The 125,810-nt window shown below is 40.6% G+C and overlaps 4 protein-coding genes across 10 annotated transcripts; 1 reads left to right on the plus strand and 3 right to left on the minus strand.

The window, feature by feature from the left end:
* Positions 1 to 16,848: 16,848 nt before the first annotated feature.
* rps6kc1 (ribosomal protein S6 kinase polypeptide 1) lies at positions 16,849 to 47,428 on the minus strand. The gene is made up of 16 exons (XM_037751259.1): positions 47,207 to 47,428; positions 44,940 to 44,975; positions 43,613 to 43,733; positions 43,085 to 43,200; positions 42,908 to 43,001; positions 42,763 to 42,816; positions 41,561 to 41,983; positions 39,388 to 39,512; positions 38,825 to 38,923; positions 35,323 to 35,370; positions 34,593 to 34,725; positions 30,989 to 32,632; positions 29,203 to 29,292; positions 21,864 to 21,946; positions 20,119 to 20,214; positions 16,849 to 18,463 (listed from the first exon to the last, which is right to left on the minus strand). The coding sequence occupies exons 1-16, from the start codon at positions 47,306 to 47,308 to the stop codon at positions 18,362 to 18,364; spliced, it is 3,366 nt and encodes a 1,121-aa protein (XP_037607187.1). The 5' UTR covers positions 47,309 to 47,428; the 3' UTR covers positions 16,849 to 18,361.
* A 2,696-nt stretch (positions 47,429 to 50,124) lies between these two features.
* On the minus strand, positions 50,125 to 58,585 carry moxd1l (monooxygenase, DBH-like 1, like). Its single transcript, XM_037751332.1, has 13 exons — positions 57,565 to 58,585; positions 57,304 to 57,450; positions 55,193 to 55,345; positions 54,654 to 54,743; positions 54,204 to 54,359; positions 53,973 to 54,075; positions 52,633 to 52,799; positions 52,428 to 52,516; positions 51,402 to 51,498; positions 51,193 to 51,252; positions 50,906 to 51,015; positions 50,687 to 50,786; positions 50,125 to 50,583 (listed from the first exon to the last, which is right to left on the minus strand). The coding sequence occupies exons 1-13, from the start codon at positions 57,832 to 57,834 to the stop codon at positions 50,428 to 50,430; spliced, it is 1,698 nt and encodes a 565-aa protein (XP_037607260.1). The 5' UTR covers positions 57,835 to 58,585; the 3' UTR covers positions 50,125 to 50,427.
* A 3,366-nt stretch (positions 58,586 to 61,951) lies between these two features.
* snx9b (sorting nexin 9b) lies at positions 61,952 to 78,704 on the plus strand. 7 transcript variants are annotated; one of them, XM_037751277.1, is made up of 20 exons: positions 61,953 to 62,278; positions 63,817 to 63,903; positions 65,610 to 65,684; positions 66,651 to 66,782; positions 67,959 to 68,036; positions 69,018 to 69,180; positions 70,859 to 70,894; positions 72,218 to 72,347; positions 72,643 to 72,730; positions 72,901 to 73,026; positions 73,135 to 73,252; positions 73,358 to 73,488; positions 73,576 to 73,679; positions 73,803 to 73,906; positions 74,062 to 74,139; positions 74,336 to 74,412; positions 75,957 to 76,046; positions 76,846 to 76,960; positions 77,053 to 77,144; positions 77,278 to 78,704. In XM_037751277.1, exons 1-20 carry the CDS (start codon positions 62,267 to 62,269, stop codon positions 77,323 to 77,325), a joined length of 1,884 nt encoding a protein of 627 aa, XP_037607205.1. In that variant the 5' UTR covers positions 61,953 to 62,266; the 3' UTR covers positions 77,326 to 78,704. The 7 variants fall into 7 exon arrangements, with proteins under 7 accessions (XP_037607212.1, XP_037607205.1, XP_037607206.1 ...); XM_037751278.1 differs by having other exon boundaries at positions 61,954 to 62,278; positions 72,646 to 72,730; XM_037751284.1 differs by lacking the exons at positions 77,053 to 77,144; positions 77,278 to 78,704 and adding an exon at positions 75,477 to 75,499 and having other exon boundaries at positions 61,952 to 62,278; positions 76,846 to 76,904.
* Positions 78,705 to 80,540: 1,836 nt separating this feature from the next.
* Positions 80,541 to 88,348, minus strand: si:ch211-203k16.3 (angiopoietin-related protein 7). The gene is made up of 9 exons (XM_037751301.1): positions 88,203 to 88,348; positions 86,702 to 86,954; positions 85,082 to 85,297; positions 83,396 to 83,515; positions 83,164 to 83,278; positions 82,909 to 83,046; positions 81,832 to 82,048; positions 81,513 to 81,708; positions 80,541 to 81,431 (listed from the first exon to the last, which is right to left on the minus strand). The coding sequence occupies exons 2-9, from the start codon at positions 86,855 to 86,857 to the stop codon at positions 81,285 to 81,287; spliced, it is 1,305 nt and encodes a 434-aa protein (XP_037607229.1). The 5' UTR covers positions 86,858 to 86,954; positions 88,203 to 88,348; the 3' UTR covers positions 80,541 to 81,284.
* Between the last annotated feature and the right edge of the window lie 37,462 nt (positions 88,349 to 125,810).

Genomic DNA, 125,810 nt, shown 5'->3' on the forward strand with positions numbered 1-125,810 from the left:
GCGAGCCGAGCCAGATTTTTCCTGGAGGTAGCGTATCTCTCAAGTCTCAGTTGGTGTGGATGGAGGAGAGGAGGGGGATCTCCTCCTGCGTGTTTATCCACAGTAATCAGGAGTCTGTGGAGCAGGAGCGGAGGCTTGGCAGTGGGGGGACCCTGCCACATTAGAGAGGAATGAATAGAAATGTGCCAAGCCTGGCACACCAACACTTTAGACACAGCATCCTTTCTGATTTGGTCAAAACTTTAGGAGGGAGAGAGAGAGAGAGGGAGAGTGAGAGAGAGAGAGCGAGAGAGAGCGAGACGTTGAGACTGTTAATCTGGAGCAAACTGGACCAATGTTTCAGTTTTGTTTTGTTGTTTTTTTTTTTTCTTCTCTCCGCCCATGAACTTTTGCAGCAAAGCAATGGGGAGGAACAAAAGAAGCCGTTCTGGGTTGACAAAGAGGAGAATAGATGGTATGCGAACGACAAGCCACCATCTGCTCTGGAGGACGACCAAAATCTTGACACACTTCAGCAATCCCACAATCCCCTGCTCCAGGAGCGTTCCAGGCGCCCCATTCATACTCTCCCCTCCGCTCCCAGAGTCTGTGTGATTTCCCCCTTTTCTCTCCTCCTCAATTAAGTCATTAATTCCTTTCTTCGCCCCCCTCTTAATGACCGCAGAGGCACAAACAAGCCCTGGTTGCTTCCTATTGAGGCCCTGTGATTGGGCATAATTGCTGCGAGGGCCTAAGTATGGGGAAGCGGCGACGAGGGAGGAGGGAAGCATTGTTTTTTTGGCGGTGGCGAGGAGGAGAGCAGGGATGAAGATGCGCACCCTTCCTCTCTTGACCTGCGCCACATTAGTGTCAGTGAACATTTCGCCTATCTGAGACGGAGGGACGATGAAAACGAATTGAACGAATCCGGACTTGGAAGAAGAAGAAAAAAAGGAAAATGCTAGAATTTAGCTTCATAGAAATCACAGGGGACTGCATAAATTTCCATGTTAAACAGCCGATCCTTTGTCCACCTCCTAATTATTATGACACATCATGTCTTCATCATGCAAGTTTCAAGACGGCCATGTGTTGAGTGCTTCAGGGGGAAAAGGTGCTTTTGTTGGCAGCAAAAGGAAACCATCTTTTAAAACCAACCCCATGACTGCAACATCCATTAGAAGACCGGAAAAAAGTCTTTGTAAAGATGTGCTTTTAAGGGTTTTTTTGTTTGTTGCAAGATGTGTGAGGTAATCACCTGATGTATGCATGGCACCCGGCGTGTCTTTTCTGCAATCCCACTACATTGTTTCAGGCAGGCACTCCAGTTTTTGGACTGGAACACGGTCCAGTTAAAGGAAGACTCAGGATTGGTTGTGACTGGCGCTGGCTCGATGCACACAGCTAACATCTAATGGCTTCTAGCTAGCGATGTCCACCAAGGATGCCCTCCAAGAGAGAGGGAGTCCAACATTCCACCCTGAAATCAGCCGTCTTGTTTGGCTGATTGTGCATTATGTGACCATCTGCAAAAAAAAAAAAAAAAAAAAAAAAGATGCGAGTGTGTGTTGTTGGGCATGGTCAGGGGGTGGGGCTGGAGTAGGGATGTGAGGGGAATTAGACGGTCTTTAATAACACATTTTGGGGATAAATGCATTTTTGAAATACTCACAGATTGCTCCATTTATAGATGTTGTAGAAGTAGAAACAGAGAGGAAAAAGAGAAACAGAGGGAGAGGGGGAACAGATATAGTAAATCTCCAGATTAGAGATTAGCCATAGTAACAGATTTAAAGGGGTGTCTGGTCCTCGGCCAGCCTGCTCAGGCATCTATCTGGCTTCTGCTGGCCAGGCCTGCCATGGCCCTTCTAAGTAGATCACTCAACCCTTACTGTGGACGCCACTGTTATCTCATATGCTCTCTTTCTTTCTTTCCCTCTCTCCCTCAGCTCTCAGAACAGGAGACAAAAGGTTCTGCCTGAATCCGTCCTAGACAGAGGATGGAGAGCATTTCGTCCACCCCTTCCTGGCTACAACTCCAGGCTTTCACATGATTTTCCCCCCTCAAAATAAAACTCCAAAGCCCCCTCGCTAATGTCCAGATCAGAGGAGCAGTTAAGCATCACCGCCGACAGCTCAGTTCGCTAGTTCCGGGAGGGGTGGAGGGGATGGAGGAAGGCGGTAGAGGGGTATTTACTCCTTTTTTAAACGTGTAATGGTGAGAGTGGGTGTTTGCGTGATGCAATAAGAGATGTTCCCCTTGGCCTAATGATTATCTTTGACATTTTTAGGCCCCGTAAGCAGTTCTTATTGGGAACTAATTCCTGTTTTTACACGGGTGTAAGTAATCTGCTGTAATCGGCACATTCACCCAAACACACTCGCATATGTATGCACAGAAAGGCAGGGGGTCAAATAACTATTACACACACTCCGCCCTGGTGTAAATCCCATTGAGGGTAAGCTTTAGGGGGGTGTATCCAAAGGTAAGAGGTTAAATATGATCTGTGGGAACTTTTACCGCCTCAGTCGTTTAACCCCTTTATATCTTTTTAATCGGTTTTAGAATATGTTTAAACAGACATTTTGGGCATCTGTTTACTTCCCCAAATCTCTTGAGCATACGAGCTCATTGTCAACAGCTGGACACAACTGCAAGTGCACTGATCCAGAGACTTAATTTAAATAACAACATTATATTTTAGAATTATCTGCTGAGCATCATTTTCTAAAAAAAAAAAAAAAAAAAGTGTTTAATGATTGCACGGCTGCAAATGCATCCAATTAAGAGAACTTTTGGGGGTGAAACAGGAATATTCAAATACGCCTTTATTTACAAATGCTCTTTAAATGATAGGGCTGGGACGATACACCTATCTCCCGATTCGTCACTATCACGATACTTGGGTGCCGATTCGATATGTATTGCGATTTTTAATATCGCGATTCTACAAGTATTGCGATTCAATATTACGATTTATTGCAATTTTTGTTAACTTTTTTAACACTAGACCATGGGAAGAAGTTGAATCATACACTTCAAGGGACATGTACTTTGGAAAATATCTAAATTAATACAGTAAAAATGTTTGATTTTCAGCATGCATGTAGTCAGAGATGTCCTGAAGTCAAATAGATCAGTCATTGTCAGGAAATACTTGTAAAAAAAAAAAATTCCAGCAACCCAAAAGTCAAAGAATAAAGACATTTCCCTCACAAATTAGCTTTCTTTTTAATTTATAAGGGACATGCAATGTTTTATACTTCTGGTGAATATAAATCTAATTATTTCCATATATGTATTTTTATATATACAGTTCCCTTTGTTAACACCTTATTCTGAAAAACGGACGTAGTCACACACTTCCGCTAACATCGCCAAGTCCATTGTCAGCTCTCCTGTTAACTCCATTCTCTTTATACATTCATGGTAAACTCCATCAAGGTTGTTTGAATGCATTTAACATAAATATCAGTATATGGGTGCTCTACAGTCGTAGCGTCGGCCAATTTGACCACGGAAACGAGAGTGACGGCAGGCTTGACCTCACATAACCGCAGTACGATAACGTTTCCTGTCCATGATAGAGTTAACGTGCAGCTTTATGCATGACGTCTAGCGCTGCTTTTCCTGGTAATGTGTGAAACCAAAAGTGTTTCCATACTTTACTGTATGTGTAGTGTTTACCACTCTGGATTTAAAATGTGAGGGTGCAGGTTGTATCCATGTAGACTCTCTGCCGTTTCCTACTTTCTGTGGTTTGTTTTGGTTGACGGATACGGAACGGATATGACGTCAAATTACTCAGGCTACAACAATAAAAGCGGTAACTTCCTTTTACCTCTGCATAGACTCGAATGAAGCAAATATATTGATTCTGGCATTAAAAAAATCTCAATATTGTAAAAAAACAAAAAAACATTGCGATACACAGGTGAATCATTTTTTTTCCCAACCCTATTATATGATATTAAAAACGGTGTATTTCACAGTTTAGACAGAGCCTTAAACAAAGACTGAGCCGCTATATCTTGCCGTGCATTATTGGTCTCTAAGCCGCCTGCATCCCAGTTGTGGTCTGATACAGAGATGAGATCTTGAAGAGGCGTGTCTCTGGACCCAGGAAGCGGTGGCCGCTGATTGAAGAATAGAGCTCTTGGATGGTGGATGTGCTCTGGGGGTATCACACACACCCCAAAAGACGGCGGGACACAATGAGAAATCACAGCTCTTTCACTTTCCGTCCATCTGCCCGCCGTGGAGCGTGCTCAGTGTGTGCCACTTGGCTTAATTCTGTCCCATCAGCCACCACAAAAGCCCCCCGATCCAATCGCGGGGATCAGACCTGGGCCAAGACCATGAGACGGGGAGCCAAGGAACAGACCAGAATCAACAGCCCATTCTCCCAAGATCTCACACACACACACACACACACACACAGAGAAAATAAGGGGGCAAGAAGAGACACAGAAAAGACTACGGAGGAGAGCATGGCATGAAAAGTGTGGACGGAAAAGTGAGGATATATTTCCACCTTTAATTCTAAAGTTCAGCTATAGCTCCGACTCTGCCTCCAGGAACGGATGAAGAGATGACAAAAGTCAAACAAAACGAGAGAGGAAAAGTTAACATATGTTACAGCTGGTACGCCATTTCAAAAAAAAAAAAAGAAAAGGCCAGGAGATCAGGGTAGAAAGATGAGGGCAGAAAAATGCTTTTCTCAAATACCACACATTCTCTCTCTCTCTCTCTCTCTCTGCTTCAGCCTCTCTCCCTCTCTCACTCGCTGACTGTTAATTGTGTGAGAGCAGGTCATCAGCAGCAGTGCATTAGAATAATGGAAATAGATGGCAGAGACCTACGGATGGCAACACAAGCCATCTTCCCTATTTGCATGGCTGTGTGCTCCGGGACAATTATGTCATTATCACAGACCCGTGTGTGTGTGTGCGTGTGTGTGTGTGTGTGTGTGTGTGTCCTGGGTGACAGGTGGGCAAACGAAGCTACTAAGTGCCAAAGAAATCTGAACTCGCACTCTTTCACTTTCTCTGCGGATTTTTAAAATCACTTTAAATATAGATATGTTATCCGTCTGTCCCAGCAGTTTCTTTTTAAGTTCTGCAGTTTTTAAACTCACAAACCTAAAAATCTTTGTTGTAGTTTCCTGATTCCTCTCAAAAAAAGTGGGATCCCTGCAGCGAACGTAAAGCTTTTGTCAACCTTAAAGGAATATTTTGACTTTTTTTTTTGTTAATTTGCCAAGAGTTTGAAAAAAAAAATTCCCATCGACACATGCATGGTTTTAAAAAAAATCTTCGTCCAGACGAAAACGCAAAAATACAATTGAAGGGCTGTCAAGGCCAGTGGTCAGGTTGGGCCACACACACCGGCAACGGGGTCTGTGTCATGGGAGTGTTGCATGGGAGAAGTAGCAGTGACCTCCATAGCACATTCTGACGCTTCTGTTCCTCAATATAATGGAAGAGTAACTGTACATTTATGTGTGAACATGTAAAAAGTCTTACAAGCATGTTTTATATGGCCATGTCTGCCATTTGTGGATATATTTATGCTGCCTCATTAGTGACGCCTCACAAAGGAGATAATGATGCACACCAAAAACTCTGTTTTCCCCTGTCTTCACGTCAACACTGAAAACGGAGTTTCTGAAAATCTTCACCCTGCCTGGAGTTTTACAAAAGCTCTGTGTTTAGTGAACTAAAATGCTGTTCGGGTGTGGACTAAAGGCCAAAACATAAAAAAGCTGCAAAAATACCTGTGTACGTGTGTCTTTGCAAGACATACATATTTTTTTAAATCACAAACTATTCCTTTTTACTCAAAATCAAAAAGATCTTTGAGCCTTCAGCTCCTCTTTTGTAGAATGAATGATTTCACGCCAGAGAGTGGACTTTCTCCAGAGACCGTAAAGCTTTTGTCAACCCTTAAAGTCAACAGTTTTCACACCATGAACTGACCCCAAACGTAGGGGAATTCCCATCTTAGCCCTAAAGTCTCTTCCACCCCATCACCTTGTGACCCGGCCAGGCTATATAGGGATCCAGACATGGCCTTCCTCCGTTTCCTGGATGTTGGTTAAAAAAGCCCAGAAAGACAAAAGAAAATAGTAAAAACTCATCAATGACAGCGTTTTCCTCCCGTTCCTCCTCCACCCCTGCAATGAGCGAGGCGAGACCTCATCAGGGACCCCAGACTTAAGAAAACAGTGCAAAGAGGAGAGAGGGACGACCTTTGACTCAAACAAGTGTCCTCTGCCTCCGCTGTACACGGCTGACACTTCCTGTACTCATCAGGACGGGGGAAGAGAAGGCCACCTGCTAACCACCATGCACCGTCACCTCTCTCGTGGCGGATGCGGCCGAGTGTTTGTGTGTGTCTCTGCTCCGTTCCTACTTAGATTTGATCCCACTAAAATAAGTAATAACCCATTGAAATCACCACCAGCCCGGCGCTTTTCACTCTACTTTCAAAAACAGCAGGAAACATACAAAGTACATGTTTTGATGGTGGCAGCCGGATCACAGCGCCGTCTGAATTTAAAAAATTAGTATTGACATGACAAATCTGAGCAGTTATGAACATGGACAACAAGAGGCCATTAAATCCATCAGCAGAGTCTTCGGGCTGTTTCGGTAGCGTCAGAGATGTTGGACAACATGCATTTATCTCACTAGCAGCAGGCATTGTGGAGAAAAGGTGCGAGGTCTTTTTTTTTCTGTGAAACCTCTTAGCGTCCCATAATCAGGAGTGATAATGTGTCTCATTCTATGCTAATGTGTGTGTTTTACAGCAATCAGGCGACAGGTGATGATAGCACGCGCTGAGAGATGTTCGGCTGTGTGCAATGTTGAGGCGGGCGTGTGTGCGAGCGCGCAAGTGTGGACGCAAGGCACCATTAGTGACTTCCCAGGTCCTCTTCAGGAATACAATGGGCGGCGAAATTGCTTTAATGGAAAAAGGCTAATGTGAGACGCACACACACACACACACACACACACAGTTACACGTACACACACACGTGAACACACCGCCTTAGCAAATCACTCAAGCCGGTGAGAGGTAGAAAAAAGGGAGGATATTATCACTTACACTTGAAAAAATAGAGATGGAGGAGAGAGAATAGACAGCGAGGAGAGAGTTGGCGCTGCTCTTCTTCCACTTGCGCATGCTTCCACCCACTAGAGTCAGTAGTTTTCCACAACAGAGGCATACATTCTCAAGTTAAGATACAGAGGATGTTTTTTTTAAACCCCGTCTACCATCCTTAAACACGCAGGTGTGATTTGTGGTGAGAGGCAGGAATGGAAAGAGAGGAGGAATGGCTGTATAGATGTAATGAAACATAGCCTCTTGCGTCCTCACATTTTCAAGTAGTTTTCCCTTTTTTTGTAACATGTATACATGAAATAGGGCTGTCCTCAACCAAAGACATTCTTAGTCCACTATTATTTTGTCGATTAATCGTAATTGAGTAGTTGATTTAATCGACATATCTGTAAAACTGAGTTTCTCCATAAAGAATCACAAAAGCACCACTTGAAATCTTGTGTTTACCGAATATATGCTTATTAGTTTCTTAGAAATAAGTCATTCAGTGCGGAAAAAAAGCATAAAAATGACTAATCCACCAAAGAAATCTTAGGCCCCAATCAGACAGAATGTGTTTTATCAGCATGGGGCAGCTTTTTGTAATTGTTTTCAATAAGAGCGAAGCGTTTTGGGTGCTGCTTTTGCGTTGCTGAGCGCCTCACGTTTATCCGCTTTGAGCGACTTGTGTTTTTGCAGTGCCTCGAGTTGAAAAAAATTCAACTCAGAGCGGAAAAGTGCCCAACGTTATTAGTGTTTTTTCTCGTTGTGGTGACTTTTGCTGGATACCCAGATCTATATGACTTTACCAACTGTAGTTACCACGATTTTTACAGGAATCAGCAGGGGGGCAAATTGGCTTGGTACTTGAGATTTCGGGCAAGTTGTTTTCATTCATTTAAACTGTGTTATTAACTATTAGGTAGCATTAGCATTTGGTGGTTGCCTAGCAACAAAATAGGTTTAGTGTTATTAGGGTTTAGTAGTATCAGACAAATAAGAATGGTCAGCTACCATCGACACAATATCAGGCCAAATGACTGAACAATTAATGATCAGCTTAATCCCACATAACCCCAGTGACATCACTTGTTTGTTTTTTTCTCAGACTCGACAAAATTTCTCCACAGCAAGTAAGTAAACTAGTAAGATAATATTGATGAGTAAAATTGGTGGATTTCTCCTTTAAGTCATAAAAAAAAAGTTCTCCCTCCGCTGTTATCTTGCTGTTGCATCATCCTCTCAAAATAGAAGATCCGCATCAGATGAGTAAGATGGATGAAGCACCATTGACTCAAAATGTTATAACACAATAAATGTTAAATGTGTGCCTGCTCAACCGTAACCTGCAAGGAACACTACTTCCTGTTAGCAGCTGACTGCCGGGGCATCGTGGTCTGAAAATCCACTGAATGTACAAATCAACATGAAGACAACTGATGTGCATTAGCATAACTTCAACAAACAACTCACGCTCTCTTTTCTTTGAGAGACAGGTCCACACACACACACACACACGCTTCCTGCACTGCTCGGTAAGACAAGGCACGTCCCTCCTTTGCTTCTAAATGGTCTCATCTGTGCCCTGCTCAAGGCTGGCAAGGCCTGCAGCATCTGTTTGACTGCAGGCCATGCCATAAGGTGCCAGGACTCCAAGGATCCTCCACACTCCCTCAAGAACACTGCTCTACGCCCCCGCTAACCCCACCCTTTCACCCCCCTCTCACCACGTTGCTCTCTCCCCCCACTACCTCAGACACCATGATGTCATGCAGTCCAGCGAACTCTGTGACCTCTGCTCATTGCTTCCCAAAACTCTCCTTTTCACCATCACTTTTGGTCCTACGGCTTCTTCCTCTCCTCTGCCACATCAAAGTTACCGTTCCAACTGCTTTCATTTCTTTCCCCCAATCTCATCTGCCCCCACCTCCCTGACACCCCTCCATCCTCCCCTCATTTCCGTCTAATGCCCCCCCTGTCAGGATGTGTGAGATGTCATCTACCTCCCTAATCTGCTGTCCCCTTCCTCCCCAGCCTCCCCCCCCTCTCTCCCTCTGAACCTCTTCCTTTGCTCTCTATCCCCGAGGGTGAGTGAGATGTCGTCTGGCTGGGACTGTAACTGTAAAGGCTGTGTGTGTGTGTGTGTGTGTGTGTGTGGCAACAGAGTGTGTCTCATCGCCAGGAAGACTTGCGCCTCGGAGGAACAGACAGATTAGCGGGTAGATTCTAGCTCCCAGCGCACCGTTCAAGCTGCATTCCCAGGAACCGTCTCCTTAACAAGCATCACATTCCCCTCCAGGTCGCCCGCGGCAACCTCCACCACCACCACAACACCAAACACAAGGAGAGGAGAAAGTGATCTGATGGCACTCCGTCTGTTAATTCTCCTTATCTCTCTTTTCTTAACGGGATAGTCAAAACGCAACCGTGAAGATGTTTCTGCATGTGTGTGTGTGGCGCTAACAGGAGGCCCCTCCAGAGAGGGGATGCAGCAAGTGAGAGAAGGGAGGAGGAGGGATGGAGGGTAAAAAGGCCTTGAAGGAGACACAGCCAGGGGGAAGGGGAGAGGGGAGGGTGGTCTTATGACAGAGGGGGTCTGCGGCTAACAAGCGGTGTGGAGCCACAGAAGGTGTGTGTAGCCGAGCGTGAGGAAACGGTTGAGACAGCGCAAGCCCACTGAGATGACCGTGGAGCTAATGCTATGTTAGTGAGCTGCTAACGGCATGCCTGGGCCCTGGCGCACCGCCCTTCCACACGGATCACAGAGGCCCACAGCGCAACGAAAGGAGACACCTCAGGTCTGCGGGGGAGGTATTACTAGTGACACGTCTTTTGGGCACCGGTTGGGACTCCTTTACCATCTGAGCCTCTCGTATCATGACTCACACGCGGGCATGTGGGTTATATAAAGAGAGAGACCCCTAAATCCAATGTGGCGGGGAAGGTGAGGTAGAACAACGCTCAGAGCGGGGAAAATAACCGGCACTTCCGATCGAGGTATACGGAGGACGATTTATGCAGGCACCTTGGGTAATTTGACTTGAAGGGAGTAGAGACATCTCTCAGGGTTAGCAGGCATTTAAGCTGTGCTTACTATAGTCTCTCTCTCTCTCTCTCTCTCTTTCCCCCCCGAGATAGTTCAAAATGCACACATTCAAACTAGTATCAGTCAAATCAACCACGCAATTTTAAAATGTACAAAAATGTATGTTGGTTCAGCAAAAAGAGAGCTGAACTTCCAGATTTCTAACCATGAAACCACAACTAGAACTAAAAATACAGAATATGCTGTGGCATATTATGGAAGGGCCTTTTCTACGGGTTTTAGACATTGATTACATTATTTACCCACCGTTGTATTGCTTTTTTTTTACAGAAATAAAACCCAATTACTTAATTTTTGCGTATCAGCGCCGTGTTATCAACACATAGTCGGACGATGGACACTAAAAACTGAAAGTGTCTGCTCCATACGGAGTCTCAGCACAGCAGAGTAGGGACGAGAGAGAGTTGACAGACAAGACGATGGCGGAGGATTTGGCGTGGAAGCAAAAAGTAAAAGCGCCTATTTATATTTCAGATTTAAACCCGATACTATAAGGGAACCATATCGTTAATGAGGTAATCGGCGTGCGGAGAACGGAACGGTCACAGCCGATGTGCGCGGCGGAGTAGCGCCGGGTAGAAACCCACAGCTTCGCAGCGAAAGCTCCACTGGAGAGGCCAGACACACAGCCATCCAACGTTAAAGATCAAAATAAACACACGCTATATATAGTGACCGTCATCTTTCCTTGTAAAATGTCCGGTGTAATCGGTAGCACCGGTGTTGTCACAAGTTTATTAACCGGTGGGATAATTTCCTCACCGTCATATCCCTTATTTGGAGATCGATTACCATGGCAAAGGTCAAAGCTTTGAAGCATTTGGGTAAATGGTTCCATGCAGTCTTAATGCTTTTTCTAGTGTCCTGCCTATACTTCTTCCAACACAATCAAGATTCAAGCTTAATTTTAGTCGTCAATAGAAACATGTAAATTACAGTGCTCCCATCCTAATCAACAGCATTGGAAAGAGTACAGTAAAAGCAGTAGTAGTGGTAAAAGTATTGTTATATAAGAGAATTTTTACTCAAGTAAAATTACTAAAAATGGTAAATATGTACTTAGATAAAAGCGAAAAGTAGGTAAAATGTACTCTGAGTTACTGCCTTACATTTTTCAAAAGGAAAAGGGGGGTGGAGGGAGGGTAAACAAACAAACTGTATATGATGATGATGTTATATGATAGACCTATTAAAATCAATAACACATTTAATGCATCAACACATCACACCACAGAGCCATTATGTCCAAACCAAAGGTAGTCTGCAGGCTGAGCATAAAACCTGATTATTAAATATTAATATACACAACCACCTTCCTCACTATACAGCTTTAGAGCTAACCACAAACAAGAACAACAACTCAGACAGAAATGACCAATAATAAACAACAAGTGTGCACTGCAGCAGGTGCATAAAGCATTATGCTAACGTGCAGAAATCCCAGGCAGAAAACATGCACGTGTAAACAATATAAACCACAGGGGCTGCAGACATGCGTTTTGTTGTACTCACTTGTGTGAAGGCAGCTTGAGTCCACTCAGCCTCTCCATCCCAGTATAACAAGTCCACTCAGTAATATAACCAGTAAACTCGGCTTCTCTGCTCCCACTCAAAGTTTTCAACCAGGTAAAAGTTCTTCAGTGGGCGCAGAAACAACCAGAAGACTCACCACCGTGAGACATCCAGCATGTCAGCATGCTACCTAGACCCAGAATGCACCTGTTGTTTACATAACGTCGGAGGTGCGTCTGTTTTGCGTCACTTAGCGTGCTATAGGCTGGTGGTGGATTGTTTTCTCTAAACCAGGGGTCAGCAAACTTTACTATCAAAAGAGCCATTTTTGGCCAATAAATAAATAAATAAATCTGTCTGGAGCCGCAAAAAACATTTGAGCATTGCGATGAAGGTAACAGAGTTTATAGTCTAAGTATATAGTATGTAAGTCTAATGCAGTGAGGGCCAAAGAGCAAATGTATGACAGAGTATTAGGGCCACATTGAGGGAAAAAACATCTGAGATTTACAGAATAAAGTCATAATATTACGAGAAAAAAAGTTGTAATATTACAATAATAAAGTCATAACTTTACGAAAAAAAAGTCGTAATATTATAAGAATAAAGTCATAATATTACAAGAAAAAAGTCGTAACTTTACGAGAAAAAAAGAAAATAACATATATATGTATATGTAATATTATGACTTTATTATCATAATATTACAACTTTTTTTCTCGTAAACCTATGAAATTATTCTCGTAATATTACGACTTTATTCTCGAAATCTCAGATTCTTTTTTTTCCTCATTGTTTTGTGTTGTTAATTGATTTCCAATAATAAATATATACATACATTTGCATATGTGTCCACTCCCATGTTGATAAGATTATTAAATACTTGACAAATCTCCCTTTAAGGTACATTTTGAACAGATAAAAAATGTGTGATTAATTTGCGATTCATCACGATTAAATATTTGAATCGATTGACAGCCTTAATTTATTTCAATGTTCACTAATAGTATTTAATTCGAATTTTAATCTTAATTTCCATTCCATTTATTTATTCAGTTGTTGTGGATGTTCTTTTTCTCTCAGGTGTAGCCTACTACTGGTGTAATTGTTTGTGTTGATTGCTTTATGTGTTCTTTGAAAAGAGATCTCACTGATGCTAGCCTATATATGAAAAATAGTGAACCTATTGTGAGGCGATTGGATAGTTCAAATCACTGGAGAGATCGGTCAGAAAGAGCTTTTATTTCAAATGTTTTTTATTGTGAAGCATAATTTTTCCAAGATAACAAAATTAGTATTAGTATAAAGTATTGCCATGCTTCTTTTTCATATAAACACATACACAAACATAACGCCAAAAGACACAAGAAGAACACTGAACTCTTTGTTTGCCTTTACAGCAGGTTTGTCAGACAGTTAAATTAAATCATCAATACAGATCAAAACATGAAGACATTTTGGCAAAATAAACAATAAATAACACAAGATAATAGATTATCATAAAGTGACGAACAGGGCTTTACTCTTATTCAAAGGTCAAAGGTCATATATGTTAACCTCAAAATGTTTAGGATGGCTTCATATGACCTTATGGGCCTATGTTTCCTTTGACCTTTCAGTGACCCTGTTGTATTATCTTGAGGCGGGAAAGCAGAGCATCACAGTATGAAGCCACGCGGTTAACGAAGCTCCTCTGCAAATGTGGAAGTGTGGTGCACCGGCACACTGTGGGCCAATGACCTGCTCTTTGTAAGATCCCTAAACCCTCAAGGCCTATCAGTGGTTAATTTTAGGGTTGTTTTTACAGACACTGATATTTACTGAAACTGATTCTGTGACTGCACATGAGACGTCTTTCACAGTTACCTCATCATCACCGCTGCAGAGGAGCTGAGGTAAGAGGCAGAGCTGCTTTGTACTATCTGATCAGATTAAGGCGAGAGACAGCCCAAGGCGCGGGGGCAGTGACAAGTAGTATTACAGCAGTTAATTAAAGGCAGACCAAGAGGAGATTTAATTAGACCTTTAATTTATCTGGAGCGGACGACTTTTGCCAAGATATACTACATTTTTAACTCAGTAAAATTCGTGTTAACTATAATCTGTAGTGACTCTTATTCAGAGACACTGATTGTAGGTACAGTAGAAGATACTTAGTGGGAATATTTTAATCTTTTTTTTTGCATAAGTGGATACATCAGGCCTTTTTCTTACACACACATGTCAGTAGATTTTATGATGTATTCTGAAAAGACACTGGACACCTGTGCTACTGCTTGTTACACTACAAACCCACATTTACCACAACATAAAGTAGATGCAATGGGCAGAGTGGACATTGAATTGGTTCTTTTTAAAACAAAATGTAAGGAAAGTGCAATATATAGGTGTTTTATTGTCCTAAAGATGTCAAGACAAAACATCTTATAATATACAGTAGGTAATAAAGCTGTACATCAATCGAACTGATCCTTTATTTCAATTTCTTTTTACACCTTTACCTGTTTCACAGTGCTGTTCACCTGTACAATACAATGTGCTGTTCCTAATGCTGTTGAGCATGTAGCTTGAGTGTGTGTGTGTGTGTGTGCAGCGGTAAGGATGTGTGTGGTTTTGTGTGTATGGGGTGGGGGGGGGGATAATGAAGAGGCATTGTGTCTCTTCATAATGACATCATGGCTCTGACAGAAGCTGGAGAAGATGCCCGGGGTCTCGGAGCGGAACTCTTCAGCTTGGCGCAAGTGTGTGTGAGAGTGTATGTGTGTCCGTCCCTGGGCTATAGGAGTCCTCCTGGGCTTTGTGAACGAAAGTCAAACCGTCAAAGACAAAAACAAAACCTGACCAACAGCAATATGAAGCAGAGGGCAGGCCATTTGGCTGCTGCCCGCTCGCTTTGGTGCCTCAGCGTTGGAAGCGCTGGGTGCGAGGGCTGAGGGGATTTGAAGAGAGAGGGAGAGGTGGGAAAAGACTACAGAGAAAGAGAGAGGGAGGTCCAGGAAGTTGCAGGAAGAGGTCCAGGGGGTCAATTCAGCCTGCAGGGCCTGGGTGACGCTTTATGGGGCTCTGGCCTGTATTGCATCATGGGAGTCCTTGGCGTGTCCTCTTCATCTTGCCTCTGACCAGACGGATCCTTCCCTGTGGCTTTGTAAAGAGACACACACATATAAAACACATGCACCTTGGTTCTTTGTGTGTGTGGAGACAGATAGAATGGGAGAAGTACTCAGATTACTTTACTGAAGTAAAAGTGCTGGTACAACAATGTAAAAATACTATATATAATATAAGAATACAAGAATAGTAAGAATACCTTCATTCAAAATCCTACTTAAGTAAAAGTGCAGAATTACTATCAGCAAAAAGTAGTGCAGATGCATACCCAGGTGAGTGACATATTACGTTACAATATAATTAATACTGATGCATCAATGCATAAGTAGCATTTTACTGTTATAGCTGGCCAATGTGAAGCTAGTTTTTAAGGAATAGTCGACTTTTTGGGACTTATGCTTATTCCCTTTGTGGCGAAGAGTGAGACGAGATGATCATACCACTCTATATACTATACTAACTAAAGTACAAGTACCACAAAACTTTACTTTCCACCGCTACAAATAGAGATCAGTTTTGAGAGTTACATTGGTATGATGTGCTGAACCACATTAAACACGAATATACATAGAGGTTTTAGGTTTGTATTATCTGACGTTTTAAGTCCGTCTGTGGAAGAACTTCTTCCTGTACAGCAGTGTAAAATATGCTCGAAGGGCTTTCGGTGTCTGTTGTGAACACATTGAAGGCACATCTCACATCTCCGCTGAGTAAGATTGACAGGTTTCTTCTCTGAGCTGAAGTGAACCTCTCGCCCTGAGTGTGTGTGTAATGAGAGACAGGTCTTATGACAAGCACTAATCAGCCCAGACTCTTGACCCTGTGGCAGTGAGGCTGACACAAGGGGGATACACACCCCGACACTGCTAACAACTCCACCGACCCCAGAGTGTGTGTGTGTGTGTGTGTGTGTGTGTAGATGAGCATGTGTCATTTCAGGTAATAGAGGAATGAGTTCATGTTCAGTTTAATACAATTTTCAAAATGGGAAAATATTCTGATATAAAAAGGTTATTAAATCAGTTTTTTATTAGTCAGAAAATGATGTTAAGTGATTGTACTGATCTACAAAGAAATAATCGGATTGATTTCTAAATGTTTAAAACGCCAGAGTCCCTCTAATATAACCATCACCATCCTCAAGTTCAACTACATTTTTTAGCTGAAACCTTTTTAAAACTGCAGTAAGATGAAGACAGGTCCAGCAAATCAATTTCTGCAATTAAAGTTCACTATTTTTTTTTTTTTTTAAGGAAATATGCTTATATTCACTTTCTTGCCAAGATTACCACCCCCTCCCATGTGTATGCAATTTTTGACAGTAGCAGTAACTTCCTGGAGCCTCTGCTCTGCCTTGCAACGGTGCCGGCCAAGAAATTGTCCTACGGATAACCCCCGGTAAAATAGCTTTACTTTTTTAACTTTTCTAACACAGTGGTATCGATCTTCTCGTCTAACTCTCCGCAAGATAGTGAATTTCCCAAAACAATTCCTTCATCATTGGCCATCATTTTGAGTTTTGCCAAAAATACACCTGTACTCCAAGTTTGTTTAGTTATCCCAACGATGTAACAATCGGGGAGTCAACCAATTTCTGCATTACTTTGTTTTATCATGCTTATTAAATCCTCAAGTCCTCAGCGTACCTGGCTGTACCCTGCTGCTTCATGCAGCTTCATGGAAAACCGTCAATATGATCTTCAAAAACTCTTACAACCTTTACTGTACTTGTTACATTTCATTTGTGGATTTTCAAATAATAAAGACATTTTTTAAGACTTGAAGCTGGTAACATCAGAACTGCACATCAAAAGGGAGCATGTGTATCAATGAGTGCTTCAGATTTACCGTGATACAGTGTGTGTGTGCGTGCTGGCTCATATTACTGTCACGGTGACACTCAGCAGGAGTGACAGTGGCTTTCTAGGAGTATCATCGGTCCTGCTGATAAGAGGGGCGGTAGCCTCAGAACAAACACAACACACTCCTTACACGTAATAAATGAATCTATAAACGAAGCATCACTACAGTACATGTTCTCATCCAGGTATGTTTATTGTTATCCAGAGTGCATTGATAGACAAGAGTGAGCATTCGATAAAAAACTGAACAAAAAATGTGATCTCAGTGTGATAAACAGAGTTAATAGGTGGACTAATGACCTGGTAATTTACAGCGTCTGTTAGTTAACACGTATCATACCGCAGTGCAGTGGAGTACAACAGCATCTACAGTGGAGTGATTATCTGTCTGTTAGAGAAAAGTGTTAAGATACAGAAAGTGATATATGGCATGTAATGTAACCATGGCGATGTTTACCATATAATTCAATCATTATAGGTATCTTAAAAATCAGCTTTAAGATCTGTGTGGCATGTTAGCAGATAAAACACACACAATCAAATTAAAAAGGATTTGATTGAAGAGGCAGTAAGTGATTGACAAGTTGACCTGGGTGCACCTTTCACTCAGCAACAACATCCTTTTTAAAAAGGTCTATTTACAAGACGCATATTAATTATTGTTCGATAGATTTTTACATAGTATTAAATACATAAATCATATTCTTTCCATGCAGAAAATGTAGTGTTGTACTGTACAAAAGAGTTTCCTCTGTTATTCATTAAAAACAACTACACTCTGTAAAAGGGGCTGGTTTGAAATGTGTGGTTCAAGTCTCATCCTTCTTTATTCTTTCTCATTGACCTCACAGGCCTGTCTGTGGAGAGAGTGAAGGCTCACGTCGACGGCTAAACGGGCCCTTTTTCCAGCTATAATCTATTAAATAATTCAATCTTCATATAACTAAAAACTTCACACAACAACAAAACCATCTCCTACCTCGAAATATTTTGTTCGTTCACCTTGTATAGTGTCCATCTCTGTTACTGTATGTGCAACTGGTTGGCTGTAAAAGGGGGTGGCAGAAGTTTTTGTTTGACAATGTAGGAAATCTGTTCTAGATCAGAGCAACACAAAACCCCTGCATTAAATATAAAGCTCAATCTGTCACAGCTAATCTCAACGGGCTCCGTGAGGAATGGCGAAAGTGTTATAGGTGGCAACAAAGTGAGTATATTGCACATGACTGACTTTAAGTCTGCGTCAGTTTGAATGGGCAACATGCAGAACTTAATGAATGCAGTGAAAACACAAAAAAAAAAGTCACCTCTCACTCGTGTCATTTTGGCTTACAGCTACCGTATGAGGAGTGTAAAAGCAACAATGTCGTAGTGGATCATCACTCAGTACCTGCACTTAAATTATTGCACCACACGTGTTGTTAAGTGTTCCCTGCACCAAAAAGGTTACACAGTAAACCCTCTGTGAGATAAAGAAATGAGCATTTTACGAGGAAGGTAATACTGCTTCTTGGCAAATTCCATACAAAAAAAAAAAAGTAGATGTGGACTGAATGGGCATACGTAAAATGGGAGATGTGCAGAAAAGCATAATCTGTATATCTATTCTGAAAGGAATTCATTCAGGACAGCCTGTCTCCCAGCATGCAGCTCTGGTTTCCGCAATCCCACAATGCAAAGCGTCTATTTGGACCAGTCCACTCTGGAAAAGAAGGGGTGGGATTTGATATCATCCACGCCTCCCACACCCGCCCCCAGTCTCTCCATTGGGTTGTACTGGAGCAACTGCAGGACAAGACAAAAAGAGACATTTTTTAATTCAGTACAAGTAATAATAAGCGATGCCTGCATATCCACTCCCTCGCATCACACAACTACACTGGATTCACGGCAGATTTGTGCCACGTTAAGCAGAGATAAATCCATGCTAAACATATTAATATACATTTAAAGATTACCAGTGTTGAGGATTTGCAATTAGCTTTAAGATATTAGCATGGCACAAGCTCTGTTATTAAGGGTATGTGCTCTATGTCTAGGATGTGGGTTTATCTGTTATAATCTGTACAAAATACAGATATTCCTAATCATTTAAAGTAGTTATGGTGAGGTCTGGTGGATTTTATTTTTCTTAACATCTGTGGAGATGAGATCTCACTGCTGTCATGTCTTCTATCTATGAGATCAGTCATCTATCTGATGGTGATTTCAGTGCTGTGATGTAGGGATCTCACGAGAACCGATACTTCCGATACCAAAATTCTGATAACGTGACGGTACTCATTTTTCTACAGTACCGCAGGTACCGGCAAGGCTCGAGATTAATGGTGTCCCATTACGATAGAAAATGTGTCACTATAGACGCATCCAGGGTACGTATCCCATTTTTTCCTGGTACATTGTGAACGACAGATCCGTGTTGAAATCGGCTGATGAGAGCTAGTTCATGTTAGCTGTTAGCTCTGAGCAGGATTGTTCTGCTTACCGGCTGCTAACAATCAACTCAAAAGAGAAGCGCCATCGAGTTACATTATGATGCATTCAGGCTCTATTCATTAAAAATTAGTATTAGGCGAAGTTAAATTCTAAGTTATCATGATGCGTTCAAATGTAATCTTGTAAAATGTTGGATTTGGCGAGAAAGTTTGTTTGAAGGAGATGTTGAATGAATGTAGGTGAATTATAACCTGTTTAACTAACATTTGTAACTTAAAACAGTTACAAACGTTAATATAGGAGTGGATGTTGAAGTACATAGGATTTATTGTTTTACTTTTATTTCTCAGCGTGGTATTGAATTGGTATCGAGAATCGTGGAATTTCACTGGTGTTGGTATCGACTACTACATTTCTGGTATTGTGAAATCCCTATTGTGATGCCTTTTACTTGCATGTCCTGTCAATGAAGGTACAGTTTTTGCGCCTGTTGAGTCACTGTAGCAGCTAGTCATGTTGTCTTGCTAACCCAGTTCATCTTCTACTGTATTCATTTCAAACAAACCACTATTGCTGCTGTAGGAAATTACTTATTGTACATACTTTTTCCAAAGGGAAAGACCTGCCAAAAGCTGGATAATTTAAATATCACATATACACATTTTTCTATCTACGTTAAATTTCCATTGTGTTTAACAGCCAGTGAGAGGAGTAACTTTTAATTCATATAAAAATGCAACAGATTATTACTTTAACATTATCACCCATCCCCCTTTAGAAAGAAGTAGCGAATGTGACATTAGTTATGTTCATCTCTTCAATCTGCACTTTCAAGTGCATGTGACATTTGAACAGAATAGATAATAAATACAGAATTACAAAAACATATTTTTAGGTGGGGGGAATCTATTTGAGTGGGCAACTCCGTTAAATTCTGTACATGAAATTAACACAGTCTCAGTAAATTATACAGAAAGTTAACCAGTGGCACACTAGACTCTCACCTGCTCCAGCAGAGATCTGGCCTCCTCTGAAACAGACTCGGGGATGTTGAGGGCGGTGTGGCGACCGATTCCCGCTGGATGGCACCGCAGCAGAGACTGCAACGGAGGGAAGGAGGGGTGGAAAAGAATAGATAACTATCAATCACAACAAAGACTGAGAGCGAAAGGGGACAGATATACTGACACCCGCAGAGCCTAGGTCAACGTGAGAGCACCAGTGCCGGACAAATAGGAGGAGACCAAAGAGAGCAGAGCACCTGAAACAACACTGATCACAGCAACTACAACAAGGCAGCGACTGAACTACTGTTGCTCTTTCTTAGAACTGCTGCGTGTGTGTGTCAGACAGAGCGGAGTGTCACAAAAAAGAATGACTTGTTTGTTTTTTGGTTAGTTTGTTCTTCAATTATACAGAGCAATTTTTACTGGAAGAACCGTATTAAATATAAAAGCTTTTTATTTGTTTTTAAAGTAAAACATGACCAGGTCAAACTGTCAATTACAAGGAATTGTTGCATTCACAGGAAAAAAAAAAATGAAATAAATAAAAATCTCAGAAGTGAGAGAAAGGGAGCACAAGACCTGCAAATGCTTTTACAACCACAGAACGTAGCCCCCCATTGTTAAAATAATTGACAATAATGACCATAATCGCTCGATGTTGCAACAGGACATCTTTGCGTCTACACCTACAAATTGAAAATGCTAGAACGGAACGTGCGCAGCAAGAGAAAGCCCGTGAAGTGTTTGTGTTGGGGGACCCTGTGTGTGTGTTTTTTCCCATCAGTTAGGTCGGTTGCCTCCCTCTCTCTCCTCTCTCTCTCCTGATACGTGCTGCAGGAGTTCTGGCTGGCTTCCTAGCCGCAGTCAAGACTGCTCCAGGCAAGATCTTATCCTGCAAGGATCAAGAGACACTATGTGTGCCTGTGTGTGTGTGTATCCTTGCCAGGGCTGTACCCAGACATAATCATCAAAGGAGACATCTGTGTGACGGTGTTGTTTTTTTTCTCCAGGTAAGTGGGTGTGTATTGTTCAACACAGGAACACTAACCTAACACCCCGACTCATGTTTGGGGCCATTGATGGGAATCGCTGATAGCGGATATGAAAATGCCCACTGGCGATCAGTTAGGATTTATTCAAATTTAATAGACAATGAAAAATTGAAGGGACGCTGTGCACCTGCACTGGGCGTCTGTGTGTGCAACTGTTTGTGCGTTTGTCCTTCAAGAGAGCAGCAAGTTAGAATTAGCATGTTTGTCTTCCAAACAAAAAAAAGGCTCCCCTTCCTCCCCAAACCTGTCTTAAAAGACAGTCCCTCAAACAGCCCCTGATTCTGGACCAGCCGAGTCGCAGCACCTCGAGAGCTGCCCCGGTCTTCACCTTCCACGCCGACCTCGGATCGGCGCGCTCCAAGCCCAGCGCTTGCTCCAGGAGCCAGCAAAAGAGGCCCGGGGAGAGCTGACCCCCTGGCCCAGCAGATGGAGCTCAGGCTGGGGGAGAAAGTCACACCGACACCCCTGGCACTCCCCGAGAACCAGAGTAGGAGACGGCAGCCAAGACGCACCTCAAACACACACACAACAACAAACTCCCATCTACAAACACACACAGACACGCGCGCAGAGTCATACACAACCTGGCACAAGCATCAAGAGCGCGAGAGAGTTGAAAGCCAAGACACCTACAGACATCCCATAACACCTTAGCAACAAAGATAACGTTTTTCACACTTTTTGACTCACCGTGCCCGTCAGCAGCTCGAACAGGACGGCGCCCAAACTCCACCAATCGCACGCTGCGCTCTCCTCACTGATACCTCCCACCTCTGAAACAAGGGCAGAAAAGGAAGGAAGACACTGAATTAATCAATAAATCAGCAAGCAAAAACAATGTATTGGGGAAGAATAAACAACTAGTGATGCATGTAAAATAAGAAAATAACCATATGAATAAAATCATTTACTGATCTTAAGCTTAGCTAAGTGCAAAAGACCCCCTTTAGTAATTACATCAAAAAACCCTCAACATTAAACAGCGATTCAGACCGACATCTTGGATTACTTAATATTTCATTGAATTGATACAAAAACACATGCACAAAAACATGGACACAGTCGCACACAAACAAGTGTGCGTCTCATAAAAGGGTGATTTGCATAATAAAAAAGCAGTTAAATTGAGGAAACCGTCTGCTGCAACTTCACACCATCTGCATGACCTGACCTCAAACGCAAACACACCCTCACACACACACACACACACCAAGAAATGTAAAGCAGGAACAGCTGAGAACAAATCGTATAACATTTTAGTTCTTTTGTCACAATCTACGCTGCGACTAACGTTTATTTTTTATTATCGATTAATCTGCTGATTATCTTCTCAATTCATTTGGGGTTTTTAAAATGTCAGGAAATTGTGGAAAATGAGTAAATCACAATTTACTAAAGCCAAAAGTTATTTCATCAAATGTCATTTTTTCAGTTTACAATAACGATTAATCTATTGCCAGTTCGGCAAGTCGTTGCAGCCTTAACACAGACCCTGATGACAGTCTGTCATTAAGGTTTTTGTCTTGACAATCAAAACTAATTTAAAGGCTCTCAATAATTACAGTAGAGCTGCAAATAACGCTTATTTTCATTGTCAATTCATCTGCAGATTATTTTCTCGAATAATCGATTAGTTGTTTGATCTATAAAAAGTCCGAAAAAGGAGAAAAATGTGTTTCCCAAAGCCCAAGATGACGTCCTTAAATGTCTTTTTTTTGTCCACAACTCAAAGATATTCAGTTTACCGTCTCAAAGGAGTAAAAGAAACCAGAAAATATTCACATTTAAGAATCTGAAATCAGAGAATTTTGACTTTCTTTTCCTTAAAAAATGACGATTGTCAAAATAGTTGGCGATTAATTTAATAGTTGACAACTAATTGATTAATCATTGTAAATTTAAATTACAGACATCATTTACCATCGCTTCCTTTTCTAAAGTACTCCGCATTTGGTCTCGTGTTCATGAAGTCACATGTAAAGACAACAAAACCCTCTCAAGGTGAACATTTCATTGGAAGTCTGTCCACTGTCTAGCTCATGGCCACGCTCTGTGAGATTCTGATCCGCAGCCAGTCTGTAAGCTTGATGGGAGGGCTGTTGGGACTCCACAGTGTGTGTGTTTAAATAAGACACAGAAACCAATAGTGATACTCATTTGCTAAAGTCAAAAGTGTATATGTGTATGAGTGTGTGTGTGCTAGCTCTACTGGGTACCAGATGGCCTCTTGTGCCGCTCAGCTTCCCTCTGCTCTCTCCAGAGGGCCGGGTCCCAGGGTCACGGCTGCGTGTGCCCAGAGACCAGGCTCCTCAGCTGGGAGAGCAGAAGAGACAAAGACCCCTCATTTCCCGGAGGCTGCCGGGACCTCCAGGGGGCCTGTGCGGCTCTCTTGCAGCAAAGGTTAGAGAGGGCTATGATACGACTTGCACGTTTCGTATACACACACATACACACACAAACAGCAAACTGAGCAACCAGTCTTCAGGGCTCCCCAGGACTACTGTTTTGACAGCCAAGGAGAGAAGATCGTCATTGAACGGACTAGTGATACCTGCGTAGTTATGAGCTTGAGGGGAGATACTGGACACACACACACACACACATGCAAGCAAGCACACGTCTCAGAGCAAGGTCGATGTCATCACAATGGATTAATGTCTAAGGAGCTGCAGGGAGAGTACAGTGGAGCTGGCTACACTTACCGCTCTGTCAGAGCGAGGCAGGGAGAAAGGGAGATAGAGAGAAAGAGGATGGGAGGGGAGAATTAACTGCATCCACAGGCCATGGGTCATTCAAAACCCCGCTGTTACACTGCACTGTGTGATGTGGAAATTTGACCATACCTCCACTATCAGCTGGCATTTTCTTTCTTGGAAAAAAAACAAACTTTAAAATGAATCATGAGAATTCGAAGAAAACAAAAAGGATACCGAGAAGCTCAGATACACCGGTTACAAACAATACAGCGCGTTCACCTCGTGGCCTCTTCTTCTTCCCTTTCCCCTCAACAGCGCAGTTCCCTCCTGCTTTGTATCTTAATCACACTACATCTCCTCTCTCCTGGGGGCCATAAGGAACTTTCTCTCTTCTCCTCTTAAGCCGACTTCCCTAAAAACTTAACAGACAGTCATTGTTGAAAGGGGGAAGTAGAGCGCATGCAGGTAGGAAGTAAGGAGGGATCGGTATATGATGTTCCAAGACTGAGTGTGTGTGTCTTATGAGCTGGGGAAGCTCTGTTAAAACAGTGCCAATTATATAAAACCGAATGAGTTATATATTCAAAATAGGGCTGTCAATCAATTAAAATATTTAATCGCGATTAATCAGCATGATTGTCCGTAGTTAATCGCACATTTTTTCTGTTCAAAATGTACTTTAAAGGAAGATTTGTTAAGTATTTAATACTCTTATCAACATCGGAGTGGGCAAATGTTTGCTTTATGCAAATGCATGTACATATTTATTATCGTAAATGAATTATCAACACAAAACAATGACAAATATTGTCCAGAAACCCTCACAGGTACTGCATTTAGCATAAAAAAATCTGCTCAAATCATAACATGGCTAACTCAAACCCAACAGGCAACAACAGCTGTCAGTGTGTCAGTGTGCTGACTTGACTATGACTTGCCCCAAACTGCATGTGATTATCATAAAGTGGGCATGTCTGTAAAGAGGAGACTCTTGGGTACCCATAAAACCCATTTTCATTCATATATCTTGAGGTCAGAGGTCAAGGGACCCCTTTGAAAATGGCCAGGCCAGTTTTTCCTCGCCTAAATGTAGTGCATGTTTGGAGCGTTATTTAACCTCCTTCTCGACAAGCTACTATAACCAATTGATTTCTTAGGTTTTCTAGTTTCATATGATGCCAGTTTCTTCACTCTAGCTTTTAAACTGAGCCCGCTACAACCTAAAAATCACAAGTTGTGTTAATGCGTTAAAGAAATTAGTGGCGTTAAAACAAATATGCGTTAACTCCGTATTATCGTGTTATCTTTGACAGCCGTAATTCAAAAACAAAACAATCCTATGACTCATCTTCACTATGAGGACAGAATATTTGAATATATATATATAATATTCAAATTACTAAAGCAGAAGCAGTTTCTTACTTACTTGAAAAGCTTTTTAAAACAACGAGGTGACAGCTCTTTGTCAAAAGGGGAACTAAATTTTATCTTCCATTAGATCACGCTGTGGCTGAGCAGGTAAAAGTAAAAAACAATAAAACAGTAACTGACTTGTTACCTCAGAGGGGAAGATATTGAATGTTGAATTTCCCTTTACTTAGACACTGAAGACAATCGGTGTCGGCCTTGCTTCCCTCTCTGCGGAACAATAAACATTTCTGCTCAAATCAGGTTGCGTCACACCGTCACTAAACAGCTTGTGCTTTTTTTTTTTTTTCTTATTACAGAACAAAACATTAGCCATCTGATGTTTATCAATTATGACGATATGGTGAGAAAGTAAATAAGCAGAAGTGCAGAATAAATAGATTAATACCCTGCCGCTGTATTTTCCGAGTCCACTCCCGTGTTTTTTTGGGTGTGAATGTGTGCGTTTTAAAAACATGTTTCCCTCCGTCTTACACACACACACACACACACATATAAACACGTCACACGCACATACGGTCACAGCAGGCCCCCTGCTAGCTTTCTGGCAAACAGTCATAAATCTGTCATCAGGAATGAAGCCATCGCTGGAGCTGACCCTGTCTGGATAAACAGCAATACATAACAAGGGCAGGGGAGACACACACTCACTAACCTCTGCGATAGTGTGTGTGTGTGTGTGTGTGTGTGTGTTAACAAGCAAATACATCTACAGATACATGCCATGTACCAAACGCAGGGTGTTTGCAGGTGTGAAATAAAAAGCATGTAAAATAGGTGATAGCCATTACTTAGTAATACCCACATTTACAACAATAACAAAGAAAGGTGGACATTAGAGAGAAAAAAGAAGAGAAAGAGAAAAAGTTGCCAGTGTTTGAGTAGGACAGTCGAGGTATTATCGCTCAACAACAGCATAACACCCCCCCTGCTGGCTGCTAATACGCATTACATCCATTGATCCACATGGGATCAACAGTCGTTTAACTAACAAAACCTTTCACACCTGCGCTGAGGTCAGTTCAATTCCAGTTCATTTCACTAAAGGCGCTGGCTTTTATCCCCTACATTTAACATTTTTCACTAGGAATATTATTTTTTACGTTTTTACACCGTTCACAAATGTGAATCAAAGAGCACCACTCTGATGGCTTTTATTCCATCAGGAGGAGCTACTGTAAATGATGTACAACTTTGAAAAGTTTCTTATTTCATTGCCTCCTTCAGCTGCTCTCATCATCCACAAACACCGGGTCCAACAGTGTAGAGCTACAACAATTCATCGATTAGTTGTCGACTATTAAATTAATCGGCAACTATTTTGATAATTGATTAATTGGTTTGAGTCATTTTTAGGAAAAAAAAAAAAAGTAAAAATTCTCTGATTCCAGCTACTTAAATGTGAATATCTTTCTGGTTTCTTTGCTCCTCTATGACAGTAAACTGAATATCTTTGAGTTGTGAACAAAGCAAGACATTTGAGGATGTCATCTTGGGCTTTGGGAAACACTGATAATAATTTTTCACCATTTTCTGACATTTTATAGACCAAACAACTAATTGATTTATCAAGAAAATAATCAAAAATGAAAACAATCATTAGTTGCAGCCCTACAACAGTGGTTATACTTATTATTGTTATTCGTCTTCAAACTAATCCTGGATTAATTTATGGATGTATTCAAATGCATACATTTGTCAAGTTAAAAAAAAACAAAAGCTGCTTAAAGCCTCCCAAGTTCAAATACTTGTTTAGTTTTCCCAGTTTCATGTCATTTTAAAATAAATACCTTCCAGTTTTTGACTGCTGGTCAGAGAAAATGTGACATTTGAGAACAGCACTTTTAAAAATTAATCAAAAAAATATTTGATCATGAAAATAACCATTGGTTGCAGCACTAACTTTTACTTTACTTGATTGATCCAGAACTAGTTTAACAAACTGTAAGTCAAGTATGCATTTTGTCAAAATCTACCTTTTTAATTTTTTTTTAATTTGAATACCAAATTCATTTTTAAATAGATAAGATTGTTCAGCATATTACTGAGTACCTTTCAAACCCTGCATCCAACCACACTCTCAGACACGTGTAAAAATCTCCCGCTGCTCATATTAACAAGGAGATTACTACATTAATTACACAATGACTTAAGTGGCAAACGCGTCTCGGCTCGGCACTTAGATTTTCAGCTACATTATGCATACGGCTCCTTGCGCGGAGCTTTTCTCCTGTGTGTCTTTAGGTCATCTCCTGCAGGCCACTGAACATATGCCTCGATGCTGCTTCTATTTCCATTAGTAGGCTTTTAAACAAGCTGTTGCTAAGGGAATAAAAATGCACACTTTGGATATTAGATGGGAGCATTTGTTGCTTTCAGATTTATTGCAACGGTGGCATACTGTATGTTCTAGTCACAAGGAGGATTTAAATCTGAAGTGACCTTCCTGGCTTGAGAGAGAGGATGAATATGAGAGAATAGCTTAATATAAGTGCGTGGGAGAGTGAATGGGTGTGAGGGTCATTGAGTATGTCTCCGAGTTTTCAGCTAACAGTTATCCATACCGCATATTTAAGAAAGATTTAATCAAACACATCACACAGAATCTATCCAGCAGTGTGAAGCTTAAAACAGCAACATATTGAAAAACGTATGCGCCCATACATGTCAAATGCATGTGCACACATGCACTCATACACACACATTCAGCCCCCCACACACACAGAAGTGCTAAGTAGGGACATGGTGCTGTAGTCTAGCAGCAGTTTGTTTTAGGCAGCTTGTAAACAGCATGCCAGAGCTGCCACAAGCCTGCTGAGGGCAACACATGGGGTTACCGGCACGGCTGGCTCACTGCTGCACAACAGCACACTCTACAGGACAATGAGGGAACTACAACCAGAGTCGGCCTCTCCAAACTGGGGCCACAAGAATGGAAAAAAATAGATACTTATAACTAATTTACCCTCCAGATATTAACCAATTTGAGTGTTGATTAAAATGTAAAATAACTGCGATGATGATTACTGTATGTAGCCTTTAGACGTGGTTCCTTTTATGAAAAAAAGTAAAAGAACAGAACGGAAAGAGCACCTTTGCATATGGATTTCTGTTGATTTCAGAGTAGGGCTGGGCGATACGGTTAAAAATCTTACAGGTAATTTCATATCTCGGTAACGATATATATCGCGATGTAGCCTGTTTTGTGGGAATTAAATAAATAAATAGTCTATATGAAATAACTGCATGGTAAAGCCTATTTTTGTACACTCCTGTGTGAGTTAAATACTGAACAAATGAAGAGTATTTTCTCATTTAATTAAGAACTTCAGTGCAAAATGAACAGTTTCACGGGAAATTATACAGAATAAAAAAAGAATAAATATTTCCAGCTATACACTGATCATATGTTTACATGCACACAATACAAAATACGATACAAAAACAGAGTAATCACATTAAGACAACAGTTTGATTTAACTGATTTGATCAGATTTTCTGAGACATTTGAGTTAGTATGCGTTTGTTATTATCAATTTAGATTACATAATTGTGTATCACGATATCTCGATACATGATTTCACCACGATGCGATTCCATTGAAAGAAGATAAATTATCATATTGAATTATCGCCCAGCCCTCGTTCAGAGTCAAGAAAGAATCATCTGTTTCTACTCTCAAGAGTGGTTTGTGCACACTTGGATTGTTTATTCATGTCTGGCTATGAATGAGGGTTTTGTGAGCATGGGATAGTGGCCTACTTATGGCCCTGCATGCCTGCATAGAATTAACCCCGCATAAACCTCCTAACTGACACACAAAACACACAAAATGAGGCCCCCCAATTAATAAGTATAGAATGGGTACATAAGAGAAATCAGAGAGATGTATATGCATGTCTCACCTGGTGCACAGTACATGTTGGCAATGGCCTCTTTGTCGCAGGACTCCTCCACATCGTTCCAGCTGCAAAAGTAGGTGAGCTGAACATGACCTGAGGAGACAGGAAGTACGAAGGAGAGGGAAAGTGTTCAGCTCAAAGTCGAAGGAAGAAACATTCATCTGGGTTCAACCCTGAGCAGTCAAGTGTCACTCCGACTCGCTACTTTTCAAACTGTTTACTCACCTTTAGAGCACTTCCTTCCTTCCGTTCCTTTCCGCCTCTCTCCACATCCCTCCGTGAGCTTTTCAAGCACACAGCCCCGGCGATTACTCCTGTTTAGCGGCTACCCGTTAACGCTATCATTAGAACTAATGGTGTCATTAGGTAGCCGTGGCCATTAGCCTGGGCTAGCCAGACTGATGCACCACACTACGCCGTTGATGGGCCCTTTAGAACAATAATTACCACCGGGGAGACGAAAACAGCCACTCAGCTAATTAGACGCTTGTTGATAACGAGGTGGAGAGAGATGATTGTAGGACGACAAAAGGAAGAAGTTGAGGGGGGAATCTGTGACCTCCTGGTAAAACAACACTGTCGCTTCTGGAAGAGCCTTCATTTCAGTAAAAGGATTACATCATGCTTGACTGACAGAGACAGCAGTCAAATACTATCTGCTCTGAGAAAGGAATAAGCAGAGATCTCGAATTCAAGCTCTTTGTATTTTTGCTGGAGGAAACAAGCAAAACAAAATGACACATAGTACAGCAGCTTCAGAGAGATGCGGTTTTATGCTTGCTGTAAGATGTCTATAGGATTTTGTAAATCACGTTTCTTGGAAGTTGACATTTAAATTCTTATTTACAAGCCATATATTTAAGATTTACTTCAAGTAGTAGTCCAAGGGTGCTTTCACACCTAACCTGTTTGATTCGGTTAAAACCAACTCAGGTCTGTTTGCCCGGTTAGTACGGTTCATATGGGCTGGTGTGAAAACTGTCAATCGAACCCTGGTGCGGACCAAACAACCGAACCGACACCGTCTGAAAAGGTGGTCTCTGGTGTGGTTAATTTGTGGTGGCAAATTAAACGAACCAACCACAGGATTTTATGTTAGAAGATATGTTTTTTTAGCCTGATTTCAAAAGCTAAACTACGAATAAATCCATCTGCTGATCGTGAAATCTGTTCAGGAAGCAATCTGTATTAAAGGCCATGTACATGACCATGTCAGTGAGTGTATTTTCCATAATTAATAGGGCGAAAACTGTTAAAACAGCTTCACATTCCGTAAACTTTGAAAGTTCTTTAACTCCGTTAAAAAGTGTGTGACAGTGATCCCACACTACGCCAATCATGTGTGTGTCCGTGAGCTCCCCGGCATTCGAACTACGCGTTCACCCAGATATCTGGGAGCATTAAAGTGCTGCATAAACTTCTGCCAGTCATTGGAATTTGATTTCCCCAAGTGGGTCCTGATAATGCAGGATGACAACCCCTAAAACTGTCCAGTACATTATCTGTCAGGCTGTATAACGTCATGTTTACTCCTCTTGTTCCGTTTGTAAAAAGTCAGTGTGAACAGGAACCAGACCGGAACTGAAATGCAACAATGCATCATTTTTTTCCTTGGTCTTGGCCAAATGAACCAAACTACAGATGTGCAAGTACTTAAAGACATATACTGTCATCTCTGTGTGCAATAATTTAGTACAAGATTTAAGAGATCTATGATATAGATGGGAAGATAGTGGGATCTTACTGAACAAAGCTTCATAATAAGCTGTGGTAATAATGGATGTCTAACCTTGGTGGTCGAGCAGGATGTTGTTGGGGTTCAGGTCTCGACACACGATGCCTTCTTGGTGCAGAGAATCCAGCGCTGTCACCATCTCGACGGCCCAGCATCGGACAAACTCCTCCGGGATACGAGCTTGGGACGCAGCCAACGACAGCTCGTCCAGCTCTGCGAACAGCCGCGATACTTCTTTATCAAATTCGCTGCCACCTGTAGTACTAATAACTCCTGATGATTCGCCATCAAGACCTAATAAACTCTCAACCACTGCGCAGGCCTCGGTCCCATTTGTGTCTGGGATAGAGTCTGTGCTTTTGCCACCGCGGTCTGGAACCAAGTCTGTGTTTACTGTTGTACCGGCCTCTAGTTTCTCATTAAGCGAGTCAGTAACTGGAAGGTCAAGGGGAAGTTCGTTATTTTGGCAAGCGGGATGAACCGCCATTTTGTCAGAGGCCTCTTGCTCAAACGCCGAGCTGCAGTCGTCCCACAGCGAGTTGAAGGGGGAGGAAGATGCAACGCTGGTGTCGCAAGTTGCAGAGGCCGTACATAAAGATGAAAGCTCCTCTTCCTCAGGCTGGCTGGGAAGCTGTAAAACATCAGGTTGGATGAACTTCTGAGGAGAGGCCGTGGCCTCGAGGCCGAGACACACCCCAGAAGTGTCTAATTCCTCCTGTAAAGAGTCTACGGTCCCGCCCGTTACAGGCAGGTTGACCAAAAGGTCTGGCGGGTGACCCTCATCCTCCACTACTGCCTCTTTAAATGAGATGACTGGCACTGACTCATTAGAGCCTTTATCGCTACAGTCCAACCCCCAAAGCTCCGAGCTGTGGCCCTTGACCTCCTGAGCCAGCTCTGGGAGATCCTCAGTGACATCCGAGCCCAGGTCGGATGCAGAGAAGAGGGGGACCTGCTTATGGGAGGGGCGCTGCTCTCCTGAGTCAAGACAGGTCACCTCGCTCGCACTGTCTTTGCTGTCGATACGGAAAAACTCCATTGGCGTGTGCTTGGACTGATCCAGAGACAGAGGCACGGCAGGGGAGGGCAAAGGACTGAACACTTCACCGGGATCCTGTCCCTCGCCATGGCATTGCTCATTGTCAAGGGTGTGGCCACTTTTGTCGGACGACTCTGTGAAAAAGCCAAGTTCCTGAGAGCTGATAGGTGAAGAGAGGCTGTCGTTGCTAAGCAGCGAGCGGCTTCGCGAGGAAGTGGTGTTGGTCGTCGCAACGGGAACCTCCAGCGACAGCATTTCCTGTTCGCTCTTCTCTTCCTCCTCTTCTAGTGCATCGGGTTCTACTTTATCTTGTTCGTACTCATTGCAAAGTGTCAAATAGCTGTTGGTGCACTCTTCCTCGGAGGTGGCTCCAGAGTCTCCGGACTGAGCCCCGGTTTTCTCGATAAGCCTCGGAGGGAGAGCGCTTTTCTTAGGAGATGCGGTGAGTTTCTTCCCTTTGTTCTGCAACCCTGAGACAGAATCAGAACAAGCAACTGGCCCAGAACCAGAACTGGCTGAACCTGCATCCAGCTGTGGGATGACATGCTGTGGAGAGTGTATAGCCGTTGTGTGGCTCTTCTGGATGAAAGGAATGTCAAAGCTCTCATCTGGGCTGGAATCACGCAGGTACTTTCCAATGTGAGACCACAGCTTCCCACCTAGAGATGAAGGAAACAGGGCAGTAAAGACAAAGACAAAAGACGGGTGTATCTAATACAGTGGTAAGCAGAAGTATTAAACCTCTGAGACTGACATTACTGTCTTTAAGAGGCTGCAGCAGGCTCAGTTTTAAAGCTATGGGGAAGATATTGGTATCATATGAAACTAGACGACCTAAGGCACCGTGTCATGCTAGCATTTTGGGAAGGGAGCTAAATAACGCTCCAAAGTTAGGCTAAATTTTACCGAGGAAAAACTGGCATGGCCATTTTCAAAGGGGCTCCTTGACCTCTGACCTCAAAATATGTGGATGAAAATGGGTTCTCTGGGTACCCACGAGTCTCCCCTTTACACACATGCCCACTTTATGACAATCACATGTAGTTTGGGGCAAAAATCATGCAGTTTTTTTAATGCAAATTGAAAGTATAAATGCGTTATTCGTATAATATACAATTTGAATACACCATTCATTCATGCAGCAAGCACTGAGTACCAGGATAGAGATGATTTATTGATATTCAAACAAAGTAACAAAGTTATGCTGGCTTAACTTAAAGTTAAACGCAAAAAGTAATGGTAAAGGAGACTTTTAGTTCCTGACTTTGGTTTCTCCTTAGTTACTGGGACTATTTGGTAAGAAGGGTCATTAGTTTCCACTTAGGAATGAGTAACCAGGCAAACAAGAACAGTTATGATTGAACCCAATTTGGCTAAATGGGGTTGGGTGTGTGTGTGTGAGTGTTTTAGGTTCCCAAAGTGTAACGTTTTGACTTCTCTCTGTCTTACACACACACTCACGCGCAGACATACAGATATACACACACAGCTGTAGTGTGAGCAATTGGAAGCCGGCATCTGTTGTGTGTGATGAGAATGGATCGGGAGTGCACAGTGATGATAATGATAGTGGGGCAACTCGATGGCTTAGAAAGTAAAACCATCCACATGTTGTTTTGTCCAATGTCACTCAGGTCACTGCCTCCCTCCGTCTGTCTGTCTGTCTGTCCTCGTTCAACCCATCAGCTGCTAACAGCATAGTGAAGACGCATTTAGGGAGGAGCAACCCTGGATTTTGCGACTCACAGAGCTGGGAGGTAACCGAGGTGAAACTATGCCTTTGCTTTATTAGATCATGTTCATATGATATTAAATACTGTCCACTAATATTAGCGCAGGGTGGTTATAGAGTGCACCAGATTGAATAGGTTACAGGGCATTAAAAAAATATGGCTGCCTTTCACTGTACGCACTCACCCACACACACACACGAGCTACACACATACACACACACACATACACACACACACATCCTAGAGTGAGTGGGATGTAAGGAGGCCCAGGTGTTGGCATAGCTAATGAAGCATGGCGCCACCTGGTATTCAGAATAATGACCTGTGACACACACCCATCTCTATCAAACATCTGTCTGGAACAAGGGCAGAGAAGAGAGGAGGAGGAGGGATCGGGTGAAGGAGGGGAAAAGACAGTTGGAGGTAAAAAAAAAAAAGACAAAAGAGGGAAACTGGTGAGCGTTAGGGCGGGGACGATACGCCTCTCTCCCGATTCGATACTATCAAAATACTTGGGTGCCGATTCGATATGTATTGCGATTTTTAAGTATTGCGATTCTACAAGTATTGCGATTCGATATTACGATTTATTGCGTTAACTTTTTTAACACTAGACCATGGGAAAAAGTTGAATCATACACTTCTAGGGACTTTTAATTTGGATTACCTTGGATACGGAACGGATGTGATGTCACGTTACTCAGACTACAACAATAAAAGCAGTAACTTCCTTCTACCTCCACATAGACTCAAATAAAGCAAATATATCGATTCTGGCATTAAAAAAAATCAATTTCAAAATCTAAAAAAAAATAAAATCGCGATACCTAGGTGAATTGATGTTTTTTCCCACCCCTAGTGAGCATGAGATGTGTGTGTGTCTTACCTTCAGCATACTGCAGCAAAAGAAAAACAGCATCTTCAGAGACGACGAACTTCCTCAGCTGCACCATGTGGCGCACCGAGTGAGGCATGATTGTCCTCTTGGTTGGCCCGCAGTCGCTGCTCTTCCTCAGGCCCTACGGTAAGAGAGAAGAGGAAGGGGAGGTGAGTTATTAAAAAAAGTAAGCAAGGAAATCTGCATTTAAGGACAAGAGGAGAAAAGAGAAATTAACCCAAATATGGAGGACATGAGCAGGAGGAGGTAAAAGAAGGTGAGTGTGTAGAATAAGGTGTAAAAAAAAAAAAAAAGTGTGGCAAAGGAGAAACCTCCTATTAACGAGGTGCCAGCTTTGCCCCATGGCAACCCAAAGTCACTGGATTCATCAAGCCACATACAGCGCGTGACTTTAAAAGAGCCACACAAATCTATCAGCGCTACACGTAAAGTTCACATTGGCTGCATGTGTGTGTGTGTGTGTGTGTGTGTGTGTAGGCATGCGTGTGTGTGTGTGTGTGTGTGTGTATTCATCTGTGCCCGCGCTGTGCGTTGGCATCTGGCACACGTCTCACACCTGAGAGCAGAGGAGCTGACAGGGACAGGCCCATTAGAATCAATTACACCGGTCACACACAGGGGCTTCTGGCACACTTCACACTTACACTTAGAGTCAGGACGATGAGGATGCGGCGTGCACACACACACACACGCACACACACACACATATTAAACTTACTTTCAGGATGAACGTCTCTTGTGTTCTCTTGTCCATGACCAAAAGAACCTGCGATGGAAGAGTGCCATTAATTGCCAGATATGAACAGACATACAAGATGATGTAGTGGTTGTGTCCTCCACAGCAGCGTTTTTCAACGACTGGGTCAGGGCACACATGAGGGTCACCTCAAGACAAATGTAGGTCCCTAAATTATACTAGACAAATTGGCATTAACACGTCGGATCCTGCTGTGTTGGACCAAACCAAATCCCGGCCACATAACGAAAAGAAAAGAAAAAGGAATCTATAGATGTATGTAGTAGAGCTACAAAAAGGAATCGATTAGTTGTCAACTATTAAATTAATCGCCAATTATTTTGATAATCGATTAATCAGTTTGAGGATTTTTTTTTTTTTTAGAAAACAAATTTCTAACAAATTTTAGTTTTCTTAACTCCTCTATGACAATAAACTGAATATCTTTGAGTTGTGGACATTTGAGGACGTCATCTTGGGCTTTGGGAAACACCGAACGTCATTTTTCACCATTTTCTGTAATTTAATAGACCAAACAACTAATCGAATAATCGAGAAAATATTCGACAGATTAATGGACAATGAAACTAATCGTTAGTTGCAGCCATAGTATGTAGTGTAATAGCAAAAAAAGGGAAACAAATGCATACTAGCTGCAAAAAAACACATATTATATATGATATATATTATATGTTATATTATATATGAACACATATTTTCAATACCTGAATCAATTAGTTCATTAATAGATTAGTTGAATGACAGAAAAGTAAAAGACAACCACTTTTAATAATCTCATCATTAAGTATTTTATCAATCAAAAATGCCAAGCATCCGCCGTTTTTTCTCTGGAATTTTCATGCTTTTCCCTTTTTTTTAAAGAAAAAAAAAAATCATCGTAAATTGAGTATCTTAAAAAGGTACAGTAGGTACAGTGTAGGATTTGGTGAAACATAGTGGTGTGGTTGCAGATTGCAACCAACTGCCTTCCACTCACTCCTCCCTTTCCAAGACTGCGGTAACGTGAGCCGCCGATTGCAAAACCTCAGTAACGCCGGTTAGACAGCGGCTGGCGGTACCACGGTTTTGCACTCTGTCGCTCATGTTACCGCAGTTTCACAAGTGTGTCGGAGAACTACGGTGGCCTTCAGGTAACGCAAAAACGTGAAAGGCTCTCTCTAGAGCCAGTGTTTGGTTTGTCCGTTCTGGGCTACTGTAGAAACATGGCAGAGCGACATGGCGGACTCTGTGAAGAGGACCCGCTCCTTAAGCTAACGAAAACACAACAATTCTTAGTTTCAGGTGATTATGAATATTATATTCTATTTCTGTCAATAGATCCCCCGAAATGTTTCACATAGTTCCTTTAAGATTTTGGAGATTCAATCGGAAGAGATTATCTTGGTCATTTAATATTTTAGGCAATTTCATAGATTTAACAATAGAAAAAATAACTGACGGATTCAGAATTATTGAGAATAATCATTAGTTGCAGCTCTAAATGCACCAAAAATGGACATATGAGCAACCTGCAAGCCAAACGGTTGGTTATACACATTTCTGTTCATATATCGGATGCACAAATTTCTTTCCTGTGCTCCTAATTTTTTTTAATTTTGAAGCAAATGTGTTCCTTGAAAAATGAGTCACTACAGATCCATGCAATGCTTCATGGCAGACACAGTTAATTGCTCTAAATCCCCTTTAGTTCATCTTCCTCTGGCTCTTCCTAACATCTTTATTCCCCTCCCTCCTTCTCCCCGACATCTCCATTGCTCTTCTGCTCCCTGGCTGTCTCGGGGGAGAGCTTGAAGCATATGTGTGTGACCCGGTCTGTGTTTGTGCGTGGTGCAGTGCGTGCGTATGTTTTTGTGGGTGCGTTTCTCTCCATGTGACCCTGGCTGGGACCAAACAGGTGCAGGCTAAATGGATATGAATGGAGCTGTGAGTAAACAGAGTGGCGGTGCTAGCCAGGGCGCTAATATAATTAAGACACAAACATCAGGGAAGGGGGGAGGTGGAGAGGAGGGGCAGGGGGGGGCAGCAGGGTGAGGAGCTCTCTCCATCTGTCCCCTCTGTCCCCATTAAAAGTGAGAGGAGGAAGGAGGAGGAGGAGGAGGAGAAAGAGGAGAGGAAAGCCGGGTTGTTTCTGGATAGCGTAGTTCCACTTATGGCGCTTTTTTTTTCTGCTGTGTGTCCGATTTGTTTCTGACATATTGTGGATTTTGCACGCACCTCTGTAGAGTAACACATGTTAGTATTGTATCAACATTTTCCTTGGGGTTTTGTGTGTGTCTGTGTGTGTGTGTGTGGAGGACGAGCATCATTGACTCAATGTTGTGTGCCGCTCTCTGAGCTGCTTGCCAAGTCATTTCATGGCTGAGTGGTGAAGTTGCTTCGCCGGCAGCTGGTTGAGAGGACCGGCAACCTAAACTGACCTTGTGGTAGTCATAACTGACGCTGAGCATACACACACTCAGCCCTTACCATACCATTCAGTAAATCTATTACGCTTTATTGCTTCGGATAAAAAGAGATGGTCGAAGACGGAAAGGACACAAGGAGGAGAAATTTGACACATCCACATTTCTCTGGACCGGAGCAGTTATTAAATAAATGAGCGTCTGCCGGGTTTTTAAGTGTAATTATTTTGTAAGGATCTAAATTATCGTTTTGTTTTCACCATAAAAAATTCTCCTCTCTCATAAGTGGGCTTCTATAATATTCAAGGAGGAAATTTTGACATCAAATCAAACCAAATTAAATGGTAAAAAAGTAAGGCTGTCAAAGTTTATGCAATAATAACTACAATAATTATAATTATAAATTCATTTTAACGCCACTAATTTCTCTTCTCCGTTTTAAAACTAGAGTGAAGATACTGACATCATATGAAACTAGAAAACCGAAGGAATGAAACCAACCATGTCATAGTAGCTTGTCGCGAAGGAGGCTAAATAACGCTCTAAACTTGGCATGGCCATTTTCAAAGGGGTCCCTTGACCTCTGACCTCAAGATATGTGAATGAAAATGGGTTCTATGTGTACCCACGAGTCTCCCCTTTACATACATGCCCACTTTATGATAATCACATGCAGTTTGGGGCAAGTCATAGTCAAGTCAACACACTGACAGCTGTTGTTGCCTGTTGGGCTGCAGTTTGCCATGTTATGATTTGAGCATATTTTTTTATGCTAAATGCAGTACCTGTGAGGGTTTCTAGATAAAATGTATTTATATTTATTTATATAATCTGTTAATTGATTTCCAATAATAAATATATACATCCATTTGCATAAAGCAAGCATATTTGCCCACTCCCATGTTGATAAGAGTATTAAAAACTTGACAAATCTCCCTTTGAAGTACATTTCTTCAATCATGCGATTAATCGCGATTAAATATTTTAATCGAATGACAGCCCTACTTTTTAGGAAACAAAATGTGTCTGCAAGTTGCAAGACTTGCCAATAGTAAACTGACCTTATCTATGACCCCCAACACCCTGTAGGCTCTCAGCTCCTCGGATGGACTCTGCTGGCCTCCTCTGCTGGTGGACGGGCAGCACTGTGCCCCCAAAGCCTTGGACAAAAAAAAAAACATGGTGTGAAATTTGATCATTAAAACATGGTCACATTCATTAAGTATCATGATATGATCTCTTGCAACATGTGCCCCAAGTAATATAAGAAGACAAACAACAGTCCGTGTCTTAGTCAACAACATAAAAAGATTAACTCTAGACTGTGATCATCAGATACAGGTAGTGTACAGTTTCTAGAGCTTGTTGAAGCCACAAACTGCCTGCTGTGGGCGGAAATTATTATTCATTATTATTGATTCTTTTGTACTGTCTACGTATGTGCATTATAAAAAGATAGGTTTAACAATTTTTCCAACTTGCTGTGATGTTCATCTGCAGTAAACCCGAATGCACTCTGATATACTGTCTCAAGTGGTTTGAGGACCCCGGTGGATGCACGCATTTAAAGCACATTTGCATAACCTAACATAGACAGCGTACGGGCCATTTCCTTCCCACTCACCACTGTCTGCGTTGACCCTTGACCCATGTTGCTTCTCAGATGCTGACTGGATATCTGCTCTGCACGCATCAGATACTCTGCAGTCTTCTTCTTCACTGCCTCTCGCCGCGTGGGACTGGGCTCACCTGAACAGGGGTGAGAGACATAAATCATTTTTCTTTACGAAGCAGTTTTTTTTTTATAGTGCGGCAGGGTTAAAAGTTTCTGTACAAGCTTTTTATTTACTGACAAAACAGCCTGTTGTTAATGTGGGAGACAAGCTAATAAAGCACAAAGTAAAAGTGATAAACTAAAACTAAAGAAGAGCAACCCTGCAGGGTGGATGCTTGCAGAATCACCGCCTTCATAAACACAAGGCCACCCATCCGAGCAGACGTCCATGGATACCACTATAAAGTAATGCGCTTAGATACAGTAGCTATAATAATTGATGTTATCTTTGGATTAGTAACAACAGGATGTTCTAAGGCAGACAGTGATTCTCAACAACCGAGCTGTGAGCCGGCACTGGTCGACACAGTGTGTCTGACAAGAAGCGATCATCCATCCACTCTCTCCACCCGCCTGCCAGCGTGAGCAATGATGGCAGATGATCAGGAATGACTGTGTGCATAAACACGCATTCAGTATAGTGTCCGCTCATATTTGTTTTTGCCTTACTGCTCCTCCCAAGCCCATATTTCCATGAAGCATTTCTCCACTGCGTCACACTATGATGGATTAGTTGTGAATATGCCCAAATTTGAGTTTAAAATGAGTTTAATTTGACATGATATCTAAATAGTTTCAGTTTCACACTTCACTCCTTCTGTCCACGCTCTCGCTTGCCCTTCCCTCCCTCTCCCTGATGGATGAGGTTCTGACAGATTCTTCAATACAGATGTATCACCTGTAAAACCCTTTTGAAGTAGAATTAAATGAGCTTACTTCCTCATGTACAGGAGAACAATGTAGGATGTCATTCAAAGCAGATTTATTTTCATGTCTTATCACTCGTGTGGAGGCGATCTTTTACAGGAGTCTGGCCACACACACACCCACGCCAGTCTACAAGACCATTTTTTTGCTAGCTTGCCAGTTGCCACATCCAAAAAGGTTGAGAACCTCTGATCTAGAGGACCGTATTTAAAGATTGTGTCATGACCTACTAGGGCACAGTGACCCGAATGCTTCAAAGCTTCAACCGTTGCCATGATACTCAACCTCCAAATCACTATTTGAATGCTTTCTTTTTTTTTTTTTTTTTTATATTTAAGTATGTAATAATAATGAATAAATCCCAAAATAGCCGAAGAAACCAGAAATAATCCCACAACATTATTCATTATTCATATTCAACGTTCATTATTATGAGTTATCTCAGATGGTTATCGCTGTTTGTTGTGTTTAGCATCTCGGTGTACAGTAGTGCGGCACTGTCCTGGGCACTGAAATGGGGGAGACGGAGACAAACAGACAGACAGAAGGACATGTCAGCCTGCTGCTCTGCGAAGCTTCGAATACCTTCGAATATTTCTCACCGAAGCTTCGAAGCCCAAAAAATGGTATTCAGGACAGCCCTATGATCTTCAGTACCTGTGGGGCGGACCTTGGAAGTTTTGAATGGGTTTACTAGTAGTCATGGTGTGAGTATTACTTAGTCTGTGAAAAAACTGTTTTATAATGTCCTCTGTGATTCTGGAGGGAGCTTCATCATGTCTGAATCTGGATTTGGGCTTAACAGAAAAGCAGCATTGCAATTTGGGGGATTAAGTTTGAAAGACGTGGGCGTTCACCAGGCAGGTAAACGATGCTACTGAGTTACATTATGGAATGTTTACAATCCACTATTTTTAAAGCTCGAACCATACTAGGAACTAAAAGTTTGAATATCTCAGTCTCTGCTGCATCAATTTGAACCATTCTTTCTTTTTCATTTCTCTCGTAGGTCCCCCAACTTTATGGATGGTAACTCTAAACTCGCTGCACTACACTTTGAACCAAATGTCAGTTCTCACAGTAAAACAGTTGTGTCTGCAAAATAGCTTGCTGCAACAAACCCTGATGCCCACAAATTTAACAGCTGATTAAAAAAAAAACTTTTCCTCAAGGCCCCGGTCTACAGTGAAATAAACTGTCATATAAGTTGGGTCACTGCTGCATATGTAGTTACCCAGCTCTCTCCCAAACTGACCTTGCACTCCTTGCAGCAGCAGGTCAACTCCGCTGCGATAGCAGGAGAAAGCTGCCTGGAAGTCCTGCTCTTTCTCCTTCTGTACAGCCAAACAGATGAGCTCACTGGCTCTGTCTAGGTAGTCCGACTTCACGTCCTTGGGGTTGCCGCCGATGGCTTTCTTCAGACTGCCGGAGAATAGTGGCGTTCGGCCTGGCCAGCTGACCTCTGGGTTAGGGGCTGAGGAGGCAGGGACCGGGGCAGGAGACGGGGTTCGGCGGTCGTGCAGGGAGGGCAAGCGAGGGCTGCAGCTGCTGCTAATGTTGGAGGCTCCCCCCTGTGGCTGGTTTGGGGAGGTGCGGCCTGAGGCCATGCCATCATCCAGCCCAGCCAAAGAGTCTGTATCCACAGCAAGGGAGGTCAGGTCGCTGTCACTGGATGGGCCTGGGGAGGAAAACAGCGCTAGGGTCAATACAGACAGATACACACTTCATAATGAGTTTATGCATGGGTTCTAATGTATATGGCTGATATTTTCATTAGGGCTGTCAACAGATTAAAATATTTAATCGCGATTAACCGCATGATTTTCCATAGTTAATTGCAATTAAACGCACATTTTTAACTGTTCAAAATGTACCTTAAAAAGGGAGATTTGTCAAGTATTTAATACTCTTATCGACATGGGAGCGGGCAAATATGATTGCTTTATGCAAATGTATGTATATATTTATTATTGGAAATCAATTAACAACACAAACCAATGACAAATATTGCAGCTGTCAGTGTGTCAGTGTGCTGACTTGACTATGACTTGCCCCAAACTGCATGTGATTATCATAAAGTGGGCATGTCTGTAAAGGGGAGACTCGTGGGTACCCATAGAACAAATTTTCATTCACATATCTTGAGGTTAGAGGTCAAGGGACCCCTTTGAAAATGGCCATGACAGTTTTTCCTCGCCAAATTTAGCGCAAGTTTCGAGTGTCATTTAACCTTTTTCACGACAAGCTAGTATGACATGGTTGTTACCAATGGATTCTTTAGGCTTTATAGTTTCATATGATGCCAGTATCTTCACTCTAGCTTCAGAACTGAGCCTGTTACAACCTCCAAAAGATCGACTGCGTTAATGCATTAAAGAAATTAGTGTCGTTAAAATGAAATTTGCGTAAACGCGTGAACTTTGACAGCCCTAATTTTGATACACAAACGAACCATACCTCCATACTCAGATGTGATAGTCAAATCATCTGCCCCACTGATGTCTCTTTGAACTGAAAAAAGAAAATGCCCACACATCACTGAGCAAGTGCAAATTAACGTACCTTGTAAATTAAGAGGAAGACTTGTTGAGTGTAACCCTACCGTCAGAGCTGCAATCTGATAAACTGTCTGCCAGGAAGTCGGAAAAGGGCTCAGCTGGTCCAATGAGCTCCGAGCCGTCGTGGACCTCACCTCCCTTGAAAATAATTAAAAACATTTCAGTTGATAGTAGTGTGAGTGGGAGTATGTTTGTGTTTCTGCATGCGTGTGTTTGGGTACCTTGAAGAAATCTTGGATGTGCTGACTGCTATAGAGAGCAGGGATATTAGCAGAGAACTGCAGCAGATCCTCGGAGCACTGTCTTCTTTCCTCAACTACTGAGTCATCAAAACGACCTGCCAATGCATACATGGAAGAATATAAATATAGAAATATATGCACACACACATCAGTGATTTTGCCTTTAAGCAAGTGCTCATGTCAAGTAAGAGTAATGCTTACTGACTGAGTAATAACACTGAGCTTCCTCAAGGGGGCAGACTCATCACTACTACTCCAGTGATCCAAAGATCCAGGATTTTTTAATCTTGTACTACAACAGCAGTCCAACACTATAATATATATATACTGTTTTTCTTTGGTCATTTTAGAGCAGGTCGCTAACATGAACAACCAAATATCAGAAGGTACCCGAAGACCAAAAACATCAAACAGGTGAAGAAGGCACTGCAGAGACAAGCATTTGGTCTCTTTACTTTTATCTGGACAAAAATGTTCGAGGGGAATCGAGGGGGATTAGTTTCTTACCAAAGACTTTGGCCTTGGCAAAGGGAGGAAACAGCTCCGACTGGCTACAGACATTCTTGTGCAGCTGCCAGAGGTTCTGATGAAGCTTCCGGAAATCACTGTATCTCTTCCATACGGTTATCTACAGAAAGAGCAAGAGGAGAGATGGATGAAGAGGAGGAGGAGTTGGAGAATCAATCATTATCTGTTTAAAGACATGTGAAGCTTCACCAAATGGATTATATCGATGTTGTTGCTTGAAGAGGTATACTTGTCTGTAAAAGTAATCTCATTATCACAATATAATTCATACATGTGTTGTCTTGTTAAAGTCAACAACTATTAAAAAATACAGAACTCCATAGTCTGACACTACAGTGAATCAAATAATAAATTCATATGACAAGTTAAATTCCTCATCTTATGTACATAAGTCACAAACATGGAAGAAGTAGTTCCTTACTCTGCGGCATAAAGTAAAACATAATGGCCTAATGTTGAGGTTTTGCTAAAAATCCTGGCCAGCTTGCTGGTGCAGAGAAAACTGGGCTGAGCACCACTCCCAAACAGGAGCACTGCTCCATAATGGAGGTATGTGTTTACAGGCGAAACTCTTTCACTCTGTCTCTCAGACACACAAGCAGTTATTGACATCATGCCTGTTGCATTAGCGCTGGTTCCAGTCTGGACTGCATTCCTCAGTGTGTGACAAATGTAAGAGAGCATGCACGTGAGTTTTTACAGCATGTTTGTAAATACAATATGAGAAATAGTTAAATGTTCTGTAAAACCTTTTACAAAACATAACAGATGTCTGTGGACAATAAAAGTGTCAGTATTTTTGACAGAAAGACAGTGAGCTTGAAATGTAAAAAGACAATGAATTACAACAATTCTCCTGATGTAGACCTAAATCTTGGCTTTTTTTTTACAATGCTAACTTTTTCCCATGGTATGGTGTTAAAAAAGTTAACAATAATCAAAATAAATTGTTATATCAAATCGCAATACTTAAAAGTCGCAATTTAAAAATTGCAATACATATCGAATCATCACCCAAGTATCGTGATAGTATCGAATCGGGAACTAGGTGTATCGTCCCAGCCCTATTAGATAGATAGATAGACTTTATTGTCCACCGTCTTGGAAGGTCTCAACCGACTTAGTCTGAGATAACAGATAACAGGCTAATGCTATACTCAGAAGCAGTGCTTATCTTCCAACCCTGCAGGGGAAATTCCTTCCAAAATATTCCACCAAACTCCTGTCCTTCAAGAAAATCAACTGTCTGCCAATGCTTTACACACTCACAAAGTCACAACATACAAATAATGGCCGCATGTCTTACCTCTTGGACATCCTCCGGGTTCTTCCTGGAGATTATCTGTGTGGGAAAAGGGAGAAGAGGACATCCATGTGATTCCCATTTAAAAAGAATAAGATGCCAGTGCTGGTTCAAGACTTTCCTGTGAGGCTGGTGCAAGTATAAGCAGGGACACAGTGTGACAATGAGAGCATTATACAGCGAATGACGGAGGTCTTGAGTGTAGGAACGAGACATCACCAACAATCATAACAAGCAGGATGGCAGGCAGAGACAAAGAAACTCAGCCCTGTCCTTGTTCTGACTTATTGAGCTGAGAATGTGGCCCATGCATCTGTAAAATCACTACAGAGAGACTGGTAACTGGAGGTCTGGCAGAAAGTGTGGATGAATAATAGGATTTATTTCATCATCAGAGGACTTCTCTGTACAAGCACTTGATCTGTGAGTTGCTGTATATTATCTGTGGGGACAGGAGCCCATTCTTACTAGTGATGTGTCGGTCGCAAACGAGCTGGCTCTTTGAGCCGGCTCTTTTAAGTAAACGATGGGAGCCGGCTCCCGTCCGAGAGCCGTTTTCTTCGGGGGGTTTTTATTAATTCAAGGCAGAATGATTGGATGATCTTCTCCGCGCCACGGGCACTCCATGCACTGACTGTGACTGAATGTTGTGTTAATGACGTCCGTGCGACCAATCAGGTGATGACAGACAAGGATCATACCATTAAGCAGGGAGGGGCGGGGGTGCGTGGCGCGCTCACGGTCTACAGGTACAGAGCAGGAGGGAGAGGAGGAGAGAAAGAGAAAGAGGAGTGCGCGAATAGCAGACAAGATGAGTGATGGTCGGAAACGAAGCAGCATGTAAAATTATGGTATTCTGGAAATTATAAGGTTTAGTATAATTATATTGAATAATTTAAGTGATATATGTGCACACATACTAATCATAGGTCAAAACAGCGCAAAATTTGGCTGGATTATAAAAGGCAGAAGTGGTAAAATGAAGAGCCGTTTGGAATCCGAAAGAGCCGGCTCTTCTTGGTGAGCTGAGCCAAATGATCTGGATCACTAAAAAGAGATGGAATTCCCATCACTAATTCTTACAAATGAAAGCCTTGATTGTCCAAAACTGAAAGTGAATTTAGTCTTTTTCTCCTATCTTGACATAGTTTAAGAGTATAACATTATTCTGGGAGATAGATAACAGGGAGTTTAAGCAATGAAGTTAACCCAGGCTTTGACATTTCTCCACCACAGGTCTGGCTTGATAATCAGGATCCCCCCACAATGTTAATTACTTCTGTCAAGGCATTTCTCTGGGAAACTTAACCTAAAATATAATGACAATATGAACCAGCTATGTAGTTAATGTTAGTGTCTTAACAGATGTATTTCTGCTTAAAGATGCTTAACATGATCTCCTTAATGTCTGTGTATTGTAAGGCTACATGTGACACTTTGTATTTATTGCCTTTAATAGGCTATTTATTGTGTTTATTGTATTTGTTTGATGACTGTATGGTACTGCTGACTGTACAACAAATTGCCCCTAGGGGATAATAAAGATTTCCTTGAATAATAGGATATTTATGTCATCATCAGAGGACTTCTCTATACAAGCACTTGATGTGTGAGTTGCTGTGTATTATCAGTGGGCACAGGAGCCCATTCTTACAAAATAAAAGCCTGATTGTCCAAAAGTGAAAGTGAATTTTGTCTTTTTCTCCTACCTTGACATAGTTTAAGAGTATAGCATTATTCTGGGAGATAGAAACAGGGAGTTTAAGCAATGACAGGCTTTGACATTTTCCACACCACACATCTGGCTTGATCATCAGGATGTTAATTAACCTTACTTCTGTCAACTTAACCTCAAATATAATGACAATATGAACCAGCTATGTAGTCTTATTTCTGCTTAAAGACGCTTAACATGATCTCCTTAATGTTGGTATACTGTAACATACACATAACACTAACTAAGTGTAGCTATCTAGTGGTTAAAACCAGGTTAACAAAGCGTTTAGGTCAATCAGTGTGGCTAATACATGCTAATGTAAGCTATCAGCTAAACAACATCCACTGGGGCTAATTATAAAAAAACAAAAACACATTTTAAAACATAAGCAAGTGTGAATGTACCTATTACATCTGTGGTGAAGCTGTCACCATCACCAGGCCAGGTTAAAGCAATGTTACTTGTGTTTGCATCATATTAGCTTCGTTAGCTTAGCTCAAGCTGCTAACAACAGCTAGCATTAGCCCTGCTGTCAGATCCTCCCTTTACTTACCCTTGCGGTGACTTTGTACACAGTGTAGCCTTTCAGGTGCTTCTTAGGATCCGTGACAGTATAAAACCGAGCCAGTTCTCCTCTGTCCCGCTGCGATATCATCCTGATAGTGACAACAACATTGCCAAAGCTACCAGTCGGCTAACTAAGCCCATACACATTCATTCACCTGCTGCTGACAGCTCTTCTTCTTCTTCTTCTTGCTTTCTTTGGTGTTTATTGGCAAACCAGCTTAGAGGTGCATTACTGCCACCATCTGGACTGGAGTGTGGAGCAGGAGATTGTGCAGAAACAAAATAAAATAATAATAAAAATATATACAACATAAAAAAAATAGAAAAATAAAAAATAGGGATTATATAGTCCCTATTTTTTTTTTTTATTTAAAAAAAAAAAAAAAAAGAATAATATACAGTGCAGGAAGAGGCAAAAACCCCACTGGGCTTATCTGAAGCCTCCACCTAGAGACAATATTAATATAAAGAAATAATATGACTACATAATAGTGATAACAAACAATTAGGACAAGATATATATATATAATAACAACAATAACAATATAGTAAATGTGTGTGTGTGTGTGTTGCGTGGAAGTGTATGATTAGTGTTTGCGAGGAGAATATTGATATAAATATCTATTCTGGGCAATCGTAACCAAACAACATTGTGAGTGGGTAAAAATAGAAAACACTAAAACAGATACATGGACAACATGGGGAAAAGCAATTACAAAACAGCAATTAAATGACCCTTTAAGCGACTTTTGAAACATTTTACAGATGAACAGTTTATTGATAGATGTGAAAAGCTACTCCATAATTTGGTTCCCCTAAATCTTATTGAAAATTTTAGGAGGAATTTAGGAGGATGAAGATCTAGAGATTGACGGGTTGAGTAAGAATGGACCTGAGAATTTGTTTTAAAATAGGTCTTGAACTGCTCAGGAATATTCCCACCAGAAAGTATCTTATAAATAAAAACACATATTTGAGAAATATTGATATCATAAAAAGTAAGAATCTGGAGTTTCTTAAATTCTTCAACCCCCTTACCCTATGTCCCCAGTATCCCCAACAAATATTTGCTGGGGATACCGTCCCTCCTCTCTGACTTGGTCCTGTAGTCTTTGTCTTTCAGCCTCATACTTTTTACAACGAATTAGGATATGCTGCACATTTTCTTTATCACCACAATCCCCACACCTGTCACTGTTCCTTTTTCCCCATTAAAGCCAAAGTGCCATTAAGACCTGTGTGATCCAGTCTGAGTCTTGTTATGATGATTTATTTTCCTTCTGTTCCTTTCTTTATATTTCTTTGTTATGATCGGCTTTTGTATTCTGAAATATCCCCTTCCTTTCTGGTTCCTCCTCCCATCTTTTCTGCCATATCTCCACTCCTTTCCTTTTAATCACTGCTTTTCCTTCTCCTTTCCCAAGTAAAACTGGTACTGTTAACTTTTTGCTAGTTTATCTGCAAACTCATTCCCTTTCACCCCCTTCATGTGCTGGAACCCAACAGAATAATATATCTAAACCCCCTCTGTGCAGTCTTAGCAAGCTATAGTACAGTTCTGCTGACAGCTCAGTGACAAGCAGAATAAGTTAGAGCTCCTCCGTGTGGAAAGCTTCTGTCACTACATGCCTTCATGTCACTTGCATGTCACTTTTTTAAAGATTGTGATAACACCAATTGTATTCATTATTTGGGGTGTTTATATTTTATTGAGTGAAAAATTAGCAATTGATTGGTTCTTTTATAACTGTATACATATAAATACAAGCAATCAGGCTTACAGTGTATGAAATGAACACAATGTACATGTACACAAACAGAGATAAGTACATAAAGTGTTGCCATAATACATAATCATGGCTAATTGTGCATAGACTGATTGAGAAATACTACACATATACATATAAATATATATATATATAAAGGGAGATTTTTTTTTATAAAGTATTTTATACTCTTATTAACATGGGAGTGGGTAAATATGCTGGTTTTGTGCAAATGTATGTATATATTTATTATTAGAAATCAATTAATAACACAAAACAATGACAAATATTGTCCAGAAACCCTCACAGGTACTGCATTTAGCATAAAAATATGCTCAAATCATAACATGGCAAACTCAAGCCCAACACGCAACAACAGCTGTCAGTGTGTCAGTGTGCTGACTTGACTATGACTTGCTCCAAACTGCATGTGATTATCATAAAGTGGGCATGTCTGTAAAGGGGAGACTCGTGGGTACTCATAGACCCATTTTCATTCACATATCTGGAGGTCAGAGGTCAAGGGACCTCTTTAAAAATGGCCATGACAGTTTTTCCTTGCCAAAATTTAGCGCAGGTTTGGAGCGTTATTTAGCTTTCTTATGTTGGTACCAATGGATTCCTCAGGTTTTCTAGTTTCATATGATGATGATGATGATACTAAACTATATACATATATATATAGTTTAGTTTCAGGGTATGCTATACTGTAGGTCTTAAGGTATAAATTTGATCATGTATGGTCAAACCTTACCTGAAAACTGTATAAATTGAGTGTGTCGTTAACTGATTTTTCTTTGTCTGATATGGCCAAATATTTGTGCTTTTATGAAACAGAATTTAAAGGTGCAGTAAGTAAGATCTAGCGACATCTAGTGGTGAGGTTGCAGATTGCAACCAACTGAAATTTCTCCCGTGTGCCAAGCATGTAGGAAAACTATGGTGGCTGACGCGAAAATGTGAAAACGTGAATGGCCCTATATCTAGAGCCAGCGTTTGGTTTGTCCGTTCCGGGCTACTGTAGAATCATGGCAGCCTGGTTTGTGAAGAGGACCTGCTTTGTATGTAGATATGAAGGGCTCATTCTAAGGTAACGAAAACACAACAATTCTTAGTTTTAGGTGATTATACACTAAAGAAAACATACTTATTAATATTATATTACATTTCTGCCAATAGATCCCCCTAAATGCTACACACGGCCCCTTTAAAGTAAGACAGGAATGTAAATCCCAATATATAAATCAATGACAGTTACTAATGATATGACACCTGATCTGTGATTAATAATCAATACCAAAGAGAAAAGCTATGCTATGAAAATATAGAGCCTGTCCTGTAAAGTTGAATATACCCCTGTTGGATACAATAGAGATTTTATCAACTGTGCCTTCCTTTATCACGACTGCAGTGGTTTGGATCTGTTGCTCATACAACCACGTTACATTATTGCAATCGAGAGTAGCAGAAGTATGATTCCTGCTGGGTTCACAATCCAGGAAGTGCCGCTGGTCACCGCGCCCGGAAATTGACAATTGACAGTAGGTGTCTTCATCATCTCCCTGACAGTGCCATTTGGGTTAAATACGTATTTGTCCTGTGAAAAAGAAAAGGTGATAAGGAAATGACAGACAGGGGACTCCACAGTTTTAAAAACTAAAAAATCTTCAACTAAACAAACCGTTCAGACTGTCACTTACTTCTTCATTACCGGCGTACTGAATGTGTGGATGGTTCTTTATGAAACTCTCCTGCTCAGCAATTTTATCCTGGTCTGAAGTTGTGGTGTCTTCAGACATGCTGTCAGAAATAGAGCTACTTTAAAAGAGCATCAAGATACATCTGCTTGAAGAAAATATGTACCAGCACTGGTGCAGTCTCAGCAGAAATATGAGGTGAAGGACTGCATCGGGGCTTACAGGTAACTTGTGGTGATTGCAGTTGGGGTGCTGTGGCATGTGGTGACCTTGATTGCAGGGTAGTAGAGGAGGAAGGCCAGGCACATCTCATCAGTAGTTGCTAACCCCATCTGAAGGAGGAAAATGTGAAGTATGGCAGGCAATAAAGACACAGGATTCTCTTTATACATGTGTATGGATTTAAAACATAATGTATGATGCCATGGAAATATGAAAGCCAGGTCTTGGACAACACTGATTTAATTTAAAGCACATTGTATAATGACATGAGGTCATACAGTATTTACCCGAGTGACATTGGTGCGATTGGTAGTACTGTAGGTGCACTCCACTGCAATTTCATCACCCTGTAATGGGAGACAAGTAATGTGGCTTGATAAATTATGGAACATTGTTAATAGTATAAAGTTTTTAACAACTAATAGCTCACTAAATAAATTAACTGCGTTGTAACATATGGGCATAATATCTGGGCATGGAGGCAATAGAGACTTACTGGCTTTATGGTCTTGATTTTTCCCAAAAGGGTGCCCTGCTGTAGCCCAAAGTCGTAGTTCTCATCCAGGGCCACGAAGTGTATCTGCTTTCCATTTCTACAGAGACCAAGACGTATGAAATAAGACTATGTTTACAAGAAAACAATGCTACAATTCATAATCGGTATCAAAACTGGATTTTATCCCAAAACACAATTACCTTAAACTCATTATTTAAAGGTGCAGTTGGTAGAAATGCAGCAAATATGATTAATACAAATATTTTTTTGGAAACTGCACTATATCCTGACAGTAGTGCATGAGACAGGTAATCTGAAAAAAAATCATGTGCCTTTGTGTCCTCCGATGCTCCTAATGGCATCTGTAAGTTTTCACAGACCGGAGGAAAACAACCAATCAAAGCCGAGCTGGAGCCTGCCGTCTCTGAGCAGCTGTCAATCACTTGCAAACTCCGATCAAACGGTCAAACTAGGCAGCGCTGATCAAATATGAATCAATATTCTGTTACTGTAATGCCTATTTCTCGCCTCAAATGTTTTTTTAGAAACATCTTGTAGTGTACTGTTTAGCTGTAAAATGAGAAAGTTTGTGGCCCGGCAGCCATGTTGAGATCAGTTTAGGAAATACCAAGCACCGCCCACCAGCCGGAGCACAGCCAATAGGAACGCTCTCTCTCTGAAATGACCTGTGATTAACCAAAGTCTCCTGTCACGGGCTAGATTTTTTAAAGCCTGAAAACAGAGCCATGAGGAGGTGCAGAAGTCTAGTTTTCTCTGAGAACACTTGAATTACAATATGCTGAAAGGTTATTACGTAATTTTTGCGCAATGACGCCAAAAACATTCTGCCTATTGCAGGTTTAATCTTCTTCTTTCTTGTTCGCTTGTCCATCGAAATCCGATGATGACTTTGATTTTACTGTTACCAAAAATTTGTTACTGTGTTTTTACAAAACCAAGTCAGTTTTAATTCTTCAGCTTCGATACTGACTGATATAAAGCAAATTCCCAATCTCTCTTTCTTACCTGTATTGGGCAACTCTGACTTTCCTCCCAACCAAGTGAGTGTGAAGCATCACACCAAACACTTGCAGATCAGGCACAGGATTCACAAGCTAGGGGTGGACAGTAAACACTATCAGGACCAGAGTCATAAGCAACAAGAAAAACAACTATTAACTACTTGTCTAAGTTATTATAATAAGTTAATCCATACTGAACCACTACAGACCTGTGAGAAGAGAGAGGTATTGCACACACCGTAGGTGCGGAATTGATTGGCTTTCGGAGGGATGTCGTAGTTCCCAACTGGCGACACACCTGTGTTCAGGATGCCCGCATTATACTTCCGGAGTTTGGCTGTATAGTGCAGCCGCAGTCCTGAGCTGTCTGTCCGACCTAAACAGAAAAAGACATGAGTTCAAAAATGTTGCATCTTGGTCATGTGATGAACACCTCACTTGAAGCCACTTTTCTTCCGTAGCATGGTGATGTCACCAAGTAACACATTTCCATAATAACTGCCTATAGCGGGTCGTTTTGCGCCCTCAAACAAAGCTAGCTAGAGCGGAGCTGGAGCGGAGTCCGAAGAGTTTGGTTCAGTTGACCAATCACAACAGAGTGGGCAAGCTGACCAATCAGAGCAAACTGGGCTTTTTGGAGGGGAGGGGGGTCATGAGCTCAAACAGAGCGTTTCAGACAGAGGGTGAAAAGAGGTGCTGCAGCACAGCCACTATGAGAAAAATGTAAGTGTTTTTTTTTAACATTAACGCATTTAAACATGTTCTAGTAGAAACCCAAAATACAAGTATGAACCTGAAAATTAGCATAATAGGTGCCCTTTAATTTAATTTATTCACTCACCTATTTATTTTATTCAATGTTTCTGCTTCATTTTTTACCGTATACTATCCCATTTATTCTGTGCCTCTCTACTTATATGTCTTATTATCCTCATAATTAGTAGTTGGTCTGTATATTATTGTATGAGTGACTGTTTTGTCATTCGTAATATGTAGAGTTTCGTGCATATATGGCAACACTCAGGGCTCACTTTCCCACTACCTCTGCCAGCAAATGGGGCTACTGACACATGGGACTTATATGTTTTATTTATTATTTTATTTTATACCTATTCATTTATTTTGAATTTTGTACTGAATTACTTTCACCATTGTGTTTTCACAGGTTGTGGAACAGGGTTGGCTGGGGTTATTGCTGTTTGTAATGCCCTGTAACTGCTGCAAAAATGTAATAATATATATATATATATAAAAAAGAAAAGTATGAACTCACAAGAGAAATTCTGCATTATAAACTGGAGGTTTGGCGCTTACAAGGAGCAAAGGCAGGGAGGATTTAACACAGAGATGCTATTGCCAAAAATACTAGGAACTTGACCTGTACTAAGAACTAAAACTCAGCATATTTCAGCAGTTTGAGCCATTCAATCTGTCATAGAATCAATACATGTCTAATCTGTAACCAATATTATATGTGTACTTTGTAATATCACAATTCAAGAATAGGATATATATATAGAAAGTGTGAAAAAGGAACTGCAGTATTTACCTTTTTCATTGTTTATGTTATTGTAGTGGATTTCCAGCCTATAGAATGTTTTACTGTTCGCACCTCCAAAAGGAATACCCACATTTTCTGGAAGCTCAAACACCTGAGGAATCAGGAATAAAATGTGGATCAGCTTGCACATAGTACAAAACTGACATGAATATACACAGGAGAACACAGACAACAAAATGGATCCAAGCCTTCAGAGATAAACACTTGATTCTCCCTCACCCCTCCTCCCACTCCCCATGCAGCCACCACCCCGTAGCAGTGGTCCCCCAGGTTGCCCATGTAGCACCACCCGTCGTATGGCTCCGTCACGAAGGGGGGGCAGCTGTACAGCAGCATGTGGTGCACAATGTCAACGTGCTCGATCACTGGTTCAAACTGAGGAAAAGTATAAGGATAGATTTGGTACAGAAGGAATGAAAAATGGTGAATGAAGGTAGAAATAAGTATGAAAATCGTAATGCTTGTACTTCATTTTTCAGCTAGGAATTAATTAATGACACTAACTAATACAAATAAGTATTGTCATTGTTGTCAGACTTGTTTTGCATTTGAAACCCCAGTATATGGTGTGTAAATCCAACATCTCATGTAAAGAACAGCATTAAATTGCTTATTTTGATTAATGGTGACAGATGAGTGATGACAATAACATGAAGAAAGGATGATTACCTGATATACATGATATATTGTGTTTGGATCTAAGTTTGGAAACTTCATGACCTTGCAGTGGTAGTAGGTATGATTCTGAGGGATAGTGATCTGCAAAAAATAAAGATGAAGGTGAACAAAACACAATTCGCCTTTGTCTCTGGAGCTACATTACATATTTAATAATTACTTATTATATATAATCATGATTTATTAGTTGGTTTATAATTTGTATTAAGAATCTGAATCTGCAAAGTAACTAATAGTAACTAGTAACTAATACTGTCAAATAAGTATAAAAGAGTAAAAAGTAAAATATTTGCCTCTGAGATGTAGTGGAGTAGAAGTACAAAGTTACATAAAATGGAAATACTCAAGTAAAATAAAAGTACCTCAAAATTGTGCTTAAATACAGCGCTTGAGTAAATGTACTTAGTTACATTCCACCACTGACTATAATGTATTCCAGCTCTCCCGTTAGATAATGATAAGTGAGCTATTCAAATTCCTATAAACATGCCTTGTCTATCATTGTCACAACAGTTTTCAATGATTCCTACATTGTCCACCGTGGCGCTGAGATAGTTGGAGTTGGTTGAGGTTGTCCTGGGCATATAGTTCAGCAGGTTGAGTTCCTTGGTGCCTCTACGGGCCCCGTGGTAGCTGTATTCATCTTTTTCTCCGTAGCCGTAGATAATTTTAACAGGCTTGACCTATAAAAGAGATGCCGATTTTAATCAACGAATATTATACAATACAAAAGTGGCAACATGAGAGGGCTTTCATCGGGGGACAAGGGATGAGGCGTGTTCCTGTGTTCTCAAAACTGAGAAATCAAGTCTCTATTTACCTTAAAGAAACTACTTATTTTTTTTTAAACTCAAGTGATAAAAAGTGACGGTTTAAACTTCTGACTTCATACAGCAAAGGTGTTCTATAGGTGTTCTTCTATAGCATTCCATGTGTTCAATGCAAAGCAGAATCTTGCGTGCCTCTTTCTTTTGTTGCCATTGTCTTCCTATCTGAAAACACCCAATTCAATGCCCGGTATTGAAGAACATTCACAAAAGAAGTATACATGGGTACAATCAGGAAACTTGAGCTTTACATAAAGATCAGCAATACAAAGGACTCTAGTATTACAAATAATAAGGCACAACGGTGGAGAAAATGGGAAAAGTTGATACAGGTTAAAGCTCCATGGTGTAAAATAACAAACAAAGTTTAAGGTTAAGTGAGGTCTAATGAGTTGAGGAGGGATGTTGCCCTGTAGGCATGGTGTTGTTCCCATAGAAACAGCAGCCTCCGAGAGGGGGTAGCAACCACCCTTACAAGACATATAGTTCATTAAAGGTGCTATTGATAACACTGATTCTCCCTCCCCCGTTCCATTGCATTTACTTCACAACAAGTGGTTGCCAGGCACTTACCGTCAATCTCAGCCATTTATCCATTTTTTCCACACTAACTGATGACCAAAAGATAACGCGGGATAAAAACATTGTTTTACTATTGGCCAATAAACATCAGATATCTTCCACAGAGAAAAAGAAAACATTAATTTTGGACCCGCCAAAAGTTTTAAAATGATTAATTCGTCATATTAATTTTTTTCAGGAAAAGACATGTACTTTTATTCTCCACCTTTCTAAAAGCTCTGTGGATGTATTTTTTTTTTTTTAAATAATAATCTATATAAAAATGTTATCAATAAGACATTTAATCAATTATTTTGTACTGTATAAAGTTTCAACCAGTCTGACATTTTTCTGACATCATATGGCAAGGACATTTCCAATCTCATCACATATTCAGTGGGATTTTGCAATGAAACTTGACCGGAAGAAATAAAAGATGCTTAAAAGCAAGTCATTGAAAAATCACTGTATTTCTCAAGCAATTTTTTGCACCAATGGTAACTGAAGTTGATATTGTACGAATGCAACATCGCTGCAGGTGCTCACCAGCTTTACATTTAATATCGCACATGCAGAATATATACTGTAAAACAGTAATTCCCAACCGTTTTCTCTCAAGGGACCCCTTTTCTATCATTGAGTAAACTGACGACCCCTGACTAAGTGCAAAATGGATATTTCATATTATATTCAATTCATAATAACAACAGTACAGAACAACTGATAAACTGTACAATTAACCAAAAAAGTGAACGCAATAACTGGAGGAAGTTTGTGTAAAACAAGAAATTTGTATGAAAATTTAATTATTATTTTAGGAACTTTTAATACAATCATCTGTCTGTGTTATGTATTTTTTTTTAACAATCATACGTACTTAATAGGCTTATTCAGTGTTTTCTTCTCCCTGACGCTTGGCCATTGTTCTATTAGCTCTTTGTTTGTTTTAACTTTGTACTTTTCTAATGCAGGACGAGGCTGTTAAGCTTTAGCTTTTGTTTAGGTCTTCATCATTATCGCCCTTATCCCGTTTATATCTTAAATAATAATCCAAACTTTTAACAATTTCATTTAGTTTTGTTCACAGGAATTAATTAAATCCTGACATTTAGGACAACTGCACATTTTTTAAAAAAAAGTTCTTACACCCCTTAAAATCAAGAAGGCCTGGTGACCCCTAACGGGGGTCCTGACCCCCAGGTTGGGGACCAGAGCTGTAAGAAGTTGGGAGAGAAAATATGTGAATGTCTTACAGTGATGTCGAAGTCTTGGGCATCACACGCCTTAATGGGCCTCTGAACGGTCATGATGGTTTGACCTTCACTCTCAATCAGAGAGAGGAGAGTGTAGCTCTGCTGGACATCCACCACCGGCATGGAGTTCCCTGTGGCATGACGATCCTAAGGGACAAAAAGTCACAAGACTTTGGGTTATATTTGCTGTTGAACCTGGAAAAAATAGGAAAGGAAACATAAAACAAGACATGCAGTTGTTAATATCTGGTGATGACTCACTGAGAAGTAGGTTCCATTGGGTCCAACTCCCCCCATGAGGATGTCTGCTCCAGCCATTCCTCCGTTCGGACTGAAGCCAAAGCCCACCCAGCCTGTTGTGTTGACGATGAACTTGAGTGTAATGTTTCCTTGCAGGTTATCAAAGCCCCATTTCAGGCAGACCATATGGTTATTGTCTATGTAGTCCATGAAGGGCAAGTTTGGGTCAGACGCCCCCGCTCCTGCTGTCCAGACCGAGAGCAGGTAGAGGAGAGGAAGAAGAGAGCGCATGATGTCTCTGTGAAGTTGGAGATCTTCAAACTGAGCTCACTGTCTGCAGAGCTGCCAAACGCCCTCCTGTGCCCTCCTCCAACACACCTGCGTTGCTAGATGAACTCAGGTGATACAGGCAAAAAAAAAATGCTCAGTCATTTGTGGAACAAAACAAACACTGTATGCCACTTTGGCTGCGGCCTCGCCCACATTTTGCTATATTTCACTATAAATTCAATGATTTCTTCAAAACTTATTCTCAGTCTGTCACTGTCTTGGATGTCAGAGCTGTGAAAGTTAAAGTCTTTTCATAGAATTACACACCCTCGTTCTGTCTTTTCTCAACGGGCTGTGGGTCAGGTGAGCTGCTGATTTCACCTACTTACTGTATCCCCTCTCATTGATGTCAGCCTGTTCCACCGGTTCTCTCACATGGACAGACAAATGAGACCCCTCAGGTGTTTGATATATGAGGAGGTGACGAGGAGGGAGCAGGAATGAAAGTCATACCTTTCATTTTGGCCAAAGTAAAGGTTGTCAATATATTAACTCTTGCCAAAATGAAAGGTAAACCCCTCATCTCCCCTTTCTCTTTGTCACCTTCTCATATATCAAACACTTGATTCCAGCCAAAACAATTTCATTTTATAGGAATAGTGTGATCATTCTTTGAGATGCTCAGAATTAAAAGTAACTGTTATTTTCACTCACACTCTCGTATATATTGTATATCTTTATTATTATTATATACAGAGCACACACTTCAACTATCTCTGGCACTTCAACGTTAACATAAATGTCTTTCAGCTTAAAATATTACTTTACTGACAGCTAAAATACTGACACAGTGCAATTAAAGGAACAGTGTGTAGGATTTCGGGGGATCTATTAGCAGAAGTGCAAAACCGTGGTACCGCCAGCCACCGTCTGACTTCCGTTGCTCCTACAGTAGTGTTATTAAGGTAAAGATGGCCTCTGAACGAGGTGAACAGCGTTACCAAGGCTTTTGCACTCGACGGCTCATGTTACCGCAGTCTTGGAAAGGGAGGCGTGAGGGGAGGGGTACTCAGTTGGTTGCAGCCTGTAACCGCACAACTAGATGCTGCCAAATCCTACACACTATCCCTTTAAACTATGTCTGGAGATTCAATGTAAACTTTCAATCTTTTGCACCTCAACTGCTTTCAGCGCTTACATACATACTGAGGATGTAACTGCTTACAGGGCTGAAACTTGAAATAAAAAATTCAAATTCATTGCTTTCAGCAATTGTGCTTTAACTCACTTCAACGGTTTTCGGCTCTACGCTTCGAGACACTTCAAACCCTTTCAGTGATTCAATTTAAAATGCAGCTCACATTCAACATCTCAGATGCAAATAATTAATTTTTAAGGCATTTTAAAGGGGAGACACTACAGGTGAATAGGGTAAAAAATGTAACTAATTGATATCACCAAACTTCCCCAGTTGATTACTTACATTAAGAAATTTGTTTTTTGTATTACACATTTTCTGAAAATGAATGTTTAAAGATGCAAATGAGGCATTATCTTATTAAATATGTGCTAATTTGTATACGATTCTCAGAACAGAAATCTAAACATTGGATAATGCCAGGTTCAAAACTCTTGTTTCAGTTGTTGACCTATTAGAGTCAAAGGTTTTACAGAGGAGATTTTGGATACCTCTTTGTATCACTCCATAAATAAGAAAATACTGTCAACAACCATGAAAAAAATCTATTTTGCCATGTTTTTAATGATAAAATGCTCTATAAATCAGGCTATGAATGATATATGAACAAACCCCTTTGTAAAAACCTTCAGAATATAGATAGGAATGAAACTAGAAAGTTTGGTAAATGTTACTGAAGTGGAGATTTCTGGCTCAGATTTTTTTTTTGTTGAGAAAACAGCCTCCAAGATATGTATTGTAAAATTCCATACATATTGAATATGGTGAATATGGTAACATTTTAACTAATAGATATCACCATGAAACCTCCTCAGTTGATTACTTACATTAAGACAAATATTTTTAAAATATGTTTAAATATGCAATAAGGAGAAATCTGCAGATGTAAATAGACAAAGTGAAGTAAAATACATTTTTTGGGTGTTTTCTTTACATGTTTTCTTTTAAAAAGTGCCTCTCCTTAACCTGCAATTTCTAGAGCAGGCTTAAATGTCCTTTAAAAATATAGCCTTTTTCTAATTTTGTAGTAAACAGCAAAGAGTGAATAGAAAAATGTGAGCTGGACTGAATAAACATTATTATTACTGCTATTGTTGCTTTGTTTATTGTGTTTTAACTTGATGGCCAAAAACTTGGACAGTAGATGCATTTAATACCGGCTATGTATCTGACCCTGACCACAGAGATATCAATGATGGACCTTGCTTGTAATGTAATAGCACATTGAGCCCAGCAGAGGCTGACTTCAGCACAATAAATAAGTTCAGGGTGACTCCCTTTCAGCCGTTGAGCCAGCTGTGAGCTGTCAACAACAGTAAACACACTACAGGATCTGCCTTCAGATTATTATAATATATATATATAATAATATCTGGGCGTGAGATAAGCAGAAGGTCTACATTATTAGAGGAGGAGAAACTGTACCTAGCTAACTTTCAAATTAAACTAGATGAATTATTCAGACAAAAAGCTAAAGGTGCATTTATCATGTCTAGAACAAATGGCTTGAAGAAGGGGAACAAAATTAATTTCAATTCATTATTCAATTTAGAAAAACATAATTCTAGCACTAATGGGTTATTACAGAGGTCTACAAATTAATATCCAGTCACTGTAGTAAATAAAAAAAAAAAAATGATACAGCTCTATGTTTTGCCAAGCATCTGCTGATACCTTTTTGAACTCTCCGAGAGTTAAATCTATTGATACAAATGAAATGGAGTTATGTGGTAAACCTATCACTCAGAATGAATTAATGATAATGGATTTGTTTTATTGTTAGACTTCCACAAAGCTTTCGACACAGTGGAGCATCCATTCATTTTACAAACTGTGGACTGCGGTCCATACTTGGATATGTGGGGACTTGAACCGACGACCCCCCCGGTTCCCAAATCAAGCCAGGGACTGAGCTACTGCCATCCCAGCCCACCCCATGTATATGTACCTGTATGCTTATGATGATTGTAATACAGTTTAAGGAGACTTAGTGGAATGGTGCACATTGAGAACACTGTGAATGTAGATTTTATATGTTGAGCATTGTTTATATAATTTCGAAAATAGAATACTAACCAATAAATCACGAATTAGAAATATTTAGAATATTAAAGCGAAAATTTTCGATGGCTGCTATTGTTTTATATTTACAATTTGACTGATGCTATTATTATTATTATTATTATTATTATTATTATATTGTAATTTATTTAAGTGGTTAATAAATTATTATTATTATTGCTGTTAATATTATATTGTAATTTCTTTATGTGGTTTACGAATTATTCTTATTATTATTATTATATTGTAATTTATTTAAGTGGTTGATAAATTATTATTATTGTTCCTGTTATTGTTATTTTATTGTAATTATTTTAAGTTGTTTATGAATTATTATTATTATTATTATTATTATATTGTAATTTCTTTAAGTGGTTAATAAATTATTATTATTATTGCTGTTATTGTTATTATATTGTATTTTATTTAAGTGGTTAATAAATTATTATTATTATTATTGCTGTTATTGTTATTATATTGTAAAGTGGTTTATGAATTATTATTATTAATAATATTATTAATATTATATTGTAATTTCTTTAAGTGCTTAACAAATTATTATTATTATTGCTGTTATTGTTTTTATATTGTAATTTATTTAAGTGGTTAATAAATTATTATTATTATTATTGCTGTTATTGTTATTATATTGTAAAGTGGTTTATGAATTATTATTATTATTATTATTAATAATATTATTAATATTATTATTATTATTATTTTGTGTGTGATTTCAACCATTTTCAATGTAGGCTATACTATTAATGTTTTTATCTGTTCCTTACATTTTATCTCAGATAAATTCCTTTATATATTATATATGAACTAGTGTTGTCTTGGAGAGGGCCATATGTCTGACCGAGACTACCTTTCCGGTTTCCCTCCCTCCTGCTGCAGCCAGCAGGTCACTCCCTCAGTCAGTACTGTCAGCAGCTCTCTGCAGCGCGCCTCACAACTTACAGCCACGCACTGAACTAACTAACTTACTCCCATTCCTACCAACTTTTTCCCAGGATTTGTTTTACTTTTTAAGTGTTTTTTTAGTAGTGTTTAAAGTCTTGTGGCTCTTCACCGGGAGGATTTACGGTTTCCGTCGTTTCAAAGCAGCAGCAGCAGCAATGTCCAGCTGAGGAGTGGAGGAGATCCTGAAAACCGCAGGGCCTGTTTTTGTAATGATTAATCAATGCTTCCACAATGGCGAATAAGGTACGTCTGACAACTTTTCTCTAGTGCTGTTTTAACGTCAAACCCCGGGTGTGTGTTGTCTCCTCCGGTTTAACCTGACAGCTGTGTTTACACGGTTTATAATAAGGAGCTGTGGACTCACAGCAGCACAGACAGAGTTGTAGTTTCTCGGTTTACACTCGATAAGCTTCATATTAAGAGTCAAAAACATTATATTACTCTGGTTAAGAAGCGTGTTATGGACGCTTAACGACACATTTGTATGCAGTGAATGTGACACGAGTGTTTTCTTTTGTGCTATACATGGAAAATGTGCCTCATTAAGAAAGTGTCTTGTGACATTTTACTACCTTTTCCAGTGCGGGTCGTTACTGCCCCCCGTGGCATGCTGGGAAATGTAGTCTGTATGGCTTTGCTCATTCAGTACAGTAATAATGTGTGTGAGTGATTATTGTTAATATTATTCACCATAGACTACAGTGTATAATTAATCAATTAATACAGTTAGTTTTAGTACATTAATTTGAGTTACTGTTAGTATTATGAATAGTATTATAGCCAGTATTACTATTCTAACAGGGGTGAGTGAGTCTGAGGCTTATTTTGATTACAATTTTGTATTTGTGGTTCCAGATTCTTACCCATTAAAGTTATATATATATATTTATATTTATATTTATATATATATATATATATATATATTTATATTTATATTTATATTTATATATATATATATATATGTATATATATATATATATATATATAAGCTAGGAAGGTCTAGAGCATCCTCAAGCAAAGTTCAAAAGAGAAACAAACTGTTTAATTAATAACTGAGCCAGCAGCCAGAAACGTTCATGACTTTTTCTCTTTTCTCTTTTAACACTAAAATAGATTCATCAAAGAGCAAATAGCCTTGAATTCCATCTCACTGGTTAATGAACAAGTTAGTTAGAAGTTAGTTATATAGTCTGTGAAGTTGATACTGTTTTGATAACACATGGCATGCTGGTTGTTTTTGTATAGATAAGAACTAACAATCCAAGTGGATCTGGATAGTCAAATTTTATGAAAACAAATGAGTGGGTAGGACTAAAAGTCAGCCATGAAGTGAACTGTGAAAAGTAAAGTCATATTTAGATTAGTTTTCACACTGGTACCTCTCATTTTTGCATGTAGGTGTTGTTGTGTGACACATGTGTGGTGTGTGTGGTGTGTGTGGTGTGTGTGTGTGTGTGTGCCAAGGGGGAAGAACAGATTAGTAGATGTGGGTCAGTGTTAGAACTGCTGCAGGCTCCTGTATTAAACTAAATCAGGTAACGTGATGGTTCTGGCCTTGTTTTCGGTTGATACTGGCGTCTGGTTAAGAGTCAGCATAACGTGTGCAGAAGAACCAGCTTGACCTGTTTTTCCCTAATTTAACCCCACAAGGTGTGTTGGTCTATGTGTGCACTTGTACATAGATGCACATACAAATATATGCTCACGGGATGTCTTCATGAAAGTGTTTGTCAAACATGCAGTGAGTTGTGTTGTGTTTTTTTTTACTTGATTGTGTGCAGGTACAAGTTTTATATGACTTCACTGCTGAGGCTGGAAACAACGAGTTGACGGTGAAAGAAGGCGAGACGCTTACGATCACCAATCAGGTAAATCTGTACCAGTGCACCTCTTCCTTCCTTCTATCCCTATCTCACCTCACTGGGTGGCACTGGGTGCAGGATCCCGCTGCCTACTGCTGCAGTTTTAGTTGTCTTTTTTAAATATATATTCAGCTTGTTTACATGAAGTTTTAATGTGTTGTTTTGTTGGTGGTTCCTTTTTTGTGTACATCATGTAAAATTCACATTTGGATTGTTGGAGTCTGCATGATCTCATCTGATTATTAAAAGTGAATCTTCCACTGACATTGAAGAGGAAAACAAATTGTTTTTCAGTCAGTAATTTTTAAAGTGGCGGTATTTTCTGCCTCAAAGTATAGTATTAGTTATCTATAATAGCTTTGAGTGTTGGCATCAAATGTTAATATTCATGTGACTCCTCTGTAACATTGCTATTGAAAACCGACAGTCCTGTAAAGGCCCAACTCACATGATCTCAGGTTAGGAGTGTCGCAAACACGTACAGAGGAAGGAAAAAAAAAAAAGAGAGGGAGTAAACATGATGTCATTACCGCCAGTCAACAGCAGTTCAAAGATCACTCACTGTGTGCTGACTGACCCACATAGTTTTCTAATCAAAAGTCGGTCTTAAGCCAATCAGGACGTACTGTAACAGGAAAACAGACTCTTTATTTTTCTTCTCTAAATAAACCGACTGTGGAGGAATTTGTCCCCTGGAGCTTTCGGTGTGTTTACAGATCATTGGGTAACCTGGTTATCGTCAGCTAAATAGTAAATGGGAAACCTGCTTTCTTTAATGGCAGGAGTGAATTAAGGGAAATGCAGTTACAGTAACACAGCTACAAGTTTCTGGGAAAGCCTGATTTCTCCAGGGTTTCTACACAAGTGCATGTCAAATACTTTATACAGTATTAGTAAGTATTGCTGTAGCAGCAGGGATCAAAGAGAACATCTAACACATTGCTAACATAACTCGTAGCAATGTGTCCTTGCACCGAAATTAATGAGATCCATAGTGTGACTTAAAGAGGACATATCATGCTTTTGTGCGCTTTCCCTTTCCTTTAGTGTCTAATATAGTTTGTTTGTGCATGTAAAAGTCTGCAAAGTTACAAAGTCCAAAGTTTACGTGGAACGCCAAAGGGAGTTACTCTCCTCCACAGAAACACTGCTCCTGAACTACCTGAAACTCCTTGCTTGAAGTCCTGCCTTTTCTTCTGTAACGTGGTGATGTCATTAAGTAACCCGTTTGCATAATACCTGCCTGGTAGCGAGTTTGGCACACCCTAAAACAAAGCTAGTTAGAGCACAGCTGGAGTGTAGTCCGAAGAGTTTTTGAATTGGGGGGCAGCTCAAACAGAGCGTTTCAGACAGAGGGTGGTGCAGCACAGCCGGTATTAGAAAAATAAGGCAGTCTTTTGAACATTAAATCATGTAAACATAAGATGGCTTTCTTATTTTTACTGTCCTCCTGCTATTATCCAAATGCTCCAAACATGTTTAGGCTGCAGCATCATTCAAACATACTGTAGATACGAGAGGAGAGATCTGATTACTGACCAGCTGCATGTAAATGTGGGGTTTAGAGTCATAAGTAATGTTACTGCTATGCATTTAATCACATTCTCAGATTTCCTTTTAATGTGATTTGTCGCAGTAGGCTGGTCTTTTGTGTGCATATGATGCAGACACCTACTCCCGGTCGTGTATGCTAACATGTTGCTCTATTTCAGAGTATCGGAGGCGGCTGGATTGAAGCACAGAACTCCAGAGGGGAGGTTGGACTGGTGCCAGAAGACTACATTGATGTAAGAGAGACAGTGTATGATGGTGATTTCACCTCAGAAAAAGAAGCTGCAAAGCCATCTGCTATCACGCTTTGAGGTCAAGATGCACACTGTGTACTATCTATATCAAAGTTCAGCCAAATATTTAACATTTTAACCTCTCAATGCCTCCGTCTGTGTCGTTATAGTCAAGGATATGTCTCTCCTTTGACTGTAAACTGTGGTACGTAGCTAGAATCACAACAGGATGTGCCTCCTTCAGGGTTTTTGCTGATTAGGGTGTTTGTGTGTGTGTGTGTCCACTAACTCTGACCTCATCATGGGGGATGTGATTCACTCTGAAGACATCCAGAAAGAGACGCAGAGAGGGTTTGATTAAAAGTAAAGTCTGTTAAGTCTATTTGACGGTTAAGCCTCAGTCCAAACAACACTCAATGCAACATCTAACAATGTAGTGTCTGTGTGCACAAGATATTATCCGTCAGCTATCTCGTCCGCTCATGTGGATGTGAGTGTTTGTCTGACCTTAAGTTACCTCGCCAGCTGCCCCTAGACTGTTTTGAATTTGCTTCTAAAATCATAAAAAACAACCCACTGATGACAATTGCACTTGTTGCTTATGTAACATTTAATGAAAAACATCAGGGCACAGTCTGTTTCTCAAGAAACTACTTTCTATTTCAGTGCACTCTACTGGTAAAAATAAGATCTGCAAAAACAAAAGGACGACCTACAAAAACATCCAGAAAAATTAAGTGTGGTATCTTCATGTTGACGAGTGGTAAAGCAGATTTATTGCTATCACACTTTGGATAAACTGAGAAAACTTCAAACCCAGTTTGCAAAGCCAAGGAATGCCAAGGAGATATGATCACTTAAGAAGAATGTATCTTTAAAAGTCATTAAATTACACTGGAATATCTGGATCTGCTCTCCTGATGGGACTGTTTTTTGTCTCCCTACTGTCTTTTATCTTTTCATGTGTAGTTGAGTAAGGCGTTACCGTCGTTCCCAGGAGTAGGAACTGCAGCATCTACTCCAAGTGCAGGAAATGTTGCACCTCCAGACCTGTCCATCTTTGATTCCTACGCTCCCACAGCAGCACCTGCTCAAACCCAGGTAAAGCACTCACCTAATGAATATTTGGGTGTATTAAAGAAGACCTATTATGCTTGGTTCCCTTTCCTTTGCAGTGTTATGTAGTTTTTTTGTGCATGTAAAAGGTCTACAAAGTCACAAAGCCCAAAGTCCACGCCAAAGGGAGTTGCTCTCCCCCACAGAAACACTGCTCCTGAAACGCCTTGCTTGAAGTCCTGCCTTTTCTTCTGTAACGTGGTGATGTCACCAAGTAACACATTTGCACAATGCCTGCCTAGTGGCTAGTATGGCACGCCCTCAAACAAAGGTAGTTAGAGCAGAGCTGGAGCGGAGTCTGAAGAGTTTGGTTCGGTTGACCAATTCCAACAGAGTGGGCCAGCTGACCAATCAGAGCAGACTGGGAGGAGCTCAAACAGAGCGTTTCAAACAGAAGGTGAAAAGACATGTTGCAGCATAGCTGGTATGAGAGTTTTTGAACATTAAAGCATGGAAACATGTCTTTCTAGTAGAAACCCAAAACACAAGTATGAACCTAAAAAATAATCATAATAGGTCCTCTTTAAATTGTCATATCAAATGCCTGTTTTTTTGTCTATTTACTGACATACAGTCAGAGTTGTAGGTTAATGTACAGCCTTAACTTCTCTAAATTCAGCAACCCAGACCAGTGCTGGAGAAGTTAATGTTTCCATTTGTCCTCACAAAACTTAGTATATATGTGATTGGGTGATGTTAAAGAAAAAGCAGAAAGCAGAAGTGGGCGATGACAGAGTCTTAGTGACGTCCGTGCAGCCTGTGCGATCCCCAGAGATGCAGAAGTGAGAGCAGCTGCTGTGGAAGATATTCAGCGTGGTCATTTATAACCGACACAAGTTTAAGCTCTAGTAAAATAGAACCAACCAAGAGGAAATAAGTTCAGTGAAATCTGTTGTATTTAGCAGGCAGGAAGTTCCACAAGTATGAGCGTACTGCTGGATCAGTAGAAATTTGGGCACAGTAAGTGGTTGAGTCAAGGCAGGAAATGTGTCAGCCGTTATCCCTCATGCTCTCTCTCTCTCTCTCTCTTTCTCTTTTCACCCACACTCTCTCACAAAGAAAAACACATCCATATCCAGCAGCACTTTAACTCATCCCGTGCTGAGTGTAAGCTTTCACTGCTGGCGCTTTGTGATGATGTAACCTTCTTCTCCCCTCAAGGTGGATGCTGGGGGCTTAAGTCCCCAGCCGGACACCCCCGACACCCCCGTTTCCCCCTACCTTTCGTCCCCTGATGAGGTAACCGCCACGTAGGGGTGGTGGATGAAACCAAGCCCTGCACCCATCCTCTGCCCCAAAGCCCCCCCTCCTCTCTGATTGGTCTGTTTTGGCAAATTCCCCCTCCCACTCCTTACTGCCTGCCAGACAGCATGATCTCACCCTGTCCGTACACCTTGCACTACAGTGCACACTTCACCAATCGTCTCTCCCACGTCCTTTATCTCAATTGTATGAATCAGCACTACAGTGGAACTTTTAAGAGCGTAAAGATCAGAGTCAGTGATTTTTGTATCTCACATCTAATTGACTAATCACACTGACGAATCATCGCACCAGAACACGGAACATTTGCTCCATGATGATGATGATGATCAGAATCTCATAAATAATCTTCAAAATGTTTTCAATGCCATTTTGACTGACTGTTGTGTAAAATGTTTTTCTAATTATATACGGTGAAGCTGCTGCTAAATCTGGAAAATATCTGTTGGAGTGTTTTTTTTCTGAAACTACTGGTTAATCTTACAGTACTTTTCTGTATGTCTGTGTGCATTATGTGGTGTTTTAAGTGACCCTGCACTAGTTCTGTCTTTCACGCAGCTCAGTACTTGGTTAGCATTAAGCCAACTGCAACATACAAGAGGCACACACATACGCTCCAGTCTAAAGCATGGCTATGCCCACAAGTTTTCATAGCGGTTCACAGTATGTGAGCCCCCCAATGCACGGCATGCAGTTGCATTTTCAGCTTGTGAGAACTGTAAAAACATTGTGTGTATGGACTTGAGAATGGTTGTGTTTGTATTATTTTATATCATTTGTAGTTACTGCATGTGTTAAGCAGCTACAAACTGTTAACATAGTCCCTGTTGGAGGCTGGGTTTGAAAAAGCATGTTGTTTAGAGATCGCTGTCAGCTTCTCACTAAACAGACTGGACTCTAGCTGTGTTCTCTCTCTCCCTCTCCATACTCACATTTTCCCCTCTCTGTCTCTCCCAGGCTAGCAACGGTAATGATCCCTGGTCGGTGTGGAACGCGGACCCGTCGGGGGGCTCCAGCAATAACTGGGCGTCCAATCCAGAGGGCACCCAGACTGGGAAGAGTCCCCCTGACCCTTGGAGCGCCGCATCACAGGGCCACCCTCAGGCGTACCAGGGCCCAGGTAAGAACAGCTGTTCAGTTAGTATCCATGGTTGGCCTGATGCCAGTACTGTATCACTGTCTATGATCTTGTGCTATTTATAAATTGCACATTTTTGTGGTTGTACTTCTATTACTCAGTACTGCTATTCAAAACATGATCATTTAAATTAGGATATAAAGACTGCGCTTCACATTTGTCATTCTAAAGTGCTTCTGCTTTCTTCGTGCTTCTGGGTATTATATCTGTTTCCTGTTTAATGTTTAACAGGAAAATTTAAGTTTATTTGAATCAAAGATTTCTGAAGGAACAGACCTAATGATCAGAGATGATCAGAGATTACACCTCTACACTGTGATTGCACTAGAGCTGCAACCATTAGTCTAAAAATCGATTAGTCGATTGACAGAAAAATAATTACTACAACTATTTTGAAGTAATTTTTAATGCAAAAATGGCCAAAAATGCTGTTTTCAGCCTCTCAAATGTGGAGATTTCTGTCTTTTCTCTGTTCTATATCATATTAAACTGAATATCTTTGGGTTTTGAACTGACAAAACAAGAAACTTAGAAGATATCACCTTGAAATCTGAGAAACTGGGATGGACATTTTATACTATTTTCTGACATTTTGTGGACCAAACAATTAATCTAAAAATAATCTGCAGATATATCGATAATGAAAATTATCGTTAGTTGCAGCCCTATATTGCACACATGGGAAGCTCACATACAGTTTTTTTTAGCTCTCTTGCCGTCTATATCTTGCTAAACAGTTCAGCTTACTGTTTGCAGATAGTTTGCTTTTTAAACTGTAATTGTGGGGACAGGATATACTATATGGTTACAGTGGATGGGGTTGTTCCGGAAAGCCGAGATTTACTGCTGAGCCCTCTGGAGGTGTGAGCTTTACTCATCAAACAATCAAAGCTTGTAATAATAAGCAAGCAAGGTGTAACACTACACTGCAACACAGGTTGCTACATCCCACGCAAAATTTAGTTTGTTTTAACCACAATCCGGTTCTCCAAGTATATGTGGGTGCAAAATTGGAAGACCGCCTAAATGTTTGAGAAGAGTTAGTTTATCTGCAACTTTGATAAGTGTCTTGGTTGTAAGACAGAAGATGATTGAACTATTTTAAAATGTACTTAACGTTTTGCTTCTCCCCCCTTATATTTAACCTTGAAGAAATTAATATTTTATGTTCACCAGGAAGATTATAAAACCACAGAGGGAAATATAGGTCACATAGTCCTAGCAAACAACAATTCCTCGCAGTACCAGATGGGGTTTGCATCATCGAACAATATAAGAAAGAATAAATAATCTTTATACTCATGACAGAGTACTGTTTCATGTCCTTGAACTGAACCTGATACTAAGTGAATTAGCTTGAGAATATACAGGTGATGATTTCATCCAGGTCTTTTCCAGATTTGACTTTAACTCCTACTGTAGATGTGGTTTCGGCTCAGTCGCGTGTCTCTGGCCGGTCCCTCCGCAGAGACGCTCCAGCATGTAGACAGGACAGTCAAATCATGACTGTGGAAAAGTTAACCTCACTCATGACTCAGAAGAACAAATTACCGGACCTGTTTTTTTAATTCGCGAGTTGTTATTGTAGAAAGAGAACTGGGGGAATAAATGGGGAGGAGAAGAACTAACAGACTTTTCCTTTCTCTCTCTTTTGCCAAAGACATCTACCCGTATCCTTACCTTATCGATTACACAGGTATCCCTTGCATCGCCTGGTGAAAGCGTTTTCCTACGTTTTAATGTGTGTTTGTGGACTGGCAATAAATACTCATGAAGAGAGTTTCCAGGAAATTTAGGAAATGATTTACAGTCTTAAAAGCATGTGTGTGGCATTCAATTTGTATCTTGATATTAACACTATATTAACTTTCTTGTGATGTGGGGAAGTTGCCAGATGACCTCTGAAAGGTCAGAGGAGTCAAAATCACAATGTGAAATTGTTGACTTCTCTCAGACTTCTGTTGTGATTGGTGTTTTAATGATGAGTTATATAACGTCTCACAGCATGTCTGCGGCTAGTAACTAACTAGGCTAGCTGTTGTTATATTGGTTTATCCATCATGGTTTGGATTTACCAAATTTGATATTAGATAACAAATTGAATCACTACGATGTTGGATCATCCAAATGGATTCTTCTGTTACAGGAAGTGAGTAGAACAGAGTAGTTACATTTAGCTTTAGTTGTGGCCATCTCATTAGATAGCTTTCATTTCACAAAATGTTTTGTACTAGTACTTCACGTGCTGTTTTCTTTAAAATGATATGTTTCTATGGCATCATCATATTTTATATGGTAAAACAAATGTCCGAAAATCTGATTCTGGTCTTAACTCAATTTTGACCAGATACTAGTCATTGTGTTTTTTGACTTTGCAGGTAATCATTTTGAGAGTGCACGTCTGTTGAGAAAATCATGCTGTGCCAATTATGTATTGTTTTTAGTTGCATTTAGGGACAGAAATTGAGAATTGGTTCCCATTTAGAACCACTAGTTCAAATTGTTGGCTATTTATTCGTCTTGGCTGTACTTGCAGATGCAAGAACTGATTTTTCCCCAGGGTGCATGCTTCATTTTGAACCCTTGAAGACATTTAACCAAACATCACAACACAAGGGCAATATTTGCAACTCAGTAACAGCGGCAATGTTGTGTATATGCTTATACATTTGTTGGCGAGGATGCATGTCATTAAATGACAGAGTTGCAGTGTCTGTGATGGCTTATAGGCGAGTGCTGCATGCCCTCAAGTTAGTGCAACTGCATCTGTTACCTTTGGAAAAATCGAATGTTTAGGACCACAGAGTGAGGCTAAGCAGAGTACTTTTCCACTGAATAAGAAACCATAATTGCATTCAAATATTCTTCCATTTCATCTAGATAACATTAGTCAGACTAGTGCTTTAATGTCTTTCTATCCAACACAACAGTGATAATCGTTGTACAGTAGGTTGTTGAACAAGGAATTTGTACTTTCTGTGCCTAAAACACAACCGTGTGTGCGTGTATCTGCCCTCAGGAGCGGAGGACGATGAGTGGGATGATGAGTGGGACGACATAAAGTCCACTGGAGGTGAAGAATCTGGAGAAAGCGGAGCGATGCAGAGAGGAGGAGCTCATGCGTCCTCAATGAAAATCTCCCTCAACAAGTAAGACTTGATAAAGAAGTAAGACACGAGGCTTTGAATTCCTGAGTTTTATAGAAAAATGGAGGAGCAGAATAGTGTTGATGGTACTAAAATCGTTGTCAATCTCTGGGTACAATACAGCACATCGCTTTCTGAAAAAGAAAAATATTGTGATTTTAACTGTTACAAATGGTTTCTAATTAGCTGAAATGTGCCTTTTTGAGATTGGTTTATTACTTTCAAGAATGTCCATGTCACTCCCAGTATTTCATGTACAACATCATGGTGAATGTTTAAACTTGTCTTTCTCTTTGAGCAGGTTTCCTGGGTTCTCCAAGTCCGGTCCAGAGCTCTACCTCCTATCCAAGCAGGTCGCTAAGGGCAAAGAGAAGCTGACAATCTATGTAGGTTATCTCCAAATATCCATACCTCCTATCCTCGTTATATCAGTGGTCGTAACAGCTGTTAAATTCAGTTTTGCTTGGTTTCCTCTTTTTGCCAGTGTGAATCTATGTTTTTTTTATGCCATAAAATTCAGAGTAGCAGGTTTCTAAAGCTTGTGTTTCATGCTCAGCTTGGAGAAGTTGGTCCGGTGTGGTCTTACCCAGAAACTCAGCTGGACTGTGTGGTGGCTGATCCCAAGAAAGGCTCAAAGTTGTACGGCCTCAAGAGCTACATCGAGTACCAAATCACACCCAATGTAAGTATCCAATAGCATCTTCTTGTCTTATTCAGAAAAATAAATATAATTAAAATAAAGATAGTTGTTTGCCTCCAGTTTAAATGACCCCATGTTATTGGTTTGCAGACCACAAACCGCCCAGTCAATCACAGATACAAGCACTTTGATTGGCTGTACGAGAGGCTTCTAGACAAATTTGGGTCAGCCATCCCCATCCCCTCTTTACCAGACAAGCAGGTGACGGGTAAGTCCCCGACTCTGTGAACCAAAACACAAAAAAAAGATAAACAACATGAATATGAAAAATAAAGTTTCTGTGCATCCCCCACCCCTCCCCTCTCTTTTCCAGGGCGATTTGAGGAAGAGTTTATTAAGATGCGTATGGAGCGGTTGCAGGGCTGGATGATCAGGATGTGCAGGCACCCGGTTGTGTCCAACAGTGAAGTATTCCAGATTTTCCTCACCTACAAGGATGAGAAGGTATTTCTCCTCCACTCTCCCTTCATTTATGATGGATTGAAAAGAATATTATTACTAATGCTTAATTAAACTGATTCATTGGTACAGGACTGGAAGACGGGGAAGAGAAAAGCAGAGAAAGACGAGACGGTGGGAGTGATGGTCTTCTCCACGATAGAGTCTGAAGGTGCCGACCTGGATCCTGCGGAAGTGTGAGTTTAATCGAACTTTAAACCGCTGCAAAAAGGAAAAAACTGGCTCGCAATCACATTAATTGTGCGTCTGACTGTATGTTCGCCTGCTTATTTTATGTAAAATATGTCTGTCGTTCACAGGGAGCAGAAATGTGAGCAGTTCAGCAGGTTCACCAAAGCCATGGACGACGGGGTGAAGGAAATCCTCACAGTGGGCAACGAGCACTGGAAGAGATGTACAGGCCGTACGTACACAATGATGCTAAATACATGTTTTACACTGTAATTACTGTTTATATTAAAGAATGGTTCATTGTGTGGAGTGTTTTGTCAACTCGAGACAAATTCATTCACACAGTGTGTGCCTGTCTCCATGTTTCATTTCTTCTCCTCCCCACAGCTTTGCCAAAAGAGTACCAGAGAATCGGCAAAGCCTTCCAAAACCTCTCTTCGGTCTTCACCAGCAGCGGATACCAAGGTACGACAATGAATACAAATGTGCCTTTGAGTGACACCTTCAAAACCTCAACACATGTAATTATAATGGTAGTAACAGAAGTTGACGCAGTTCACTATGCAGTCATTCATTATGCGGTCTGTTTTGAAACAAATTGGCACACAGATACTGTTAACAAACACGGTGGTGACATATTTTAACCCCTTCTCTGCTGCAGGCGAGTCGACCCTGACTGACGCCATGACGGCAGCGGGCAAAACATATGAGGAGATAGCTCAGATGGTGGCAGAGCAGGTAGGTACTGTTCATAGACTGTATATAAGAAGTGGACGTAGTCACTGTGACGTCACTCATTGCTTTGTGGACTGCCGTTTTGAAGCCTCGAGTTTGGCATTTTGGCCGTCTCCATCTTGGTATTTTGCAACCAGAAGTGACACGAGAGAATGTTACAATTAACTTTCACGAACTGAAAACACACTGTGAAAGGATTAAAGTTGTAAGACGGAAACACGGACAACTCCCAGACCAGACAAAGGCGTGGCAGTGACCTATCCTACCTATCACAAGGCCACGCCCTAAAGCATCCCCTGCTTTAAGGTCTATTATACTCTAAATTGGACCATAATTTACTAAATGAACATCATGCTGTATTAAAGGAGACTTGAAACTAGTGATTGAGACCATAAACTCATGTTTACAATGTTTACTGAGGTAATAAATCAAGTGAGAAGTAGGCTCATTTTCTCACAGACTTCTATACAATCAGACTTGTTTTTGCAACCAGAGGAGTCGCCCCCTGCTGGCTGTTCGAAAGAATGCAAGTTTAAGGCACTTCAGCATTGGCTTCACTTCTCAGATCCGGAGGTTGTAGTCATGTGTTTTTTTATTGTCACCCAAACAACCTTTACGTTTAATTATTATTTATTCATGCCTTAAAATTCAACAACCTGGCAGGGGTGCTGAATTAACTGCACTTGTTTTACTTCATGAACAACGCAGCAGAGCAGAACTTAAGGGCATCTGTTTCCTCAAAAGATCTTTGAGTTTATTTTCATCAACCACATTGCTTCGTGTTCACTTTCTCAATAATCACAATATCTCATAGTGTCTGTGAGCATTTCCTGCTTCCAGTTAGTGTTCACATCCTGGTTGTGGCATTTTAACGACCCCTCTAACCCAGCGTCCTGTCTGTGAAGACTGTATCTGTCAAGGAAAAAGCCTAGGGCAAACTCTATCTCTAGTATTTCATAAATCTTGCTTTGACCAGCTATTTGTGGCTTTTTATGACCGTTCTATGTCGTCTGATTGGTGTGGTGTGTAATAAAATCAAATTTGGGCCTTTTTTGATGTCCATGCAGCTTCCAGAGGGAGGATTCATCTGGTAAGCTTACAGTATGCTGCTCCAGACACCTTTGTGTCAGTGCTACTGTAGAATTGTTGGCTTTAGTTTAGCTATGATACAAAGTCTAAAACAATGCAATGTATCTGTTGCATTAAGGCTGCATACTTACAACATACAACTTTCCCTTTTTTTGATAAACATATAGCCAGATGTACTGCAGCTAAATATCTTTGCCTCTTCTATTACTGTACCTGTGTTTTGTAGTACTACAGCAACTCGTTGTGTCTGTGGTCTCTTAAGGAGAATCTGCACTATTATAAACTCACACTTTTTTTTAGTTTTTAGTCTTTTTTTAGGCCGTTGTGTTAAAATTAAACGTTGGGAAGTTACCCCCTGTGACTGTGACGCCTTTCTTAACACTTTCAGATCTGTGTGTTATTTCCTGTATTTTATTTCATGTTACATTTATCTATTTTGGTCTTTGCTCCCTTTACAGCCCAAGAAAGACCTCCACTTTGTCATGGAGACCAACAATGAATATAAGGGTCTTCTTGGATGCTTCCCGGACACCATCGGAGTCCACAAGGTACACTGGGAAACAGTTAAAGGTTTATTAGAAAACAAATGTAACGGGGTTTCTCATTTATATTGCCTGAACTCAAGGTGTAAAGGCTTGAAGTTGCTTCAAGGGGGGCAACTGTTTCAGCAGAAGGAGGAACTGGTTGCACTGGCTGTTCCTAAATTTAAGCTCAACCTTTGTAGTTTTTACTAAGAAGAGAAACTGCTTGAATACTGCGAACTGTGAAACACATACAATTCTCCACGTATGTATATGTAAGTAAAAAAAAAGTTGGTTTAATCTCTCGTTTGGCTCCTAAAACTGTTATTTGAGGAAGTTATATTACAGCTACAGATGCTACAGTGACTTCCTGTTTACATAGTTGATTGCTTTTGATTGGACAGTGCTACAGATGTAGCAGTTGATTAGTTAAAGTCTCTACTAGCCAAGACATTCCCGAAGTCTTAATAGTGCAAATCAATTTAGTGAATCACTAGTTACCTCCGTCAAGGAGGTTATGTTTTCTCTTTGCTTTGTTTGTCAGCAGGATTACAGAAAAACGACTGTCCCAATTTTCATGAAACTAGGTAGAAAGGTGAAGCATGGCTCAAGGAAGAACCCATTACATTAGTAAAGGATTTATGAACAGCTGGTGCAACCCAGTCCAGGATAGACAAAATATAGTGAACATGTACAACTTTCACTTTGCTTCTTTTTAAATTCCTTCACTTTATCTGGATGCAGATGAGTTAAATGGTCTTTTTGTCTTTGTACAATGTCACTGAAGACTCTTGTGTCGTTTCTTGCCTGTTCTTAATTCTTGCAGGCAGCGATAGACAAGGTGAAGGAGGCCGACAAGCTGGTGGCCACCAGTAAAATTACCCCTCAGGACAAAGTCACCATGGCTAAACGAGTCAGCACCATGTCGTACGCGTTACAAGGTAACACGCTCACTCAGAAACATTCAAGCTGTGTGGAGTTTATCATAACATGTTATCTGATACGTGGTTTCCCCTCAACTTATCTCCCACAGCTGAGATGAACCACTTCCATAGCAACCGTATCTATGACTACAACAGGGTCATGCAGTTGTACTTGGAGGAGCAAGTCAAGTTTTACGAGACGGTAAAGCGTTTTTATCGACCATCTATCAGAGTAAATTGGAGTCTGTAAGAGTCTGTCCTTATTACCTGTGGAGCGGTTGCATACTGTAGCGCTCACCAGCCTCTGATTTTGTTTTCTCCCTCTGAATCTACAGATTGCTGCGAAGCTGAGACAAGCACACAGCCAGTTCACTACAATGTGAAAGCCTTCAGTCTCGCACTACAAGACAAGAAGAGTCAAAGCAGCTCAACATCCAAAATTATTCTTGCTTTCACCGCATTCTTTTCCCTCCCTTTAATTTAACTTTCACATCTTTCTCTCTTGCTCTCACCTCATCTCTTCCTTTACTGCTCATCATGCCGACAGCCCAAGCTCAAAGTGTTACTTTCGCCCCGCCGTTTTCACAAGTTTATGAACAGTTTATGAGCATGTGCAGCAGCTGAAAAGGCTTTGACACTTTTTTTTTTTAGGGCCAGCAACGATAGCAGAACAAGACACTTATTACACACCCTTTCCTCCGTCCGAGGAAGTAATCACCATGAATTGCTACATAGCATTATAATGTGATGTAAGTTCTGTACAGCTATAGGTGTCAACATGCTTGTGCTCACATTATGTCTACTTATTTTAAAGCAATACTCTGCAGTTTTTTCCTTGTTTAGAAATGGTAAAGGAAAGGGTTTACACGTGTGACGTACTGACACCGAAAAACCAATGTCGTCCTCCTTTCAATAGGAACATTTCTGAATGCAGCATTGGCAACAAATCAGAGCTTTACTGGCTTTTTCTCAGCCGATATTTGAATTTTTTTTTGCCTCTTATAAGTGCCTTAAACATTTGAGAGTCCTAACATCTTCGGTAAAAGCAGTAGAACTGTCTTTGTACAAATCCGAGTCTTGGAAGAGTCGTCAAAGGCCGAGTGTGTCCTCCTCTTTACGTCCACTGCTGGCAGTCCCTACTAGCCCCCCTTTCATCCTGCACTTCCTCAAAGAGCTAACAGGAAGCTCCACCTCCTTCCTGTCTTGCCCCTTTGAGGAAAACAGAAATGGTTGCCCCCCGAGCCTGCATACCATAACGCTGCAGTTTACATTTCATGAGAGACGACAAAATGTGGGATGCATAAAGTTGGTGTTTTTAAGCGTTGGAAATTAAAGCCAAAGGTCTGAATTAATACCTCCCTCCTCCTCCTCGTCCTCCTCCTCCTCCTCCTCTCTCCCAGTTCTCCTGATGAATATTTGTCCTTTTGTTTTGACCAGATTACGGTGTTTTATATGAAGGTGTAACAGCAATGTGAGCTGTACTATAAGAAGAGTTTGGGACGGAGCCATGGATTATGTCACGTATGCAGTTTTGTTTTTCACCACCCTGTTTTCAATCAGCCTCTAATCTTGTTCACTCTTTGTTTTCTTATCACTTGACACATGACAAATATACATATATATAAATATATATTCTATCTGACCTATCAGGTGCTTCTTGTCATTGAGATACTATTTTATGTATAGGAGTATTTGCAATACAGTGTAACTCAAAGAGCAGCAGAAATTCAGTTTGATTTATTAAACAATGATTTGTACTCATTGGGAGTTTATTTGTTTCTTTGTGTGTGTGTGTGTGTGTGTGTGTGTGTGTGTGTGTGTGTGTGTGTTTGAAAGAAACCTTGTCTTGTTCTCTGCACGGTTCACAGTGCACAACACTCACAGTAAAGCCCTTATTCGCTTTAGCAGATTCTTGCGTAGAGACGGATAGGAATGAGAATGAGTCGGCAGCCTGTGCGAAGGGTCAAAGAGTGTGTTTGTGTGGTCCTGTGGTCTTGTAGTGGAGGAAGTGAAAGAACCCTTTTACCCCACATTCAGCTCTCGGCTCCCATCAGGTGCAGCTGGATGTGTAGAGATCTTATACACCAGACAGTACATGCATTCTCGTTATTTTTGAGTGTATGTGTTCTTGTGTGTTTAGGGCTTCATTCGGAGCACTCATTTCAGTTTTAAAAGATTATTTTGCAATAAAAATACTCTCATAGTTGGCCTGTAAAATCTAGTAAAACATTTGTGAGTTTGTTTTCAAGTTGTATACGGTTACTTGAATCTCCCTCGGGATCAATAAAGTTACTATCTATCTATCTATCAGTACGAGTTTATCTCTCAGAGACCCACTGAGACCAATTTCTGTCTTTTTTAGGGGGGTACAGGGGGTCTTCAGGGGGAGATGGCAGGTCAGCAGTATATGTGACATAGAAATGATGTATATCCTCTTTAAGCTTGGAACCTGAAGATTAATTTGAGATGCAGCTTAGCACTGTTTCCAGTTGTTCAAGTCATAAATGAGAAATAAACATGAATGAATAAATAAAGGGTTTAAAACATAATGAATAAAATCCATCCAAAATACCACATTAAGACACCAAGGCCTTGAGGAACACCATAGAAAAAGCCATGCTGTGATTTGGTATCAAAAACGATTGACATTTAGAGATTGCGTTTTTCTGCGATTGGATGGCGAGCACTTCTGTTGTGGAAACTGCTCAGAAACACCCTTTTTCTCAATCTACCTTGAAAAGCCATCTATCCTCTGAATGCCCTAGGTCTAGGTCTATGTCTAGTTTGTGGTTGTAAAGTTTCCTGAGGCTGGGATTATCCTAGAGGTCACCACAGGTCATTTTATACTGTGAGGTCAAATTTAAAAAAAATGATCTCACTACAATGAAATGGCTACTATGGGGAGTAATATCATCACACATGAATACAGTTGGGTTCATTGGATTCACAGGAGTCTCAGCATTACAGTGATACCCAATTTATGCATTTCCAAGGCTGTTTAGGGATCCCAGTATGCAGAAATATTCAAATACACCATTTTAGAATAGACGAAAATAACAGAAAATATAAAAAATTGCATGTTTTTTGCCCCAAACTGCATGTGATTATCATAAAGTGTGCATGTCTGTAAAGGGGAGATTCGTGGGTACCCATAGAACCCATTTTCATTCACATATCTTGAGGTCAGAGGTCAAGGGACCCCAACTTTGGAGCATTATTTAGCCTTTTTACCGACAAGCTAACATGACATGGTTTGTACCAGATAGATCCCTTAGGTTTTCTAGTTTCATATGATACCATCACTGTAGCTCTAAAAACCTGAGCCTGCTGCTACAGCCTCTGAAAGACAGTGAAGTTGGTCGGGATCGCCAGCAATACAAACCTGCAGCTTTTTTCCAGTACCCTTTGGCCCACCGACTTTACCTCTGCTCAGCACATGCCTGCTATATTGACACAAATCTGCCAATAGGCTAAAGGTCTGTGGAAACCCATATGTGAAGTAATTTGAGTGTAAGTAACACTTAACTGGATGCCACAGATCAACAGCATGCAGAACTTGGAGCTTTCTTTTATATGAAATAGTATCATTTGTGTCACATTTTGTGTATATATAGTGTTTATTGTACAATCCATACAGTATGTATTTATACACTGTCCTCATATAGCACACCATCTCTGCCTTACCCTATACTGTGAGACAGTAGCACTTATCAAATCAAAGGGTTATTAGATCTAATATAATCCGGTGTCCTGACTTGTTATAGTATTAAAACCCTTTTTATTTCGACAAATATTTTTACACAATAGATTAAACTCATAGTTGGCTGCAATTCAAAATGAATAAAGTTAGATAATAGAGTAATCGTATATGCAATAAGATAAGCACACACCATATGCAGATCGTTCAATAAACAGTCTTCCTGTTTAGTTGCACAAGCCTCCTCTGTCAACACACTGTACAAATGTACCTTTTTTTTGGCTGCTAATAGTGTGTCAAAGTATCAAACTAAAGGTACAAAATAGAAGTAGAAAATAAGGAAGAACTCACTTCCATGTGACTGAATGAAAAATGTCCCAAAAAGAACTCCGCAGTATAAAGTTTGTTTTAAAAAAAAAAAAAATATGCAGCAGAAAATGAGTCCACGGTTTTGAGGCTATCGAGCACACCAGCCACATTTGCACAAACAGTGGTTCAAAAATAGCAGAAGGCCATTGTTGTTGACGTTCAGTTCCTTCTTGATGAGCTCTGTCAGTAAAATGTCATCATCACCACGGCGTCACTGAGATGCCGGTGTGACCCCTATACTGCCCGGATTGTTCCTGTTGTCATGGTGACAGTGGGTCATGGTGACAGACGGGTTCGGAAAGAGCGTGGTCGGATCATCATGGTGACTTTGCGTAGGGAGTAATAGTCCGAGTCTTTCCAGGAGTACCAAACGATCCCATCAGGACCCAGCGGCCCCCGGCCTTTAGGGGTGTAGTGACCTCCCTGCAGGATCAGGACGTAGTAAACACTCATGACCTTTATGAAAGTTTAAACTGAAGTCACGGTTAATCTTTGCACACTTACCCGGTAGTAGACTCCGTTAAGGTTGGCGTAGAAGCACTGGTTGTACCACCAGCCACCGTGTGAGATCTCAGCGCAGATGTTGCCACTGTCTGGGGTGCTGAAGCCCTGTTTGTCGTGGTACCAGCTGAAAGAATCCTGCACCGTCCCGCTGAAGCCTGACACATGGAGACGGTACTGATGCTCTTCATCTTCCACACTGCAAACACATACGTGGAAGCAGTAGGGAAATTATGCAAGAGGTAGAGACGGGTGTGCACGTTTTGCAATAACATACAAGTAAGTGCATGTGTTTTGTTGTGCACTTGTGCGTGCCACCGACCTGAAGCTCTGGTAGATGGCATGTTTGTGCTTGTTGCTCCAGTCCTCCAGGTCGATGCGCAGGCTGTAGTCTCCCTGGGTGCTCAGGTCATGTATGTGGTTATTGCCCAGCCAGAACTCTGAGTGCAGGTCACCGAAGCCGTCCATGTAGTCCCTCCAGGTGCGGTCGAAGCTCAGTGAGCCGTCAGCACGACGCTGGATCACGGTCCAGCCACCACCTGAGGCGAAAAGATGGAGAGGTGGAAAGGAAAGAATATGTCATGTCTTATGGGTTGTTATTCTTGTTCCCATCTTGCCACAGGTCGACTGCACCACAGCAACCCTGGTGTTGGTACTCGGCAACTAGAGTGTGTGCTTGCCAACAGTGGTGGACTCAGGCTGTCTGAGGGGCAGGGGCGAAAAAATACTGAAAGGGCACCAGCGCGCAAGACGTTTTGTAGCGTGTAGGGCAGCCTATCTGTGCACTGCATTGCATCTTCTTAATTATAAGGGCACTTATATAAAGGCACTTCATCACATTTTCTCCACTGGAAGGGCACCGTAGAGGGAACTTTATCACATTTTCTCCACTGGAAGGGCACCCTAGAGGGCACTTCATTACTTTTTCTCCATTTAAGGGCACCCTACAAGGTACTTTGTCATGTTTTCTCCACTGGAAGGGCACCCTAGAGGGCACTTTGTCATGTTTTCTCCACTGGAAGGGCACCCTACAAGGCACTTTGTCATGTTTTCTCCACTGGAAGGGCACCCTAGAGGGCACTTTGTCATGTTTTCTCCACTGGAAGGGCACCCTACAAGGCACTTTGTCATGTTTTCTCCACTGGAAGGGCACTCTAGAGGGCACTTTGTTATGTTTTTTCCACTGGAAGGGCACCCTAGAGGGCACTTCATCACTTTTTCTCCACTGGAAGGGCACCCTACAAGGCACCTTGTCATGTTTTCTCCACTGGAAGGGCACCCTAGATGGAGGCATCACCGCCCCTGCCCCCTCCCCCATGGACTGAAACTTTAGGAGATTCTGGTGAAATACAGTCGCAGCCAAGCCAACTTTCTACCCATGTGTGACTGTGCAACTCACCGTCTGTGTCCATATCACAATAGACCTCCACAGGCATGCCGGCCAGTGATGGCACCACCGTGTAGAGGCCTGATCTCCTCACTCCATTGTAGTAGATGGAAGCACAGTCTATGGGACAGTTTCTCACATGCTGAATCTCTGAGGGAAGAGAATGTGAGACAGGAGTGAGAGGGAGTAAATCAACAAGGGGTGTTTGGCGCCCTCTGCTGGGATATCATAGCACTGCATGTACTGTATGTATCTGAGAGTGTGTACCTGGGTGCAGAGCTTCTTGAGCACTCATCAGCGGGTTGGGACGGACGATGTTGATCATGCACCCGGGGCTGCTTTTGACTTTATCCATCGAAAGTGTCAGATTATGGAGGTGGTTCTAAAGAGAAATACAGTGAAACTATCAAAAACCACCCGGTGTGCATATGTTCTTTTGATGTTTTTGTTCCAACAACACACACTGAAAGTGAAATAGTACTACTCATAGTGGGTATACCTGGAGGTCAAGGATCAGAGTGCCCTGTAGATGCAGCAGAGTGGTGGCTTCAGTGTAGTGATGCTCCAACTCATGAAAACGCTGCTCCAGGGAGATATTCAGGTGGGTCCTTTCTTCATTCTGACACCATACATGAAAATACCCAATCACACACGCACGCATACATACAAGAAGAACATACAGTAGGCAATAAGTGAGATGTATTAAAGAAACCCTTTAAAGGTACAGTGTGTAGGATTAGGCGGCATGTAGTGGTGTGGTTGCAGATTGCAACCAACCCAGTACCCCTCCGCTCACTCCTCCCTTTCCAAGACTGCAGTAATGTGAGCCACCGAGTGCAAAACCGTCGTGGTAACGCCGTTCGCCTCGCTCAGAGACCATCCTTACCATAATAACACTACTTTAGGAGCAACTGAAGTCAGACAGCGGCTGGCGGTACCACAGTTTTGCACTAGCGTGTCGGAGAACTACGGCCCTTCAGGTAACGTAAAAACATGAAATACACTCTCTAGAGCCATTGTTTGGTTTGTCTGTTCTGGGCTACTGTAGAAACATGGCGGACTCTGAAGAGGACCCGCTCCCTATGTAGATATGAAGGGCTTGTTCTAAGCTAACGAAAAGACAACGATTCTTAGTTTCAGGTGATTATACACTAATGAAAACATAGGTACAAGTATTATATTCCATTTCAGCTAATAGATGTTACACACTGTTCCTTTAAAATGGTGTAAATGATCTTAGATTTCTTCTTTCTGTGCAGCTTTAACTTAACACCCACTAGGTCTATGATGGACAACTGCATTTTTCAAGTCGATCTCAATGCACATATTAAAACTCAAACATGCGACGTCTCCCGGTGCTGTCGAAACAACAAGGACTCCCTTATAAAACTTAAAGCCAGGCACTTCAGTCTATTCCGAGCCTGCACATGGAGGATAACACTAACTCCCATTACCACAAACCCTGGAGCCCTCTCTCATGCCCTGTTCTCTTCCTGTACAACTCACACAACACTTGAACCCCCTCCACCACCTTTGGTCCAGCTGAGAGTCTGTGTTTATATAGGCTCACTGCCTGAGACGCATGACGCAGCACGTGGAAGAGTAGGAAGCTAATCCTGTTAGTGGCTAAGGTCAAGGACATGTTAGAGGGGGAGTTGGGGGGGGGAGCAGGCCTGATGACCAGGCACCACATTACAGTGCAGAACTGTACACAACTAAGGTGTTTCCTGTACTAAAATACAGCACAGGAAAGTGTTTTTAATGGTAGTGAGAGTTCAAAAAAATGTTTTTTGAGTATACAGAGAACACATTTATGAATTTTGTCTCCTTCCTTTCAAATGAATAGTAAATTAAACCACGTCCAAGACTTATTTGATCAAATATTTATGTCTAGTCTGACTCTGACTCTGAGTCTCTCAACCAAAAGGCCTTGAGCAGAGGAAATACAAAATATAAGTTAATATTTAACAAAAAGTCTGGCCCTGAAAAGTTATATTTAATGTCTTTAAATAACTTTTAAAAGTTTACTTTCCAAATGAGCAGCATGTCTAGTCTGTAAAAAGGAGCAGTCACATTGTCACAACATCCGGGGAGCTGCATGCAGGTCGAACTAAAGTCCAAAGCAGTTGACAGGATTGTTGCTGATGGTTGACCCAGGTCTGCTAAGTCCATATGGAGATCTCACCTGCAGCTCCAGGACTTTGATGCGGTGCCGGTGGTTCCTCAGCTCCTCCTGCAGCTCAGAGATGGTCTCCTTCAGGGCCACGATCTGCTGCTTCCTCTCCTCGTTCTCGTGCAGCCAGTAGGAGACCTCGTCCGTGCAGCGAAACATATCCGGGCACTTCTGCTCGTCCAGTTGAGGCAGCGTGGCCACCAGCCGACACATCCCGTCCTCCATGACCTGTGAGGTGACAAATGACCTCTAACTCCCAGAGCTGCTGGTGCTCAACAGAGTGTAAAAATAGCTGTTGATAAATAATATCACTACAGCCTTCAAAAGCCCAGCTGTGACAAATGTGGAAGATTCAAGGTGCAGCACATTGGGTCCTGCCAAGAGAGGCTTTTTATTTTCAATGTCATGTCCTTACAAACCAGCCACAAGTTCATCTCATTTTAAACTAGAGTTATAGAGAGAACTTTGCAGGTCAACACTTTATTTTGCATCTGGAGTTGTGCTAATATATTCACATGTTATGGCAATATTGTATTGAAATACCCTTTTTTCAAGTAATTTGCTGGATTGGCCAAAAGCATACATTCCTGTCTGATTATTTTATCCATAAACTATCCATCTAAATTGATTTTCCAGAAAGTTGACAATCCTGATATACGCCTATGTCTATATTGTGCTATTAAATTGCATATACAATGACAGCAGATTGTATCCTTATCATCAGCCCCTATTCAGTCTCTATTAAAGACATCATTCTGGACTCTAGTCTAGTTTAGTTGAGAGTCATCGCCATCATTCTAGTTACTTTTCAAATTAAGATAAAAAACAACAACATATGATCAGTTAATATGATACAGTATAATACAATGCTTTAGATTACGGCTTTGTTTTGGCAAGAATCTGGCGATATGATACGTATCATGATACGGGGTTTATGATGCAATATATTGCGATACTGTACGCAAGGCGATGTATTGCGATTTTCTAAAATCTAATTTTAGGAAAACACACTGCCATATGCATAAAATCAGAGTTTATTAAGCGATCAGAAAGTGGGATCTGGGTTTGTATTTATCACAGTCCCTATTACATCCAACATCGTAGCACTAATTTTTGTGCAATCTGAGCCACTGTCTGCCACAAATCTCTGCAAGTAAACTATGTCCATATAATATTTTTGAAAATTGATACAGTACCGCAAAACATAATATCGCGATACTCAAGTGTATCGATATTTTCTTACACCCCTACTTTAGATTAAACTACCCAAAAAGTAAATGAAGCAACTGCATTAGTTATTTCAAGACCCCTCAGATTTGACTTGTGTCCCTTTGGAGGGGGTCTGAACCCTAGATTGGGAACAACTGGACCAAACTGTTGAACTAAACTAGCTGCAACTTGACCAACTACATCTGTAAAATACAACTTGTTCAGTATCAGTATTATCTAATATAATATATAATAATATATCAGTCACAAGTCCTTTTCCCACCACTGCTGTCTTGCATGATTCATTCCTGCAGAACGCTACATTCATGAAGTAGCTCGTTCACAGAGCTGACACATCTCTGGAGTAAAAGGTGGAAACAGAACATCACTTTGGCTTGTACTCAGGATGTTTACAGTAATTACCTGGTTAGTGTACTCCCCGCACTGGGATCCCCCGCCATTGCGCTGAGTGGTGGTGTTCAGGTCGTTTGCTTTGGCCTCTGGGAGCAACACGATGAGGATGCAGAGAGCAGAGCACACGCTCCAGCCGGGAGGGTTGGTTAAAGACAGGAGAGACATCGCTGCCGCCCGGTTAGTCTGTCCCTGCCTGGTCAGTGAGAGCGAGGACGGGACACGGGAGTGTGTGCTTCACCATGTGAGGCTCTGCTGGCTCTCCCTACAAGGAGAGAAGCTGAGGAAATCAGTGTGTTATGCTCCCTACAATAGAGTATCTAATTCATTAAAGGGGCAATGTGTAGGATTTGGCGTCACCTAGTGGTGTGGTGGCAGTTTGCAACCAACTGAGTACCCCTCCGCTCACTCCTCTCTTCCCAAGACTGCGGTAGCGTGAGCCAGCGAGTGCAAAACCATGGCAATGGTGACCAGAGGTCATCGGGCTCGGTTACTTTCCACAAGGACGGTGGCACGGACATGAGCTGATGTAGAATCGTGATGAAGAAACATTCGGATCGGGTTTCTCCTCGCGGCAAACTGACATTCTCAAAGCTCCTCAAAGTTCTCAATTTTTTCTGCCAGTCCGCGTCAGAAAAGTTTGGATGTGCACATACAGGCAAAACCTGCCGCACGGAACCCCCCGCGAATCGCCATGTCTGAGGGTGTGACATCACTTTGGCCATGCAGATGCTCGCGACCCTCAAGGATGCGGCAAGCATAAATCATGCTTAACACTACTTTAGGAGCAATGGAAGTCAGACGGCGGCTGGCGGTACCACGGTTTTGCACTCTGCGGCTCACGTTACCGCAGTTTCACAAGCGTGTTGGAGAACTACGATGGCCTTCAGGTAACGTAAAAACGTGAAAGGCTCTCTCTAGAGCCACTGTTTAGTTTAAGCGCTCTGGGCTACTGTAGAAACATGGCGGACTCTGAAGAGGACCCGCTCCCTATGTAGATATGAAGGGCTCATTCTAAGATAACGAAAACACAACGATTCTTAGTTTCAGGTGATTATACACTAATGAAAACATAGTTGTGAATAGATCCCCCCAAAATGTTACACGCTGTTCTTTTAAGCCATCAAGACTCCTTGTAGCACACACAGTCTCTCTAACACACCTTTGTCTCAGTACAACTAATGGAACATAAACTTGAGAAAGTGAGATTAATTAAGAGGAAGGTCATCCCCGCAGTCTATCACATTACTGTAATTCGTCCTCAGGTAACTCAATAAACACACAAGCTTGTCCACGTCACCTGCTCTTAAAGCCAAACGGAAGTTTTGACTTAATTAAGCTGCATTAGGATGCAGGTAATAGTTTGTGTATTCTAACTTTCTAAGTCTCGCTCAATAACATACACACATGCACAGATATCATAACAAAAAGTGGTATTGTACTTTGCAGGAAATAGTTTTTTCTTTAGTTGCTGTCCTCTTGTAGCAAATGTAATAAATGGTAGTGCACTCACCCCAGTTACAGACCATCCTCTACCCCATTCCCGGCCCATTTCAGGCCGAGGGGTTCTCTCCATTTTCTTCTTCTCCTTCTCTATATCTCCTCCTGTATTGCTCTCTCTCTCTCTCACTCTGTGTGCTTCATGCTCTTCTGTCTCTCCCTCGCTCTCCCTCTCTCTCCCTCTCAGTTAGACATCTTAGTCCCATAATCCACCTCTAAGAGGATTCACAACGACTGAGGGATGGAGGGAGGCAGACAAATGGGGAGGCGATAATAAAATTATTGGTAAAAGAGACAGATAAGAGAAAAAGCTATAAAATTAGCTTTTTTATCTACTAGCAATATCCCCCTCTTTCATAGTACAACGTGAGTACAAAACAACTTAGCATCAAATGCTGTGTCAATATGTACTGAAGTGTATTTCATGGTTATAAAGCTTTTTTCGATTTGACTGAATATTGTGAGGAATAACCTGATTCTGCAGAACATATATAGAGATTTTCAGATTCAGAGAATGGAAGGAATAGAGTGCATAACTTACATGCATCAGCACACATCAGCACCAACAGTAAATAAGCATCACCTACAGGCACAATAATCCTGCTCAAAGCTGGTTGTAATGAAGGCTGATGTGAGTGGGAGCATGAGGGGTGCTGATCCTATTACAGTAGCCAAGCCGCTCTTTACATCTTTATGCTCTCCACTATTAAGGCTCAGCATACATGGTCTACTTGTCAGAAGAAAAAACTAAATGCTATTAAAAGCTAAATTTTTTTTTTATGGAATTATAATATAAACTATTTAATAGACTGTTATAAAATGCAAATAACATTTCCTAAATCAGCTATCTGTACCGTGACTGTATCTATATCAATTCGCAAAACCGCCTGAAGAAACTCTCTCAAAGAGACCTTGATAAGGAAAACGTCAAGCAGCCATCTTTCGGCTATTTTTAAACCACTCTGCACATCACACAGCAGACACTAATGCATTGCAAATATAATGCATACAAATTTTATTCCACATACATGCTCTCAGGAATTTAAAACGTCCCTCATGAATAAGTGTCGCTGTTGTATCTGGTGGTGTCTGCTGAGAGAGAAACCGTGTGGAAGGCCACATGGTGGCACCATGTAACAACTTACATGTAATTACCTGCTGGCCTTGACTACAATGAGCTTCCCGAGAGATAATACAAACAACAAATAAGTCAACAGAATTACAGGACATGAAGGGATGCTGCTGATTTCTAACAGAAAACATTAAAGCTACAAAAGAGCAGGAGGCTTCAAGTAATGAATGCAAAAAAGTCTGCTAACCAGATGGGAAGTGGGATCTAGCCTGGTTCCACAATCAAGGCGGTTTAGACATAATACAATAGTGCATATACTGTAAAAAGATGAAAAGTTATATATTTTCAAGTGTTCATTATCAATTTCATTCATTATCAAGTTTTAAGGAAGGACAGAATTGTTTTCTTCCTTCCTTGTTTCAGCACGTCCTTCCTTAGTTCAGTCCAGTTCAAGTTCTATAAGAAAACCACATTTACAAAACGTCATGGTGCTAACTGGGCATTTTTGTGTCAGAAAAGAAATAATGATCAATTTGAGCCAATAGCAGTAATTCATCATAAAGCTTTTCATCAATACACTCGCTGATTTTCAGTGGTGAATAAAAACTATTTTTGCTTCACAGTATTTCATGGTCATTGTGTTTGATAAACTGCTGCTACCTTTGACGGTGTACTTTCTCTGCAGCAACAGATTCAGCCCCAGTAACATAAAGACCTGCAGGCAGACATCTGCTCAAAGATCAATAGCGGCTGTGTTAGAAGTCAAAGTGTAATCATAAAACACCATGTAAAAAACTTTAAATCAACTTTTAGGCTAACCTGACCAGCCAGATGGTTTGTTACACAGAGCCATCTGAGAAGCCGTTATTGGAAACTGTTTGGAAAAGGATGGGAACTTTCAAAAACATACTTAGCAGGTGATTGGATGAACTATCTGTCAATCAAACTCTTGCCGAGGCCAGTCGTGAGAAGAGCGAAAACATCGCCTTCAGTGCCATTTTTTGCTCTTCTTTCAATGAAGAAATACTCTTCAGTTCTGATATCTATATGATACCTCTTCAGGAGCCGCCACTGTTGTTTAGAATGAACAGTCGCCTCTCCGTGTCGTCACACGGTTAAGCCGCGCCAGTAGCTGCCTGTTCCTCACAGGACGCTGATTGGTCCGTGCTCTGGCTTGCCGGACACAAACGCATTACTTGAAGCCTGACAAGTGTGCGTGATATGTGAGATTGTGAGAATCCAGCTGCCGTGCAAGGTCACTTTTACGCCGTATTCACACCAGGCAGCGGCAAAATTAAATTTTTCTGTGGCATTAGGCAGCTTTAAAGCAAAATAAAATCACTTTTGCTGAACAGCCACAACTGGCAACTACAGTATAATCGCATAGTGAATTTGCCTTTATTTCCCAAGATCCTCTTGTGTCAGTTGCTTTAAAGACTTGTAGTAGGAAGTCAGCTTGGAAATAGGAAAACCTGCAAGCATATTGAATTGAACAAAGGTGCCTTTAATTTCTTATGAATTAAACTTTGTAAGAGGAAGATTGTGTTATTTCTAATTTCAAAAGTAACATAGTCTCACTTTAAGGACATAAAAGGTGCAATTTAGTCAGTCTGGTTCCTTAAGTTAGGGACTTTGTATTCAAATTTAAGCCTGCTTACCTTATTTACCACTTCTTATGCAGCCTTTTGAAATTACTTAATGTCAGTGACAACATAATGAAACTTGGGATTATTTGCATTAAAAACAATTCATCTTGCAGTGAATGAATTATTCATCATAATGCCAAAAAGGCAGGTAAACATTTGTCGTGACGTTAAGTGGCTTTTTGACATCGAGCTAAAAGCTACATGCTGTGCTGTGTGATGTGACAGCTTGACAGGATGAAGGACAGGTGGTTTAAGGCTGAGGTGGGAGGTATTTTACTCCCTGTGTGTGTAGAGCAATGACGAGTTTTGAATTGATTCATCCAGCTCTTCTCCTCTGACTAACAATACAGGAGCTTTTGTTGAAAAGCCAACTGGCTGCATCATACCTAGAGACCAATCATGTGTAACCAAGGGGCAAATGTCCATCACAAAGGATGAAAGGGCTATTATTAATGGTCAAGCAGCGGTTGCTTTACACCGACCTGGAATGAGTACGCTGTAGTTAGTGAGACTCTGGATTTGAATGGAAGTCTGAGAAATGACTGTTTCCTGGAAAAGAGATTACTTTATAATATATGTATAAATGTGTGTGTATATAGAAGAGAGAATAATCTTACAAGCCCAGTGAGCTGTCTAAACTCACACAGCATGTAGCTCCTTTGATGTGACACAGCTTGCTCTGTATTTTCTGAATAGAATGAGGAGTTACACAAAGCCCTCGCCACATGACAAACATAGAGCTCCAGTGTCTCCAGTGACTGGAATATTGATTTAGTGGAAACAGGAAGACAAGCTTTTTTTTTGTCTTTATAGAATTGCTCTTATCTGTCGGTCACACACACCTCTGTGACGTATTACGAACGCAGATGCTTCCATACAGGGCAGAGGTCACTGGATGGCTCGATTAGCATGGAAATGATGTGAATCATAATGATGCTGTGGCTTCCACAGTAACCACATCTCAACCCTAATGAACACTTGTGGAATTTTAGACCGATAGCGTTCATCAAAACACCAAATAAAGGAATGTATTTTAGGAAGAATGCTGTTTCATCACCACAGTAGTGTTAAAGATAATCTCAAGGAGCATTAAAGCTGCTTGATATTTGTGGTCACACATCTCAATGTGTGCGTATATCTTCACAGAATTTCTTCATTTGCAGTTTTTAAACTCTTCCAATTCATGGTTTATGTCGCTTTAACAAAACAATATTGTCCAAAATTATAATTACTACTGATTTCCTCAGAAGTTTCCTTGAAAGAACGATGTAATTTGGTACTAATTTCTTGAAAGCACTGCTCCATTATACAGAAGTAAAACATGTTTGGCTCTAAACATTTACTGCTGTGCACTAATAGAATGGGTTTTTAGTTAGAAGCCTGAAATAAGGTCTGTGGTTACCACATGCTGAAGAGATTTTAATGTTTTGTTTTATGATATAAAATACATCAGTAAACATCCCACTCGTGATTTTTGAAGCCTTTATGTGTCTTTAAAAAGGCGGTTGCTAACAAGTGGCTAAATGAGACGACTAAATGTCATCACGCCGACTCTTCCTCCTTTACAGCCTCGTTGTATATACTCACGCTCATGCGACCGTGGTGTACTTTGTTTATAGCCTAACGTTAGCTTTTTACTTCTGGCGATTGCATTCACACTTCAAAAATCATAAACGTGGTGTTCATTTGTGGAGGTTATCATAAGTATCAGTATCATAAATGTGTGTTTGCCACAGAGCTTATTTTCTGCAATAATCCAAAACACAATGGAAAAATCCCATTGGCTTTTTGTCGAGGGAACCAGGGCGATTCTAACTTTCTGGATGGCCTACAAAAATACATCATCCCTGGAGCCCTCTATTAAAATACTCTCTAGGTTATTATAGCAATTAATTAGAGTTGATTAATTGGAAGTGTGCAGATTAAACATTGTCTCTATTTTCCTATAATTAGTAAGAAATTACATTGTTCCTTCTAGGAAACTTCTTTTTCCATTTAGAAAATAATAGACCAAATGTAATTTAATTTTGCATACAGTGCGTGTACTCTATTTTGTATGTAAATTTAAATTTCCATGTGCATAAATCCAGCAGCTAATCATACTATACCTGCACCTGAAGCAATGAATTCCCCATAAACCCAGCATGTATCGACCCATATATTTCTCAGTTTAACGAGCTTTTCTTTCTTTTTAAAAACATTAAATGAATAATTCTTCTTCAAGGCAGTTACAGAAATAAACAACTTTACACTAACATCGCTGAATAATGGAGCGAGCGTTCAGAGCTGAGAGGCTGACATTTTTTTTTTAAAATGTCATGACATGACATGACATTTGACAATGTCCTCATTAGTAACACAGAGAGAAAAGGTGGCTTTTGTCAATAAGACGCAAAGTACAGATCATACATGTTACTAGACAGATTCACCTTTAGCCTCTCATCAGTGCCATAAGGCCTTCAATTAAAAATGCTTTATATCTGTTGTTTACAGGTGGATTGATTCCAAGAGCCACCACCGTGACATGCACACTTAACGTATTGCTTTCCCCTTTAACACGGATCACAAGTCATGTCATCCGTTTGTGATGAATTGAATGCAGCAAGAGGCTCCGACTATCAATCGATCAATCAATATCGGCCAGTATGCATCGCCTGCTGCACCATTCTGGGGACGGATGTTTATCTGGAGCACATGCCATTTCACCGGGCAGATACTCATCATGATTCAACCATTTCCATCAGATTTCAGTTTCTTTCAGTCTCTTTCAGTCTCCCTCATACTGTACACACACTCACATTCAAACAGACATAGATTTCAAGGTCTGGCTTAAAGCATTTCGGCTGTAATAAATTTGAGGAGACACCAGACTTAATCTGTTCTATTCATCACTGTACTCCCCTTGGTATCATGTATCATGTCAACCGTATTACCCGAGTGCACCACAGGCACATGCTAGACTTGGACTTAAGTAATTAAAGGCAGAAACAGCTAGAAGAGGTGGTTCAGACTAGCACAGGCGAGTAGTCTTTGATGATAACAGCTTCAGATATCACCTTCTGTGACTGAGGGAGGTCACATAGGGCAAAAGGATGAGTCAGTCTGTGGTGGTGCATTTTATTCGGTAACTTACTCCTGGCAGCTTTCGTTTGGAGAAGGACAGTTAAAAAGAGAGTCATGAAATCTGACATTTTTCTAACCGAGCTTAAATGCAACATCTGCTTCTACCTCGCCTATATATAGGAATGCCATACTAGAGGTATTTTAAACATAAAGCAATGTGTCCATGACATTCTTTCCAACAATATATTCTCCTCCAATGTGAATGATTTAGAAGAAAATCCTGAGGGCTTCACCTTCCTCTGCAGCGAGAACTAATTACAGTCCACTTCAGAAACATCATGGGCCCTCATTTACCATGTCAGTGGCGTGTTGGCAGATCCATCAAGCACACGGCTGCCTGTCTCAGTGCCTCGCCTGAGGTTAGACTTAACCTACTCCTCCACACTGCAGCATGAAGGAGTGTGTTAACTCATGTCTTCAATTTACACAGAATGCACTACAGTATGCATTGAACTCATTGCAAAAATCAATTCATGTATCTATAAAACAATGGTTTTCAAATATCAAAAGACTACCAACATCTTCTAAATGAACATTTTAAATAACAACAAAACAGATTACAAACAGAAAACTTTGAATATTACATGACAAAGTTTCAATCACCATCTTATTTTGTTGGTCACATGTTTAACAACTATGTCAACCATTCTTCTTAACATTTTTGAGATGACTGCAAATTTAAACCTGCATTAAAGGAGCAGTATGTAGGATTTAGTGGCATCTAGCGGTGAGGTTGCAGATTGCAACCAACTGAGTACAACTCCACCCACCCGTCACCCACCCTTTCCAAGCATGTCGGAGAACTACGGTGGCCTTCAGGTAACGTACAAATGTGTAAAGCTCTCTCTAGAGCCAGTGTCTGGTTTGTCCGTTCTGGGCTACTGTAGAAACATGGCGGAGCAACATGGCGGACTCCGTTAACAGTACCCGCTCCCTATGTAGATATGAAAGGCTCATTCTAAGATAACGAAAACACAATTCTTAGTTTCAAGTGATTATACACTAATGAAAACATAGTTATGGATATTATATTCCATCCCCCTAAACCCTACATACTGGGCCTTTAATTCATTTTATGGCCACTTGGGGGCTATGGAAACAAGCTGTAAACACAACACTGACAAACCTTATGAAGTTGATCTGGCGAACTTGTTAGCAAACAGCTTCCTATTTACGCATACAGAGGATATGGAGCAACATTAGTCATTTTGAGTTGTGACTCTATTATACGTGGTCCAAAATTCACTCTTTTAGCTCTGTTTTTGGTCTCCACCAACTCCTGATGGAAACATCTGGTTCTTTAGCTGCTAAATGCTCCACTATGTTCACCAGCTATCTCATCTGGTGCTTAGCAGGTAGCATACAGTCGGTTTTTAGAGACATTTTAGCTGGAGCCCTGGAAATGATGCTGTTGTTTCACTGTTTCATTCTCTGATAATACTGATATATTGTTTTATTGTTCCTTTTGAATATTATTTTATTTGGTTTATTTTATAGTATTCTATTGTTTTTTCTATTTTTTAGTTATAAATGTGATGTGTCATGAAAATAAATGTGATTTTATTTTGATTTTATTTAATGAGAGCAGTGCGATTCAATCAACAAAACCAAAACAATGAGCCGAAAGACGCTAAAATGCTCAATAAGGAAATTGCAAAGTTGGCTGGTAATTCTTTGTGGGTTTGACCCCGTCAACATATTATGCATAGTAATTTGATCCATTGTTAATATAAAAATATTCGTAAGATCAGTTTTAAACACAAACCATACATATAAATAATTAGAATTTTAATATTAAAAACTGAGAGAGCTGTGTCTGTTGTGTTTTCCATCAAGCTGACAGATGTATCATGAACCCAGCAGAGATTTCCTCCTGATCCATCCCTCATCCTCCTCCCCCTCATCTCCTAGTTGTGTCGTTTGTGTCTCCAGAGGACACAGCTGCATTGACCTTTGCTTCACAGGAGATAAACAGCATTCACACATACAGTAGTGCTCATCCTGCACTGACAGACCACGGGGAACATTTGTGTGTGTGCTTGTGTGATGCACACCAGAGGGACCAGGTAAGTGAGAAAAGACAGGTTTGATAAACTGTGTTTTAGCTGCACAAGCAACACTGGCTTCACGTCGTCAACAGTCATTTTACCTCTGCATGTACAGGTACCCCTCACCCTAACATTATAGAATACAGCTTTTTTCAACCCACAGAGTGATGGAGTGCACTTGATTACAGAAAACCATTCAGTACATACCTAATCCCTCCATAAATGAATAGTGAATGGACAGAATCTATTGATAAGCGAGAGATACCAGTCAAACCACTCAACATATAACAGGAAGATCGAACACAATCCCTGGAGTAAGAGACAGGTCCTCAAATTTAATTGAGTCTTATTATTCGCATTAAAATCAATATTCTTTTGAAAAGCACTCTTGAAATCTCTCTGAGAGAAGAAAGAAATAGCACGAGTGAAAAAATGACTAAATAATAGATAAAGATCATCAAAGGGGCCTGCCAGACTCCATTTACCACTGATGAAATAAATTGGTTTCCAAGAAAATTATACGTGCGTACTTTCAGAATGGAAGTTACCTTTGTTTAATTATAGTGACATAGTGATTTAACGATGTTGAGATGTTCGCTGTTTTCACTGTGATTTGAAATTGAGGTCTACGGCGCACGTACATAGAGATTGATTAAGAACAGTGTGGCTGTGGTGCTGAAACTCCATATTTTCAACACAAAAACTACAGTAACTGTAATCACCAAAACTCATTTTATCCTAATGCGCTCAGTGAAGACCAAAGCTTTGAGCTCTGACGAGATAGCACATATAGCACTCTTCCTCTTGCTGTATTTTCATCCGTACTCCAGATGTTCATCATCGTATTGTTCCTGTTCATCCAATTTGTTCTTACATGCACCAAAGCATAAAGAATAAAGAAAATGTCTTTTGAAGCTGACACATATTGTTTAGTTCAGCAGTTGCATCTGTTAGAAAAATAAAACCGTCTCAATAAGTTGTTTTGTTCTTTCTTGGGAGTTCTCCAGAAGAAGTGCAAATCAAAAGCAACAGGAGGAAAAAGACAATTTAACACAGAGATAGAAAGCAGCAGCTCTGTCAGACAAAATTAAAACAAGATGAGGAATCTACAGCCACTCTAGCAGCTCTGTGAGACTATACTTAGTCATGTGCTTCGAGCAAAATGGTAACGTTGACAAGCTAACATGCTCACAGTGACAATGACAACATGCTGATGTTTAGTGGGTATGATGTTTACTAAGTTATGAGCATGCTAACATATACAAATATGCATTCAAGTGCAACTGAGGCTGTCAGTTTTGCTGGTATTTGGTCATAAACCAAAGAATTGAACATTTCAAAACTTTGACATGATTGATGGCACTTGAGGAGAAGTTAAGGGATCACCAACGTTATTACAATTCATGCTAAGGGGGGTATGAATGTCTGGACCAAATTTCATGGCAATCCCACCAAGACTTGTTGAGATATTTCACTGAAAATAACAAATGTCAACCTCATGGTGGCGCTAGAGGAAAGGTCAAGAGATGACGAAAGTTAGTACAGATGCAGCCACCTGGAATTTCCCCTCCAAGCCGACTTCCAGTCGATTGTCAGACAGTTCCCAGCCAACTTCCAGCCGCTGGGAGTCTCCCCCGCTCCTCCCGTTTTCGGCCAGGGTGTGTCTAGATTTCACTATAAACTTGCCTATTCATTCAATTCCACGGTGTCACCTTGAGATGGCGCTTCTTTTACAAAAACACATAAATACACTGAAGAATGCTTAGGCCATGGTTTGCGCACTTGTAGGTTTCTCAGACTTACTGTAGTTGCTGTAACTTCAGTAATGTTTGCCGCCCCTCAGTCGTCAATAGTTATTATTTACTTAAGTAGATGTTGAAATATTTCACTGAATAAGTGAAAACTTTCAAAACTATGAATTTTCATGGCAATCCATCCAATTGTTTGTTGAGATATTTCACTGAAAAACCACAAATGTCAACCTCATGTTGGCGAAAAAGTCAAGGTATCACCCAATTTAGTAGGTTTCATCCTCTGAGGACCATGAATGTGTGTACCAAATTGCATTGCAATCCTTCAATAGATGTTGAGATTTCCATCTCGAATGGTGGACAGACCAATCGATTGCCACGCAGTAGCGATAGCTAAAAACACAGCACCAATGGGGTCCTGAACAAACCTTGTTTTCAGATTCTTAGAAATGGGCTATTTTTTTAACTCCTTTTATTGTTTTTTGACTGTAATGTAGAATTAGATGAGGACTACTGATTGAATAAGGCGACACCTCTGTGTCCACATACCCTCTGGCCAGCTGTAGCATGGGGACGCTCAGAGATCTAACAGCAAGACAAGAGCAACGCCACACACACACACACAAAAACACATGTGTACACAAATTCTGCCTGCAAGGGACTCAAAAACAGTTTACCCACACTTTGTATGACCCGGATCACAGAGACAGATAATAAATATTGATTTGATAATTGTAAAGGTTATGTTAGACCTCGGGCTCTTCAAGGTTTTTAACTGCAGCGGTTGAACTGGTGAGTCACAACAAATTACTGATCTGCTGTTGTAAAATGATGTTACTCCGTAGTGTCATGCGCTTGAACTCTGCTGAACTCTATGAATATTTTGCTCGGCATGAATATTTTCGAGGCCTCTGCTACTAAACCAAAAAAATGTTCCAACCTGCCCACAGTAACATGTATTGTATTTGACATTCTTACTGTATTCACAGCACGTGGGTACTCTCCAGCAGGATGGAGAGCTGAATGAATGTTTTATTCAGCCTCTTTGTGTCCCTCCTCTCACCCTGCTGACGTAAAAAGGGACTGTGGTTTTCTGTCGATTGCATGATCTACACTGACCCTTTCACCGCTTCTACCGAATGCTGAGAAAAGATACAACCGCCTCGGTCACAACAGCGCTCACACAGATTCACAGTTGGTGGGGAAAGTAAACCCTGAGAATAGATGTACTGTAATCCCCTGCTCAATGCATGACTTTAACCTGAAAGTGCATTTGTGAATTTGTTCTGAATTTAACTATTGTATCATGTTTTACAGCTTTATATGAAGATCTCTTAGTAGCCTTTCACTAGCTCCTCTCCTAATTTCACCATCTAATTTATTGGCCTCATTATTGGTGACAAAAAGCCACAAATAAAAACAAGATTTACAAATGTGTATGACAATTTGTGTGTGAGTAATTTATAATGATAAGTAATAAATCACAATAATTTCTAGACATTTATATGCACAGGAAGATTTTCAAAAGAAAATACTATTGGTTAGTAAACTTGAAGATATATATAAATTATATGTAGAATACTATTCAAGTTGGGTTGTATTTATTTGTAAAATTGTTTTTTGTTTATATATGTCACCCGTTCTCATACCCAGGGCATCAAATACTGACCCTTTGTCATGCCATGCATGGGATGCTTATGCACAAGGCACCCTTTAGCGCCTGTGTGAGACGCATCAATATTAAATGCTCAGAGAAAGTGGTTGCTGAGCGTGGGAACATAATTTTAAGAGCAAAGCAACACACATACGGTGGGTGGGAGTGGTGGTGGATAGGTCCAACAAATACAGGGCTTTCATCCAGGAGACTGCTGTTCGTGTATTCACAATGTTAGGTTTCATTTTCACTTTACAAACGTAGTAATTCTAAGCCCAACCATGTTTTTTCCTAAACTTAACGAAGTGGTTTTGTTGCCTAAACTTAAGCGAGTTTTTGAATTCACAACATTTAGCACGTGTTTACTGAGACCTTTGTGGAGCGTCATAGTTTAAAAAGTGAAACCAAGGGGTCCTGACAAAGCATCAGTATATGACGAGTTGGGATGCAAATGTTTGTGGATTGGAAAATGCATTTGTGAACACCAGAAACTCACAAATTGTCCAACACATTTTTATTTTTTTATTTGTGGATTATGAAACATGCGTTTGTCACCAGTATTGAGTCTCTGTTCCTGACTCTTTCCTCTACAGATTTCACTCTCTCTCTCTCTGATGTCACACTGACCTCACAAGAGTCTCTGTTCGGTTACGTGCTACGGTTTAAAGGAAATCACTTAACAACAATTGACGTTTTTTGTCCCCTTTTTGTAATGTTCTTGAGCTGGGCAGAGCCGTGACAATGACTCACACTTGAAGAGTTTTATGTAACCAAGTGTCAAGTAATTGTATGTATCGTGAATGAAAATGCGGAATCACACACATTATCACACGTTGAATGTGCTTAATCACACTTCAGTGTTTTTCACACTGAATTAGAGCAGCTGTATTAACAGAAGAGGATTCAGGCCCCGAGCATTGCATTGAACATCCTGCTAATTATCATGACATTGCAGAAAGGTGAAAACCTTGTATCTCCCACGTCAGATTTCATGACCTGACAGAGATTCAGATTGACCAGTGTACATTTGCCGGTTTATGCAAAGCAGTTTGTATACCTAAAGGATTTTCTCAATGCAGACAATGACATTATTTAGTTAAAAGATTAGCCAGTTTCCTAATTTCCAAGTCATTTGAGATAAAGTGGAGGAGAAGGGATTTATGTGCAGTAGAACAGTGCTGAGTCAAAGTGAACAAAACGTTGACAGTAATATATCAAAGTCTGTGATTCCCTGCATAGAAATGGCAGCTCTTGAGACAAAAAAGATAAATATGCTCCTTTGTACACGCCCCTCAGAAACTTATTTTTAAAATTTGATCCACTTTAATTTGTGAACTGTGAAAATGAAGCAGACAAAAGAGAAAAAAACCCAAAATAATCAATTTCACTCTGATTCAGACCAAACGGACTAAGAAACAGACTATGAAAGCACCCTAAAATTAATCAGGTACTAATGTGGATTCCCTTCTAATTCTTTCAGTGTGTTTGTCACAAACACATATTATTGGACCCAAACTCAGAGTTCAACAATTTATTGCCACAATTAAGGTATTTATAGGCTGGCAGGTAAATACAGGTTGAGGTTAAGGTTATCATAAGCTCAAAAGCAGAAATACAAGGGATGAAAGGACATTACAACTTTGATGAACTGGCAGGGAATGAGTGGAAACGGGCTGGTTAAATACTGCAGGGCTGACGAGGACAGGTGGAAACAGGTGAGCAGGGAAGGTCAGGCAACTGCAGAGCAGATTGGGGAAGTGGGAACAGGTGTGTAGATGGGTGGGGCATTCAGATGATGCGGAAAGGAGGGAAAGTCCAGAGGCATCTGGTAGATGGATGGAAAATGCCAATGAAGGGCCCTGAAGGACAAGGAATGTGGCTGGAGAGGAGGTAGAGAAGCAATTAATGTTTCTGTGCTTTGCATTTCTACCAATGTATCACCAAACATGAATACAATAAAATGTGTATGTGTCTTGTTGATGCAGGACAGGCATCAATAAACTGAGAAACAGAGAATTTTATATGCTACCTTATTACCTGCTTCCTCAGTGTCATGTTTGTATCTGACCCTTATTTAATAGCTCTGTGCAAATGGATCTGCAGTGTTTTTACTTACATCACAGTTGACTCTATTTTTAACAATTCACCAGGCTTTAGAGAACTCAATGAAAATTGTATATAACACTGTTTTTGAAGATGTAGCTAGTGTATTTACATTTCAGGCTTATTGGCTTGAAATTTCTCTGAACACGTCACTGTTTTATACAGTGAATGTCGTAAAACTTTCGTAAAACACTCCGTTATCGTATCACTATGTGACTTGTGTAATGTATGCATGTAGAACTTAACAGACAAGCAACTTATACAAACGTACTTCTAATGCAGCACTTACAGGAATTATTTCAATGGGATGTGTGAGTAGGCTTCTCCATTTAAATTTCCTCTTTGCTGAAGACTTTTAAAGCAACATCATATGATAAACCAGTGGTTCAGTCCAACAATGTGACCCAGTGCATATAAGACAACTATCAGCAAGCAACAACAAAGTGATTCATAATTACACTCAGGCTGAAAATTGACCAAGATATAAACTGACAAATGTTTCAGCGAGCATATGAATTTATAAATGCAATACCCATCCACAAATAACATTTTCCCTGTCATGACCTGGTAACCATGGCAACAAAGCGTGGTCATTTGTGGAGAGGATAGAGTCTCCTTTCTGCTCAGATGAAGGTGAAAAAACAAAACAAATAAAAGGGATGGAAAAAGCAGAATGGATATTTGCATCAGGTTATAGATAGAGACCCGGTTCTGCTGCTGCATGCCCTTCATGACTGACAGCGAGTGATGAATCTCCATAATCCCTCAGACTGTACATCAATCCATAGCTCCATCCTCCCACTCTGCCCTTTTGACTTATAGCGCTCTCCGCCCACCTTGTGTGCTAATCGCAGTGGCATGCTTTCTTTTTCATTTGCGTAATGATAATGACAAGAGGAATGTGTGTTTGTGTGTGCGTGTGTGTGCATGTGTTTGGCCATTCTGCAGCCTGGCAATGTAATTAGAGGATTCTGCTGCCTCTAACTATTAGGACCATTAAACAGCTTTTACTGGGAATCCCCTTTCCTAGCAGCAAGAGACTAATTACTGCTTAGAAACTGGGAATCCTATAAGTGACTCATCGATTCATTAGATGAGCTAATGTAGAATGCAATCTTTAATGTCAAGTATGATGAAATTAAATCATCCTCCATGTGGTTATCAGAATAAATCTGTAACTCGTACAACAAATAAATAATAAAAACATTTTTTAAAAAGAGTTTGTTGCATGTCATACCCCTCTCGCTCCCCCATTTCTACACTGTTCTCTGTCAAATAAAGGACAAAATAATCAACTCCTTCTTCTCCCTGACTCCCAACCAGTCAGTGCTGTGCTCCCAAGTGGGTCGTCAAGCCTATAGTGTACCGATCTGTTGTACCACAATGTGAATGTGGTCTAAAAATCAATCCTGGTGTAGGGGTGTGAAGAACCCTTTTCTCCTGTTTATTTCAGTAGGGATGTAGGGATGCTGCCTGCTTTCTCTTTTGTTTTCTTTTGGGAGGTTCGGTGAGCGAGTTCTGTTCTTAAAGATTGTTTTGTTGCTCACCCTGAAGACTGTTCTAGCCAATAGCTTCTGAATAAATCAATAATGTGGACTGGACGGCAGCAGCATTGGTTATTCTTGGGAGTCACTGTTTTATGCTGCGCTCAGGTTTCCCCTAGGCCGGGTGAAACAAGAATTGGATGAAAAAGGAAAGACTATTTGAAAGATGGTCTTTTTGGTTCAGGCCAGATTTGGCAATCGATCCAATAGTTTCCGATAACCAATACAGTCTCACAGCAGTTCGTGAAATAGTCTTGAAATTGAATGTATTTGATTCATGTAGGCCTACATTGACATGAATTTCCCTTTTTTTTTTTCATGACGCTCAGCACGTCTTTCAACAACGTATGTCCAGCAACACGTGACGCAAATGTCAATTTCTGCACTTTTTAAAAATAAAGCTAGGTTTAGGAATAGATCAACTCGGTTAGGCTCTGGCAACAAACAACTTAGTTAGGTTTAGGAAAAGATAGTGGTTTGGGTAAAAATAACTCCGGAAGTGCCGTAACTTAAGTACGGAAGTTATGTAACAAATAAATCAACGTTGACTCCTGATTACGTCGATTACATATGCACTGATTTTGTGCTGACCATCATGAACAAATTTGAAATTTGTGTCTATGTACACGAATCAATACATTCAATTTTGTAACTATTTCATGAACTTCTGTGCAACTGGGCTGCAATATAATAGAATAAAACATTTCACTCAAAACCACAAACGTCAACATCGTGGTGGCGCTATAGAGAAAAAGTTATTAGGATTCATCCTATGGACACCATGGATACCACGTACCAAATGTCATGGTACTATATCTAATAGTTATATAAGCGAGAGATATTTTGGTCAGGACCAAAGTGGTGGACAGACCTATAGCGCATGACAGACTGATATTGCCATCAATACAGCCATATTGTTAGTGTAGCGAATACTTTTGAGAGATATTGTTCTCTATCTGTTTTAGTAGTCATCACATACACACAAATATGAATACTCAGCTGGGATCAGACATCATTTCTTACAAAGCCTCTGCAGACAAAATTAAGCTTTATTTTATTAGTCTCACACATAACGGATGAAGTGAATTGAGAGCAACAAGTTCTCTTCAATCCATGAATTTAAACTTGGACATTAGTTCTGTCTCAACTGCTCCCACATGTCTAAAGTCTGCAGCTACATAATGTTCATTATGTTCCATATCTTATTTATCAAGTTCAACATCCTGTCCTTTGGCTGAGTGCCAGACTGGAAAAAAGTCGTGCCTTGTTCAGGGAGCTTATTGAGTTGGAAGAACATTCTATTTTTTTTTCAAATGGAGGCATTGAAAGGTGAGCTATGATATATTTTAAGCTTCTGTATAGGTGCAGCAAGAAAAAACAGATACTGTACATTCCTCTCACTGCTTCTACTGAGATACAAGAACATAAAAGGCATTAAGTATATATTCATGTACATACTGTATAGATAGGGGACAAATTAAAGAAAAAAACACCAAGTGTCTTCGTACAATTAAGCCTCATGGTCATTCTTCCGTTAGGCTACATGATTCCCCTCAACTAGGTTGACATCTGGTGCATATGATTCGCCTCATTTTCATACTCATCAAACCATTCAGTGACCCCCCGTGCCCTTTACGGAAGCGGCTGCATTAATTAGCTATGTTTCTCCACTCATTTATGCAGCTTACAGTTCCTAAATCATCCATTTATATGCAAACACATGGTTTGAGAAAGAGCAGTTACACATTTTACTAATTCATTAAACAGAGAATAAAAGGCTGATAGAATTATTCTGAATTAAATCAAATAACTTTCAGTATTTCACACATTGTGAATGAGCTCTGCATCAATCAGCAGCACAACAATGTTGGAACGTAACTTCTGACTAGATTAACTGTTGGAGCTAATGGATAACAATAAATAGTCTTTGTAGCATCAATTAACATTCGCTAAATAAACCACTTTGTAATGATAATTAATGATAATTTGCCTCAAATTGTCTGTTACTGAATAGTTCACTTGTACTTTAAGCGAACAGAAGGATTTACTCAAAGCAAAGTCATTTCACAATAGCTGCTGAGAGATGAGAGATGCAGCGACAGACCCAAATTTAGCATGGTAAGTGTATAGCAAGAGGGAGAGGTTAGGCCACTCGATGAAGTGGCTGTTAATGGCTCAGTTTGTGTTAACGGCACAGACCAGCCTGCTCAAGAGCGGAATATTCATTTACAGTATCTACTGGGAACTGATGAAGCCATGACAACAGAACAGAGTTGCACAATTTTGGGAAAAACTGGATTTAAACCTTCGGGCAAACGGTAGACATCATTCTGTAGGTTTACAAAAATGCCCTTGAAAAAGACAAGCTGCTGCTAATTAATATAACATGTACAAAAATAACTTTGATTGCTTTATTTACATATAGGGAATGGTACACGACTGAGTCAGGGAATAGCGTCCAGAGTGCTGCATCAAAAAATCCACCTAAGGCCCAAAAATAATTTTCTCCATATACAGACCAGTATTGTAAAAGAGACATTTGTTTGTTTACACACACATATAAGATTATAAGATACATTATATCATTTGCATTACAGTGATTTAAAATACACAATTTGCATGTAACTATCAATCATTTTAGACATAGTAAAAAACAGAGACATAGTTCAACAAAGTACTTGGCAACAATGCATCCCATAAACACCCATTGGTTATGCAAATATCATAACTCATTCATAATTCACTGTCAAAAACTACGAACTGTTGCCAGGACACTTCAAGCTGCAGGTCATTTTATGACTCTTTCTATTATGATTTTTCCATCCAGGGAGTTAATATATTTGAAAACTTTCCTCAAGCCAAGGAAAGCAATTTAAAAATCTGTGATGTCATCACAATTTAAAGTCTATTCCCCTAGTGGGAGCTTGCGGGCGGGGCCAGCAGGAGGAACACTATGTTATACCTAAGGAAGAGCGCCGGGCTTTGAAGCACATTTTTGTAGTGGTCAAACGGTGGTACTACAACTTCTAAGAAGTACGGACACTTGAATAGCCCTTATTTAGATCAAGTTGTAAAATGCACTAATAGCCTAATCCGGAGTTATTTTCCTTCCTCCGTTCGTGTGAATGAGCCCAAAGCTGGAGCAAGGGCTGAGAGGCGGAGTTAAAGAAAACGCTACTGCGCCTGCTCTATGGGCACAATGGATGCGGAAGATCACCGGATGATCCAGGTACTTTAACACTCGGCAGTTGAGCCATTTTGGCTTCATGAGCCACTGAGCAACTCTCATAGGAATGAAAGGGAACCCACCTCCGACGCTGTATCCAGTTATCTTTATACATCCGTGATATATACACATATTCAGTGGGCCGCATACCCTGGATGTACATTTTTTTGGAGTATGCGCCAGGCAAGCAATTCTCATTGGACTGAATAGGTGCCTTCTTTCGGGTCCGGTATCCAGTTCTTGTAATACATCCATGGTATACTTCACTACACCACTGTGTCCCTGTCTCTCCCGTGCAAATCATGCCTGTTCAACTTTAACCGAAATTGTTAACGATATCATTCCACATGACAATTACAGTGTTATGTGGAACAACCTAAAGCAGGAAAAATGTAACTTCCACAACAGCAGCAGTAGTATCGGATGTGTAGCCTGCGGTCAGAACGGGAGCGATCACTGAGGAGACAAGGATTCACATCATCTGTGTTGTCAATCAGTTCCAGAGTTCCTGCTCATTTCACTTTCTCCAAATCTTATGAGACTGGGAGTCTCCCTCCACGTCTGAAAGACCTGCGCCGCTGCTTACAGGCATGAGACAAAGATAATGAAAATTGCATTCTTGAATTAAATCAAGGATTATATTTCACCCAGATGAGAAGGGCAATTTAATTTCCCCAAATTCAGGGGTCATTCGTGGTAACAAATACAGGAGCTTCCACTCGGGGCAAGTCTCTCATCTCTCTGCAGACTCGAACCTGTCATGCGTTTGCCAGCATGACTGACGATTAGATAACAGATAAAACAATTACAAGCGTTCTCAATCAGATTTTAATGAATGATAGCTTTTTAATATCAATACCTTTGTTTATACTGTCAGTGTGACGGACTTCCTCTCCTCTGCATTGCAGTAGCTGTAGGCGGATCAGTGTGTGTATGAAGATTATTAAATGTTGCATGCTTCAGTGCTGCCTCTGCATGTTTTTCCATATGATGTGTGTATGTTGTTGTGATCCCAGATTTCTGCACCCTCTTTTTAAAAATGATGAGATTACTTTAATAGAGTACATTTTTTCAATCTAAGTCCATCTTATCTTGCTCTAGCTCTCTAACACATTTGTCCAATTATACTCTGCTGCACACCAGTATACTGCTACCAAAGCACTGCTGTTCTTGGTGGCTGACAAATTGCTGTGCTGAACAAGTAGGAGGTGATTTTTCTTTCACTGATTTAATTTTCCTGTATTGTCATGGTCCAGAAATAATCCTGAGAAAGATGCTGAATACATAAATGTGAATTATATATTCATTTTATGATTTTTACATTCGACAATACAGTCTAAAATCTGTGTCCATCACCAGGCAATCTATATGGCAACATATCTGGCTTATTAGACGACATATACATTAAAGAGAATCTATTGTGCTTTCCCCCTTTCCTTTAGTGTGTCATATAGTTTTTGTGCATGTAAAAGGTCTGCAAAATTACAAGGCCCAAAGGAGCACAAACAGAGCGTTGCAGACAGAGGGTGAAGCACAACCATGTAAACATGTTCTAGTAGAAACCTAAAATACAGATGCACCTGAAAATAAGCAGAATATGTCCTCTCTAAGATTCAGGCTCGTAGATGAGGAAATGTTGGTTGAATTTTATACGAGGTGATGTGTGTAGAAGGTGAGTCAAGGGAAATGGTAACCTAGGTTTCCAAGGACACAATCCATCTTTCATCATTTGATTTATTTGGAAAGCCAATATCATTTTTTATTATTCTTATTCCAGTTAACAAAATGCCATTCCTGGCTTCCATCAAATTTCAAAATGACATGCCCTTCACCTATTCAGAAGGAAAGGCGCTGACATAGATATAATTTAGTGAAAATAAGGTATGTACGTATACTGCCAGGCTGATTAGGGTAATGGGAAGCAGGTCAGGAAGTGGGCGGGGAAGGTCAGGTGATGGAAAGGCGAGGAAAGAGTTACTGCAGGTCACGAGGGAGTGGCTGGATCTGCAATGACAGGAGAGTGGAGAGTTAGTCAAGTGGCAGGAAAAACAGAGCAGACGACAGAATGAATACTAGGAGCTGGCTGGAGTTTTATTTGTTGGGGACTATTTTCAGCAGTGGATTAATACACATTTGGTGCTCTCGTGAGTATTTACGGCTGCCCAAGTTCATGGTCAACCCGTTCTCATTCCCAACTTCAGATACCAGCGCTTGGTCAGTGGCCCGCTGCTTATGATACTGACGCGTTAGGCACCCTTTAGCATCTTTATGAGACGCACCGGGCTTTCAACTAACCTCAATGTAAACCCATCTGTGTCATTATGAGACAGTCAGAGCAACTGACGGAGTATAAAGAGCGAGAAAGTCCGCTTAGGGAGAAGGTCAGGGTGAATGAATAGGTCAAACAAACACAGACTTTCTTGTCCCGTGTGAAACCAAGTCAACGTTGACTTGCAACGACGTTGCAACAAGTAGAAACTGACACACTTTCCCTGACCCGTCAAAAACGGACGTTAGAGGGTTAACTTAGTTAGCATCAAAGTTTGAAGTGTAGGGCCATTGACCAAGTGTAGATATTTGACGAGTTGGGAGTGAGAATGTGTTGTCATGGTGACGAGGGAAGGTCACTCAGCACAAAAATGTGTCTCATTGATGTGTTTTCAACACAACAATGGAGATCTCTGGCAGAAAAGAATGAGCTATATCGGACTTCGACTACATAGTGGATAAATTCCTTGTTGGTTTTAGTCTGTCGATGGGATTTGTTGACTGTAAGAAAAATAAAGAATATCAATATTCAACACTGTAGTCTCAAAATGCAAAATGATACACAATATATTAAAATGCCTTTCAGCTCCTACTATATTTATAATGTGCTTAAAAATAAACTAGAAAATAATGACAAACTCATGTAAGCAAAATGGATTCGAGATAACTTGACTGCTTGTAGGTAACCGCAAGTGTAATTAAATATTGTCTGATTAACCAGCGAGCCAGGAGCCTTGTGATCCTCTTATTATATTGATCCTCACTGTTATTCAGCCTCACATCACGCGCTTGCCCAGCAAGTGAGATACCCGCAGTGTCTGGGAAAGAAACAATTGCAATTACACTCCAAACCGTGTTCTGTCCTGGAAATTGACTGGCAACTGGCAAGACAGCTACATGAGCTGCAGAGCTGCAAATAACATCCAAGTCTCACTGCGAGAAAATGCCTTGTCCGACACCTCATCACCCAACACTTCAGGCTAGAACAAGAAGCACTTCTGAGAAGTTCATCTGGCCCTGAAATATCTGTTGCTGTAGCCATCTGGTCACTAGCTGCTCCTCAGGTTGACAGCCACACACTTAAAAAGAATGAACAGCCCACATGCACTTATGTTCCACAGCAGTGTGAAGAGATTGTGGGAGCAAGCTGTCCATCCTCATTGCAGACATTACTGGTTGAGAAAAACTATATTTTTGTTCTTTGAACTGCAGCAATCAGAGACTGTCGCTTCGAGAGGGAGAAGTTTTCTGTAGAGGCTATTCTACTCATCACAGAATATGAGAAAAATGATTTCCTTAGAGCAAGATCATATCACTCACCACTAGGTCTTCTTTCTCAGTTACCTTGTCAAAATGTGAAAAGCGTTTTGTGTCCTCGACGTATGAAAGGTCCAGGGACAATATTCTTTCCTCTTCTTGTGTAGGTAGATCTCATTCACATGAGCCAAAGAGGAGGAAATAGTTTTGAAAAGTACATACCAGATGCATCATAAGGAGGAACAATTACCGGTGTGTGTGCGAGTGTGTCTAGTATGGAAACAAGATGAGGGTTTGCAATTTAGTTGCCTTGAGATGCTGCAAGCTGCAATTATTGCTTTCTTTTTGCTATTACGACTGTGTCATGGGCATCCTACTGTACACCCAACACGTTCTCATCCCAACTCGTCACATACAGCCGCTTTGTCACACCTCTTGGCGTCACTTTAGGCCACTTAAACCACTTAGTAGGGTTTAGGAAAAAACTACATGGTTGGGCTTAAAACTACTACATTTGTTAAATGAAAATGAAACTCAACGTTGTGAACTCGGAAACAGCTGATTGTAACGTGAAAGTGAAACTCAACGCACGGGACACGAACAGTGGTCTCTTGGATGAAAGCCTTGTGTTTGTTGGACCCATCCACCTCCCCTCCTGCCCACCCTTAATATGTCTTTTCACCCTTGAAACTACGTCATCACCAGTGTTGTCAGATCAGATTGACAATTTCCAGCCCAATCACAACTTAATATCCGCCCAATTGAATGTAAAACAGCCCAAATCATAACCTTGCCAGAAACCCATTTAAGACCGTGAAATCATTACATGCGTAATAGAAAACACATCATAAGCATACAGAGCTTCATATCTACATCAAATATCCAAGGATAAAATGTCCGATAACTTGGCTATCGCAACCCACAAAGAGTGCAGTCAGTCATTCAAATACACAAATTCTCATGTCATTATCAAGGTAAGTAGGTGCACTTTTCTGAGCATTTACTGTTGCCGTGAATGGGTTTACATTGTAGTTAATGGAAAGCCCGGTGCGTCTCATACACCGCCCTGGGAATGAGAACGGGCTGGTACACCACACCTATAAACACGCCAAAAACTTTACATGGTGTCCCCTTTAAGTAAGATTAGCTGTGGAGCTCTTTTTCTTTTCTTTCTATCTCCTCTCTCGTCTGACTGAGCTTGAGGGTCAAACCACCAGAACCTTGTCTTAGGTCTGTTCAATCACTTGAATATGATGACTACAATTTCGCTGTCAAAAACACTCAGTAGCTCTCTCTTTGGACTGTCTGCACCTACACTTTCAGGTTCAACAGCAGGAGAAAGATTACTGCTGCGAGCGGGGTGACACATGCACCCACAGGAGCAGATCAGATTGCAATAAATGATCCACTTGAAAAGAATGATGAGTTTGGAGGAGAAAAATAGACAGACAAGATATCGATACTATTTTTTTGTGACAATAACTATATAACAAATGGAGGCTAACAGACACGCCGTATTAGAGGAAGGCCCGGTAACGGCAAGGGTTAATCCAATCTCTGTGTGTCTTGTGGGGAATTCTACAAAGGCTTTGGCTTAACAAGCAGAGGTGTCCTTATTTCAGTGATGTCGTTTTAACAGAAATCACAGCTATTTATGGATGCCTTTTAAACCCTGAGCACATATTTACACATTTTTCATACCCAGCAGTAATAATTTTCCAGCTGTGAGTGGCTTTGGGGTGAAAGCCAAATCAAGAAGGGGGAATTTCAATAATGTTTTGGGTGAGCATCAACAGTCATCCCTCTACTTTCGGTGCATTTTTCAGTTGTTAGGCTAGTGTTGCGATAATTTCTTTACCAGTTTGCTATCATGTAGAATGTTTTTGTGAATTACCTGTCTGCCCAGAAACATGTCATACAATCTTTAAGGCCTTTACACACTGGGGGCATTTTAGTGCAATTAATTCGCACGTCAATATATTTTTTCGAACTGTCGTTTTTGTCATGAGTACTGTCACACAGAACGTGAATATTACGCGGCGAAAAAGTGACGTACTTATTTTGGAACAAGGTCGATTTTTCTTCAAATAAAGGTATCAACCAATCACGTTGTGCGGAACAGGTTGAGTTGTGCCTTTATTTATGAAACAACAACATGGAGGCTCCGTTGTCCAAACTAGGATGGCAAACTTTACTCCTTTCAACCTTGATAAATGCAGCATGGATTAGATCCACTCCTTCTGTTCTTACCTTCCACAATAAAAGCCCTAGACATACAATATTATGCACGTCTTGATGCAAATATTTCATATTCTTCATATTCTCATTTTCTTATTTTTACTTATATTTCTTGACATGTATTTTGTTTATATTGTAGCATTATATACACGTTGTATCATTATGTACATAATTTACATGTTACATACTCCTTTACTTCTATTTTCTTACATTTCTCATGTTTATACAAGAGCAACCGTGACGCGGTTGGACAACAGTGGAGGTCTATAGCAGAGAAATGAGCTACATCAGGCTTGGGCTACACAGTACTTTTCAGTAGGATTATTAAAAAGCTGGATTTTGTCTTTTTAAATAAGAAAATAAAAGACTTATCCTTTAATTTCTGTTATAAGCAGCTACTTGAGCCGCTGGCAGCGAGACAGACAGTGTCACTGTAGCAACCGTGTCAAAGAGGAGATAATTGTGGACTAATTTAATATGTCGCCTGTTGCAGGTAAACAGAAGGCAACAGATTAACATCTAGGTTAGCCCATATCCGTTCCCCGCCAGTATAATTTCCACACAGATGGATGGCACCTGTTTTCCGGCGAGATAGTAGACAACACCTGGAGATGGACCGCCAACACTGCTGAGCCGTTCCCTATTCATTGTGTCTGAGTAAGCTATATCAGCTGTGACGTACATGGCATGGAGAACTGTGATCTTCCACCCACGCCATTCATCTAACTGACGTGGAGCACAATGAGTGTTTGAAGAGATACAAATGTCTGGTCGGTGCTGCAGCACAAGTTGGGGATGGAAAGCACTTTCAGCTCATTTTCAAAAGAGAGGTGACGTAGGAAGGTTTTCACCACAAACATAATGCCATGCAACCTTCATTTGAATACATATAGTCTTTAAGATGCAGTGTTGGTGTTGGAGACAGACGCTAATCACAGGCTTGCATGATCGGGATGCAAACTGCACACACACATACGTACAAAAGCCGCCTTTCAAGTAAAATATGTGCCACCAAGATGAGTGCGTCATCCGACAGATAATGAGCTGTTGGGACGCTGTGGGTTGGAAGCTCCAAAAGAAAAATGGGTAACCACAAAGTCAATGTGATAGGAGGAGAAGGAGGACATCTATGGGTGCTTTCTCATCAAAGCCCCCCCACATAATAATGTCTTTGGGCAAGGGCTTGTTATGCAAGGTGCAAAACCCCTACACACATGCTACAGCGCTCTCAGACGTCTAAAAACATGAGTATTCCTCAATAGACATTTGCTATTTGTCTCTACAGCAACATCCTCTTTATTAAAAATCAAAAGAAACCACAAAGGCAAACATCTGTGGTTTGGTGGAGGTTGTTGCTGTTGTTGTTTAGTGATTGCGTCTGCAGGGAAGGACGTGCTGGGAGTTAAATATGAGAGCCCAATTCACTTGTATGGATTCTCCAGTTCAGCTCTCAGATGCATATTGATTAGTATGTCATTGTCACTCGCCTGTGAAGACGGAGACAAGCGCTCAGGCGAGGGAGCTAAAAGCAAAGTGAAGATTCCCTTGTGTAAACGTATGTGTGTGTGTGTGCGTGTGTGTGTATTACACACGTTGTGGGGACATACACTTGTTTACACAGTCACATTGTGGGGACTCGCCCTCCAAATGGGGACAAAATGCACGTCCCCATAACGTAAATCATTATATTTTAAGGTGAAGACTTGGTTTAGGGTTAGGGTAAGGGCTAGGATGATGCAAGTTACAGTTACAGTTAGGGTTAGGGTAAGTCTCCAGGAAATTAATGCAAGTCAATGTAATGTCCTCAAAAGTCATGAAAACGTGACTGTGTGTGTGTGTGTGTGTGTGTGTGTGTATCCAACCTGTCAAGACTGACACACAGCAGGCGACTAGCAACAGAATCTGGAGAAAATCAAACGGTTATTAAACCCATAATTTTTTTCTGTTCCAAAGACACCTTTTTAATTAAGGAATCAATCTGCTGTCAGGAGTGAAATTCAAACCATTAAAGAGAGATGTCGTTCTGTCAGTGTTGTGAATAGTTCCCATGATTTCACCACACAGAGTGCTGTAATCTAAAAAGCTCACCCTGTGTCTTGTTTGTCGCTGCTGCCACGGCATTGTGTGTGTGTGTGTGTGTGTGTGTGTGTGTGTGTATGTGTGCATGTCTTGCACTCCCTGTCAAACAAACAAACCCCAAGGAAAAGTTCCTTGTTTTTTCGTGACAGGATGCAGCACTGATCCCATAATAATCTTGGATCCTGCAGAAGGAAGAAAAGACTGAAAAGAACAGAGACATTGCTTAGAAAGGAGGAACCAATACTGTCTATTATCATCACGAATAGAACAGCAAAAATATGGTTGGCATAATTGTAGAGCTGCTATTTGTGTCATTTTCTGTTAACTTTATGTGTTGCCTAATATGTAACTGTTGACATCTAATTTTCAACAAGCAGCATTCTTACAGCTTCAGCCACACCACCTGCTGCTGTTTCCTCATCAACTGATTAGATTCAACTTAATTAAAGCTCATTGTGTTGTTGTTATAAATCATTCCTCTGAAGAAACCAAAGGGAGGATTTAATTTGTCCTACGAAAGCCAGAATCATGCTCCTCCACATGCATGTAAACACGCTATCGTGGGTGTCGTTCAGAGACAACCATGTGGATTTTCTTTTATACATATTTGGCGTGTAATGTTAACATTTCAGTTTCAATATAACGTTTTTTTTTTTTATCCCAATGGGTGTTACAAACGCCAAGTCACACACAGTACAAAACAACATAAGGACACACAAAGAGGTAGATAAGAAAATAAAGTAATGCAGACAAAAATAACATAAATGTTAATTAGAAACTGAGATATCCCTTAAAACTAGAGCCATACTCTGACTTTAAATATATATACAATAATGCCTAGTAATATGTTATATATATGCATATGTATAATGTATCCTCATATACGATTACATATGATGGCTTAGGAAAAGTTATTCCTCATTTTTTGTGCGTTTTCCTAAGAATGTCCAGCAACATGTGACGTATGTGTCAATTTCTGCTCCAGTTTTTTTTAAAAAAAAATCCGTCTTCACAGGAAACTACTTAGTTAGGTTTAGGCAACAAAACTACTTAGTAAGGTTTAGGCAACAAAACTACTTAGTTAGGTTTAGGCAACAAAACTACTTAGTTAGGTTTAGGCAACAAAACTACTTAGTAAGGTTTAGGCAACAAAACTGCTTAGTACGGTTTCTGCAACAAAACTACTTCGTTAGGTTTAGGCAACAAAACTACTTAGTTAGATTTAGGCAACAAAACTACTTCGTTAGGTTTAGGAAAAGATTGTGGTTTGGGTTAAAATAACTCCAGAAGTGGTGTAAGTTAAGTATGGAAGTTATGTGTCAAATAAATCAACGTTGACTTCTGGTTTACATGGGACAAACCCTGGTCTCCTGTTGCGAAAGTCCGGTGTTTTTTGATCCAACCATCCTCGCCGACTTCCTCCCTACATGGCATTTGTCGTTCTTTATACTTCCTGATTTACCATTACGTGGATTAAATACAAATTGATTTTGTGGGATATATGCAAATTACATTGCATATTTTTGTGGGTATAGCTACGAACGGTGTATGAGAACAGCCTGAGTAAGTATAGGTCTACTCCTGTGATCAACAGTAAGATATTGGTTAATAATCCAAAAGTGCAAGCAGACAAACGAAACAAAACATATAAATAAAGGAAAAGAAAGTGGTATTCCTTCATTGTGATCAACAACACAATAAACTAGCGTTATTATTCTCTGGAGAGAAACTTTGTGTCAGGTATTATCTCCTCACATCTCTACTGCTTTGCTAGTTTGACAAGCCAAGAGAATAAATTACACTTGTCGTACCACTGAAGAAAAAATAACAGTCACAAAGTCATTTCCAGCGACCTTTTAGGAATGAGGAAGAAAGTCAGGGATGAGGATGATCTACGGACAAGCTGGACAGACATAATACTCACATAAAATCTGTAGTTTATGGCCCGTATTGTGACGAAATGAAGCTTTATAATCTTATTGTGCTGAATTACTACTGCATTCAGCACTCACTGCCCAGCGGTTATCTCCTCTCACCAGATTGCATAGTAAAGTGTGTGTATGAATGTGTGTGTGTGTGTGTGTAAGCTCAGTCAGCAATACCCTTCTCAGCCCCCACATTAATCTTAATTAACCCCCCGTTGCCGAGGTGTACCGATGGGATAGGTGACACTGACATCTCAGTGGGTGGGGAAGAACACCGGGACATCAAATTGTGATGTAACAGAAGGAGTGGAGAGGAAATCTGCCAAATAAGCCTTCAAACATGTTCCAGACAATAGAAAGCTTCTGTCCAGGGTGATGATCTATTTCTATTATAGAAATAACTACGACATCTGTGCAGGTTTCATCTCTCACAGCATGGCTAAACCCACTGATGGTGTTGCAGTCAGTGCAACTGTGACATTCTCTGCCTGAATCATAATCATATGTTTAATATCATTCAAAAAAGGGCCCCAGTCGGCGGCCGTGGCTTTAGAGAATGGCTCGTCCACCAATCGGAAGATCAGCAGTTTGATCCTCCTGCTCCTCCAGTCCGCATGTTGAAATGCACTTCCGCAAGATACTGAACCCCAAATTGCTCCCGAAGGCTGTGCCATCGCAACACAAGAGCAAGCGTTACGTCATGCACTGTTCCTCGTGTTAAAAAGTAAAATAGCATGAAACTCTTTTCTCTATATTGGGATCTCCTTATGGAACAACCGGCCTCTGGATATTAAACAAAGCCAAACAAAGGCAATTTTTAAAACATAAGTTAAGGCGGATCTGTGGGGAATGTTGATGGTTCACTTTTACGGGAGGGAGTTTGAATCATGGGCGTGGAGTTGCAAGGGGGACTAGTAGGCTTATATTGTTTCCTTTGATTTGTATGTTTCCATGTACTGTATTGTGTTTCCATCAAGGATAATGCTTTTAAGGGCCATCCTCTGAGATTTGTTTTTGTCATGATACTCTTTTGAGTTATGATGCTTTTAAATTCCTAAGTTTAGTTTAGCCTCTTCACTGCCATCGTATCTCAGTTGAAGGAAATGACAAAATTACTATTTTCATCAGTTCTTATTTATGTGCTTTTATAATGTTTCTCATCGAAGGCTCTCTTTTTATCCAAGTTATTTATTTTAGACATTTTCGTTCAATGTCTAGCACTTTGTGAAGTGTTTTATGCCACACTTTAGAAGCATATTTTGGGAAAAACCTCCCCATAGATGCATTTTTCTTGTTAATGGCCCAACATTTGTTGTCACCCATACCTATTATTAACCCCACCCCCTCTCCTCTCTACCAGAATATGATTGGCCTGAAACCCACATGAGCACAACTAACCCATGTGTGAATGCACAAATTGCTGATATGTGTCTTTATATCAAGCGGCAACCTCCGATGCTGAGAAACGAAGCCAATGCGGAAGTCCCAAAAACAGCAGTTCCTAAAATAGACACTTGAGGCTGGCTCAAAACAGCAAGTCAATCCCCATAGACCCCCATGCCTGACTTTACAGCAGAAATAAACATGTTTACAGCCTGGTACAAAAAAGTTTTTTTTTCTCTATAGCTAATTTCCCCTTTCATAACAACTGTATGGCGGGTGGATTTTTATACAACTCACCCGTTTGAATTATAATAAGGCTGAAAGTCAGGCATAATTGAGGGCGTGGCCGCTTTGAGTGAAAGGTGGTTGCAGTCACAGGTTCGGCTCCTCAGAAACCTAAAGGTGACGTCACAGAAACTACATCCATATTTTACACAGTTTATGGTCTAAATGTATGTGATCGGGTGTCTTTTTAAGATGTTTTTCTGTCATGCCCATTTAATTTAAATGTTCTATAAAATGTGTTTTATGGGGATGATGAAGATGAAGGCCACAAGGGGAAATGCACCGGTCGCACAGTGAAGCTGTTCTTTATACTACGTGTGTTGCTGGAGTTTTGACCTCCTCAGACTATTTTCACCAGTTATGCAAGAGTCCTGTGTGTGCGTTTGTGCTATTTGAAGTGTTATACAGTAGAAGTGAGCAGACAGAGTTACACTTTGAACACCGAAATAAAAACGTTGAGTCGCACCATGACCCTTAAAATGTTCTCTTCAAGCAGAAACCCAGGGATAATAGTTTATTTTTATCTGAAAACTGACTTCTGATGTATACTGTTATTGAACTGTACAGTACAGTAACATTGACTCAACCATCCTGTAGCTCCAGACAAGTCTGAGTTCAGACATTACATGAAACTCTACCTGTTACTGCATCTATTACAGAGAAGCATTCGAGCAAAGCACTTAGTACTAAATGTCTGTTTGTCAGGAGGGGATAATGCAGCAATTTAATATTTAATAAGAATTCATTGAGTGAAATACTGTTGACCTTAACCACTTATTCATTTTCTTTGATAGCCTATCAGGGTTCCCTTGACTGCCTGATGAATACCTATTCAAGACTGTCGAGTAATTATCGTTGCAGCACAACTTGCTCATTTTCCTCCCCTGCTCTCCAGGCTTTTATACTTCATAGCACCACAGGAACCACAGTGGGTTCATATTCTGTATGTTAATGGCCATGCATGTGTGTGTGTGTGCGTTTGCAAGTGTTTCATTTTGTGTACACGCACGTCGCACGAGTTCGTCGCGCTCAGTTGTTCATGATGATTGATTTCTGCAGGGCTCAGCCGAATCAGCAGCTGAAGAAAGACTCTTAACTACTGTGAAACCACAATTATTCTTTTTCAGCTCCGTCATCTATCAAGAACCAACGGCTGGAACGACCACAGCTGACGGCGAACGTGCAACGCAGTGTTAAACACAGCCTGATGAGCGAGAAGCTTGAGACCAGCATCAGTTAGAGAGATTGTTTGAGTGTGTATGAAACTATGCTGTCAGCCCTGAACACAATCAGTCACTGATCTTTGTTAAAAAAAAAAAAAGACTGCCGTTAACTGAACTTTTTGCGTATAAAACAAATATGTTTTAGAAGGACTTTCGTACAGTTACGGTCTCACTTTTTCAGTGCTTGTGTGCACAGTACATCTGGGTATCTGGAGTGTCTACCAACCCACAAACTGTGAAATAATGTCTATGTCTCAAATGTTTTCAGAAACATCATGTAGTGTACTGTTCAGCTGTAAAATGAGAAAGTTTGTGACCCGGCAGCCATGATGAGATCTGTTGAGGAAATACCAAGCACCGCCCACCAGCCGGAGCACAGCCAATAGGAACGCTCAAATGACCTGTGATTGGCCAAAGTCTAACATCATGGGCTATATTTATTAAAGCCTGAAAACAGAGCCATGAGGAGGTGCAGACGTCTAGTTTTCTCTCACTGCACTTGAATTACAATATGCTGAAATTTTTGCCCAATGATGCCAAAATCTTTCTGCCTACTGCAGGTTTAAGGTTCAGACACACCGAGCCGACGCCCTTTAAATTCAGTAGGTTAGTTTGTCTCTATAGTAATCTTTTCAACACTTTACTTTTAGCAAAGGTTACACCATGACTGTCAGTGTGAACTTTCTTTAAATCCTGTCTCACAGATTCAACTGAATATGCTGCTGATAATTCTCTGCAGGATGAGGAAACTGCAACCTCAGAGGAAACGATTCGGTTCAATTCAGCAGGATTTGGTGTAGAGATACAATTTGTTTGTGATACCTTGAACCCTCTGAGTCTTTACAATGCAAGCTTGCAGGCAAGAGTATAAAATGTACATGTTTAATCATATTAAACACATTCAACTCTGCAGCATTTTGCTGATGTTGCAGATCATCTGTGTTCTGAGCTTTTTTTCCAGCTACTGATGTCAAAGTTTGACTGGGAATATACAGCATGTTTGCATGGCTCCGCATTTATAAACAGCACTAGATTGCGAATAAAAGCATTTGCTCCAACTATCTGTTCATGACATACAATATATATTTTGCATTTTTGTATCACAGAGTAAAATATCCACAACAATAAGCATCCACAAACTATCCTCACAAAGTAATTTGATGCAAAACATTTAAATTGGAGGGTTTTTGAAAATAATGTCGAATTTTAATTCTAATTAGCATCCGATTTCTGTAAGAAACCACTTTGTAAGCACCTTTTGTCACACAGGTCACTGGGGGACTGTGAAATGGCTTACTACAGCATGTGTCTGGCATTTTGCTGTGACATTAGGAGAGATTACTATGGTAATAAAATCCATTAACGAAACAATGTCACCAATAATAAGATTACTGTCATGTAACAAAAGCCATATGTTCCTGCTGCAGGTGACGTCCTGTTCGAGAGAAACTGTCCTCAAATTAGGACGACAGATGCTGGAGCATGATGTTTACCTCACGAGGAGACTATTAATGAGATGACAAGGAGACAAATACATTCATTAAGCTCTTTTCTGTACAGAAACACTTGAATGAAACTCCTCCTGAGCTGTACTGTAAGACCACATCACATCAAGTCGAAGACACATTAATGTCATCTGAGTGGGTAACACAATTCAGTCCTGCAGTCATGCTGAGTAAATCTAATTTAATGTTGCACAGCTACATCACATTCATAGATAAGACGCTTTCAAAGTCAGTGGGAATTCAGGTCATTTAACTTATAACTATGTATGCAAATTACACTTCCACACAGTACAATAACAAGATAGCAAACAAACATGAGCTGGCAGGCAATTTAGAGATAAGCCTCGTGTGTCATTACATACCGTGTATGACTCGGGCTGCAAAAGCTTCTTTAATTGAAGTAGAGGCATTTATATAGTAAATTGAATTTTTTTCTCCTTTGAACCTGTTGAGAAATGCAATTGTGTTGTGTGACTGCAAATTCCACCAAAGCCAGGAAATAATTAGAAGAGCTGTAAAGGAAAGGCCATGAAGTCACAGGAAAAGATTAAAAAAAATCACAAAGAGAATATTTTATATTTTAAAACTCTTCATATTCAGATAAGAGTGACAAAAAAAGATTAAAATGTCTCATGAAGTAGACGACGGCAAAAGTTACAAAATAGCCCTAAAGAGTCATGCAACATGTTCTCGCCTTTACCACCTTGTTGGCAAGGCGACACAACATGTTCTACCTCCGACTCACAATAGGTGGGTGAAAGGCACGTTACTGTCCATTGGTTTGGAGAAACTTCGATTTTCCCTTAAGGGTTCCCTTGGAAACCTCTCCTAAACCATATTGAATCTTTTTCTTTTTTTTTTTAATTGACTTTATATATTATTTCTTTTTTTTATTTTGTGTGTATTTTATGTATTCTATTATTTCATGTATGTAGTGTTTCACTAATAATTTAATCATATTAACTATTTAAATTTAATTTCATAATAATTTTGGTGTCACCGTTGCTTTAAGTTTTGTTGTAACTGTTGCCAATAGTGTGATATTGATATTCCTTTTTTTTTTTTTACTGTTGGGGAGGGGGGAATGGATGAAAAAATTGATGACTATTCATATTTGCTCTGTGATTTATTTTGCCTTGCAATGTTCTCCCAGTTAATAAAAACAAAAAGCCTTAAAGCAAAGCAACATTGACTGTCATATTCCCACAGCGCTGCATAAATGTTGTACTGCTGGTAAAAATATGCAGCATTAATGGTAGGATGCCATTTTTTAAGTATGTTCTGGCAGCAGAGGTCCTATTTAATGCATGTGCTCACCTTGCCTGAGTGCTAATGAATTCTGCTCTTCCCCTGGCTGATTCGACCTCTGACCTGTTCAAGGATATCAAGCCTAAAGAGAATTCAACCTCTCAAGGGGCTTAAAGCAGCAGTAGGTAGAAATGGAGTAAATATTATTAAAAAACGTTCTTTTTATAAAGTGGTCACTATATCCTGACAGTAGTGCATGAGACAGGTAATCTGAAAAAAACAAACATGTTCCTCTGTGTCTTCCAGTGCTCCTAATGGCATCTGTAAGATTTCACAGACCGGAGGAAAACAACCAATCAGATCCGAGCTGGAGCCTGTCGTCTCTGAGCAGCTGTCAATCACTCACGAACTCTGATCAAACGGTCAAACTAGGCAGCGCTGATCAAATATGAATCAATATTCTGTTACTCTAATGCTTATTTCTCGCCTCAAATGTTTTCAGAAACATCAGCGCTGCCTAGTTTGACCGTATGATCGGAGTTCACGAGTGATTGACAGCTGCCTCCGTTGGATGAACAGCCAATAGGAACGCTCTCTCTCTGAAATGACCTAAAACCTGAAAACAGAGCAATGAGTAGGTGCGGAAGTCTAGTTTTCTCTCAGAACATTTGAATTACAATATTCTGAAAGGTTATTATGGAATTATTGCCCGATGATGCCAAAAATATTCTGCCTCCTGCAGCTTTAATATAGCCTCATATGGATAAAATGATTAGCTTATCTCTTGGTAGAATTGTTATGTGCTGCTCTTAACATTGTGAATTACCACTAGTGGGATTCCCTCCTGCTAGATGCTGCTGCCAATCATGACATATTGATAAAGAATAACCTTTATACCAATCTCAAGTCATTCACAAACCAACAACAAAAGCTTTGCAGGACTGCAAAAAATTGAAAATAAATGTAGCTAAAAATATATAACTACAGCACCCATTACTACAACTACAGCAGACCTGTAACCATAGCAACGTAGGAAAATCCAGCACTCAAACCACTCATCAAAAGTCTTTGGACATTAGAGTTAATACTGGATATATGAATAGTAGCTACTTGACCTTTTGACATGACTGGATGTGGCAGAGGCTGGAAGATTCAACAAACCTTTGTATTAATAATGTATAAAAAGAATAAGAGAAAAGAGAAAAAGTAAAACAAAGACTTGATTTAGCATTGTTACATGACTATTGCATCAAAAAGCCCCAGAGGTTATTATATTTGGAGGAGTAGGTTGTCCACCTCTTGAGTGATGGAGGAAACCCTCATCAAGTAGACAACAGCGGTTACACCCCGCTATCAAAATGCTCTCTGAGCAGTACAGATTGGATGCTTCACTGGTTCAAAGTCATTTGGAGTCGAAGAGAGGAAAAGATGGGCAGAAAAGGAAAAGATATAGGGGAAATAGGAAAGGACAAAGAAGGGGACGATTATTGCCGATGATTTATGACGGAGCAAGTGGTTTGTGTTGAAATCTGGACACAATCCACTGAAAGCCTGGAGCACAAGCACTTGTGGAATGGTTTTATTACTGTCATACTGCGGACCACAATGTATTACTTCTTTCTTTTGCAGAAGAGGCATTATTTTCCTCGGCAAACTCAGCTACCGGAAGACTGAAATGTCAGCAAAAATGGGGATTATGGGTTGTTCTTACCATTATCTTTCATTGTGCACTTGGATAAGGATGTTTTTTACAGCTTCATTCAGGGAGGAAATGTGTGTGTTTGTGTGTGTGTGTGAAGCTGTCCATGTCTCTCAATTCAAATAGCAGTAGTCGCTCATGCAAATCAATATTGTGGACACATCTTCACACACACACAGACACACACCCTTTCTTTTACACCCACACACACACACCCTCACAAGGGCAGAAAGGGGAGCTGAACTGCATCTGATAATCAAATTACTGAAAACCCCTGTCAGCTTTGGTTTTGTGTGTTTGTGTACCGGTCACACACCTGCATGTCATGCTGAATAATAAGTAACACCAGGGACATAAACCGTGCAGACTGCCTCGCTAATTCAGGTGAATTTAATTACCGCACTGACACTGACTCCATGTAGCCAAGCCTGCTTCTATACGTACTGATAAGCTGGCTGTTGATGTGGGAGTGACTCATGGGGTGTCACGAGTTTAAATCATTGGTCAAAGCAAGGAAAAAGCTCTCTCTCTTTTCTCCCTTAAACAAAATGGTAATTTATGGTGAAAAAATGAGAAACAAAAAAGGCACAAGTGTAGGTTGTACTGTATAGGTGACCTCCTGGCAGTTGGTCTATAAAAGTCAATAAAACATGCAGGTTCTCTTGAATTGATGCATACAATTCAATCAAGAGAGACTCGTATGAATTGAATGGTAATTTATTACAAAGTGCACACATTTATGAATACTAACAGTCTTTGGCGATTTAGACCCAATGTGACGTAGTAAAGGGGGAAGTGATGCCGTAGTTGGATTTAGGATTATTCCCCCCGGGTTTAGACACTGGTGATGTTGGTAGTGAAAAGATTGATGCAGATCCGATGAATGAAGTGGAGCAGGATTACTCTGATGTGATGAATCTGGAGGTGATGGGGTGGTGGAGGGTCGCATCAGTTTGTGCTGATACTGACACTGAAAGCAGCATAAGTGGAGAACAGTTTTAAACTTTTGACAGCAACGATGTGATTGGTTTAGGGAGATATGGCAAGATCTGATTGGTCACTGAAAAGAGAGATGCCCATAATCAGCTGACATAGTAATAGCCCATGAGAGAGAGACCCGGTTAAATGAGAATGAATGAGATTGCACCCCTAGTCTTCCTGACTGAATTGACGCATAAGCTTCATTAAAGGGACTGTTTGTAACTTCTTACACGTATAAATCTACCGGGTCGGGATCCCATGGGCGCTCACGTGTGGCCCTGCGCATCCGCTCCTCTGCCTGCTTGCTTTCACTCACACAATGCGTGCGTTCTCGCTGTCTCACTCCACCTCTAGACGAGCATGCGCGCACACTACACACTGCAGAAGAGTTAGTTTAGCTCTGAGAATATCTAGTGAATGTACAGTGGACATTTGTGCAGAAATAACTGCTGCAGCTCCTCCAGACCAACAGAGGTTTCCCATGTCTTGTGAAGTGACGGAGATCCGCAGCGAGTATTGTCTCCGACTGGGTGCCGGTGTCTTCCTGCGGGCGCAGTCGGAAGACGATAACGTTTCTCTTCCTGCTTCAGCCTCCGGGGCTGAAGCAGGAAAAGCCAACACTAGGATCAGCAGTGATTCATGGAGAGACCTCCGTCTGGTCAGCTAACATTACTGCCAAGCAGCTGAAATATAGAGTGATATTGTGCTTTTAGCTGACGTGTGCCGCCTCACTGTTTTGAGCGATGCTCGTTCACGTCTATTTAGAGCGAGCAAGCGCGAGCCCGACGCTGACTTTCGTTGACTTAACGGCCACAGGTGTTGCTGTTAACAAGCATTTCTGAAAGTTACAAACAGTCCCTTTAAAACATGCAGGTTCTCTTGAATTGATGCATACAAATAGCAATTTTGTTGTGCTTTTGAGAACACAACTCTCTACTTAGCAGCATGTGTCAGTGTGCTCTTGAGCCAGGCACTTTAAAGCTTAATGGCTTCTCAGAGGCCACCAGGGGAAGAAGGCATGGGGAGAGGCTGATGGTGCTTATATAGAAAGAGCATCTTTCATAATTTATACTGCACACATGTGAGACTCCTTTTTGTTTAGCAGAATCTCAACTGTGAGGGAAACACCTTTAATTTATGCACTGCAAAAACAGCCCTACTAGAAATAAGCCAAATATTCTTAAATTTCGACAAAATTTCTTGTTTTGAGCAAAAAAATCTGCCAATGGGGTAAGCAAATTTTGTTTGGCTAGAATTCTTAAAACTAGACTATAAATCTAGACACTTTAAGACTGTAATGTGATTTAAAACTAGAAAAATAGGCCAAAATGTTGCTTATTACAAGCAAAGAAACTGTTATGTA

Source organism: Sebastes umbrosus, chromosome 18, assembly GCF_015220745.1.
Source record: "Sebastes umbrosus isolate fSebUmb1 chromosome 18, fSebUmb1.pri, whole genome shotgun sequence".
Taxonomy (NCBI): Eukaryota; Metazoa; Chordata; class Actinopteri; order Perciformes; family Sebastidae; genus Sebastes; species Sebastes umbrosus.

Coding starts and splice junctions, on each gene's coding strand:
- rps6kc1 (XM_037751259.1), bottom strand. CDS start 47,308: ATGATATCGCAGCGGGACAGAGGAGAACTGGCTCGGTTTTATACTGTC. Junction 43,201..43,612: donor TGCCAAGGCCAAAGTCTTTG/GTAAGAAACTAA, acceptor ATGCATTGGCAG/GTCGTTTTGATGACTCAGTA. Junction 42,817..42,907: donor ATCAGATTGCAGCTCTGACG/GTAGGGTTACAC, acceptor TTCTTTTTTCAG/TTCAAAGAGACATCAGTGGG.
- snx9b (XM_037751277.1), top strand. Junction 69,181..70,858: donor TCAGGCGTACCAGGGCCCAG/GTAAGAACAGCT, acceptor CTTTTGCCAAAG/ACATCTACCCGTATCCTTAC. Junction 72,731..72,900: donor AAGAGAAGCTGACAATCTAT/GTAGGTTATCTC, acceptor TTTCATGCTCAG/CTTGGAGAAGTTGGTCCGGT.
- si:ch211-203k16.3 (XM_037751301.1), bottom strand. CDS start 86,857: ATGTCTCTCCTGTCTTTAACCAACCCTCCCGGCTGGAGCGTGTGCTCT. Junction 85,298..86,701: donor GCGGGGAGTACACTAACCAG/GTAATTACTGTA, acceptor GTCACCTCACAG/GTCATGGAGGACGGGATGTG. Junction 81,432..81,512: donor TTAACGGAGTCTACTACCGG/GTAAGTGTGCAA, acceptor CTGATCCTGCAG/GGAGGTCACTACACCCCTAA.
- moxd1l (XM_037751332.1), bottom strand. CDS start 57,834: ATGCGCTCTCTTCTTCCTCTCCTCTACCTGCTCTCGGTCTGGACAGCA. Junction 51,499..52,427: donor GTCAGAGTTGCCCAATACAG/GTAAGAAAGAGA, acceptor TGGTCTCTGTAG/AAATGGAAAGCAGATACACT. Junction 50,584..50,686: donor AGTACGCCGGTAATGAAGAA/GTAAGTGACAGT, acceptor TCTTTTTCACAG/GACAAATACGTATTTAACCC.